Raw genomic sequence first — 107,450 nt, 5'->3', positions numbered from 1 at the left:
AGCCCCGAAGGTCGCTGGGATTGCAGAGCTCAGCTTGGTCAGGGGCCCCGCGCCCCGCTGGCTTGCAGCTGGGTGATGCGTGCAGGTGGTTCAGACCGTCGCGGATTTACCCTCCACAGCGCGGCCCGGCGCACTGTTCACCCTGTTCTGGGCGTCCTCGCCCAGCAGGTGGCGCTGCAGGCCCTCCCGAGGCTCCGAGGGCGCCGAGGGCTCCGAGGTGAGGCACCTGCACGGACGCAGGTGTGGGGCGAGTTAGGGGGTGCAAATGGTGCAAATGCAACTACTGAAGTCAACACCCCCGCCCCTCCCCGCCGCAGTCGAGTCCCCACCGTTCAGAGAAATGCTTCCGAGGCTGAGTCTCGAGTTCCCTTTTGTGGGAAACCTGCCTTAGATTCAGAGGTGAGCATGGAAGTAACCTTACCGCTCACTCCTCTGAGTGCTTTTTGGGTTGTCGTTGTGCTTTTGTGTCTAAATTTTTTGCTACACCAAATGGATCCACATTTAAGTAACACGAACAGGTAACTGACATCATATCTTCCAGGACAGGTGTGTGAGCACAGCAGGTACAGTTTTCTGGGAGAGGACAGAGGCTTGGACAGACTCCGTGAATGGAGCAGTCCAGCCTGGAGGGGAACCCAGGTGGTCTGGCTCCGGGCCCTTCTTCCTCTAAGTCTCCCAGCTGTTGAGTAATCATCCTGTTTCCCACTTCTCAATTCCCCCTCCCCTCATGGATTCTCCCAGAAGCAAATGGGATATTTATTGGTATAGGGGTGAGGAGGTTGGGGGTGGGGAAGAAACAGGATAAAGAGAAAGGAGATGTTTTCTGAGAAGTGAAAAGTGATCACAGCAGCTGTGTTCATGACTCGGGGACAGATCTTTGGGATCTGTGGGATGGGAGGTCATTCTGGAATCAGGAATGGCAAACCCTCCAGGCCCACAGAGCCAGACCGGGCATAAGTGAGTCAGCAGGGGCAAGGCTTGTGGACAAGGGCACAGCCATACCCATCTAAGGGGCCAGCTGTGTGCTCTAGCACATGTGTGCCCAACATGGCCACATCTATTCAATTCTTTTTTTTTTTTAAAGATTTTATTTATTTATTCATGAGAGACACACAGAGAGAGGCAGAGACACAGGCAGAGGGAGAAGGAGGCTCCATGCAGGGAGTCTGATGTGGGACTCGGTCCTGGGACTCCAGGATCACACCCTGGGCTGAAGGCAGGTGCTCAACCTCTGAGCCAATCTGGCTTCCTTCTATTCAATTCTTAAGATAAGCTGTGAGGTAAATTGGAAAGGTGGCTACAGATTCGGCCCTGCCCATTTGGAGGTGAAGCATGATTTCCCCTGCTTGGAATCTGGCCGGCCTGTGACTTGCTTTGGCCAGTAGAATGCCACAGAAGTGATGGTGTGTCTGTTTGGAGCCCAGCCTCAAGGGGCCTTGCACATTCCGCTGTTGCTCCTAAAACCTGTGATCACTCTGTGAACAAAACTGGCCTAGCCTGCTGGAAGAAGAGCCCACGTAGGACAGAGTGAGTCATCCCAGCCAAGGCCATCCTAGACCAGCCAGCCCCATCTGAGCTCCAGTGGATCATAAACACAGGAACAAACCCAGCCACAATAGCCAAGCCAGCCCGGACCAGCAGAGCCTTCTGGCTGAGCCCAATCCAAATTGCCAAACCCCAGAATCATGAGACGGCAAGTAGTTGCTACACAGAAAATGCTAACTGACCCGAGCCTACTCTCTGCATTTTAAAAATGTAAAATCTCTTGATTTTTCTTATTTAAAAATTTTTAAAAAGATTATTTATTTTAGAAAGGGGGAGAGAGAGAGTGTGCACGCAAGCAGTGGTGAGGAGGTGCAGGGGGAGAAGGAGAGAGAGAATCTCAAGCAGACTCCAAGCTCAGCACGAGTCTGATGTGGGGCTGGATCACAGAGCCCAGAGATCATGACCTGAGCCAAAATCAAGAGTCGGATGCCTAGCCAACTGAGCCACCCAGGCACCTGTAAAACCTCCTGATTTTTATATGCTGGCAATGAATTAAAAACAAACAAACATATCAAACCAAACCTCTAGAAGTTGAACCAAATATTTCTGAGTTCCAGGTTGGGGCTCCAGGAATCCCCGGTTGGCAAGCCCTGGAATAGTAATAAATCTTGGTTTGCTACCGCAGTAATGTTGCCCGTGTAAATCGTAGTGAGTTCATAAATACTACTTGAATGGTAGTGTGGAGGACAATCACTGTGCCAACTCTCCAAGGACACCCATCTCTGTGGCCTCTCCTCTTGGGATAAGGAATTTCAACTTTAGTTTCTGTAGTTTTCTTTGTTCAAGGTTGTCTCTTGGTCCTGTTTAAAAATAGAATCTTTATGCTTCAGTAAGGCACAAAGTCCTAATCTTGTTACCCACTGCAGTGAGCCGGGGCACCAGCAGAGCTTTAGCTTCTGCACATCAATCTGCTTTAATAACTTCAGTGGCGAATAATCAAGGGTATTGACTAGGCGGAGGAAATGAGTATTTTGAATCCGTGTCCCTGAGCAGAGCCAAGCGAGGCAGCGGGAAGGAACCAGACTCTTGCTTCAACTTTAAGATTTTCAAGGCTTCCTAATTGTTTTCCCTGCATTGTCTGTGAGACTTTAAAGATCCATTAAAACAGTCTTGGTCCTAAACACCTGATATAATGAACCAGATATAATTCCCTCAGATTTGCAAACGTGGGGAAGAAAAGAAAAAGCCTCTTTTTCAGGTAGGAATAGCCCTGGAGTCTTTTAGGGGAATTTGTCTCGTAGTTATTCACTGGGGGATCTTTTATGAGGCTGAGAAAGGATTGCGATTGTATATATTTTACATAATGGAGCTCAGCTTGCCATTCTGCCTTCAGACTTGGAGAAAGTCTGGTTCCTTTATGTTCAAATACTTTCAGTGTTAGTCCTGCTTTACAAGCTGCTATCACTTCAGCTAATGGATGAGGGGAGAGGAGACCCCATTCTGTAGAGCATCTTTTCTCTGAGTGTGGATGAGGACTACCAACGTCAGGATCACCTGAGTGGGGGTAGGAGGATGGCTTTCTTTTTAAACTGTGATATAATTGGCATATAACATTGGGTCAATTTGAGATGTGCAGTGCATTGGTTTGACAGGCTGAAATATTGCAATATGATCACTATGGTAGGATTAGGTAACATCTTTATCATGTTACATATTTATCATTGGGTTTGTGTGTTGAGAATGGTTAAGATTTAGTCTGTCAGCAACTTTGAAGTTAATTTTAAATTTTTTAAAAAAGATTTTATTTATTTATTAGAGAGTAGAGTGGGAGACAGAGCATGAGCAGGGGAAGGGGTAGAGAGAGAGAGGGACAAGCAGACTCCCCACTGAGCAGGGAGCCCAATGCAGAACTTGATGCTAGGATCCTGAGATCATGACCCAAGCCCAAGGCAGACGCTTAGCTGAGTCACCCAGGCACCTCACAACTTTGAAGTTTATAATGCAGTATTATTGACTGTAATCCTCGTGTTGTATGTTAGATCTCCAGAACTTATGTATCTACAAGTTGGAAGTTTGTCCCCTTAGACAAATTCCCTAATTTGTCCCCAATTTCCCTACTCTCCAGCCCCCAGTGACCACCATTCTACTCCTATTTTTGCAATCTCAGTTTTTTTTTTTTAGATTCCACAAATGAATGAAGTCATACAGTATTTGTCTTTCACTGACTTATCTCACTTAGCAGAATGCCTTCGAGATCTATTCATGTCACAAATGGCAGGTTTCCTTCTTTCTTGTGGTTGGCTGGTATTGTATAATGCCACATCTTCTTTGTCCATTCATCCATTTATGGACACTAGGTTTTTTCCACATCTTGGCTGTTATGAATAGTGCTGCAGTGGACATGGGAGTGCATGGGATCCGATTTCAATTCCTTTCAATATATACCCAGAAGTAGCATTGCTGGATCATACAGTAGCTCAGTTTTTAATTTTTGAGGGAACTGCCATACTCTTTTCCATAATGGTTGTACCAATTTACGTTCTCACCGATGGTATAGAAGAGGTCTCTTTTCTCTGCATCCTTACCAACATTTGAGATGTCCTGGGGGATGCCTCCTTTAAAAAGCAGATTCCTGAGCCTAGATTAAAGACACTGGTTAAGAATCCCTGCCAATAGCAACCTGGGATCTATGGTTTTAAAAAGCCAGTTAGTTGTTTGTGGTGTGTGTGTGTGTGTGTGTGTGTGTGTGTGTGTGTGTTTGGCAGTGCATTAAGATGTGGGGAGGGCAGCAGGCAGTGTGGTGCAAAAGTGAGCTCTGGAAAGCCATCCTCTTTGTTAAAATGTCAATGCTTAAAGGTCTCAGTGAGATACTGGCTATAGCCTAGAATATACAGAGAATTGGCTTTGGTTTTGCCACTAGGATGAGGAGATAATTTTGCAGATAATTAAAACCATAGCTTTACTTAGGCTAAAAGGATGATCTCTGGTTTAGAGAGATCCATCTCTTTATCTAACTTGGAATACTGCCATTTGGAACTAGCCATGGACTGTGAAATATGGCTCTTCAACAGGATGGCTGACTCTGTGGTAAACTGCAGTAGTTCTCTATTGCTGCATGACACATTACCCCAACACTTAGTGGCTTAAAACAACAATAAACATATTGTTTATAGTTTCTGTGAGTCAGGAATTCAGAATCAATTGGGTAGTTCTGGCTCAAGACTTTTCATGAGGTTGCTGTCAACATGTGGGCCACCATCATCTGAAGGTTTGATTGAGGCTGGAGGATCCATTTCCAAAATGACTCCCCCGCATGGCAGGCCAGTTGGTACTGACTGTTGCAGTTCCTTCCCACATGGGCCTCCCCATAGAGCAGCCTGAGTGTCCTCACAACATGGCAGCGGGCTTTCCCCAGAGCAAATAATCCCAAGAGAACAAGTAGAAGTTACAATGTTCTTTGTAACCTACCTTTGGTAATCACACAGTATAATTTCTACAATATTCTATTTGACCTATTGGCCAAATAGGTCAACATGATTCATTGTGATGCATTTTGGGATTACACAAAAATGTGAATACTAGGAGGTATCACTGGAGACCATCCTGGAGGCTGGCTACCACATGAACACCATTCACCTTGTCATAACGGTAATAACTTCTATTAGTAGAGGGCTTACAATGTGCTAAACACTGTGCCACAATTTTTTACACACACAATCCTATAACAATATAAATGCTTTTTCTTGGTTTTCAACATTTAGAATGGATTCCTAGGCCAAGCATGAAAAACTTAGCTTTTGTTTTCAGAGGTCAGAAGGAACTGAAAATCAGAACTGTTTAGAAACAGAAAAGCAAAGGTGTTTTGACAAAACATTGTGAAATGAATGGGAGGGATGAGGAGTTGAGAGAGGGGAATGGGAGCTAATGAGTATCTTACAAAGACAGGGGGTCAGGGGATCCTGCAGAAAGTTGATGGAACAAGAAATAGAGAGTTCAGCATATCATCTGCATTTCTGAAGAATCACAAAGGAACTAAAAACTCAGGCTATAAATATCAAAAGTGGAAATGGAGAGGGGAAGTTATGAGCTAACTCCTCTTGCTGGGGGAGGCAATATATGTCGCCTAAATCTGGAAACAATGGTATAAACATGCTATTTAGAGCTATAGAGCATTGGGGTTAGTTGGAAATTGGTACTGTGGGCTCAGATGGAATGATTCTGTGGAGGGGGAAGGTGTGGAGGAGGGTTAGACACTTCAGGGACTTCCCAGAGGGAAGCAGGCAATGGTCTCAAACTTGAACTTGCACCACTATGACTTCTTGGGCTTGTTAGAACACAGACTGTTGGGCCCCATGCCCAGAGTTGCTGCTTCAGCCATCCTGAGTTAGTTGTATAAGAGAAAAAACTTGTGTTTCTCCTCTGCCACTCACACAGAACACTTCTGTGATCAGGTGTGTAGCTTTTTTTCTCTCATGGACCAATTCTGACACCAGCTGGATGTCCTATAATTCATTTAAGTTCTGCCCCAGCCTCTTCCTCTGGGGAGCTCTCAATCTGATGGAGAAAGTGGCAAGACAAGCACCGAGGAGATATGAATTTTTAAAACTTAAGAGAATAAAAGGGTGCTGACAGTAGACTGCTATCTCCCTGCTTTTTCTGTTCACATTGAATTTTTATTCAGTATCATGAATACTTTTGAACTAATTTTTCCCCTGTAATTTTATTTCAGAACAGTGGCTTCCTAGAGGTCTCCATGATACCCAGGGAAGTGATATAGAGAACCCAAATGCCACCCATTGTGTGGTGATACTGTCCGTGCAAAATGTTATCCTGGTCTGGAATATATATTGAATGCTGGCTTCTTGTGTCATCCATTTATTTGTTCATTCATTCTTCCATCCACTGAATATGTGCTGGGTATCTTCTATGTGCCAGGCACCGTTCTTGGTGCTAGGGACATTGTAGTGAATAAGAAAGAGAAAATACTGCTCTGTGGGCACTGACATTTTAGCAGGAAGAGAGACTCTAAAAAAAGTAAATACTACAGTATGGAGGATGGAAGATTATAGTACAAGTTGTAGAGGGGAAATAAATCAGTATGAGGGAGTATGAGTGTCAGTGAAGAGAGTGTGACCTAGCATGGATAGCCAAGGAGCCCTGAGATGCCATGGATTGGTGACACTTGAACAGAGACCTGAGTGGAGTATGAGAATGAGCCATGTAGCAACTGCTGGAAAGGCATTTTGTGTGGAGGGAGCAGTAAATACAAAGGCCTGAGGCCAAAATGTTCTGAAATTTGTTAAAAAAAAAAAAAAAAGGTAGATGAGAAGGAAAAAAACATTTTTCAGACCCATCTGTGCTTCCTCAAGCACAGATCTCTGGCTAATCAATCCAGTTTTCCCTTTCCACATTATCTTTTGAGTTCTTTCAATTAAAAAACATATCATTTCTATCACAATTACTTGTTTAAGAAAAATGAAAACATAAGCCACAATTGCTTTTTAATTAGGATGGAATCTTGTTAAATGGAAGGCATTTTGGTCCTTGATTTGGATACACAAAAATGAGTGTGGTGCTGAATTGGGGTGAGGACTTTTAGGGGGGGTGATATTTCTTTATGTAACAGAAAGAGGGAAATTTGGAGGTGGAAATGAGCCATCTAGAAAGTGCAGTTAGGAGGAAGGGACGAAGCCTCTGCAGAAGTGAAGTAGACTCTGAAAAATCCACTGTGGTGGGAGGCTGGAGGAATCCAAGGATAAAGATTTTTAAGTCTAAAATTTTCGTTTAATGGTTTTCTCAATTTATTTTAATTCATTTAATTAAAACTTCCTTAGCACTTAGCCAAGCATGGTTCTGACCTGTTCATGATTCTTTTTTGAGATACAAGTCATAACCATAAAATTCACCCTTTTAAAGCATACAATTGAGTGGTTTTAGTATATTCAGAAGATTGTTCAACCATCACTATGATCTATTTTCAGATAATATGTTTTCATCACCCTGAAAAGAAGCCTTATACTCATTAACAGTTGTTCCTCAGATATGCAAAATATCTACTCATTTTAAGATTCATTACAACTCCCTAAGTTAGAGACCATGATTATCCATCTCTTCCTAAGGAGGAACTGGGCTCAGGGTTCATAGGAGCTGGAGCTGGGCTTGAACCCAAGCCATATGGCTTTGGAGGCAGTGACCTTTACCATTGTTCCTCTTTACTTCATAAAAATTAATGTATAACAAGGGAAGGCATTTTACACATCACAGGAAGGAGATTCAAAATGATCAAGAGCAATTCTAGTCAGAGAATAAAAAACAAGCTTCTGAAATTTAACCATATGTTTTGCTACTCCTCATCCTTGATTTTTAGTGCAGACCTGTTTTACATTACAGTTTTTTATACTAGTCTTTCTGTACTTTTCTCCATCTCTGTAAATGCCACCTTCAACTACCTGGTTTCTCAAGTCAAACTTGGGAGTTGCTTTGATTCCTCCCTTCTCCTCATCCCTCACATCCAGTCTTTCTTTAGGTCTTGTAGACTGTATCTGCAGCCATCCTCAAAGTGGTCACTTCTTTCCATTAGTGCTGCTATCACTTTAATACAAGCCACTTTTCTTCTGGATTCAGCTAACTGCAGTCCGTTAAACGCGCCTGGTCTGTCTTCTGCTTCTACATTTTTGCAAATGCTGTTTACATCTGGAATAATCTTTCTCTTGGGTCCACTTGGCAAGTTCTTTGCTTATTTTCAAGACTGCTCTGAGGTCTTGCTCTGGACATGCTTTTTGGTAGAGGCTGTGGGTGTCCCCCCCCATCACGTCTGGGTCCAGCTGATTTCAGCACCGCGGTGCTGGACAGTTCACGGCTCATCTCAGCTGTGCAGCTTCGGGTCTTTCTCCAGAGTTAGGTGTGCTGGCAGTGTAATGCCCCCGGGGACCACCCAACTTCATTCTCTTTCAGGAGGAAGATTTTGAGGCATGTTCTATAGAATTCTTCAGTCGACTTTATCAAAATTGAGAACCTCTGTGTTCCAAAGGACACCATCAAGAAAATAAGATAACCTACAAAAATGGGAGAAAATATTTACAAATCGTATATCTGACAAGGAATTGTATCTAGAATATAGTACTCTTTTATAGTATAGTAAAGTACTCTTTTTTTAAAAAAAGATTTTAAAAATTAATTAATTAATTAATTAATTAGAGAGCACACATGCAGGGTGAGGGGCAGAGGGAGAAGCAGACTCCCCACTGAGCAGGGAGCTGGATGCCCGGCTAGATCCCAGGACTCCAAGATCATGACCTGAGCTAAAGGCAGACACTTAACCGATTGAGCCACCCACGTGCCCTTGTAAAGTACTCTTAACAATAAGAAGACAACCTAATTTTGAAAACATGAAAAGATTTGAACAGATGGATCTCTGAAAAAGATGTACTAGTTTACAGTAAGCACATAAAAAGATGCTTAACACCAGAGTTTTTGGGGAATGTAAGCCAAAATGATAATTAGTTACCACTTCACATGTACTAGGATAGCTACAATAAGAAAGATGAACAGTAACTAGAGTTGGCAAGGATATAGAAAAGTTGGAACCCCATGCATATGGAGAGGGAATGTAAAATGGTGTTCCTCAAAAAGTTAAACAGCATTATCCTATGATTCAGCAATTCCACACCTAGATATACACCCAAGAGAATTGAAAAAATATATCCGTAGAATAATTCGTACATGAATGCTCCTAACAGCATTATTCACAATAGTAAGAAATGGAAATGACCCAAATGTCCATCAGTTAATAACTGGATAAAAAAATATGCTTTATACATATAATTATTTGCCAAAAAACAAAATAACTGCTGGCACATGTTACAACTTAGATGGATCTGTTTTTTTATATGGTTCTTAAAATTTCCCCCCTTTTTTTTCTATTCATTCATTCATTCAATTTAAATTCAATTTGCCAACATATAGTATAACACCCAGTGCTCATCCCATCAAGTGCCCTCCTTAGTACCTGTCACCCAGTTACCCCATCCCCCACCCGCCTCCCCTTCCACAACCCTTTGTTTGTTTCCCAGTTAGATGGATTTTGAAAACACTGTGGCAGGTGAAAGTAACTGGATACAAAAGGCCAAATATTGAACAATTCCATTTTTATGAAATGTCCAGAATGTGCAACTCTACAGAGATAGAAAGTAGACTAGTGGTTGCCAGGAGCTGGTGGATGGTAACAGCGAGGAGTGACTGCTAATGGGCATGGAGTTTCCTTTTGGGGAATGAAAATGTTCTGGAATGGGATAGCGCTGATGTCCTTGCACCACTTGGTGAATTTTCTAAAACTGAATAAAAGGGTGAATTTTATAGTATGTAAATTATATCCATTTAAAGAAAGAAGTACTCTTTCTTGCCTTTTCTTCTTTGATCCTTGTTTGTCAGTGTGCTTCATTCTTCTGAACTGCCAAGGTCCCTGTTCATGAGTTCCCAAAGGAGCTGGTGTTGGAGTGGGTACTCTAGCAATAAGTTCAGTTCCTGACCTCTTAGCTTCTTTCTGCAGAGAACAGCCTTACTCCTCTTGCAGCTAAGCTCTAAGACACAGATGTGTTGTGCCTAGCTAGAGAAGAAGTGCCTGGCATCATCTCAAATGAAGGACCCAGGCCACTCTGTTCTCACCATCCCAAATGGTACCCAAGTTTCCTTAGCTAACAAACAATGCATGGCATCTTTTGTGTAGACTCCAAGGTGGGGGCAAACATGAAGCTTGCTCGTAGTCCATTGCAACTCTGAGCAATTAGGGGCAGGAAAATGATGGCAACCTCAAAATGAGGACATTGCCAAATTGAAACCTCAGATGACTTGGGTAAAATGTAAGGGGCTGCATATTGTAGTAGAAAAGAGATCAGGCTTTAAGGGGCCATAAAGACCTAGGTTCAAGTTCTAGCTTGCCTAAGTAACTTCATTTATTTCTAAGCCTTGGTTTCTTCATTGAGAATAATGCTACTTCCCTCAGGAGTTGGAGGAGGACTGGAGACAGTGAATGGAGCATGCCTGGCACAAAGCTTGTGCTCAGTTAATAGTGGTCAGGCTCGATATGAAATATTTAAGTCACAGTGACCTCGTGGATCTGATCCATTAAATCTTGGGCTTGGAATTGAGTGGAAAGCACAGGAAGAAATTCATATAAATGAAATCCATCCCCTTCATTTTGTAAAGAACTTATTAATAAAAGGGAACTTCCTAACCTGTGAAACTGTGAGGCCTGGGCAACTCAGTGGGGGTTAAATAGGTTTTTTGCAGAAAAATGTCCAAGCCCTCTTAACATTTAAATGGTACAAAGCAGTGCATTTTGTCTCTCAGGCAACCAACAAACTAGATTCCACTTCCAGGTTAAAAAAAAAAAAAAGTGGATGTTCTTCAGGGATGGCTTGAACTTAATGCACATATATATCAGCAATCACATTTCTCAACCTCAAATCCCAATCAGGCTGTTCAAAATGTAAACAGACTCAGAAAATTGTGATTCTATGGCTACAGTGCAAAAACAGCCTGAGCTGACTATCTTAATCTCAAGAGTGTGTGGAGAAGAAGTGCCTTTATTGCCCTCCCTTCCACTGGCCAAGCCAAGGGGCACTTGGGCCAGGCAGTCCCTAGAATTAGCTCCTGGGCCATGGAGCAAGGTACAGGAGAGAAGGGGCTGGAAGCCGGGGGCAGGCGGGAGACCAAGTAGCTCCAGATGCAAGCACAGTCAGTTGGAAGTCCAAGTCCGCAGAGCAACCAAACATCAAGGAGAAAAACCTAACCCCTTCAGGGCAGGGAACTATACAGGTATTGGCAGAGCGAGGTGAGGTGTGGTGGCAGCTGCTCGGCTGAGTGTTGGCTGGGGTAGATTTCTAGACCTTACATGTCTCTGAAAATGCCTGCTTTCATATCTGCTTTTTTATTGAGATTGCGATTTTTCTGGAGATTGCACCCGAAGAAAATGTTCCATGAATTAGAAACCTATTTTAAAAGTCGGCGTCTCTCGTGCTCTGACCCCTGCAGGCTCCCTTGTCTATAAGCAATAAGTCCCATTTAAGCAAAGTGCCCATGAATTCCAACTTGCATCTCCTTTCTCTTGTGACTGATTTTTCTTCTGATGTCCTGCTGGGGAGCAGAGTCAGCAGCCCCAATGGAGAAGGCCTGACATTTAAGATGAAAACATGTTTGTTCCTCTTTACCTTTGAAAGAGGGGAGGAAGGGTGGGTGAGGGATGTGGTTTTGGACTCTGTGCCTTCGCCAGATTCTGTGCTGTTCCTTATAGTTCATTAGGAAGGGGACACCAGTTCTTTTATTTATTTATTTTTTATTTTAAAATTATTATTATTTTTTTATAAATTTATTTTTTATTGGTGTCCAAATTGCCAACATATAGAATAACACCCAGTGCTCATCCCATCAAGTGCCCCCCTCAGTGCCCGTCACCCAGTCACCCCCACCCCCCTTCCACCTCCCTTTCCACCACCCCTGGTTCGTTTGGTGACACCAGTTCTGACAGGTGAGTGTGTTTAACAATTCAGATAAGAAACCATCTTGGGGGAATGAGATTCTAAGTATGAGAGGTTTCACAGTGACACTTAGAAAATTCTTTGATATATGCATATTTTCTGTACTGCTTGTTCCTAGATAATATCACATACTCCAAATAAGAGAAACCTTTACTTCGTTTTACTTTTAATTCAGCAGCATTTCTAATGTAAGAAGTATCCTTCCCCCACCTGCCTTTTGTAGTTTGTGGTATGGCTGACGCCTTTTGTTCCAGAAACTTTCATTTTGAGTGTTAAATACTCCAGCTGAGGCTGAAAATTGTTTTTCCCCCAATGTGGGAGAAGACAGTGACACCCCCATGTCAGATTAAATCCAGATGTTACCGTAGCCACACAGCTGGGGACTTGAATTTGGCTTCACAAATGGGCATGGCCCCTGTAGGACCTCAAGGTGACCTGCGGAGTCTCCCTGTCTCCTTCCCTCTATTTCTTCTGAAGCAGAGTCTATCAATTTTATACAGGAAAAGGAATGCAAACCGAGTGTCCTGGCAGATTGTGTCCTTGTTCCAGCAAAAAACTCTGAGCTTCTTCATACTTTTCAGTTTTGTGCTAGATCACATTTCAAAAAAGATTAGGTTCTGCTACACTTAACTCAGTGGTTCTCACTGAGTTAGGAAAGTGATTTTGCACTCCGAGTGGACATTTGAAACTGTCTGGACACATTTGGGGTTGGTACAACCAGCAGGGGTGTATTGACATCTAAAGAGTTTGGGCCGGGGATGCTGCGAGCATCCCACAGGGCACAGGGCAGCCCCCACAACACAGAATGGCCTACTCACAAATCAGCGATGCCCAGATTGAGAAACCCCAGTATAAACGAAAGCCAGTTTTGCCAGCAAACCCGTATGTGTTTGGATTCTACCCAAGTTGAGATCCTTGCTGTGTACATACCTATGAACTCCTGATTTTTTATATTAACATTTTAATTCTTTCAACAGTATTTATCGAATGTCCATCATATACTGGGCACAGTTCTTAGCTCCAAACTTGAGCTTAGATCAAGCATAATCCTGAAGTCTCTGTGCCTTGCTGGTCTTATGACAGGGGGGTGGGGTGGGGTGGGGAAAGGATGGCAGAGAAGCACTCTGCTCAAGTAAGAAGTAGTCTTTCTTTGCTTTTTGCATAGAAGGTCTTCTTGGGCCTGGCACACTGTGGGATGCTGGGGGAGCAGAGATTAAATAGGCAGATGTGATTCCAGCCACCAGGGATGTGTACATTCCAGTGTTGAAGATAGAGGGTGAATAAGTAAATAACCAAGTACATGATCTAAACTCAAGTTCTCATGAGTGTCTAAATGGAAGGAAACGTGTGCAGGGATAAGGTGTGACACGGAGGGACCTACTTTGGATTGAGCATTTAGAGAAGGCTTCTTGGAAGCCCTTTAATAAAAGAAATGCTATTTCAGCTGGATCTGAAGAAGGAGCCACCCAAGGCAAGAGATGAGAGAAGAGCATTTCTGTCAAGAGGAATAGAAATTTCAAAGGCCCAGAGGTGGGAAGAGATCGGCATGTTCCAGGTACTGAAAGAAGGCTGATGGCACAAGAATGTATTTGATAAGAGGGAGAATGGAGAGGAATAAGCCAGGGAGGTCAGCAGAGGTAAGATCTGCTGGGGCTGGGGGGCATGGTGAGGAATTTTGCCTTGGGATAAACCAAAGACAAACCAAAGATAGTACAGGATATGGATATTCCAGCCCTTGCAGTATATCTGAACTTATAATTTTCCTTGCACCATTTTACCCAGCTGTGTGGCTCCAGGGTCTCAATTTTCATCCTGTTTGTGGTAGCTGCCTTGTAGCTCATGTTCATTATACATTGAGCTCGGTAATTCCAGGGAGGCTGTCTTTCCCCCAGGCTCATCCTCATCAATAGGCCATCCCTCCTCCTCAGCAAACTGGGAACTCGGAGATTCACAGGGCCATCTGGAAATCCCTCCTGCTTCTCAAAGGCATATATTAGTTTTCTATTACTGGGTAACACATTACCATAAGCTCAGTGGTGCTCAGTATCACTCATCATCAAGTAAATACAAATCAAAACCACAGCGAGAGCACCTCACACCTGTTAGGATGGCTGTTACCAAGAAGAGAAGAGATAACAAGTATTGACAAGGATTTGGAAAAAGAGGAACCTTGGTGCACCGCTAGTGAGAATGAGAATTGATACAGACATTATGGAAAACAGCATGGAGGTTCTTCAAAAAATTAAAATTAGGACTCCCAGATGATCCAGCTATTCGACTTCTGGGTATTTATGGAAAGGAAATGAAATCAGTGCCTTGAAGAGATATCTCCACTTCCTTGTTCACTGAAGCATTATTCACAATAGCCAAGATATGGAAACAATTTAGGTGTCCATTGATGGTTAAGTGATTAAAGAAAATGTGACATATATTGGAATATTATTCAGCCATAAAGAGAATGAAATCTTGCCATGGGTAACAACATAGATCAATCAGGACATTATGCTAAATGAAGTAAGCCAGACACAGAAAGACTGGGCTGATTTTGTTTGCAATGCAGTATAACCAGCTAAAAAACTTGAGCTTCTCTTAGACTGCCTTGCATCTGGTGGCCATGTGATGCTGGCCTCACCAGTGGGACATAATCAGAGTTCTGCTGGGGACTTCTGGGAAAGTTTTGATTTCCTGACATAGTCTGTACTGGAGACAGATCCCGAGGCACAGATTCTAGTGCAGGTGGTTTATTTGAGAGGTGATCTCTGCAGACACTGGTAGGGGAGTGGGAAGGTGGGACAGGGAAGAGAAGACTGTCCATACAGGGTGTGTCATCAAGCATGTTACCACTGCGGGCCACATTGGGAGTTAGTGTAGAGTGCCCCCCTCAGAGTTATCCACCCGAGGGGTGAGGGGGCTGGGGTATTAACCAGCTTCTACTGGTTGTGATGGAAGGCTTTTCCCTGGGAGTGTTAATAATCTTAACATTTCCAGCTTGCCTTGTACAGGCTGAGCAGGCTCTAGGGGCCAGAGAAAGGAGTTGCCTGTTGGGCCTTTGGAAGTCAGGGTAGAGAGCACAGAAAGGGTGAGGCAGAGGGGAAGGGGGCAGAGATGGACAACATCTACTCTGTGTGTTGCCTGGAGGCTGACAGGCATCTCTTCCTAGGCTGGGTGCTTGCTGAGCTTTCACATGTGTAGACCACCCTCACCTCCCCATGCTTCCCTGGCCCCCAAATGCTACAGGAGCAGAAGGTGAGTGAGGGCGTGGGAGAGCTTGTCACATGGGCACTTGGCCTTGTAGAATGGTGCCTGTCTCTGGCCTGGAGGGGCCTGAAGGCAGGTGGCAGCCTGAGCAGCTCCAAATAGCAGGGGGCTGAGAAGAGGGTGCAGAGGGTGCAGAGGAAGCTGCCCACATTTGCTGAGCTGGGGGGATTGCAATGCACATTTCCATGGGTCTAGACGGTACTGAGGAAGGTAGCTGTATCTGTGTCCATCCCATTGGGATGTCGGCCAGGGTAAGGGATCCCAGGGGAGTAACCCTAGGGTGAGAGTTGAGGGAGCATCATAAGGTGTAGGCCAGGAAATCATAAGCCCCTTTAGGGAATGATGCCAAATCAATAGCCCTTAATGGGGGCGGGGGGTGAGAGCTTTCTCTCTCTGAACTCTTTCTTTTCCTCCCAGAGCCAGTTTGAGCTTCAGTCTGTTACAATCATCAACCTTGGCTGAGACATCCAGTTTTATTTTTCTCCCACATCTTTTTTTTTAAAGATTTTATTTATTTATTCATGGGACACACACACACACACACAGAGGCAGAGGGAGAAGCAGGCTCCATGCAGGGAGCCCGACGTGGGACTTGATCCCAGGTCTCCAGGATCAGGCCCTGGGCTGAAGGCAGGCCATAAACTGCTGAGCCACCCAGGCTGCCCCTCCCGCATCTTCTTTAATGAACTTTCTTGTTCATTTTTAAATGTACTTAGTACCATGTGTGCAAATCTGAAAGCATGGGATGTTCTGCTCCCACGAAGGGAAAAAGGAAGGATCGAGTCCCGTCTCTGTTTGCCTTAACGAGTGATTGCTTTAGCAACGTTGCAGACTATGATTCAGTAGTTCTTCACCAGAACTAATTGAAATGAGAATGGATTCTGGCCTTGACATTTTTCCTTTTCCTTTCCTTCCCCCCTCCCCCCTTTTTTTATTTCATTTTGATTTTATAAACTCTCTCTGTTCTGGGTTATTCATGTAAGGTTCCTTTGGAATTGAAACAAACTGCAATTCAGATAAGACATCAGTTCTATTTATTAATAATGGGATGTCTGTTCATTAATAATCAAGCATCAGTCCCTCGTTAACAGACAAGCATTCTGAAAGCTATCTGTACACCTGTCTTTGTTTTTTGGCCTGAGCTAAATGTTGAGTATATGGGTTAGATTACTGTATCTGTTTTTTTTTCTTAAGATTTTAATTATTTATTCATGAGAGACGAGAGAGAGAGAGAGAGAGACAGCACTCAGAGACATAGGCAGAGGGAGAAGCAGACTTCCTGTGGGGAGCCTGATGCGGGACTCGATCTCAGGACCCCAGGATCATGCCCTGAGCTGAAGGCAGACGCCCAACCACTGAGCCACCCAGGTATCCCACTGTATCTGTTTTTATTTGTGAGAATAATTTGTGGAATGAACTTGGACTAGTTAAGAGAAGCCAAGAAGTATTTCATGCAATGCATTTTTTATTTATTTATTTATTTATTTATTTATTTATTTATTTATTTTTAATGCATTTCTTTTTAAAAATTAAAAACAATAGTTCCAGTTCTTGGGAAAGAGGTGGCAATGTTATTATCATACCTGGTGATTTTGTTGAGTGTAAATTGGTACAATCCCTTTGGAGGGCAATTTGGAAAATGCGTTAAGTGTAAAATGACCGTGGACCCTCTTTGGACCCTCAATCCCACGTCGGGGAGCTTTTGCTATAGACATATTCCCCAATGAACACAAACAGGGATGTTGAAGGTTATGCAATACAGTATTTTCTTTATGGCAAAAGTTAAAAAAAAATCCCTGAGTATTCATCAGTAAGAGCCAGCTATAAAGAGCAGGAGCATTAGGGGAGCTTTAAGGAGAATACCATATATCTAGATTCCATGAAGGAATGACCTTGAAGATGAATGAGAAAAACTAAGGGACAGAATACTGTGTTTATTAACAGAATAATAATATGCTCCTTTCTATATGAAAATAAAGAGGCACTCACCCCCACACATGCACACACCCCATCTCTGGGTGTCAATAGAAGAAGGAGTGGTTCAGGGGCACTGAGATGCTCCCCACATAGGTGTGGGAGGGAGACCATCCAATATCCTTTTGTCCTACATTTTAGTATTTTTTTCCATGTACACCTATCACCTATTGAAAAGAATGTATATCTGGGTAGTTTAGTTATTATAATCCTATTTATTTTCGGCTTTGCTTCTAGTGCAAGGATTCATAGCCCAGGGCTCCTGAGTGGGTTTACAGATGAGCTTTAAGAGGAGGGCTTCCAGAACTGTCTACATAGCTGTGTGTATCTAGGTGCATTTTCAGGAGATGGGACCCATCATTCTCATCAGGTTCTCAGACTGGTCCAGGATCTCCAAGAGCTTCAGAGCTGCTGCTTTAAAGAAAGGTAAATCTTCATCCATGGCAGGCAGGGTGAGTTAGTATAAGCTGAAAGCTCCACTTCTGACTGGCTGTGGGACCCCTGGCAAGTCATTTCAATCTTGCTCAGCCTGATTTAGCCAGCATAGTCCAGAGATTAATGCCGAGTGGGAATGACCTCAGTGTTTACTGTTGACTGAGTTATCAGCTCAGGTCTGGTGTTCAGGCTGTCCTGGAGGACTAATTGCTTGGCAATTAATGGGAATATGGTGTAGAGGACCAATGCACATCAGCTTTGGCATTAGATGAGAGTCCAGATCAACGCCGGAGTTTTTCATTATAAACAATAAAGAAGAACAAGCTGACTGACTTATTGACTCAGGAAGGGACAGCATGGTCCTTTTACTTGCTTAAGACAAAAATCTCGAATCAGTTTTAACTTCTTTTTCTCTCATACACAACATAACCAAATCCTGCTAATTTCACCTTGAAAATATCTTAATATTGACTACTGACTACTTTGGACCTTACGACTGTTCCTTGAATGTGTCAGGGATTCTCCTGCCTCAGGACCTTTGCATTGGCTATTTTTTTTTTTTCCTGGCACACCCAGCCATTTCTGTAGCTCTTTCCATCATCAGCATTAGCCCCTTGCTAAAACATTACCCCAGTGAGATCTCCCCTGACCATCTTGTTAAAGTTGTAATATCATCACTTACTGGATTCCTCTTGTCTTGCTCCGTTTTTTCCCCCTCTGTAGTATTCATTACTGTCTAACATGCTGTATAGTTTATTATTTTTGTAGTCTCTCTTCCCCAAGTAGAATGTAAGGTCAGTGAAGGCAGAGAGTTTTGTGCGCCTAAAACAACACTTAGGACATAGCAGGTGCTCAACAAATACTTGTTCGGTAATGAATGCCAGGCACTGAGCTAAGTGTTTTGTGTTCATTAATTCATTTAATCTTCACTGCCATGAAGTATGTGGTGTTACTATTTCCATTTTATGTATGAGGAAACCCAGGTCCAGAAAAGATAAATCATTTGTTCAAGGTTAAAAAGTGGCAGAGAGTCACCTGGATAGCTCATTCAGTTAAGTGTCTGGCTCTTTGTTTTCAAATCAGGACATGATTTCAGGGTTGTGAGATTGAGCCCCGCATCAGGCTGCATGCTCAGTGGGGAGTCTGCTTGAGGTTTTTCCTCTCCCTTTGCCTGTCCCCTGGTTTGTACTTGATTTCCCTGCTCAATCAATCAATCAATCAATCAATCAGTCAATCAAAAAAAAATCTTAAAAAAAAGTGGCTGAGCTACAATTTGAAGTAAGCACTCTCGCTACTGATCTAGGTAGGAGAAAATGAAGTTGGTGTGCCTAAGGACGAGTAGAGAGTTAGTAAAGCTGTACACCTGGGGCCTTATGGCTATGAAATTGCTCACATTTCTATAATTAGGGTTACCACAGGCTTACATAAATCTCTGGGTGTACTTGGTACAAAATTACTGATCACAAGAAATGAAAACCTTCTAATATTAATAATATTGATAAAAATCTTATAGTTTGCATTTTAGCTTTGAGCTTTTGGTCTTCAAAAGCTCGTCATTGGCTTTCAAGGAGAGAGGATCTAGGGAAGCTGCATACAGGAATCTTTTGTACTGAAACAGCTTTCATCATTGTCTTCCTCAGGCCAGATGGTTCAGCCTGAAACTTCTCACCAGATTTTAAACTGGCATTGGGACAAATATCGAACCAAATATTAAATCAGTTTCAACAAATTTGGGGCAGCAGGTTCTTTGAAGAAAAATCATTTCCATTTTGTAAGAGATGGCTGTTTTTTTTTTTTTTTCCTGCAAGGCCGTGAATATTACATCAAGGCACAGACTTACCCATAAGAAAAAATGAAGATTTTCTCTTGAGTTATGTGTGGTGAAAACATTCAGTTTTGAAAGGACTTCTCTGGCAAATTCCTTGCTACAGATCTATAAATAAATCAGTAGACATACAAATGAATGTAAGTCCCTTAGGCCATGGTAAGATGGATTTTCAGAAAGAATTCACTTCTGTAGTTTTTTGAAAACATCAGTATGCCTATTCAGTGCTTCAGAGGTAAATTGATTATATGGACTAATTAATAATCATGCAATGCAATAAGCTAGTATTTGTTGGGCATATACAAATATGTTGAGCCAGAGACTGTACATATTTTTTCATGTTATAGTCCAAATAGCTATATGACACAGGTACTAGTATTATCCTAATTTTACAGTTGGGGTGAGCTAGATTTTCTGTGTGCCCCTCCATATCCTCCATTCTACACTACTCTGGTAGGATGATTTACTTGTGCTCCTTTGTCCTCTGGATTGAGTTAGATTTGTTCAGTGGGAGCCATCAGGAGATGGAAGGTCAAGCCATAATATCATAGGAGGGCATGGACTGATCTCCCTGCCTGAAGCCTCAACTCCTGGCAAGTGGCCCTACCCTCCATCTTTGGGATCACCAGATTCTGGCCCAACTACTTTCCCTCATCTTTTATGGTCCAGGCTGAGGATGGCTTTCTGCTGCTGCCAGCTCTGGGGTATTTCCCTATCCCTTGTTGGTTTCTCTTAGTGATGTTCATTACATTCTCTTTAATGGTCTCCTTTGAGTGTGCCCTTTATTTCATTTCTGGACCTTGAGTGCTACACAAGGGAGCATTAGCACAGAAGGGTTAGGAGAATTGGTCAAGGTTAACCAGCTTCATGGGAGGCCAAGTGGGGATAAAAACATAAACAGTTTAAGAGTTAAATAGAGGTTTGACTAAAACTTGAAACTAAAGCAAATCCATAAACTGGAATTATTTTGTTCAAAGAATTTTGAAACTGATTTCATGAAATAGCCTTGATTTAAGGGCCGGTGTTTAAAAATAAAGTGGTCACATATTCTTTATCTCAAAATAGCTTTGCAAACTATGAGAAAGAAGATAAAAAATGGGAAGACAGGAAGAGTAGCTAATGTCACACCACACTCTACTTTTGTAAAAGAAAAACATAAAAGCACAATGTTTTCTCATTTCTTTCTGAGACAGAAAGCTCAAGTATCAGTTTGCTGTGTTTAAAACATGAGCGATGTCAAGCTTCCTCAGAGGTGACACATAGACACATAGACACGCAGGTCTGCAGTTGTCTCAGGGAAATGGGATGGGAAGGGAGTGGAGCATTAGCTGAAGCTATAATGTTTTACTGACAAAAAGAATTGAAGCTAATATGGCAGTTGATCCTGAGAAGTGTTCATCTTTTGTCCATCCCTTGGTCCATCCATCCACTTGTCCATCCATCCATCCACCCATCTGTCCATCTACCCACCGACCCATCCATCCATCCATCCATCCACCCACCCACCCAGCCAGCCAAGAAATATCCACTGAATGTCCCGTATGTGGCAAGCATCATGTTAGGTAAAGGAGATGTGAAAGTTAAAAAAACAGACATGGCTCCTGTCCACATGGAATTTATAGTCTATTGAGGCAAAGGAAGAGAACACTAAAAATATCACAAGTAGTTACATAATAACAATTGTGGCAGTTGTTAAGAAAAAGTTCAGGGAATGAGGTAAAGAGACAGCAGTGGACTCCTTAATACTTGCGTCTCCCAAGTGCCACATCTCTAGTTTGATATAATATTTAATGATTTGATATTAATTGTGATCTGAGAATTCCTGAAGTGGGAGCTATATTAATGATGAAGATAATTCTCTTGAAGACTATGGATATTAGTGGTGGTTAATATTTGTATCTTATGCATTAAATTGAGCTACTTATTCTTTGATAAATCTTTATTTTCAGATTGTGCCTCAAATATTAAGTAAACAGAAAAGTAAAGATTAAGTAAACAAAAATTTCTTTGCAACTGCCAGACAACTCAGGGATTTTTTTTTTTTTTGCCAGTTCCTCTGCAGTTTTTTCCTGAAACATCTGCAGTTCATCCTCCCCCACCATCAACTTCCAGACTTGGAAATAGTTGGGAGGCCAGTCATTAAGTAGAACACAAAATTAAACCTGAGCCAGGCACTGGTTTAAGCACTTTGAAAACATTAACTCATTCATTCCTTTTTTTTAAAAAATAGTAAATTTATTTTTTATTGGTGTTCAATTTGCCAACATACAGAATAACACCCAGTGCTCATCCCGTCAAGTGCCCCCCTCAGTGCCCGTCACCTATTCACCCCCCCCTCCCCGCCTTCCTCCCCTTCCACCATCCCTAGTTCGTTCCTTATAAGGTAGGTACTATTATTATCCCTGTTTTTTAGGAGATGAAAGAGAAACAGAGAGGCTGAGGAACTTTCCCAGGGTCCCAGAGCCAGACTGCCTGCTTCCACTGAAATCTTTTTAGTTTGTTTCATGGTATTTTCACACTGACTTGTTTGGGTTTCTATACCCAGACATGGATAGGAGCCTACTTACTGTCAACCACTGTACCTTGGAGACTGCGAGCCCTTTGAAGGCGGGTGGGTGTCAGGTCTTACTCATCCTTGTATCTGCTGCGGCTCTCAGCCCATAGTGGGTCCAAAGAAGTGATTTTCAGACTCACAGGTGGTGACTCTACTCTTAGCCTTAGAGGAATTCTCACAGGTCATATTGCCTTGTCCCCCTGCTTACATATGATGTTTAAAGTAAAACCTTTCTAGAAAAGGGCCTACCACCAAAAGCCTCTGGTATCAGCACCCCCTCCTCAAGTGCATTTGCTATGATTCAGGTGAGTCTAAACGGGAAGCTATTTTATTTTTTTTCTGGAACACATGAAGCTCTTGTGATTAGGAGACACAATTGGAACTCTGCAGAGAGGAACATTGTGAAGTTACATCCCAAGGGAGTAGTAATCCAGCCTGAGTAAGAGGAGGTCCCCAAAGGGCTGAGCAGGTACAAATGCTCTGACCCATGGAAAGTCCTGGACTCAAAAAACAAATCGCTGTCCTTTCAAAATCTTAAATGCTCAGTCCACTCTACACAATGCGGTGCAATTACCTGGAGGCTATAGATTGTTGAAATTAACTGATTAATCCATGTAACCATTTAGGAACCACATTCTCATTGAGGAAATAAAAGGAACATTGGCTGCATAATTTAATAAAAGCTGCCCTCTGTTCAGCTGTAGAAACAGCTGTGTTATCCAGCAGTGCTTTGGTTTAACTCGTGCACTTTGCTTAATGACTGTTGAACAGATTCAGCTCTGGTGCTGACCTCTGAATTATGAACAAGTCCTAGAAATTGAGGGGCGGCGTGGGGTGGGGGGGGGGAGAGGAAGTAGAATGAGCTATGGATGTTACAGGGGCAAACTAGGGAAGGATTGTTAAAAAAAAAAAAAAAAAAAGATATCAGCCAGAGAGACATTTGCCAGGCTGGCATTTGCAAAGAAATTATTTTGTTTATTTAATCAAGTGTTTGTTAATTTAAAAACACCGAGGAGAAGAGAAGGAAATTATCATTCAGCATCTGTCAGAACGAGGGCTAGGCATTTAGACACATACTTTCTCACACTGAGATTTTATCTAGTTGGGTGGAAGGGAAGGGTTTCTTGAGTGAGGAAGGTCAGAGTTGGGTTTTGTGAGGGGGGCATAGTTTGGAGGTGAGTGCTGGGAGAGAGGGCCCATTGTGCTGGTTGTGGCTTTCACGGGAAGAGAAGGTGCAGGGAGATAGTTGACAGAAGCCTGGAGACCAGTGCCTTTGCTACTTCTCTGGCCTCTGTGTCATGGATGATGGAGAAACATCCAGAGCGATGGTGGAGAAAGGGGAGACCACTGTGCCTTCACTGTGTGCCCTTAGGAGCCGATGCTGTCCAAGTTACTTAGTTAGAATAGACACATCAGAAAATCCAGAGGCCAAAATGAATCATCAGCACCCCCTCTATTCCCCCCACCCTTCCTGCCCTGGCTGTTTTTTTCCATCAGTACTTTTTGTTGTTCTCCTGAAAGTACTAGGTGCTTTTAAAAGACATTTGAGAAATAAAGTAAAGCATAAAAAATACCCAAAAGAGTCTACCACTGAAAGATGAACATGCTAACATTTTGGTATATTTTCTTCTAAACATAGATTGGTTGTTTTTACACAGGCAGAACCACCTTATGGCCTATTTGGTGGCCTCATTTTTCGCTTCTATTAGGTCCCAAACATTTCCAACTTCTCAAATGTTAGAACCATTATTTTTAGAGGGAGGTAATACTCATGCAGTGTATGTATGAGAATTGAACTTGCTATTCCTTTCCCTACTCTGGGTAGATCAGTTGTCCCCTATTTCCAACCCCCCCCAAATATAACAGCTCTGGCCAATATAATCTTTGTGTATTTTGTCTTAAACTTTTGGGATTTTGATTCCACTCGTCAAGTGACAGAGTTAACAGCTGGAGAAAATGAGCAAATAGGAAGTCAGTTAAATAGACGAGCTAACTGAGATTGAGATAGGTAGATACTGAAGAACATCCAGTGTATGTATTTGATATTTTTAATTTGCTCTTCCAGATCCCCTTTGCATCCATATCCCCCTTGCTTTCTATTTCTGAATGCACATCTGCATCAAAGGGCTCCCTTCTCTCTGGTTTCAGGTTGGGTTTGACTGATGGGAATCCGCAGCAGAAAACTGGAGGGAGGGATAGAGCGAGGAATGAGGTCAGAGTGGCTGTTCCCCTGGCTCATTGCCTGCAGGTTTGACTTGGGATGGCTGCATTTTCTGGCTAAAGAATATGACTCCAAGTGGCATCAGACAGCCCTCTCCACATGGAGGCCACCTTCCACATTGTGAGAACTGTCTTTTCCTCACGTTCTTTCAGGCCTAAAGGTGTGTCTGTGTATTCCCTTTAGAGCCGGAGCATTTCCTATCCCTTGTAATTTCCCTAACCTTTGAACATGAGTCTTTTTTAATACTTCTTAAAATCACCCAACTTGAGGATGCCTGTATCCTGAGGGATATGATATCTTAGCTTTAGTTTTGATGGAAATTCTCCCCCCAAAGCCTTGTCATTTTATAAATGGGATGACTTTCTTTTGTGACATTTCAATGTTTTAATTTTTTTTTTCTGTGCAGCTGCACTCATTGAAAGCTAGTACTGGCTGAGCAAGCAATAGGTTTCAGAGGAAGCATCTCTTACAGTCACTTAATTAGAAAAGAATCTCATTTTTTTTTCATAGTGAGTCAGCTCCAGTGGAAATACTTTTTCCTGTCTTTGTATTTGTATGAAAGAATTAGCAGAACTCCACGGGGAAGAGAATGTTGCCTCTTTCCATGACTAGGGGAGGTTGTACTTGGATGCCTTCTATGCCAACAAGGCAAGAGATCCTGAGCCTGAGATTGTCCTCTGTTAACGGTGGTTGTCCCATAAGTCTTTCTAAAGTGCGAGTAGCTCTGCTGTAGGAAGCTGTTTAGAATGTCTCCTTTGGAGAAGGTGTTCGGTTTTCTCTTGTTTATTTTGTTTTGTTTTTCTCTAATCTTTGTCCTAAAGAATCTGGCTTTTGCCTCATTTTTCTTACTGCCACCATTGCTCTTGTTGGAGACAAAGACAGGCACTATGGTGGCTGTAAAGATTAACAAGGTGGTACGTGCTCTTGTATCTTAAATATGTATTTGTTGACCCAGAGGATAAGACAAGGGCCTCATTTAACCGTATGGTCCCACATCAACCAACCCCTTTGTCTTCCTCCACCCAAGGTAACCATCTCCTTGAGTCTTGTTTTACTTGTAATTCCTTCCTTTTCTTCTTCTTATGCAATTTTGTTGTATTTATATGTATTCTCAAGAGTATATTTTTAATTTTAGTAGTTATTAACTTTGTAAAAAGGGTATCATGCCTTATGCAATCTTTTTGGACTTTTTAAAATCTACTTATGCCGTACTTTGTGCATATTACTTCATGTTGCTGCAATGGATAGATTTTTACTTTCATCTACTATCTCCTGATATGAATACATCGTAGTTTACTCATCCATTGTCCAGTTGGTGGCCAATTATTTGGGTTGCTTTCAGGTTTTGGTTTTGAGAACAGAGCTAGCTTTTGTATATTAATCTTTTATTCAGTCACATTGTTAATTATTCATATCACATTTCAAAATCTCTGAAAACTTCAAGCAGTCTTGAACAGGTGATTTAAGATTGCTCTCAGCCAGACAACAGATATGATATGGTTGTCATTATCTGAACATGTGTGAACTTGGTCTTAACTGCTAATATAGTTCTCAATTGATTGATGAGCATTGTTGTTACCATAGGTCTAGTTGCCAGTTAAAGATGTCTTCAAAACAATCACACCATGATTTGGCTTCAAAATGAAAAGTTACTAGACCAGTGGAAAGGCTTGAACACAGAGCATCAGGTATGCATTCCTTAGTTGGAGGGTGAACGTCTGCCATTGGAGTGGTGACCATAACACCTTATCTTCTTGCTAAACAACAAATAAGTTCTTTATAGAACTTGAGAAAGGAATATGGACTTAATTGATGATGCTATGCTAAGATTTGTGACCGGGCAGCCCGGGGGGCTCAGAGGTTTAGCGCTGCCTTCAGCCCAGGGTGTGATCCTGGAGACTTGGGATCAAGTCCCGTGTCGGGCTCCCTGCATGGAGCCTGCTTCTCCCTCTGCCTGTGTCTCTGCCTCTTTCTCTCTCATGAATGAATAAATAAAATCTTAAAAAAAAGATCTGTGACCAAGATATGCATGAAAGGTTTTAATTTGGAACCTTCACACTTGCTGTTCTTCCTGTCCAGATTGCTCTTTTCCTGGATCACTGCATGGCTCCTTTCCTCATTTCCTTCAAGACTGAACTTGTAGGTCACCTTCTCAGTGAAGTGACCTGCCCTCACTATCTCAGATTGCAATACACACATTCCTTACTCAGACCCTTCTCTTTTTTGTCTCTTTTACTATTGGATGTAGAATATATTTTATTATTTTTTTCTGTTGTTTATTATCTGTCCCCCAATAGAGTTTTTGTCTGTGGCGCACTGCTTTGTCTTGGGCACTGAGATCAGTGCCTGATATGGAGAAGCCAATACCCTCCAGCATAGGAACCCTTGAATTTCTTCTGTGCCAACTGAGGCAGTGGCCTTGGGAGGCTCATGGTCTGAGTATCAAAGATGACTTGCTGCAGTGTAACCAGCAATGTTGCTTCTGCCTAACAAGGGCTGGTAGCTTTCCAGTGGGTTCTGGAGGGCTCTTCATTGCCCTCCATCCTGGGGCGTTTATATTGATTAGAACTAAGACGCCGAGCCCAGTAGAGCCCAGCGTGTCAGTCCTTCTGGACTCTTGTGTGAGTGGGTATGTCTGCAGAGATAGTGAGAACATGTGGGAAGGGATGGCTTGGCCTTGTTTTTCACTATCAGGAGGGAGAAGTGGAGTTATACTGAAATGTGGCAGATTTGGTTTTCAAGCCTAAGACTGTATTGACTCTTACCACGGATGACAGCTGTGGGCTTGAGGATTAGCACTGTAGTGGCTTTACCTCTCTGGGACTCAGGTTGGTGTGTCTTCATTCTCCGGGTGAATGAGAGCAATTGCCAAGACTCTTTCCCTGGCTGATTTATTGGGTCACTCTGCTTCTCTTGTCCACCTTCCCAGGGCTTCCCAGGATGAGAGGGTCTTTTTATTAATATAATAAGCTTCTTGCACACAGAAGCAGCTGGCAGAGTAGTGGATTCTTTCCTACTTAAATTAAAAAATATTTTATTTATTTGAGAAAGAGAGAGAGAGAGAAAGAATGTGCACAAGCAGGGGAATAGCAGGTAGTGAAGAGGCAGAAGCAGGCTTCCTAAGAGCCTGACAAGGGGCTTGATCCTAGGACCCTGGGATCAGGACCTGAGCCGAAGGCAGACACATAAATGACTGAGCCACCTAGGGACCCCTCTCCTACTTAAATACTTGAAGCAAACCAAATGACAGCAGTTCTGAAACAGCACCGGCAGGCTCTGCAGAGGATGTCACTAATGGAACAGAGACCCTGCAGAGAGCGCAACCATGCAGAGACATTTTCTGGCTTCTCTTTTGGAGGGGAGGGATTGGGACATAGACCCTGTAGTTCTCCTCCCACACACATACCTTCCTAACTCTCCAGACAAATGCTGGAGTAAGTGTGACTCCCTACCACAGGGGGTCTACCGAGACCTCTGAGTTCCTGGGAGGGAAGTGCCATCAAAAGCTCCATGATCCATACACCCAACGCTCTACAGTCAATAATCAAATACATCAGAGGGAAAGTGGCCTTGAAGATCAATTGCTGGTGACTTAGAGAGCTGTGGGTTTTGTGAAGAAATTTTAGGGCATATTTGGTTCATTGAATGAGGAAGATGGAACAGGTTCACTTGTTTAGGGGTGGTGGTGGTTAGGGACATTGATTTTTTTCTTGTGGGGAACATTTTTTATTCTTTTTGGGAGGTGGTGTTTGTGAGCTCAGAGCAAGCAAACAGGCTGCAAGGTAATCTTTCAAAAATTGGAGTTAAAACTAGGAGGAAAGATTATTCCACTTGAGCCTCATAAGAATTCTGTAACATAGATACAGTAGGTGTATGGTCTTGAACCTTTTTATAGATGAGAAAATTAAGACCCAGAGGGGGCACTGATGGCTGTGGAGCACGTGCCCCAGAGCTGGCAGGTGTGGGATTTCCTTTTTTTTTTTTTTTTTTAAGATTTTATTTATTTATTCATGAGAGAGAGAGAGAGAGAGAGAGAGAGAGAAGCAGGCTCCATGCAGGGAGCCTGACATGGGACTCGATCCTGGGACTCCAGGACCATGCCCTGGGCCAAAGGCAGGGGCTAAACTGCTGAGCCACCCAGGGATCCCCAGGTGTGGGATTTCCATTCAGGTCTTTATTCTTGAGTTATAAGGGGGTGGATGGAGAGCTATTGGAGTCTGGGCTTAGCTTTCTTCTATAGTGGGGATGAAGACACAGAAATACATCAAAACCAAGACACATCCCACAGTGGTGGGAACTGGTGAATGACACAGGCTAACAGCTTCCATAGTTCTTTTGCGTGTATACCTCCCCAAAAGTATTTTGAAAAATTGTGAATTCCCTTTATACATTTTGAGGTTGACATTCATATTTTTCTTTGTAAGTTTTAGTATTTGCAGAGAATATTACTTTTGGCATATTATGAATATTGATGTTTTACAATAGAAAGTTTACATATCTTAAAAAGTTATATCCAGTAGAATCTAAATCCCGTAACAAGTGGAATACCCACCATTATTCATTTAAGCATGGATGAAAAAGAATTCTTCAGTGAGTTTTACGTTGTCTCCTTTTTCTCAAGTTTATAATTTCTTTTTTTTTAATTTCCACAGAGAATTTTATTCTAATGACATATATTTTTGTGCTTTAAAAACTTTCATTGACCATTTAATCATAGTTCTCTGTAAGCAAACGTAGAAACATCAAAGCCAAAATATGGCTTCCTGGCCAGAGTGGGCACCATAAGGCTTTTAGGGCTTAAAAAAAATTCTTCTAGGTTGAATTTGCAATTTAGTTATTATTAATATAATTGGTCCACATAAAATAAATTCTTATAAAATATGAGAAGTAATTATTGAGCATAAGAAGTAACATTTTATTGGACTGTATCTCTTAATAAGATAGATAGGGCTGTTCAGAAGGAGGAAATCACTTATTACCATAATGATGCAGGGTTCAGCATTAATTCTGTTCTTATAATGATGCAGGGTTTAGCATTAATTCTGGTCTTATTTTTCATTTTTTATAAATGTAAGTTCTGAGAAACCTTGTTCACACATGAATAAATTAATGGAAATAAAAGAATTTTGTTACAGCAGTGTCACTCCGTTATTTAAACTCTTGAGTTATGTGCCCAAAATCACATGGTGATTTGTCAGAAAAAATATTTTTAATGATCTGTGAGCTGACAACTCAATTAGGTCCTGCTGTAATATTATCATAAGCAAAGAATTGGAAGGCACTGGGCTTGTGGAGGGCTCTGTCCCCAGCGTTAGGATCCTTTGTTTTCTGAAAACTTCCTTTTCTGCTGGTCCTTTGTGTGGTGTCCCAGTAGTGTTTGGACTTGGGGACAGTGCACGGAGGTGAGATTGCGGGTGAGAAGAGATGGGCTTCTGTAGAGTAGGAAGGGGTAATTAGGGAACTGGTAGTGGGGAGAGCGAGCAGGGAGCTCCAAGCACCTCTAGGCACCAGGAATGTGCTCAGATTGGATTTAGAAAGAGCACAGATGAACTCGGAGAATCTGGAAATTGATTTCTTTTGAAACCATCTGTGAGGCTGGTCCCAGAGTTTCTGAGTACTCACACGCTAGTGTGGTTGTTGTCGGAGATAACATGAGTTCAGGGCTGGATAGATCACGGTCAGTGAGGGGCTTGGTCCAGTTTGGCCCGGGTAGCTGGGTTTTGCAGAGACCCATGAAAGAGGGGTGTAATTTAGACAACCAGAGGGGAGAAGATGTAATGAATTGCTTAAAAACATGGGTTTTGGAATTAGCGCTCATTTCAAGTCCTGGCCCTATCTGGTGGGTGCAGAGTCTTGGGAGTTCTTCACCTTTACCAGCCTGTTTCTCATGTGCAAAGTGGGGATAATCACAGTACTTACAGCCCTGGCTCCTAGGGAGTGTGATTAGATGCAAAAACCAGGAGGCTACCCAGTGAGGGTGGGAGAAGTTCTTCATAATCCATCTTTCTATCCCCACTCTTGCTCCAGAGCAAATTGCAGTCTTCGGCAGAAAATGAAACTTCCTTCAAATCTGTTCTATCTGCAATGGTGTGGAGAAACTGTTGCTTTACAGGTGTTTTGTTTTCTTTCCATTTGGTGAGTGGGTGGGTATATTTGTCATACTGGGAGGATAGATATTTAACAACTTGTGACGTTAGCTTATAACTGAAATATTAAGACTTCTGAGATGTGTATCTTAGTTTGGACTCTTGCCTCAGATTTTGCCAGCATTAGGGTCAGAATGATTTTTGATGCAAAAAGTATTTTCTTAAAGAAGAAGAGGAGGTGGACAGGTCTATTAAAATATAAGTCATTTCCAAATGGCAGCTCTTTCTCTCGATGGTGGCCAGACATTCACCACTGTATCAGGAAGAGTGGGCCAGAGCCCTGTGGGTCTCAGTAGTGGCAGCTTTACAGAGCACTGATGACTGCTCTCATCCAAGAGGTTCTGAGTCATTGGTTTGGGCTGAGGCCAGGGCATCTTGATATTTAAGAGCTGTCCAGGTTATTACAAGATGTAGTCAGGGCTGGCAGCCAGTGGGCAGAGGAACGTTTGGTTTCAGACAAGCTAAGTAAAGGTTTACTTCTTTTGGGTGGGTTGTGTTATGCCTGGTGAGAAAAGTAGTCCTAATCGATTCTCTGAGAAGTTGGACTTTCTGACCACCGCAATTGCCTCTTGACAAATGGTGACCAGCTGTGTTGCCGAGTGTTAATAAATCTCTCTGTACTTTAGTTTGACCACCTAGATGATGGGTACAGTAATGGTTTTCTTACCTTTTAGAATTTTCCTGGGGATTAATAAACTTGTGAAATGTTTAGAACAGTTGCTGGCACTGAGCAAGAGCTACAGAGGTACTTTATAAGTAAAAACTAATTTGTTCCAAATGCACTCCACATGAGTCATTTCTTTTGTGGATGACCTGTCAGTGATAGATCCCTGCGGCCTTGATTCATGAGCCCGGTCTCCTTTAGCAAAACTTCTTTAGCAAAAGTACACAGAGTAGCTTGATTTGTTTCTGGACATTTACCCATGAGAAACAAACATTTGGCACAGCTCGATCTGTACCATCTCAGTGATGATGAATGTTAAGAGGAGCATTAGGAAGCAGAACAACATATAATTAGCCAAATAGGCAATGTTGTAGGGTTTAGCATTGGCTTTGATAGAGCTTTTATTTTCCTGTCTATTGGTCAACCTATTTTAACCTACTACTTTGTGAGTCTGTTGTTTTGGGTGGTGATGATGGGGTTGAAATATCTGGAACAACACAGAGAATGTCTGTGTCTGCGTGAGGGCTGCTGTGTCTCCTGAAGTCAGGGCCGGCTTCACGGACAGTTGTCCCTCTGAGGTTGTGTTCTCAGAGGGGCCCTGCACTTGGTTAAATGCCCTGCTGTCACCACCTCGAAACTCTTAACAACTTTGTGTTTTGTAAGTGAAGACTGATGGGGTAACAGCATGTTTGCACGAGTAGAGGAGACACGTGTGTGTGTCTGCTGCAGTTCCTATCTGCCTCATTTGCACACCGTTGTTGTGATACCCATGAGCACAGACTTCCAGCAGACCTACTCCACATGGGAGTCAGCAAGACTCCAAAGGAGTACAAGATAAGTACCTTACATCTATGACGGAATAAGCAGGGACATGGATAGCCTTGGGAGGCTGATGATCCTATTGGAACCAGAGCCTTCTTTGAAGGCAGAAAGAAGGCAATATTGTTCGAAGAAACACAAATGACCAAGGGCCCCTATTATATCTTTTCTTGCTTCCTTGCATAAGCCAACTGTTTATGCTGAAAATGGTGCATTGGAAGGAACAAGAAAGGGAGGGGCACTCCAGAGCTCCTTTTCTTTCCAGTCTTACTTACTCATCAGTAGCCGAAGGTAGACCATGTTAGACGAATGCTCAGGTCTCAAAAAATTAGACACAGACAGTTGAGCTAGCTTCGTGCCGCGTTTCGACTGTTCCAGTAGGAATGAGATGCATGTGCACAAGTGAGCTACAAAATACAAATTGTGTAATTTTGGTAATTCTGGAGAGGAGTTAAATGCTCTTATATTTGCATTTAAACTGGCATTGCATAAAGTAAAGATAAGCAGTAAAATTCATGCTCACAATGTAAAATTGAGGTTTTCCTTAGGATAGTACATAGCGAATGAAAGATACCATGATCAGTTAAGAGTCCTCAGAATAAAGGGAAAGCTTTATATTTCAGTACCTTTAACAGCATTCCCCGGCCCCCTGCCACCTTTTGAACAAGACCCCTCACATTTTCATTTTGCACTGGCCCCGGTGGATTACACAACTAGAAATTGTCGGTGATGGAGGGCGGGTGGTGGTTGTCGGTTTGCACCACTTCAAAATTGTTGAGCCTCTCGTAAGCAGCTGTGCAAAACAGGTTGCTGAGTGAGGGCTTTTCAAAGTCTATTATGGTGAACATCCTCTGCCTTCTCAGCATCCATTTGTTCATTTTTCAAGTTTCTTTTGGCAAGCCTTCCTCCTTGCTTCCACCGTGTGCTTGGGGAGGGTGCCTCAGCTCCCAGGTGGAGCAGGACCTGGCGTGAGGTCAGTCACCAGCTCTTCATCTCTCAGCCTTAGTGACTGGTTCAGGGATGCAAATCATAGCTGGTGGATCGCAAGGAGCCTGAAGAGGGGCTCCTGGGAAAGAGGCTCTCCTTCATATTTGAACCTAGAAGCAAGTTCCAGTCTCCCGCTGTCTTGCCATTACATGTAGCCTGAGAAGCCCATTTATTGAGATGGAGGCAAACCAAGATTTGGTGACAATGTCCGAATTATTTATAAAATTGAGCCCAGAGCCACATCTACCCTTTTAAGTTATACAAGCAATAAAATCTCTTTGCGTCTCAGCTAGTTTTTTTCTTATCACTTGTAACCAAAAAGAATCTGGATAAATAACATGTGTTAGATCATGGAGTCAAAGTGCTCTTTGAATTTTTATAGTTTGTACAAATAAGACAATAATGGAGATGTACTAGGGTAATTTTTTTTTGAGACATTAAGTTTGTAATGTTTTTTCTTCTCTTTGTTTTTCCCATTCAGGTAGGGAGAAGGTTTTAGGTTTTCTTTCTTTGGGGGAGGTCTCTGATATTGCACAAAGCAGGAATTGTGTGAAGAACACTTTGTTCTCCCAGTTTCCTTCTTTCTCTTTCTTTTCTTTTCTTTTCTTTTCTTTTCTTTTCTTTTCTTTTCTTTTCTTTTCTTTTCTTTTCTTTCTTTTCTTTCTTTTCTTTTCTTTTCTTTTCTTTTTCTTTCTTTCTTTCTTTCTTTCTTTCTTTCTTTCTTTCTTTCTTCTTTCTTTCCTTCTTTCTTTCTTTTTTTTTTTTCAAAGCCTAAGTTAGCCAAGGATCACACACTGGCCTTCATAATGCCTGAAAGGCACTTCCGTAGACCTGTATAGCATTTTAGAGATTGTGCAATTTCACCTAAGCATGTGATTTCTGAAATCTCCAGGAAACTTATCTGGCAACTCTGATCCTAAAATTCTCCTAAGACAACTCTGGGCAGGTGCTGAGGAGCAGTTGCCTTCTTTCCATGGACCATGTGGTCTTCATTTTGCTCACTTGTGGCTGGGTCCTGAAGCCATTTGACTTGTGGCTGCTGGCCAAAGCCCCCTCAAGAATGGGTTGGAGGAAAGGAGGAATTCTAATGGGAGAAATTTTAAAAGAGATGAAAGGATTTACCCAGATTTATTTATTTATTTATTTATTTATTTATTTATTTATTGGAAGAAATTTCATAGGCTGGGGCAGGAGAAGGCATTTGTTCTCATTGGGATCCTGAGCAGGAATCGTGAACCTTGTTCTTTGGAAACCCTCCCCAAGGTCTTAGGGAGGATGGTCATGTTTACTCAAAGGGGCAGTGTGGGCTAGGCAGGGGCTGTGGGCATCCCAGAGATGCCTGGTGCTATACTTGGTGTGGAAGAGGCAGAGTGGGTGAAGCTCAAGGCAGGAATGGTCTATCTGGCAGCAGCTATGGTGGACAGCTAGCCAGACTCAGGGCAGCTTCCCAATTGGTGCTGGAAATTTCCTAGGCCCTGTGCATGGTCCTAAAGGAGCAGGCAATGGTGTGGTTAATGGTTGTGGTTTTAGTGAAAAAGGAAGAATAGTTAGGGCTGAATTTCTTACCAGCCCAAAAGAATGAGGGCTTCGATCCAAAATCAATTGATGGCAAATAAAGAGATGTAATGCATTCGGCATATCTAAGCTTTTGGAGGGCAAGCAATTAAAATGAACCCCTTGGGGCCCAGACTTGAGCATCAGACTTATGTTGAGATCTCAGTTTTTTTCAGTAACAAGCTCTGTAGTGTGGGCTAGTTAGTCCTTCTGTGACCAGGCTCCTCATTGGTTATCTGGAGTTTGTAGCACCTGCCTTGTGGTAATTCAATGTTTTTCTTTTTTCTTTTTTCCTTTTTCTTTCTTTCAAAAGAGAAGTTGGTGGTGGGAAGAGGGAGAGAGAATCTCAAGCAGGCTCCATGCTCAGCATGGAGCCCAACACCGGATTTGATCTCCTGACCCTGAGATCATGACCTGAGCTGAAATCAAAAGCTGGACGTCTAACCACTGCGGCACCAAGGCGCCCTGCTTGTGGTAATTCTGAGGGTTAAATGACTCAACAAGGCCGAAAGCACTTAGCACAGGTGCCAGCACATGGACTCTCTGTGAACAGGACTAGTTTTCTCCTAGTCCTTATTCATATATGTATTTTTATGTTTTTATGTTTTTACATTTTATTTTGTTTTTAAAGATTTTGCTTATTTATTCATGAGAGACTGAGAGAGAGAGAGAGAGAGAGAGAGAGGCAGAGGGAGAAGCAGGCTCAATGCTGGGAGACCAATGCGGAACTTGATCCCGGGACTCCAGGATCACGCCCTGGGCCGAAGGCAGGCGCTAAACCGCTGAGACACCCAGGGATCCCCTTAACGATTTTTTAAAAAGATTGTATTTATTTATTCATGAGAGACACACAGAGAGAGGCAGAGACATAGGCAGAGGGAGAAGCAGGCTCCATGCATGAAGCCTGATGTGGGACTCGATCCCAGGACTCCGGGATCATGCAGATGCTAACCTCTGACCCTGCCAGGCGTCCCTATTTTTTTTAAAAAAGATTTTATTTATGTATTCATGAGAGAGAGAGAGAGAGAGAGAGAGAGGCGCAGAGACACAGGCAGAGGGAGAAGCAGGCTCCATGCCGGGAGCCCGACATGGGACTCGATCCCGGGTCTCCAGGATCATGCCCTGGGCTGAAGGCAGGCGCTAAACTGCTGAGCCACCCGGGCTGCCCTGTTTTTACATTTTAAAGATAAGTTTTGTTCATGTTTAAAGTAGATGTGATGTTTTGAGAGACGTGCACATCATGAAACCATCACTACCATCAAGCTAGTACACATCCATCACCTCACCTCCTCAGTCACCTTTGTTTTGGTGGTGAAAACACTGAAGATCGGGATCCCTGGGTGGCGCAGCGGTTTGGCGCCTGCCTTTGGCCCAGGGCGCGATCCTGGAGACCTGGGATCGAATCCCACGTCGGGCTCCCGGTGCACGGAGGCTGCTTTTCCCTCTGCCTATGTCTCCGCCTCTCTCTCTCTCTCTCTGTGTGACTATCTTAAAAAAAAAAAAAGAAAACACTGAAGATCTACCCCCTGCAGACTGCAAGCATACAGTACAGTGTTATCAGCTATTGTCACCATGCTCTACGTTAGATGTCTAGAACTTTTTATTTTATCTACGTGAGTGAAGCTTTGTGCCCTCTAAGAAACATCTCATTTTCCCCCAACCCCAGCCCCTGGTAGCCACCATTCTGGCCTTTGCCTCTGTGAGTTCGACCGTTTTAGATTCCACGTATCTGTGAGATGATGCAGAATTTGTCATTTTGAATCTGTTTTATTTCACGAAGCAAAATGCCTTTAAAGTCCATCCATGTTGTTGCACACGGTAGGGTTTCTTTTTTTTTAAGGCTGGATGATACTTCAGTGTCAAGTACACAATTTTATGAAGCAGTTATCTCACTGCTTTTTCCATATAGTGTATGAATTTTTCAATGTTGCTGGACAGTTTTCATAACTGTTTCAGTGAATATGTGCATAATGCTTCTCTGAATGGAACTAATAACAATAATAATAAAAGTGATCGAGTTAGTCCTCAGTCATAAGCAATGTGCTTTGATTAGTGATAAATCACTTTGAATATATCATCTCAATCTTTAAAATACTACTGGTTCATTTTCATTACACTTATTTTTGGAATTATTGTCCTCCATGGCATGTTAGAGGGGTTCTTCTGCTTGTATTTCTTTAACGCCTTTCTGTCTCTGGCTCCTTTCCCTTTGGCAGGCAACAGTATCTAGCTAGAATTTAATAACATTGTTCATTCTTATGTTTATTTTTGGGTTTACTGTCTTCTCATGATTTACATGGCAGGCATTTCCCTGACTCACCACTGTCTGGTCTCCTTCACTTCTGGACACACACAGGAGGATCACGGTCCTCTGTCGTCTTGAAGTCGGGCATGGTAATGTGATCTGTTTTGGCCAATGAGATGTGAGCCGAAGGCACAGTTGACACTTAGATGGGAAAGCCTTCAGTAGTCATTGCTCAGCTCTATAACCAGTGACTGTAGAATCACATATTGACTTGGCGGGTGTCTGTTGGCTGTAGCCTGGGTTCATAGGGGATGGTGGCATTAGAGAGGGTGGCCTGGATGGTAGTGAACCTTAATCACTCAGGGAATGAATTTCTAACGTGTAATGATATAGAGAATTTGGGATTGTTTGTTTCTGCCATGCAACTCAGCATATCCTAATACAGCAAGTGGTACTGTTTTTGCATTTTTAGGAAGGCATATCCATTTTCCATTAAAATAATTCCTTATTTAAGTTTAAAAAGATGTACTTTTAAAAATGTTAAGTCAATTTTTTAAAAAAGATTTTAAAATCTGTCTCATGACAGACAGAGAGAGGCAGAGACATAGAGGGAGAAGCAGGCTCCATGCAGGCAGCCTGATGTGGGACTCGATCCTGGGACTCCAGGATCACGTCCTGGGCTGAAGGCAGGCACTAAACTGCTGAGCCACCCAGGGATCCCCTTAAGTCAATTTTTTTTCCAACATACTTGCTCTAAAATTTATTTATTTATTTATTTATTTATTTATTTATTTATTTATTTATATTTTTATTGGAGTTTGATATGCCAACATATAGCATAACACCCAGTGCTCATCCTGTCAAGTTCTCCCCTCCATGCCCATCACCCCAGTCACCCCATCCCCACAGCTGGCTGCCCCTTGTTCATTTCCCAGAGTTAGGTGTCCCTCATGTTCTGTCTCCCTCACTGATATTTCCCGCTTATTTTCTCTCCTTTCCCCTTTATTCCCTTTCACTATTTTTTTATATTCCCCAAATGAATGAGACCATATAATGTTTGTCCTTCTCCGATTGACTTACTTCACTCAGCATAATACCCTCCAGGTCCATCCACGTTGAAGAAAATGGTGGGTATTTGTCATTTCTAATGGCTGAGGAATATCCCATTGTATACATAGACCACATCTTCTTTATCCATTCATCTTTCGATGGACACCGAGGCTCCTTCCACAGTTTGGCTATTGTGGACATTGCTGCTAGAAACATCGGGGTGCAGGTGTCCCGGCGTTTCACTGCATCTGTATCTTTGGGGTAAATCCCCAGCACTGCAGTTGCTGGGTCGTAGGGCAGGTCTATTTTTAACTCTTTGGGGAACCTCCACACAGTTTTCCAGAGTGGCTGCACCAGTTCACATTCCCAACAAGAGTGCAAGAGGGTTCCCCTTTTTCCACATGACAGGGATGTCCACTCTCACCACTGCTATTCACCATAGTACTGGAAGTCCTAGCCTCAGCAATCAGGCAACAAAAAGAAAGAAAAGGCATTCAAATTGGCAAAGAAGAAGTCAAACTCTCCCTCTTTGCGGATGATATGATACTGTACATAGAAAACCCAAAAGACTCCACCCCCAGATTGCTAGAATTCATACAGCAATTCGGCAATGTGGCAGGATACAAAATCAATGCCCAGAAATCAGTGGCATTTCCATACACTAACAATGAAACTGAAGAAAGAGAGATTAAGGAGTCAATGCCATTTACAATTGCACCCAAAAGCATAAGATACCTAGGAATAAACCTAACCAAAGAGGTAAAGGATCTATACTCTAAAAACTATAGAACACTTCTGAAAGAAATTGAGGAAGACACAAAGAGATGGAAAAATATTCCATGCTCATGGATTGGAAGAATTAATATTGTGAAAATGTCTATGCTACCCGGGGCAATTTACACATTTACTGCAATCCCTATCAAAATACCATGGACTTTCTTCAGAGAGTTGGAACAAGTAATCTTTAGATTTGTGTGGAACCTTAAGTCAATTTTAAGACAGGTTGTAAACCGATCTGGCAATCACCGTGGAGATGCTAAGATATAACTGAAATTTGGGAAAAGCAGGTTTAATGTAAAATAGAGGAAAATACAGAATGCCCAAAGAAGTCTTGGCCTAAGGACGGATGAGATTGTCTTCAGCCTCAAGCAGTTGGTGAAAACAATGACAGGGAGAAAAGCGGTTGAGTCTGGTTACAGGTTTGAGGAAGGAGAAGTAGTTTCAGGTGATGTCTGATGTGATGTGATTTTATTGAAAATACTAAGAAGGATTAGATGTATGAGCATAGATATAAATATAACTTTCTTGGCAAATGCTTCCAGACAGACATCCACTGGGCTTTTCTACTATCCTTATATAATTGTGTTTGATGTGTTTTTTTCCCCCTTATTTGGATGGAGGAGAACACCATTCTTCAAAATGGCGGCCTCAACATGTCCAGAAAGGGCCTTATGTCCCTGGCTCTTGGAATCAAACCCAGGTATGGTGACAAATGTAAGCCTGTTGAATCAGAAGGGGAAGATTTATCCCAACATTCTGGATATGGGCAGCATGGGATGATATTGAACAAAATGACCCATGAAGGTTTTCACTTTTCTCCCCTCCTCACCCAATTATTGTTTTGGGTGAATCATTTCTGCTTGCGCAAGTTTTAGCCAAGCTGCCTTAGGTAATTTTTACATAATATTTATAAAACCTTCCTGTAATTGTGACTCATGGTCATACTTCTACTCAGAATTTTGTTAAAGCCAAGCATTTCAGAGAGAAAAATGCCCAAGCGTCGTTGAAGCCTTTCAGAGAATTCAGTTAAGAGAGGCAGGACAGCCAAGGCCATTGCTTGTTGCAAATGACCTTAGTCACCAGAGCCCCAGTGACAGAGATGCTGATTATATTTCTTTTTTTTTTTTTTTTTTTTTTTGGTATTAAGACAGGCATGGTATATGCCTGTCAAAATATTCAAATACTATCCAAATATATAAAGCAGGGAGTGCACGTTTTCTTGCCTCCTCTTTTTCACTTTGCAGATGTGATGACTCTCAGCTCTTTAGTGTGTATCCTTTTAGGCCTTTATATATGAACACATACCATTTTTATTAATTTAGCTGATTACAAATATGTTTTCCCTAAAGTACTGCTTTAGGGTTTGTATTCCCCATCGGGTCACTCCACTAGTGATGTTGTGCCCTTCTCAGGGTGTTTGTCTGCAGGCCCATGATGTCCACTTGCCCTCATTAGAGATGCTGATTCTATCACCCAGGACTCAGAGGAGCTGTCTGATTCTTCCAGTGTATAGGAACTATTCCTCCCTGTATCTAAGAAGCGATGTGGGTGGAGAAACTTTAAGATCACATGAATATCCCTTTTCTTGTCCACATTTCCCCCTACGTATAGCTTTTGTTTTTTTTTTAATATGAAGTATGGTTTATTATTGATGTTGCATTTTTGTGTAACAGTTCTTAATAAAATTTGTAACAATTTTGTACTGTCAACAGGGACCTTTACAAAATATGTTGTGAGTTATTTGTAAAAGACTAATTCCATATTATTATTTAAAAGTATATTTGAATTTAAAATTCTTTAGGAATAAGTTGGAATAACTCCTATGTAATATATCATTAATAGCATAGTTGCTTTTTACATAAATCTTATTACTTAAAAAATTTTTTTAGAGTTTAAAAAAATTTAAATTCAATTAATTAACATATAATGTATTATTGGTTTCAGAGGTAGAGGTCAGTGATCCATCAGTCTTAAATAATACTCAGTGCTCATTACATCACATGTGCTCCTTAATGTCCATCACCCAGTTACCCCACCTCCCCTCCAGTGAACTTTTGGTTGTTTACTATGATTAAGAATCTCTTATGGTTTATCTCCCTCTCTGATTTTGTCTTGTTTTATTTTTTCTTCTCTTCTCCTATCATCTTCTGTTTTGTTTCTTAAATTCCACATATGAGTGAGATAATATGGTAACTGTCTTTCTCTGATTGACTTATTTTGCTTAGCATAATATCCTCTAGCTCCATCCATGTCATTGAAAATGGCAAGATTTCATGTTTTTGATGGCTGAATAGTATTCCCTTGTATGTATATACCATATCTTTAGCCATTCATCTGTTTATGGACATCTAGGCTCCTTCCATAGTGTGACTATTGCAGAAATTGCTGCTATAAACATTGAGGTGCAGGTGCCCCTTCGGATCAGTACATTTGTATGTTTGGGGTAAATACCTAGTAGTGTAATTGCTGGGTTGTAGGGTAGCTCTATTTTCAACTTTTTGAGGAACCTACATACCGTTTTACAGAGTAGCTACACCAGCTTGCAATCCCACTAACAGTGTAAGAGGGTTCCCCATTTTCTGTATCCTCTCCAACATTTGTCATTTCCTGACTTAATTTTAGTCATTCTGACCCTTGTGAGGTGGTATCGCTTGTGGTTTTGATTTGTATTTACTTGATGCCCAGTGATGTTGAGCATTTTTTTCATATGTCTGTTGGCCAATTGTATGTCTTCTTTGGAGAAATGTCTGTTCATGTCTTCTGCCCATTTCTTGACTGGATTATTTGTTTTTTGGGTGTTGAGTTTGAGAAGTTCTTCATAGATTTTAGATACTAGCCCTTTATCTGATGTGTCATTTGCAAATATCTTTTCCCATTCCATAGGTTGCCTTTTAGTTTTGTTGACTTTTTCATTTGCTGTGCAAAAGCTTTTTATCTTGAAAAAAATCCCAATAGTTAATTTTTGCTTTTGTTTCTCTTGCCTTTGGAGATGTGTCTAGTAAGAAGTCGCTGCATTTGAGGTTACAAAGGTTGCTGCCTGAGTTCTCCTCTAGGATTTTGATGGATTCCTGCCTCACAGTTTGGTCTTTCACCCATTTTGAGTCTATTTTTGTGTATGGTGTGAGGAAAAGGTCTAGCTTCATTTTTCTGCATGTGGCTGTCCAGTTTTCCCAACACCATTTGTTGAAGACTATCTTTTTTCCATTGGATATTCTTTCCTGCTTTATTGAAGATTAGTTGACCATAGAGTTGAGGGTCCATTTTTGGATTCTCTATTCTTTCCATCGATCTATATGTCTATTTTTGTGCTAGTACTATGCTGTCTTGATGATCATAGCTTTATAATAGAGGTTGAAGTCCAGAATTGTGATGCCACCAGTTTTGATTTTCTTTTTTCAACATACCTTAGGGTATTTGGGATCTTTTTTGTTTCCACACAAATTTTGGGATTATTTGTTCCAACTCTGTGAAATAAGTTTATGGTATTTTAAAAGGGATTGCATTGAATGTATAGATTATTCTAGGTAGCATAGACATTTTAACAATATTTGTTCTTCACCAGTCCATGCACACAGAAGGTTTTTTCCATTTCTTTGTGTCTTCACCAATTTCTTCCATGAGTGTTCTATAGTTTTCTTTTCTTTCTCTCTTTCTTTCTCTTTCTTTCTTTCTTTCTTTCTTTCTTTCTTTCTTTCTTTCTTTCTTCTTTCTTTCTTTCTTTCTTTCTTTCTTTCTTTCCTCTCTCTCTTTCTTCTTTCTTTCTTTCTTTCTTTCTTTCTTTCTTTCTTTCTTTCTTTCTTTCTTTCTTTCTTCTTTCTTCTTTCTTTTTCTATAGTTTTCTGAGTACAGATCCTTTCATCTTTGGTTAGGTTTATTCCTAGGTAGCTTATGGTTTTGGGTACCATTGTAAATGGGATGAACTCCTTAATTTATCTTTCTTCTGTCTCAATGTTAGTATATAGAAATGCAACTGATTCCTGTGCATTGATTTTATATTCTGCCACTTTGCTGCATTCCTGTATGAGTTCTAGCAATTTTGGGGTGGAGTCTTTGGGTTTTCCATATAGAGTATCATGTCATCTGCAAAGAGTGAGAGTTGACTACTACTTTGTTGATTCAGATGCCTTTTAATTCTTTTTGTCGTCTGACTGTTGAGGCTAGGATTTCTAGTACTGTGTTGAACAGCAGTGGTAATGGTGGACACTCCTGCTATATTCCTGACCTTAGAGGAAAAACTCTCAGTTTTTCCCCATTTAGAATGATATTTGCTAGGGGCTTTTCGTATATGGCTTTTATCATATTGAGTATGTTTGCTCTATCCCTACTACTGTGGAGAGGTTTAATCAAGAAGGGATGCTGTATTTTGTCAAATGCTCTTTCTACATCAATTGAGAGGATCATATGGTTCTTGTCCTTTCTTTTATTAATGTAGTGTATCGCATTGATTTATTTGTGGATATTGAACCACCCTTGTAGTCCAGAAATAAATTCCACTTGGTCTTGGTGAATAATCCTTTTAATGAACTGTTGGATCCTATTGTGTAGTCTTATGGTAGAAATTTTCTATGGCATTCATATTCATTGAAGATATTGGTCTCTAATTCTCCTTTTGAATTCATGTCTTTGTCTGGTTTTGAGACCAAGGTAATGCTGGTCTCATAGAACAAGTTTGGAAGTTTGTCTTACATTTCTATTTTTTGAAACAGTTTCAGAAGAATAGGTATTAATTCTTCTTTAAATGTTTGATAGGATTACCTGAGAAGCTGTCTGACCATGGACTCTTTTTTTTTTAAAGATTTTATTTATTTATTAATGAGACAGAGACAGAGAGAGAGAGAGAGAGAGAGAGAGAGAGAAACACAGGCAGAGGAAGAAGCAGGCTCCATGCAGGGAGCCTGATGTGGGACTCAATCCCAGGTCTCCAGGATCATGCCCTGGGCTAAAGGCAGCACTAAATCACTGAGCCATCTGGGCTGCCCATTGATTTTTAAAAATATTTTATTTATTTATTAATGAGACACACACACACACACACACACACACACACAGAGGCAGAGACACAAGCAGAGGGAGAAGCAGGCTCCATGCAGGGACCCTGATGTGGGACTTGATCCCGGGTCTCCAGGATCACACTCTGGGCTGAAGGAGGCACTAAACCACTGAGGGCACCTGGGCTGCCCTTACCCTGGACTCTTGTTTGTTGGGAGATTTTTGATTACTGCTTTAATTTCCTTGCTGGTTATGAGTCTGTTCAGGTTTTCTATTTCTTTCTGTTTCAATTTTGATAGTTTATACATCTCTAGGAATGAATCCATTTCTTCCAGATTGCTTAATTTGTTGGCATATAGTTGCTCATAATATGTTATTATAATTGTTTGTATTTCTTCAGTATTGGTTGTGATCTCACCTCTTTCATTCATAATTTTATTAATTTGGGTTCTTTCTCATTTTTTTTGATAAGTCTGACCAGGGATTGATTTATTTATTTATTTATTTATTTATTTATTTATTTATTTACCAGGATTTATTTATCAATCTTACTGATTTTTTTCAGAGAACCAGCTTTTAGTTTTGTTGATCTGTTCTACTGTTCTTTTGGTTTCTATTGCATTGATTTCTGCTCTAATCTTTATTATTTCTCTTCTTCTGCTGGGTTTAGATTTTATTTGCTGTTTTTTCTCCAGCTCCTTTAGGTGTAAGGTTAGGTAGTGTATTTGAGACCTTTCTTGTTTCTTGAGAAAGGCTTGTATTGCTATATACTTCCTTCTTAGGACAACCTTTGCTGCATTCCAAAGGTTTTGAACAGTTGTGTGTTCATTTTCATGTGTTTTCATGAATTTTTAAAACTCTTATTTCCTGGTTGACTCATTCTTTTTTCAGTAGGATGCTCTTTAGTCTCCATGTATTTGAGTTCTTTCCTAATTTCCTCTTGTGATTGAGTTTAAGTTTCAAAGAATTGTGGTCTTAAAATACGCAAGAAAATGATCCCAGTCTTTTTGTATTGGTTGAGACCTGATTTGTGACCCACTTGTGATCTATTCTGGAGAATGTTCCCTGTGCCCTGGAGAAGAGTGTGTATCCTCTTGCTTTAGGATAGAATATTCTGAATATATTCTGAATGTATTTGTGAAGTCCATCTGGTCTAGTGTGTCATTCAAAGCCCTTGTTTTCTTGTTGATCTTCTACTTAAATGATCTGTCCATTGCAGTGAGTGGGGTGTTAAAGTCCCCTACTATTATTGTATTACTATCAATGTGTTTCTTTAATTTGATTATTAATTGACATATATAATTGGCTGCCCCCCCCATGTTAGGGGCATAAATATTTACAATTGTTAGATTTTCTTCTTGGATAGACCCTTTATTATATAGTGCACCTCTTCATCTTTTCATTACAGTCTTTGGTTTAAAATCTGACTTGTCTGATATAAGGATCACCACTCCAACTTTTTTTGAGGTCCATTAGAATGATAAATGGTTTTCTGCTTCCTCACTTTAAATCTGGAGGTATTTTTGTGTCTAAAAGGAGTCTCTTGCAGATAGCATATTGGTGGGTCTTGCTTTTTTTTTTATCCAATCTGATTTTTTTGTGTGTGTCTTTTGATTGGGATGTTAGCCCATTTACACTTAGAGGAACTATTGAAAGATATGAATTTAGTGCCATTATATTACATGTAAAGTCACTGTTTCTGTATGTTGTCTCTGTTCCTTTCTGTTCTATGTTACTTTTGGGCTCTTTCTTTGCTTAAAGGATCCCATTTCATATTTCTTGTAGGGCTGGTTTGGTAATCACAAATTCTTTTAGTTTCTGCTTGTTCTGGAAACTTTTTATCTCTCCTTCTATTTTGAATGAGATCCTAACTGGATAAAGTATTCTTAGCTGCATATTTTTCTCATTTAGCACTCTGAATATATCATTTCAGTCTTTTATGGCCTGCCAGGTCTTTGTGAATAGGTCTGCTGCCAATCTAATATTTTACCCTTTTAGGTTACAGACCTCTTGCCCCGGGCTGCTTTCAGATTTTCTCTTTGGCTCTGAGATTTGCACATTTCACTGTTATATGTTGAAGTATTGACATATTTTTATTGATTTTGAGGGGGGTTCTTTGTGCCTCCTGGGCTTGGATGCCTGTTTCCTTCCCCAGATTAGGGAAGTTCTCCACTACAATTTGCTCCAGTATACCTTCTGCCCCCCATGTCTTTCCTCTTCTTCTGGGATCCCAATTATTCTATTATTGTTTCACTTTATGGTATCACTTATCTCTCAAATTCTCCTCTTGTGATCCAGTAGTTGTTTATCTCTTTTTCTTAGCTTCTTTATTCTCTATCATTTTGTCTTCTGTATCACTAGTTCTCTTTTCTGCCTCATTTATTCTAGCCATTATAGACTCCAGTTTTTATTGCATCTCATTAATAGCCTTTTTGGTTTTGACTTGATTAGATTTTAATTCTTTTATTTCTTCAGAAAGGGATTCTCTAGTGTCTTCTATGCTTTTTTCAAGCCCTACTGCTATTTTTATAATCGTTATTCTGAACTCTAGTTCTGACATCTTACTTATGTCTAAACTGATTAGGTCCCTGGCAGTCAGTACTGCCTCTTGTTCTCTTTTTTTGAGGTGAGTTTTTCTATCTTGTCATTCTGTCCGGGGAAGAATGAAGAGCAAGAAAACAAAATACTAAAATGGCAACAATGGCCCCAGAGAAATATACACTAAACAAATCAGAAGAGACCTGAAACTGAAAAAAAAATGAAAGAAGAGAATAGGGGCCCCTGGGTGGCTCAGTGATTGAGTATCTGCCTTTGGCTCAGGTTGTGATCCCAGGGTCCTGGGATCGAGTCCCACATCAGGCTCCCCACAGGGAGCCTGCTTTTGCCTCTGCTTATATCTCTGCCTCTCTGTGTCTCTCAAGAATAAATAAATAAAAACCTTAAAAAAGAGAGAGAATATAATAGAACAGAATAGAATAGGTGAATAGAATCAAGCAATATAATGGATCCTGTGTCTATTTTGGTCTATTTGTTAGGAAACTAGATCCCAAACTTGTAACAAAAGAAATACATATATGTACTCAAAAACTAAATACAATGAAAAGATAGAATGTAATTGCAAAAATGAAATTAAAAGACAAAATAGGAAGGAATATAAACAGGTGAACAGAACAGAGAAATGCATTATATCCTGAGTGTATTTTGGTTGGTTTGTTAGAAGAAACTACATCTCAAAATTGTAAAGAAAGAAAAAAATATACAAAAATAAAATTAAATACATTGAAAGAATACAATGTGATTGTAAAGATGAAAATTAAAGACTTTAACAAAACACAAAACAAAACAAAACAAAAACAAAAGAAGAAAAAAAAAGCAAAATAAAAGTTAATATGATCAGAAGGGTGAAGAGAACAGAGCTATACACTATATTCTAGGTGTATTTTGGTCTTCTAGAAGAAACTACATCCCAAAATTGTAAAGAAAGAAAAACATACACATACACACACACAAATATAAAATAAAATATAATGAAAGGGTAGAATGTAACTGTAAAAATGAAAATCAAAAAATATTTTTTAAAACCTTGTTGACATAAGAAATTAGTTGAAAAGGAAAGAAGTAAAAAAATTAAATGGAAAGACTAAAGAATGGTGGGGAAAACCCCCATGAATTCCATATGCCGTATTCCCCTAGCGCTGGAGTTTTGTAGTTCTCAGTGATGGGTAGACTTAGTCTTGGCTGGATGTTCTTTGCTGATCTTCTAGGGAGGGTCCTGTTGCCTTGAGTCTCAAGTGTCTTTGGGCAGAATTGCACCATCCTTGCCAGGGGGCTGGGCTAAGCAATCTGCTCCGGATTGCTCTAAGTGGCTTCCCCCACCCCCCACATTTAAAAAATTTAAGTGCAGTTTGCCAACATGTAGTGTAATGCCCAGTGCTCATCCCATCAAGTGCCCTCCTCAGTGCCCATCACCCAGTTTCCCCATCCTCCCACCTACCTCTGCTTTTGCAACCCTTTATTTCCCAGAGTTAGTAGTCTCTCATGGTTTGTCTCCCTCTCTAATTTTTCCCACTCAGTTCCCCTCCTTTCCCTTATAATTCCTTATATTATTTCTTATATTCCACGTTTGAGTGAAACAATATGATGATTATCCTTCTCTGAGTACCTTATTTCACTGACATAATACCCTCCCTGAAGGCTTTCCCCAGAACTTTAGAGGATGAGGTGAAAAAGGCAGCCTCCCAATCTCCAGTCCCGCAGCCGAGAGCTGGGGCCCCACTCCTTAGTGCAGCCTTAGGGAAAAGCAGTCCAGCCCTCCTGTCTCCCTGGTCCCCATCTGCACTCCATGCTCACCCAGCCTGTGACCTAAGGTGTCTATCTCAGGCACAAGACCCTGTCTTGAGTCTCTAAGCCCCGCAGACTCCTGCAGTTCACTCCTTGCACGGCTCCGCCCCGGGGAGGAAGGGAGGGTCTCCCCGGTTTTACCACTTGCTGGGCCCCTGCTGGGAGACCGATCATGCAGACTGCACCCCAGTTCGGGGTCTGTGGCCACCCCAAGCTGAGAGCCTGCTCCTGGGCTCGCTGATTGCAGCTGGCTTCCCCTGCCACACGCAGGTACCCCTGGTCTCCCTGTGACCCTCTGGGGATCCTGAGACCATACTGTCCCACTGGGATTCCCCCCCCTGCTTTGCTGCCTGAGCGCCTTTGAGGCAGGGACGTCCCTCACCCGAGCAGACTTCTGAAATTTGTGATTTTGTGCTCAGCTGCTCTTCCCCTTTCCAGTGCCGGCTGCTGAGGCTCCCTCGCCCTGCGGTCTCTCTTCCCATGGGTCGCTGTCACTTCTCCATGCCTCCTACCTTGCAGAAAGTGGTTGCTCTTCTAGTTGCAGAGTTGCAGCTATTCTTTGCTTAGGTCTCAAGTTGAGTTTGCAGGTGTTGAGCATGATTGCATAGCGATCTAGCTGAGTTCCTGGGACCAGAGGAAGCTAAGGTCTCCTACTCCTCCACCACCTTGGACTCTTCTCTAGATGTCGCTTTTTTAAACCATTTTTTGCTAGAACTTCTCTTCAAATGCTGCGAAAATGATGGTTTTACAAATCTGCCACTTTCTCCGCACTGACCAGTTGGCAGTTACCATTCTACTGTAAATTTATTTAGCTTTATTTTCTTTTTAAAACTTTTAAAAAATGATTTTATTTATTCATCAGAGAGACAGAGAGAGAGAGGCAGAGACACAGGCAGAGGGAGAAGCAGGCTCCATGCAGGGAGCCAGACACCGGACCGATCCCTGGTCTCCAGGATCATGCCCTGGGCTAAAGGTGGGGCTAAACCACTGAGCCACCCAGGCTGCCCAAGCTCTATTTTCTATCAGTGTCCATACTTTTTTTGCATCTTTCCCAATGGTTTGTAATTCATTACTATACTTAATTATTTTGGTGCTCAAATTGTCCCAGATTTGGCCAATGGGAATTCCTTCTTTTGACATTCCCCATCATTGTTTCAAGCATGTTATTATTTTTTGGCATAAGATTTTCCAGGTTTAGCTTGTACCTTCCCTGTTCTAGTTCTGAAGTTACCTACTTCTTTGAGGACCTCTGGTTTCTTTCTTGAGGAATGGTTTTAGAGACCAAGATTTGGGTTGGAGATGTGTGCATTGCCTCTGGGCTGTCTTTGCTTCTAGGCCCTTTCAGCAGCCCATTTACACACACATGCACACAAACATACACTTTAGAAATCATGAGTTCTTATCCATACCTCCAATTCCAGGGCACCCTCACATAGTTCTTTGTCTTCCCTCATTCTGTATTTATATCTCAAATTGGTACATCTTTCAAAGTGAAAGGTGGTGATAATAATCGTGATGCATGAGGCAAAACAGATAATCTTGGAGAAAGTGGGGCATATGATCCTTTAGTTCACTAATTCAAGCCCTGTCACAACCATTAATATGCCCTGTAGCCTTGTTGAAGTCCTTGAGATATTCCTCAGCACCGTTTCCTTGTATTTTTTTTAAGATTTTATTTATTCATGAGAGAGAGAGAGAGAGAGAGAGAGGCAGAGACATAGGCAGAGGGAGAAGTAGGTTCCATGCAAGAGCCCGATGTGGGACTCGATCCCAGGACCTGGGATCACAACCTGAGCCGAAGACAGATGCTCAACTGCTGAGCCACCCAGGCGTCCCATCCTTGTCTTTAAAATAGGAGTATCTTACTCTCTGTGATTCATTTTGGGGGGCTCAGGCAAGAAAAATGTAAAGGCCCCTTTAAGACATACCATTTGCAAAAGCACACACAAGCATCGGGAGGTGTCACCTCTGCCTCCTGGACAACTGTTACAGCTGCCCAGAGGGGCTCCCTTCTTCCGCTCTTGTTACTCCTGTGGCCCATTCTCCCAGAGGTTCCTAATAAAACCTTCCGTGGCTTCTTGTTGTCACGAGACTGTCAGCTAAGTCACTTCTACCATCCAAAGGCTCTGCACAGTGTGCCCGTCCTCCAGGCCGGCCTCTCCACACGCACTCTTTCGCCTGAGCTCCAGCCCCACTGACCTCCTCTCCCTCCGCGGCCCAGGCCCCTCTCAGGTCAGTATCTTTGCGTGGCTGGCACCTCCCCTCCTCTCTGGTTTTATCGTAAAAGTCACTTGCTCAGAACAGCCCTTCTCTGTCCCCCTTGTTAATGTGGGTGTGTTGGAGCTTGCCTGTCTGGCTCAAGAGAGTGGATTATTAAATTTTCAAAAACATTATAAGCTGTTAGTCAAGTGTAGTCACTATTAAAGATAAAGTTATATAGGGGCGCCTGGGTGGCTCAGTCGGTTAAGCATCTGTTGTCTGCTCGAGTCATGATCCTGGGATCCTGGGATCGAGCCTCGCATCAGGCTTCCTGTTCAGCGAGGAGTCTGCTTCTCCCTCTACCCCTCCCCGCTGCTTGTGCTCTTTCTGTCTCATGCTCTCTCTCTCTCTCTCTTAAATAAGTTAAAAAATAAAAAAATAGTTATGATGAAGCAAATTGCATTAAAAACAAAGAGGATGGGATGCCTGGGTGGCTCTGTGCTTGGGCATCTGCCTTTGGCTTGGGTCATAATCCTCAATACTTGGGATCGAGTCCCACATCAGGCTCCTTGCACGGAGCCTGCTTTTCCCTCTGCCTCTGTCTCTGCCTCTCTCACTCTCTCTGTCTCTCATGAATAAATAAATAAAAAATCTTAAAAAAATCTAATTATTTTACCACATTTGGGTATTTCCTGTGATCTTGAGGTTACGCAGTGCTCCCATTCATGTGGTGGAGCTCTCACATAATGGCGCACTGCTGCACACCTTCTCCCAAGTCCTTGTCCCAGGATGCCATGGTGGTAGCTTGACTAACAGCTTATAATGTTTTTGAAAATTTAATAATCCACTCTCTTGAGCCAGACAGGCAACCATGATGTGAGGGTATTTACACAAAAGAAATGGGAAAACACTCTGAATTAGGGCCTCCCCTTGTCCCTAAGAGAGCTGGTGGCTAAACATTTATTAGCATGCCACCGTCCTCATCCAGTCACTTTCAGTGGTATCAGCTGGCTTATTTCCATAGTTCATAATATCTTCTTGTTTATTCATTTGGGTAAGATCCAGGAGAGCGGGGTCCTTCTCTGTCATCTCTATGGTCTGTTCCCTGCACCAAGTGCAGTAATTGGGATGGGTAGGTCCTCACACAATTGTTTGATGTGAGAACTGGGGGTTGCAGGTAATAAATGCTCCAGGCATTCAGGAGGCATTGGTCACCAGTGCCGGGTGCAGTCATCATAGGCTTCCTGCAGGAGGGGGCCTTTTAGCTGAAAAGTCAGCTCTTAATTAAGAAAGAGGAGGGAGTTGGGATGCCCAGCTGGCTCGGTTGGAAGAACATACGACTCTTGATTTTGGGATCTTGAGTTTGAGCCTCCCATTGTGTGTAGAGATTACTAAAAAAATCAATGAATAAACTTTTAAAGAAGAGAGGGGAGTTGCTCATAGTTCAAAATCAACTCAGGGCGACTTGAGTTCTACTGGGAGTCTCAGGCTGTTTGAAAAAGTAGCTTGGTTTTCAAGGCAAACTTGATTTTTTTATTCCTTCCCTCTAGATGAATTCAGGGTGTTAAGCAGAAGGATTTTCATCTTGCATTAGAGCACAAATGCCAATAATTATAAACAGAAATGCCTTTAAAAATATGGCCTTTTAATGCACCTGTTGAGCTACATTTTTCTTTTATAGCACACAAAAGACTTTGTCCATTTCATTTTAAATGTTAAGGAGCATCATGGGGGGTTACTAAATGAGTCATTAGCCTGCCCCTTACGGAGTCTGGAGCCATGAATGTGGTACCTGCTAGATGGTTTTTTTTTTTTTAAATCTGTAGAGAACATGTTAATAGCTGTTTGATACATCAGCAGAGTGGAGGCATTTTTACCTTAAAACCAGAAAGTTATGTTCAGTTGTGTTCGCCCGGCGCCTTCACCCACAGAGGAGTGTGCCCCGTGACCCTCAGGGTGGGCAAACCACAGGGCAGGATGCAGAGGGCTCTGGAGTGCAGTCCTGACTCCGCTTCCTGCGTGGCCTGGGAAGTGGACCTCAGCTCTCAGAGCCTGTTTCCTCACTACCGAAGGTGGGAGATGGCAGCTGCCACGCAGAGCCGTGGGACTTGGTGAGATTTGCCCTTGAAGCTTCCAGCGCGGTGCCCAGTGGTTCCCTTCTGTCCTTCCCTCTTCTCTGCAAGGTTATCAGCTCCTGCTGCATTGCTAGCTTTGGTGGTCCTTGTTTGGTGACCATGCAGCGTGACTTACAAAAGCATCTTGTCCCTGTGATCACCAGCAGCCCTGGGAAGACAGTGGGGCAGGGGTGGTCTGAGTTCCCTCCTCCTTGAGGGCAGTCCGCCTCCAGGTCTACTTGGTTCTACATATCAGATGTCATGCGTGGGCTTCCCGCCGTAGGAGGTGAGGATTTAGCTTTCTTATCCTGCTCCATCACCCCGTGACATTATCATTACTATAGATTTTTTTTTTAAGATTGTATTTATTAGAGAGAGGAAGAGAGGGAGAAGCAGGTTCCTTGATGAGCAGGGAGCTCAATATGGGACTCGATCCCAGGACTCTGCGATCATGACCTGAGCCGAAGGCAGATTCTTTACTGACTAAGCCACCGCGGTGCCCCCATTACCACAGGTTTTTAACCAAAATTCTATTTGATGTATGTTATGATTAGATTAATACTGGTCACATTGGAAGGTACCTTCTTTGCCCTCATTCCTGTACCCTCCAACACAGCTGGTTTTGTTTGCAGATTAATTCCAGCAGAGGAATTGTCGCCCCCGAGAAATGAATTCCCGGTAAGGACTTTCAGAGAAAAGCACAAAAGTGAGGTTCTTGTAAACAAAAGCTCAGGGAGACCCAGGAATGCCCCTGGGTCACAAGACGGCAAGTGGATCCTCAGGATCCTGAGAGTGACATTACCTGGCTCAGTCCACGAGTTAGCTGACTTTGGGCGTTGGACGAGAGGGGGGGATGCTGCAGGTTCCAAAGGACAAAGGGATGTTGTGTCTCAGATTTAAGCATCTTTGTTTTTAAAGGACTTGCCTGGGCCAGTGGTTTGTACCTGCCCAGGGTGGGTCTGTTCCCGGCACAACACGTACTGGATGTGGGAGCGACAGGCACCTGGCATGAGGAGCAGCTTTGGGAGTCAGAACACCGAAGACTGAACTTCCAAGGCTTAAATGGCTAATGGCTCGTGTGACACTTTCACTGGGTAGGACAGCCTGACCTTTCATTTTGGAGGGGAGTGTATAATTATTAAGTTTTTTTTTTCTTTTTTCTAGGCAGCTACAATCACTTCTTGTCCCATTTAATGAAATTAACTCTATTGTATGTGTACTGAAGACCCAGTCATCCCATCATGGAAATGTAAGGCCAGACAGAGTTGGGTCTTTTTCATTTCAAAAGTTTAGATTTATCCCTTAAAAAAGTGTGTCCGTCTTACCGAAAGTTGCTTTTGGATATTAGGTAAACACTTTAGACTTCCGGATTTGATTATTTTCTTTTCTTTAAACAAATGCTAGTTTTTCCTTTTTAAAATGGTTTAGCCTTTCAAATCCTTGAGCAATTCATTTTTTTTTTTAATCACGAAATGATTGAGGCCCTTTCCCCCGCCCTGTCTTACAGATTGTATTATTGCGCCATAGGGGAAACAGCTCAGGCTTCTTGGCTTTGGCATCAGTGAAATGCGGGTGATTGCTGTGTGGTTTCGAAGATGCAGTTAAATTAGAGGAGCAAGTGACATCACCGTCTCAGATCTGTGTGATCACAGTGACTGGCACAGAGTCAATTCCCAGGAAGCAGTGGCTATTTTGGGTGGTGTTGGGGATGATGCCCAGTTGGTGGGTGGTATCCTTCAGGTCCGAGTGCCCCTCCATCTGATCCTGTAACCTAAACCCTTGGCAAAGGATGACATATGCTTCCTGACCAGGTGTTGGTCAGTCAGTGGTTGATTCCTAGAACTTGTGTCATTAAAGCATGTGGCACTCGCTGGGTCCCCTTTTGGGCATGGTTCCTTAACCTGCTCCGTGCCTTAGGTTTTCTGTCTCTAAAAGGTGGATAATAAGCAGTTTCTTCATTCAAGGGTGTGAAGGGAATGAAACAAGCATGAAATTGAATAAATTGGTACATTGAAAGCACTTGGAATGGTGCCTGGAGCTCAGCACGCTCTCAGTAAATATTAGTTCCCTTCCTGCCTCGATCCTCACAGGGTGCCCTGGTTCCTGACTGCACAGCCCGGCACAAAGTAGGTGCTTTAGAAATTGCAAATATTCGTGCTAACAAGCATTTCCTGAGTCAAGTGCTGGCCCTGCCCGAAGAGAGAGCTTGTGCTAACTTTTCTTTTCTTTTCTTTTTTTTTAAGATTTTATTTATTTATTCACGAGAGACACAGAGAGAGGCAGAGACACAGGCAGAGGGAGAAGCAGGCTCCATGCAGGGAGCCCGACGTGGGACTCGATCCCGGGTCTCCAGGATCACGCCCTGAGCTGAAGGCAGCGCTAAACCGCTGAGCCACCCAGGCTGCCCCTAACTTTTCTTTTCAGCAAGAGAAGCTGCTATTTGGTCTCTACATAGATAAAAAGTTACAGATGCTTGAGGAGGTGTTGCTGGCTCAGAGGACAGCAGGAAGGTGGAGCTTTTATTGGACTTAGCAAGGCTGCCCTGACCTTTGCAATGTAGAGCTTAGAGGAAGGCAGACCAACCAGCATAAGAAGCCCTGGAACCTTCTGGAAGGGAAAGGGTTGATCACACAACTGCCTGTCCCTGGGACTGAAGTTAAGAAGACCTTCTAGGGTTGGGCTCCCACAAAGATCCAGAAGCAGGGAAGAGAAAGGGTCCCAGGAGATAAAATAGCTCTGGGGGTAGTATTGCCAGATTTAGTGAATAAAAATATATCTCAGTAGAACCATCTCATTCATTCCCTATGCAGGGTTGCAAGATAAACGATGGATAATTTTTTATTATAAATATGTCCCCTTCAGGGCAGCCCCGGTGGAGCAGCGGTTTAGCACCGCCTTCAGCCCAGGGCGTGATCCTGGGGACCCTGGATCGAGTCCCACATCAGGCTCCCTGCATGGAGCCTGCTTCTCCCTCTGCCTGTGCCTCTGCCCCCCTCTCTCTCTATGTCTCTATGAATAAATAAATAAAATCTTTAAAAAAAAATGTTCCCTTCAATGTTTGGGATCTACTTATATTGAAAAAGTGTAAGTTTATCTGAAACTTAAATTGAACTGAGTACCCCCTACTCTTTTAATCTAGCAACCTGCAGAGTGGGTGAGTGGAAGGACCCCCTGGGGGTTGGGTCTACCATGGAATTGGGAGTTACACTGAAACGCTGGGTTTAGGTTGCTGTGGGAGGTCTGTGCCCTAAGAATTTGCAGCTCGAGTGGGGTTAAGGGGTCTGGTCCCTGATGCAGTGGGGATCTGGGCCACTGGGGGATGGGGTACAATGTTGGTGGAGTGGGATTCCACACTGTGCCATCCTTGGTCCTGAAGGAGCTGCATCTAATTTGTTCTTGGAGATAGGCAGGAGCAGAACTGACCCTTCTTCCCTCCCTGGCACGAATGGAAGTAGAGGGTGTTGGAGCATCTTTGGGGGGGCGGTCTGGACTTCCTGTCGGTACAGGTAGCTGGGCCCCAGAACGTTGTGTTCTGGGACAGCCTGCCTGCACAATGTCTCATGTCATTTGCCTATTTCCTGGCAGGTTTACTTTTTTTAAAACAACTTTATGGAGATGTAATTTACATACCACAGAATTTACCCATTTTAAGTGTACTGTCAGTGGTTTTCAGCAATTTTACTGAGTTGTGCAAGGAGCTGTTTTTACTCACAACATTTCTGGCATGAAATGTATGGGTTTCTCCCCCACACCAAGCAATTTGCCAACTCTCTGGACGCCTCCTTGGTGTCCTGCAGTTCAATTCCATTCCGACACGGACTAGTCGGGGTTAGGAGGGACCCTCACGTTAAGGGCTCACCCACAAGCCTGCCCTCAGGTGAGATGCTGGATATAGGTCTCAGGTTGTCACCTGCACTTCTGACTGACCAGCTGTAAGTTGGGGTTCCCACAGCCCCCTCCTCGGGTCAGATAATGCTCTAAAATGACTCAGGAAAACACTTTACTTACTATTACCGATTTATCACAAAGGGTACAGCTTCAGAATACACAAATGGAAGAGATACCCAGGGCAGGGTATGTGGGAAGGAGCACGTGCCACCCTCCCAGGTCCTCAGTATGGTCACCAACCTCCCTGAACCCCCGCCACTTACGGGTTTTTATGGAGGTTCCATTATGTAGGCAGGACTGAGTGAATCAGTGGTTGTTGGTGTGATAACTCAGTCTCCAGCTCTTCTTTCTCTCCTGGGGTTGGGGCTGAAACTGCCAACTCTGTGATCATGCCCGTGGTCTATCTGGCCACCAGCCCTCATCCTGGAGCTATCTTGGGGGTCCCCACTCCCACCTCCCACCAGCTCATCTCACTAGCATGCGATATCCATTCTCATCACTCGGGAGATTCTAAGGACTTTAGGAGCCTGTGCCAAGAACCAGGGACAAAGACCAAATTCCAGTCTTTTTATTATGTCACATACAGTCGCATCATAATCCAGTGTGAGGGTGTTTTTGTCACCTCATTCAGATCTACAGTTCATTCTGTTCCTACCCCTAGCTCCACACAGCCACTACTCTATTTTCCGTCTCTATGACTTTGCTTTTTCCAGGTGTTTCATATGGATGTAATTGCACAAGCTCTAGTTTTGTGTGTCTGGCTTCTTTCACTTGGCATTCTGTTTTTGAGGTTCATTTGTGTTGTAACTGTGGTTCATTTCTTTTTATGCTGAGTAATATTTCACATTTTGTTTATCCCTTCAACGAGTCAGTGGGCATTTAGGTTTTTCCACTTTTTGGCTATGATATATAGTGCTTCTAGAACATTTGCATGAATAATCTACTTATTTTAATAATGGTTGAACTATGAATGTGAGTTGCAACGGGTGAGGGGAGCTTACCAAATGGAAGTGATATTTGAGGAAACAATGGTCCACTCATTTTCTTTTTATATTGCTCTTTTAAAAGGTAAGATACTATTTATATTTCTCTTTTTAAAAAGATTTATTATTTTAGAGAGAGAGAGTGCTAGTAGGAGCAAGGGGAGGGGCAGAGCGAGAAGGGGAGAGAATCCCCAGCAGACACCCTGCTGAGCACAGAGCCTGACGCTGGGCTCACTCCTATGACCCTGAGATCATGACCTGAGCGGAAACTAAGAGTTGGATGCCCAACCGACTGAGTCACCCAGGTGCCCCTGTCTACTTATATTTCTGTCTGATTTGTAAGACACGTCCAACCTGATTAGTGTTGAGTACTAAGGCCCAGAAAGGTCAAAGCTTTCGCTATTGGTGTTTTGAAACCAAAGTCAACACTGGGGGGTGAGAAATAAACTTTTTAGCAAACTATGTGAGCCCTTGAATGTCTGAAACAAAGCACTAGGAAACCAAACTTGTAGGACCACCCAGTTAAAAACTTAATCTTTTCTTTTTTTTAAAAAAAGATTTAATTGATTGATTGATTTAGAGAGTATGTGCAAGTGGGTGGAGGGGCAAAGGGAGAGGGAGAGGTTCTCTAGCCAACTCCCCACTCAGAGTGGAGCCAAATGTGGGGCTTGATCTTTTGAGCCCGAGATTGTGACCTGAGCTGAAATCAAGAGTTGGATGCTGGAAAAAAAAAAAAAAAAGAGTTGGATGCTGAACCAACTGAGCTACTCAGGCACCCCATTCAGTATCTTTCCTATCACATGTATTTGTATTTATGCATAAACTCTTTAAACAATATTTTATTAGCTTAAAATGAATGCACTGTGAATTGCATAATCTTACAGTGAATGCACTATGGAGTTACCTAGGAATTAGCTGATATATTTTATGGGAAACAAAAGAATTGCAAAGTGGGTCATGCAGATGGAGCCCCTTGAGGAACCCGCTGAGAGTACTTGCATCAGGGATGTAGACTGTGGACAGTGGCTGGTGTGCTGACTTATTTTGGAAGTAGCACCCAGTGTGTTTGTGTGGGACCCGCTGTCCATCTCATAGTCCCTGTGGTGGGCTGGGGGTCTATCCAGGCCTGAGTGAAGGCGCTGGCCAGCAACTGATTTGATGGTTGGCATATGATTTAAGTTAGTTGACTCGAAGTTCATTTTCTTCTTTTTTTGGGTGGTGGGACATGGGTAGAGGGACTATGGGGGAAGAGAAGCTGGTTTTCTACTGGAGGAATGAGCTTAGAGAGTAGAGCCTCATGCCGTTGGGCCCACCATGTGAAACAAACCTGCCTAAGAAAGGAGTCAAAGGATAGGAAATTAGTCTCAAGGTACAGAGATCTCTGATGACATCATTTCAGTGTCTAGAAGTAGCAGGGCCTGAATTCTTTCCTCCCTCTCTCTTTTTTTTTTCTTAAGCCAGTATGAGATGAATTTTTGTTGCTTGCAATTGCAAGAGTCTTGACTCTGCTTATGTTTGGAATAAATAGAGGTCATCAGAATTTGATTTTTAAAAATGAGAGTAACATGCTGTCTCTTGTTCCCAAGTGCTGTGGAGCAAAGTCTGACCTTTCTTAAATTTTTCTGGCTGAGCTTTAGACCACGCAAAACAATTTGTTTGCCATTGCTTCCTTCTTTATTCCTTTGTCAGGGAGGTGATCTGACACTGGGAGGGAAGTCTGGAGCAGTTTCGGATCCACTTGGCAAAGTGTTCCTTATTACTTTCTTGGCCTCCTTCTCCACTCAAGGATGGCTGGTGAGAACAAGAGCCATTCATTCACCTTACAGAGAAAAACCGAGGCACAAAATGGCAAAGCCATTGGGTCAATGAGACACAGTGAAGAGATCAATCAGCCTGGAGCTGTGCGTTCTTCTCTTGCAAACTTTCACTTTGAAAGAGAATCCAGACCTTGCTTGTCCAAGAGCAGTCCCTACACCTGCCACCAGGCTTCATGAAGACAGGGTTGTCATATTCAGTGTTCCTTCCCCAGCGCTGGGTATGGTAGCTGGTCCGTATTAAACACTCAACAAGGGGCACCTGGGTGGCTCAGTCAATTAAGCGTCTGCCTTTGGCTCAGGTCATGATCCCAGGCTCTGAGATCGATCCCACATTGGGATCGAGCTGCTTCTACATCTCCCTCTGCCTGCTGCTCCCCTACCTTGTGTGTGCTCCCACTCTCTCTGGTCAAATAGGTAAATAAAATCTTAAAAAAAAACCAACTCAACAAATATTTGTGATGGTGGAAGAGACGACGCAGACGTGGAGAACAGGTGAGTTCAGAAGAGAGTACGCATTTTATGTGCTAAGTGGGATATTTGAAGCCTGATGTCTTCTGAAACCAGCAATTGTGAGGCAGATGACTGGTAAATTGGTTTGAGACTTTAGGTAAGATATAAGTTAAAGGAGATGAGGTCTTATTTGGGCAAGAAGATGCCCAGGAGTGACTGTTGTATACCGAGCAGAGTCTTTGCACTTTTTTTTTTTTTTTTTTTTAATCTGGGACGCTTGCCATTATCCTGAAGCTAGTTTCTATTCCCATTTCATAGGGGGGAGACCCTAGGCACCGAGGGGTAAGCATCACCCAGCACTGATGGCATTCTGCTCCTGACCTGATTCCAAATATCCAAAACATCATGTTGGAGCTTTAAAAGAGTAAAAAAAAAAAAAAAAAAAAAGATCTGTGCCATGAGGCTGCACCCCCTATCATTTAAATCAAATTCTCTGCCCATTAAATCAAATTCTCTGATGGCTAGGACCCAGAATCAGAACTTTTAAAGTTTTGCCATGTGCCTCCAAATTTGAGAACCACAGTCCTACGTGCTTCTGGTTCACTTAGCACCAGTGATGATGATTCTAGAAGCTTTGTGTCACCCTACTCCCCTTTCTCTCAGCCGGAGGCTCTAAGCCTTGCTGGCTGCTCAACCTGTTTTTACTGCCTTTGGAGTTTTCTGGTGGGATTTCTGAGGGATTTCAGCTGTGGAAAGTTGTCTTGGCCTCAGTTTTGATGTCTTGATCGTGGGCGGCCTTGCCACACTGGGCGGGGTTCTGAGACCGGCAGTGCTGGCATCAGCTCGGCACCCGTTAGAAGTACAGAACCCCAGGCTCCACCCAGCGGGGTGAATCAGAATTTGCATTTCGGCAGGGTCCCCAGGGAGTTTGGGGTGCACATTCCTGTTTGAGAAGCCCCCTGGGTGTGCTCAGAATGGAACAAGATGACCCACTAATTTTAATGACGATGTTAGCAATGGGAGCAATGTAATGGGCCCCAAGCACCGTGACAGTGAGTCTTTTTTTTTTTTCTTTTTAAGATTTTATTTATTTATTTATGAGAGACACAGAGAGAGGCAGAGATACAGGCAGAGGGAGAAGCAGGCTCCATGCAGGGCACCTGACATGGGACTCGATCCCTGGTCTCTAGGATCACACCCTGGGATGAAGGTGGCGCTAAACCGCTGAGCCACCCAGTCTTTTGTGTTTTATTTCATTGAAATGTCTCAACCACGTTTGACCTTATTCCCGTTTTTCTTGGTGAGGGATCAGAAATAAACTACCATCTCAGGTGAGAGGCTGTGAGAAATAGGGCCCTGGGCCGAATTGAGATCTTGCCTGTTTCTAAACTCACGACCTCAGGCTCTGTGCTATGACGTTGATCTGTTTGAACGAGTTAAAGATGAGGCCCCATTTGCTCCCATCTGTTTGTTCACGCCTCAGATGTTTTCTGAGTGCCTGCTTTGGACCAGGACTGAGATGGACTTGGAGAAGTCGACAGGAGCCTACCTCCTCCCTGTGTTCCCAGTTAGGGGAGGGGATGAGAGGATGAGGGATGGGAGGAGTGGCAGACATGTATAAGGTGTGAACCTCTCCTGCTCTCTGTGGGCACCCCAAGTCCATGCCCTGAGCTCACCTTAAGGTAGGACTCAGTACTTTGTTGCACCCCTGCCCCCATAGGGCAAATCCATTGTTCCAAGCACTGGTGACCACATGCATTTCAGATCTTGTCCCCACTAGACATCCAGACCCTCCTTCCTTCTGCGGAGACTCTGCTCTCTGCCAGCTATTCACAGGCCCCAGAGATCCATGCATTTCCCTGCAGTTTTCTCAGAGCATCTGCCTGGCACAGGCATGTCTGTCTCCAAGTTTGGCTGCCAAGAAAAGCTAGATTGTGTCAACGTCATCATAGTTTCTAGTTATGATAGCAGGAGAGCAGTGCTCGAGACAGGTCCACGTACAGATGGTGGGTCACTGAGGAGGAGGTGGGTGGCCTAGCATACTGGAAACTGGGTTTTGTTGCCCAATTTTCTACCCTCCATTTCATACCTTGATTAGAAATGTTTCCATGCAGTTCTGTTTGCTTTACCTTTAGTGTAATATGAGGGTAGACCAGAAGTTTCCTTGGATCGTCTTACTCTAGTGGTTTGTCTTTGTTTTCAGCTCTTCTTGAAAACCCAGGGATCCCTGGGTGGCGCAGCGGTTTGGCGCCTGCCTTTGGCCCAGGGCACGATCCTGGAGACCCGGGATCGAATCCCACGTCGGGCTCCTGGTGCATGGAGCCTGCTTCTCCCTCTGCCTGTGTCTCTGCCTCTCTCTCTCTCTCTCTCTGTGTGTGACTATCATAAATAAATAAAAATTAAAAAAAAAAAAAAAAAAGAAAGAAAACCCAGTAAACCCAGTCTGTATGCACACCTGGTCACACTGGAGCTGGTCTCCTTGGGCTTGAAGCCCTTCTCGGTTGTTACTTTTCTGCCCTCCCCGCTCCGGCCCCCACCTGACTTCTCCCCACCCTGGCCCCTGAGGAAGCCACACGTCGGCCTCCGTATTTGTCAGAATGCCGCTGTTTATAAGTGGCAGCAGCTCAGTCACCTAAAGGCCAGATTTAGTATTACCTTCAGGCACAGAGGGATGCGGGTGTTCACATGACAACAGCGGGGGTCTTCTTCTCTCTTTCTCCTGCCGGCTTCCTTTGGTGCTGGCTTCATCGTCAGACAGACTGATGCCTCCCTCCTGCAGTCCCCTCTGGCACCCAGAGTTCCAGGGGCAGGAGGACCTCTGTTTCTCAGTGGCTCAAGAACAGGTATGGAGTCTCCCTGGGCCGTCCTGGGTCACAGATATGGCTGCTGTGCCCAAGAGGTGGAGGACCCACAGGTGGCCAGGTGGGGGCCAGGCACCTGCCTTGTGGCTCATGTTGAGGTGGGATCTGTGCCCACCTGTGCTGAAGCAGGGCCCACCTGTGACTGCCATGGACAGGGACAAGGTGAGAACCACCCACCATGTCCAGCTCTGCCCCTCACATCCGTGTGTGCCCGAAGCCCAGAGACAGTGACAGACTTGCTCAGGGTCACTCGAGCCTAGAGCCGTGTCTGGTCCCAGGCTCTCCTCAATTTCAGCTCAGAGTTTCCTCCGTTTGGCCGCCCAGTCTTTTCAGGGTGGTACCCACAGCCTTTCCCTTCCTGACAAACAGAGCCCTTCAGAGCCACTCTTATGGCATTCACCCCAAAGGACCATCTGCGATATTGCTCTTGTGTTCACTCTGGTGCTGAGTGGGATGTGCCAGCCTCTTCAGAATCAGAACATGTGGGTGCATAAACACAGTCAGTGCAAGGAAGGATCTTTTCCCCCCACAATTAAAAACAAAGAAAACACTGCCAGGAACATGCATATATCGGCAGTGTTAGATGCGTATCCTATAGAGTGTTTGGAGAACTGAGTTGATTCTTCAGGTATCGTTTGGGAAATCTATTCCTCTGGCTGGAGCAACTCACTCCATTCTGCTTTTCCACTCGCAGCCAACTGCTGGCTCGGGGGTAGACCCGCTTCCTGCATGGCCTATCACAGAACCTGGCAAAACAGAATTTGTAAGAACTTCCCTGAATGTTTATTACACTTCCATTAAAAAGTACATAAATAATAAAGTGTAATGAATTTTCACAAGTGGATTGAGAAACAGAAGGCTTCCAACACCTCAGGGAGCTCCCCTCCTGCCAATGAAAATAATTTAATTATAAAATAAAGCCCTGGTTTACTGGCTGCCAGATTTCTGCTTGGTTTTATGAGAATTTACATTCTTTATGCGGCAAATTGAAGACGCTGGCTTTGAACACAGGTCTGTCTGACCTCAGAGACTGGGGGAAAAAAAATCACATGGGAATTCTGGGAATGAGGGTTTTCTTATATGTCTATGCAGCTAGTTGTGAATTCCTGTGTTGGAGACCCAGGCCTACATTGTTTGAGGCCACTGGCACTCTGTCTGCCCTGGTAGGTTCAGGGTAGCTCACTGGCAGAAAAGAGAGAGGAGTCCACAGGACAGTTACACAGCGTGGTAAGTTCTCAGTCTGGGGAGGTCGATGGGGCTGGAGAGCTTGGGGGAAGGCCACTCAACCCAGCCTTGAGGATCTGAGAAAGTGCTGTGTGAGATGGAGACACATAAGCCCCAGAGTGCTGTGCGCATCCTCTTGAGTGAGAGATGATTTGACCTAGTACAACGGCACCGTTTTCTGAACACTTTATATTTTCAAGACTCTTGATAGGATGTTTGCATACATGCCCGGCAGCCCGCATAAACCACTTGATTCAGTCTCCATGTGGCATCACAGAAAAAAAAGATGCGGAGAACAAATGAACGGATTGCAGTGGTTCTCTGGGTTTGGCGCCCCGAGACATTTGGCAATGTCCGGAGACATGTGTTGTCGTGTGCCATATGTCATGATGCGAGGTGCCACTGGCATCTAGTGGATAGAGACCAGGGATGCCGCTAAACATCCTAAAATGTGCAGGATGGACCCACGACAGAATTGTCTGGCCCCGAGATCTGTGAAGCCAGGGTCGAGAAACCTGGCCGGAGTTCAATGCTGATCACTGCAGTGTCCTGGGAGACGGCCTGGGGACCCGAGGAAGCCGCACCAAGAGCCTCCCCGAGAATCTGAACTCACATGGACAGGCGGCAGCTTCTCCTCTCTTGCCCCATATCCTGACCGATTTTTCCTCTCCCCTAATACTTTTCTTTTTACGGTGAAAATCTTTGGGCTAGGGCAGCCCGGGTGGCTCAGCGGTTTAGGGTCCCCTTCAGCCCAGGGCCTGATCCTGGAGACCCAGGATTGAGTCCCGCGTCGGGCTCCCTGCATGGAGCCTGCTTCTCCCCCTGCCTGTGTCTCTGCCTCTCTCTCTCTTTGTGTCCCTCATGAATAAATAAATAAAATTAAAAAAAATCTTTGAGCTAGATTTTCTCAAACTTCACTCGTTCGTGTGTGACCCTGATGGTTTTGTCATGTCCGTGACCCATTTACTGAGGAGTGTCATCGCCAACTCACATCTTTATTTGTAAATACTGCTCGAGTCCCGTCCTGGGCAACACTACTTAAGAGATCACGAGTCTTGTAAACGATGTAATATGCATTTAGATATACTTACAGTATAAATAAGATCCAAATATTCAAATTGTGCCTTACTGAGGAAAGTTTTCTATTAAAACAGAAGCCGTTGGCAAATGTGTACCGCCGCGGACCTTCGTGCACGCCCGTGGTGGAGCACACTTTATACTTTGGGAAATGGGACATGTTGGACCTTCACCGTACTCCTTCCTCCTCCTCCCTGCTGACGGCCATCCGCAGGTGCCTGGGGGAGGAGGGGCAGGCAGCTCCAGAAATTTCTAGAGGCAAGCCAGTGCAGGGAAGGGGAGTGTGAAATTCCTATGTTGATTATTTTTTGGATCTTATTACATTGCATTCAGTCATCACAACTAAATGCTGCCAGGTAAGTGGGTGGGGTGCCCTCCCCCCCTTTTACAGATGAGCACACAGGCTCACAGAGGCCTGCGGTTTCACACCTGTGCCTGGTGTGATTGCCCAGAAGTCTCTTTTCCCTTGCTGCCACGATAGCCCAGCCTTGGGTGTCCTTGAGTGTTGACCTGCCTTCACACCCACTGCAGGAAAGAGGACTCTGACCCTGCTTTACCCCAGGGGCTCGCCACCCCAGCGAGGCCAGCCGTGGTGCTTTCACTACTAGCCGGTCAGGGTGCCGAGGGGGAGGGCTTCCCACGTCCTCTCTCTGGTCAGCAAGAAACGTGTCTGCCCACCTGGGAGAGGAGCAGAGGGGCTTGGCTTAGGTAAGCTGCCATTTCCTGACACTGGGTCTAATCCCTTTGGGGGGCTGGGAGGCTCTGAGGAGCAGTGAATAGCCCCCAGGGAAAGATGATTACAGGGCTCCCTGAAGGCCCCTGGGTGCCTTTCTAGGCATGGCTGGTCAGAGAAGCCAGGAGTTCAGCGGTGGTTGCCGCCTCCCCTCCTGCAGGCCTGGCCCTCACCTCCAGGCTCCTTGAGATTCCTTCAGTTTCTGGCCTGTGCTTCTCATTTTTTCCCACTTGTGTCTCATTCACCTCCCTCCCTGCTTCCTCCTCCTTGAGGCTCCCCGGCCCCCTACCCCAGGGCACCCCTGGCTGAGTCGGGGGGGGGGTGCTCTCTGCTTCTGCAGCCCTCTGGCACCCTTCCCACCTGCTAGGTGTCCGCGTACCTGTCATCTCCCTAATACCCTGGCCGTCCAGGAGGGCAGGTCCCCATCCACCTGCCCACCTCAGTGGTCCCCTCACCTGGGAGGGGCTAGCGCATAGGAGGCCCCCTCAGTGGGCTGCACTGGCGGTAGGGGGAGTCTGGAGCCTGGGCTCCATGCTAGGGCTTCCTGGAAGCATCGTGACCTCGGGCAGGCTCTTTTCTGCAGCTCGTTTCCGTGTGAGGTGGTGAGGATGGCGGTTACCTACCTTACAACTCGGCTTCTTCAGCTCAGCGCTGCCGACATTTGAGGCAGATAATTCTTGGCTGTGGGAGCCTGTTCTGTACACTGTAGGGAGTCTAGCAGCAGCTCTGGCCGCCACTTGTTAGATGCCAGTACCACCCCCACCCTAGATGTGACCCATAAGAGTATCTACTGACATCGGCAGATGGCCCCTGGGGTCCACACGGCCCCTGGTTGAGAACCACTGTCTTTAGGAGACAGTTGTGAAGGTTCAAGGCGATCAGATGTAAAGTGCCCAGGACGATATCTGGCATTTAATTAAATACTCTCTAAACATTAGTTATTGTTGTTATTAATGACTTTTACCCAGAGTGGGCAAGCTCTGGATGCCTAGATATTTCTAAGTGAATGGTTTTGAGTCATGGGACAGCACTTGGTACTCACTGAGCATCAGTGACACAACCCTGCCCCTGGTGAAGACTAACTTTCATGAACTATTCTCCTCCTGGCATAGAAGGGATGTAGAATCTGTGCCCAGTCCTGCTTGATGACAAGCTAGTTAGTGATGGGTGCAGAACACACAGCTGGGGTGGTGTGGCGCTCTCTCTCACCTTCTTGGGGACCTGGGTCAAGATGATTAACCTCCTCCACCATCCAGCTTCCTTTTCTGCAGGCTGCGATGGGAGTAGTGCCTACCTCCAGGCTTCTGGTGAGAATTCAGTGAGTTAATGTATCAGAACACTTAGCACAGTATCAGGCACATACTAACACCATATCGCATCCAATTATTATTATTTCTATTGATTTGGCTCCCAAGTAGGTGTTCTTAGATGAGAAAGTTTGAGTTCTTCAATTGAAAGCTTCCCTTCTAGTCTGCATTTTGTCATCTGGTGGTCCTGGCTTCTAGATTCATGTTGTAGGCACTTGGAGGGCCCAACATTAATTGCAGGTGCTTCACACCCTGACAGGAAATGGTGACGGGAAAGAGACTTAAGCCCCTGGGTGCTGGTTTTTTGTTATTCTTCAGAAATGAGCAGTGCTTGTTGGGTTAGGTGGTTCTCATAGTTTGGTGTACATCATAATTGCCTGTGGAGTTTGAAGATTTCAGATGCCTGACATTACCTGTGATCTGCTGGATTGTGAGTATCAGAGATTGGGCTGTTTTTCTCAGACTCCACATTTAGTGGGGGGAGGTTTTCAGCCAAGGAGGCTGGAGTATGTTGTGGCTCCCAGCCCTATAGGAGAACATCAGAATTAAGCTCAAAAGTTCAACTTAAGTAAGGACAACAGGCAACCATTTCTAGAGACCCCGGGAGCCAACCACTGCAGTGATCTTACCTTGGGGATGGGAGTGAAAGATGAACGTAACTTAACAAATGAATTAAAATCATGATGGGCTTTTATTTCCCCAAATTAAGCATTTTCAAACCTGACTCCTGCTGCTTAAAATGTTTATTGGCTTTCTGGCACATGTAGTGGCCACATGGAAGTGGACGCCTGATATTGTTCACCCCCTCAATAAGAGATGTACTCCCCAGGGCTATCTACAGGCTTTGGAAAAGGAGAGCAAATAAAATGATTAATTGGTTTTTGGTTCTTGTGACATCTCTATGGAAACTCTATTATGAAATTCTGGACTTGTGAGTTGTAGAAATATGCATTAGTCTCCCTCCATGGCAGCACATGCCTCAGGTGTCATCGGGTCATGGCTCAATCATCTATACTGTTTTCGTGAGAGGTGCTAGGGCATTGGCGTTGGACTTGCAGATGTGGGTCAGGCAGCCTGTTTGGACCTCTGCTTCTCTACTTGCTACCGAATTTTCATAGACAAGCTCCTTAATCTCTGAGTTTCAGATGCCTCATCTGCAAAATAAGGGTGATCACAGTATCTACCTTGTAGAGTTATTGCAAGGGTCAGAGAAGCAAATGCCTATACAGTATCTAGCACAGTTCTTGGCCGGGGGTCAGTGCTCTATGCAGATGAGTACTTTTGGGTTTCCATTATGCTCATGTGAAAGTCCTCAATGCCCTTGCTTTGCTTTGTGAAAGATGGTCCCTGGACTATCAGCTGCATCCCCTGGGGGACTTGTCAGAGTCAGAAATGCAGAATCCTAGGCTTCACCCCAGGCCGGCTAATTTGAATTTTGCACTTGAACAAGATCCCAGGTGATTCTTGTGGGCATTTACATCTGGAAGTGCTACTGTAAGTGAAAATGTATACAGCGAGGAGAGCTGAGTCAGGTTTGAATATGGGAACCTGTTGCCAACATCATGTTGGCACTAAAAAGACATCTGCACCAGGACACAAGATAACGCTGTGACCCTAACCAGCTGGGCATTGTTAGACAACCACGTCACCCCTCCTGCACGGGTTCATCGTCTGTAAAATGACTCACCTGTTTTAGAAGTTTGTTGAGAGGATAAGTGATGTGAAAGCTGATATCAGAGTGAAAAGTGAGGTATTTTTATCTTGTTTACATAGAAAAAGGACATCATAATTTTTATAGCTGTTAATACAATTTTCAAAGAATCTGATTCCCCATTTTCCACTTTTGCTGGCTGAGTGGCAATGGGCAAGACCTATTATTTGGTGCCTCAATTAGAATAATGGAGAGGGAGAGTGGCCCAGGAACTACGGCCTGGTATTTTTGGAAACTAAATGGGAGAATTTTGTAGTTTGGCTAAAAGGCATTGCCCTAGAAAAGATAAGCAGTGTGGTCAATGGCAGTGTTTATGCCATTTACAAAATACTCTGAATTGCAGCGTAAGGTCTGATGGCCATGTGCAAAAGTCACCAGGATGCTTCCAGGTGGCGTATTTTAATGGGTCACACATTTAGCAGCCACAAAAGCCTTTTATTATTTCCAAATATCACAACCAAAACAAGAGACAAGTGATATTGCTTATATTGCCAGGATGTCTTCAGGTACAAGGTAACCACAATATATTCCAGCACAAGAAAAATACACAATTGTACACCAAAGACACAGCATATTATAAGAATTCATCCGGGGTTGCGGGGGGCAGTGTGAGGACAGCCAGAAAGCACAGCAAGAAGTTCTTTAGAGCAGGCAAGGGTCTGCGTGTGTAGCACGCAGTGATGTACAGCGCGCAGAGACCGTGCTAGTCAGCAAAGCTCGCCCTACGCTCACAGGAATGAGTTGCTTTACTTGATAAGGTGCGGGCATTGAGAGCCAGGTCGTCACCCCAACTTTTATATCATGCCGGAAGAAAAAAGAGCAGTGAACCAAGAAATTTCTCTTTCATAGATAACTCAGGTATAGATAAGGTGATAGAGACACAGCTACTGTGAGCAAACACAGTGCTGCCGAGAAAGCCACATGCATTTTCACAGTTTCTGAAACTACAGGATGGCAAGTTCTTGAGACACGTGCCCTCTCATCCGTGCTTCCCTCTCTCGCTTGAATGACAGAAAAGGAATAATAGGAAAGAGGCCTTTTCTTTTTTAAATAGGGAAATTTATCCCTTAAAATAGCAAGATTTCAAAATACTTGGTGCACAGGTATGTGCTGATTTTCCAAAGCACTGCATCTGTCTTTCATTAGAATTTTGAAAGCAGCCTTAGATTTAATGCATAAGAACCCGACAACGCCAGCAGCAGCCAGGATAGAAGTGGGTTGCATCCCCATGCTAGTTTTCGAGGGGAGGCCAGTATGGGGGTTAAGAAGAGGGGCATACACGGCATTGCTTCTTCCATAACAAGGCTCAGTATTTTTTAGGCAAGAGAGTAGAAACTCAGTTTCTTATGAAACAAGGACAAGACCAGCTGAGCAACTGACAGCCAGAGCCGTGACAGGTTTCCTGAGGAGGCCTTCGAACCCCTCTTACAGTCAGTGAGGGTCCTTCTTCTGGTCTGATGTGTGGCAGGGAGACACAGGGAGGGGGAGCAGAGGCAGGTGAGCAGGGGCATTACAAACCCCGGGGGCATGGAAGTGAATGCAGGCGGCACCCAGAGCAGCCCTCACTGAGTCCCGCCAGGGCCTCTTTGGGAAATCAGTGACTTACCCCCTTCAGAATCCTTCGAGAAAGCCTGTTATGTACCATTTTCTCCGTCAAAAGGCTTTGCAAGCACAAAGACAAAAGACACGGACTGTCATGGCTGTTGACATATTTTAAGTCTTGCAAGGATGTCTCTACCGCCTCTTCTGTTTTCTAAACACCTTGGCTGGTTGGAGGGTCCCCAGTGACAGAGCCGACGCCCGCTCCCGTGGTCCCGGCGCCCTACCCCAGGTTCATGCCGTTGCAGCTGCAGAGGATCTCCTTGAAGGTGTTACGTAGCTCTAGGCTCCGGAAGGCGTAGATGAGGGGGTCGATGATGGAGTTGCACATGATGAGGACCAGGTAGGTGTTGAAGTGGGCCGTGTAGCAGACGCAGTAGGGGTTGGTGGGGCAGGTTATGATGAGGACGAGGTGCAGGAAGAAGGGGGCCCAGCAGAAGATGAATACCCCCAGCAGGATGGTGATGGTGACAGCCCCCTTCATGCACGAGTGCTGCTGCGGGGCCACCCCGTCGGCAGGTGGCAGCGCCGCGATGCGCTGGACGTGCAGCCGGGCGAAGAGGAACATGTGCACGTAGAGGGTGCCCATGAGGAGCAGCATGGCGAAGAACATGGTGATGAGGCACACGATGACCATCTTGCTCTCGGAGTAGACGATGAACACCACGCCGCACACGCCGCAGCACACCCAGATGGCCACGATCCAGGCCAGGGCCTTGCGCACGGTCATGATGCTGTGGTAGCGCAGCGCGTAGAAGATGGTGACGTACCTGTCCACGGCGATGGCCAGGAGGTTGCAGATGGAGGCCACCAGGGAGATGCAGATCATGGAGTCGAAGACGTTGTCCATGTGCTGGACGAACCGGTCCTCGAAGGTCAGGTAGTTGCTGTTGACGATGGCGATCATGACGGTCTCCAGGGCGTTGGACACGCTCACCAGCATGTCGGCCACCGCCAGGCTGCAGAGGAAGAAGTACATGGGGGAGTGCAGGTTGCCGTTCCTGGCCACGGCCAGGATGACCAGGATGTTTTCCAGCAGGCTGACGATGCCCAGCGCCAGGAAGACTTCGGGCTTGATGAAGACCTGCTCGCAGAAGCCGCTGCCGCTCTGGTTGCCGAAGGACGCGGCTGCGAGGTGCTCCGAGCTGTTGGGCAGCGTCGGCTGAGCAGACAGTAGGCAGCACGAAGCGTTCATTGCTAACAGGCCGGTGGATCAGAGCTGGGGCTCTGGCAGCTTCCAGAACCTGCTGCTGCTGCTGTTTCTGGGAAAGGAAAAAAAAAAAAATCACCCTGCAGATGCTGGTCGTGGATGCCCGTCCGGTCCCGACAGGTACTGTTCTCCCCTCTGAGCAACAGGATGAAGAGAGGGAGGGAAAGTCAGCTTGGACACAGACGAGAGAACTTTCCTCTGCTTCTCCGGGACACCCAGTTTCACGGACACTCTTCTGTGTCGTCTGCCTTCTCCCCCACTCTTGCCCCTGCTCACACCCCCCCACCTGGGAATGGAAAAGCTGCCACTGGTTGCTGGAGTGCCAGCCGTTTGCAGAGCAGGACCGGGCACGAGGTACCTGTTGCTAGAGGTGAGGGGTGAACACCAGGCTCCGCACACGGGCTGCGGGCAGACAACTCCTGCTTCATCTCCAGCGCCGCGGAAGACCACTGAGCATCAGCTTGGAGCAGGCGCCTCCCCGACAGCGGCACCTGCTCGGGTGGGGAGCGTGAGAAGCAGGCTGGTGCCCTCTGCAGGCCACAGCGCTGGTCTGCGCGCCGCCTTGGCCGAGCGGTTCCTATTTGTCATGGAAACTGCCTCAGGCATTTGTCCATTCATCCAGCTTGTTCATTCATTTTTGTTTTGTTTTTTTTTTAAATAGCCATCACTTATGGAGCACCTACTCTGTGTCAGGTCTCTGCTGGGAGCAGGGAATGTAAGGGTGGGCCAGACCCACACGCCGTCCCGGTTTCCCCCAGACTCGGCGTCCAAGGTGGGAGACCAGAAGTCAGGACGCCTTAGTTCATCGTGATGAATGTGTGATGACGAAGGCCAGAGGGCTGGGGGGACGTGGGGGTGGAGGCCCAACCTGGATGGCCAAGGAAGTTCCTGGACGAAAGAGCATCTGAGCCTTGACTTGGAGGAAGAAGGTGATGTCTAGCGGTGGCGTGGGACTGGGGTCAGAGGAGGTAGAAAAGAGTCCCGGGCAGAGGGAGTCACATACCCCAAACCAGGAGACAAAGAGCAGTGGCTCTCCACCCTGGCCATGGGGATCATCATGGAATGTGGGTACGGGGACCCACCTGACCTCCTGAATCAAGATCCCCAGGGGTAGGACCTGGACAAATGTGAGTCCGGTTTTCAACTGGTGACCTGGGGCATGGCCAGGATTGAGATCGATTGAAAAGGAGGATTGGTGTTTTTCTTTTTCTTTTTTTGTCATTTTTTTAAAAAGATTTTATTTATGTATTCATGAGAGACAGAGAGAGAGAGAGAGAGAGAGAGAGAGAGAGAGAGAGGCAGAGACACAGGCAGAGGGAGAAGCAGGCTCCACGCAGGGAGCCGGATGTGGGACTCAATCCTGGGTCTCCAGGATCACACCCTGGGCTGAAGGCAGCGCTAAACCGCTGAGCCACCCAGGCTGCTCTGTTGTTTTTTAAACCAAAGTCCAGTTGGCACACAGTGTAATATTAGTGTCAGGTGTATGATATAGTGACCCAACACAGTGCTTGGTGCGATTTCTATAGTTATAGCCTCTGCCACCAGACAGCGTTATTACAGTATTATTGCCCATATTCCTTATGCCGTATTTTTTCATCCCTATGATTTAGGTATTTTACAAGGAAGCTCGGTGTTTTTGAGGAAATGAAAGTAGTTTGGTCAGAGTGTGCAACTGGGAGACAAAATTTGAGAATTAAGACCGCAAAGGTTTTTTGTTTTTTTTTTTTTAAACAAAAGCTGAGAAGTGCCTGGATCCAGAAAGATGGTGCTACCCTATGTGGGAGGTTGGACTGTCTCCTGTGGGCAGTGGGGGCCGTGGAAGAAAGGGCTTTAGGTAGTGGGCTGGGGGGAGGGTGTGCTTTAGAAAGACTCCCGGTTGCAGGGTAGAGAAAGAATTGGAAGGGGAGGGGCAAGGAACCAGGGAGGCCAGGGCTTCGGAGTCTGGGGTAGATGATGGTAGGCTGGAGCGAGGAGGAGGTGGCGTGGGGCCAGGGGAGAAGGGGGTGGAGGTGTTCAGGCAGAAGCATTGGCTGAGATTTGAGGGTGGCTGACCATGCAACTGTGGGCGAGGCAGTGGGCAGGGAGCACCTCCCCTTCCTTCTCAAGTAGCAGGGAGGACAGAGATGCCTTTTGAGCTGGAAAATGTAGAAGGGAGAATTTAGCAATAGACCCAAGTACCTGCTTCATGTCACATTTGGTGCTGTACACGAGGACTGTGTGAATTCTTGAAGCACAGAGTCCCTTTGCCCCTACGCATGCACACGCTCACATGCACGCACATTCCAGTTGGATTAATGATCCACCTAACTATGAGTGTTTGTGTGTATGAGAGAGAAGAAACACGCATAAGGAAATAGAAGAACATTTTAAATATTTAAAACTGTGGACGGGAGAGATTTTCTTAACAAGATGAGCAATCCAAAATTCAGAGTTTGGAAAAAAAGCACCATAAGCAAAGTCAGGAGACAGACCAGGAAGAAAACATTTGCCGTAGGCAATGAATGATTACTGTCTCTTATAGAAAAAGAGTACTTTGGAATTAATAAGAAAAGGATGAATTTCCTCTTGGAATATTGGGCAAAAGGTATGAATAGATTTCTGCTGAAGAGCGAATACAAATGGATAGTAAACATACGAAGAAATGTCCAGCCTTCTAGGGAGTGAGGCAAATCCAAATCCAAACAGGACTCCAATACCATTCTTCCAGTTAGATTAACAAGAATTAAAAAAAAAATACTTGGGAACGAACTAGGGGTGGTGGAAGGGGAGGAGGGCGGGGGGTGGGGGTGACTGGGTGGCGGGCACTGAGGGGGGCACTTGACGGGATGAGCACTGGATGTTATTCTGTATGTTGGCAAATTGAACACCAATAAAAAATAAATTTTTTATTAAAAAAAATACTTGGGGATCCCTGGGTGGCTCAGCGGTTTGGCGCCTGCCTTTGGTCCAGGGCGCGATCTTGGAGACCTGGGGTCGAGGCCCATGTCGGGCTCCCTGCAGGGAGCCTGCTTCTCCCTCTGCCTGTGTCTCTGCCTCTTTCTCTCTCTCTCTCTGTCTATCATAAATAAATAAATAAATAAATAAATAAATAAATCTTAAAAAAAAGAATTAAAAAAATACCAAATTCAGGAGAGAATATTGGGAGAACACTTGCAAGGCAATCCTAGTGTTTGTGAATAGTCTCATCTTTGGGCAGTTTCTATTAAAATAAAAAAGGTGTCTGGGTAGGGATCTCAGTCTGCCTAGAGGCATAAGAGATACCACTTCTATTTATTCTCAACAGAGTAACTTAATTTCTGATGCGAAACCACCCATCTTCCAGGTTGGGGAAAAAACGCAATCTTCTTCATCCTTGGGAGGGGGGGGCCTCTCCTCCTCACCCTCAGGATGCATCCAGAGGTGTATTCATCCTGTCTTGTCTGGTTTCAGGGGCAGTGGTGTTACCTGCAAAGCTAGGCAGTCAAGACGGTCTATCCATCACCAGCCGGGCCCCTCATGCTCTGTGCGTGGCACGGGCTGAGCGTGAGCGAGTGGATGGGGCCCGCTGCCGCCGACCTGCTTCTCAGACGCACCCTCTCTGCTGATGAGTATTGATTTGGCGTTCCCTAAACGCCACCCCCACCCTCCTGGGGGAGCCGCTCAGACGCAGCATTATTTTTTAATTGAATCTTCTATAAATGAATGGGCTCTATTAATAACAATTGTGAGCCACGACCTTCTCCGGTGTTTCCTTACATTGTTGGCAGTGTAGGGGTGCCTGTTTGAATGTTCTAGTAAACCATAACGAGGAGCTTCTTATGCTAAGAGATAATCCACCTGGGAGTTCTCTCTGCCCAAAGCACGCTTCCTTGAGTTTGGCCTCAGATGCATCGTAGCCCTCAAGACCCAGCTCGGATGTGAACTGGTTTTTTGTTTTGTTTTACAGCTTTCCTCAGATCTTATGTACTTTATTCATTTTATTCCCTCTTCAGCCACTACATCCCTGGCCCCCCGACTGACAAAACTCACCCTTTCCTCCTCGCTCTGATGACATGCAGAATGTTATGTAATTGGTGGTCACGTCCCACGCCACTCAATGGGCACAGCGCTGGCCAGAGGTCATATTGGAGACGACGATTAGATTTTATCATTAACCCTAATTATTTCCGAGGAGAAGGCCTTCTTGGCTGTGTTCCCATCCCCAGCCTGCCTCTGATCTCAGCCGCCCCTTGCTGGGCAGGTGCCAGGGAGCTCAGTTTCCAATCTCTTTGCCAGGTCCCACATCCAGGGCTCCTTCCACGTGGTATCTCGGCGTCTCCCCTGATGTGGCCTGGTGGGGCAGTGGCAGTGGCCCTTGTAGCCTGGTCAGGTTCAGTTTGGAAGTGAAGGGGAGTGAACACCGTCTGGGGCAACACTCAGCTGCTAAGGGCTGGAGCCAGCCTCCTGTCCTTCAGGTGGGCAAGCGGGGGCTGCCCTGCGTGCTCCCCAGAGGCCCCTGTGGCCCCTGTGGCCTTGAGCCCTGGTGGCCTCCTCCTTCCTTCCCCCTCATGCCTGTTCCCTGGGATCATCTCCCACATAAGTTACCTGCTCCCAGGTCTCTGGCATGGGTTCTGCTGGGAGGAGGAAGAGGGAAGAGGACCTAAACTAAGGTATCCAGAGCACTGCCTGTGTGCCACAGGTCCCTGCCTTTTTTTTTTTTTTTTTTTTTTGCTTGATTATTTACTTCAAGGACAGAAGGCAGGACTGTGGGATTCTCACCCAGCCTGAAGGGGCCTGTTGTCCCCTTCTTCCTCGCTCCTGGGCTCCTAATATACTGAGGCCAGCAGCATGCCCAGATGACACACTCATTTCCTGGCCTCCTTTGCAGGCAGCATGACCTGCATCTGGCCAGTGGAGGCAGGGGAGGTCTAGGGAGGTCACTCTGCTAAGCTAGCTAATGGACTCAACCAGCACACGCTCTTTTGCCCTTACGTGGAATGGTAGCATGAAGGCTGGAGCTCCAGGTCCTGTTTTGTAAGTCAGAGGTCAAGGGCCAGATCCTTTGGGGGCACCCAACCTGGGGCGGGGGAGCTGAAACCCTGTCAACTTTACTGAGAGGCAGGCAAAGCCTTGAACTGCTTGCCTTCAGGTTTCTAGTTATGTGCCAGACAAGCAATGTTTTCTTTCTTTCTTTCTTTTTTTTTAAAAGATTTTATTTATTTATTCATGAGAGACACAGAGAGAGGCAGGGACATAGGCAGAGGGAGAAACGGGCTCCCTGTGGGGAGCCCAATGCAGACTCGATCCCAGGACTCTGGGATCATGATCTGAGCCGAAGGCAGACGCTCAACCACGGAGCCACCCAGGCGTCCCAACAAGCAACATTTTATTTATGTAAGTTCTAGTAATGTGAGGTGTTCTGTTCCGCCCAGATGAACAAAGTCCCTCAAGCATGACCGTATTCCTATTCAATTATCTCCAATTTCTGTCAGAAACATATTAGGTGCTCCAAAAATGTTTCAAAGGAAGAAGCTCCGTGTCTTTCTCTTTTTCCACTCTAGACAGTCCTAATTGTGTAATAACCCGATAGACCTCACTTTTAGATGCTCTCCGAAAGTAACTCCATTGGTCTGTAATTTTATTGATAATTTCTCTCCTGTTAGGCCATATGCTGCTCGTGAGTGGGAGCTGACTTGTTCATTTTTATATGTCAGCCCCTGGCATAACCGACAGTGGCAAACATTGCAGTAGAGGTGCTTTGGAAAACATCCAATAGGGTTTTTAAAGAAAGCAAAACGTAATCTTAATTATCTGACTCTAGTAATTCCTCTCTTAGATGTCTACAGAAGAGAAATGAAAATAAACATCTGCACAAATTTCTTGGACGTGGGTGTTCACAGCAGTGTGATTCCTGGTAGCCAAACAGTGGAAACGGCCTAATGTCCGTTGGCCTGGTGACCGGATAGACAAAATGTGGCATATCCCCACCGTGGAACACGAATCGGCAGTAAAAACACGGATGCGTGCACAGCATGAGTGAATCTCAAAGCCAGAATGCTAAGTGAAAGAAGTCAGACATAAAAGACTATATTTGGGGTGTCTGCACTTACTAGATGTGTATGGAAAAGGCAGATCTGTATAGACAGACACTGAATTAGTAGTTGCCTAGAACCGGGGCTGGCGGTGGGGATTAACCATCAGTGGGCACAGTCCAGGTGGTGAATATGTTTGAAAACCGGGTGAGGGCGATGGTTGCACAATTGAATAGACTTACTAAGAACCATTTGTATGCTTAGCACGGATGAAGTTTGTGGTGTATAAGTGCTCCTGTTAAAAGTATGATCATGATTGTGCTCCCTCAGCCTTAAATGGTCGATAGTCACATGAAGAGTTGCTAGAGGTGTGTCCCTTCACAGTGGAGACCAGGGAGGACATCTTTCTGGAAGCACACCCTGACACTCGTGATAGATATGCAGGCATCTTTTCATTGCTTCCTTACCCTGGACGGAGATTTTATTCTCATAATCACCAGCTTCGACTTTATTTCCTTTCTTTGAAGCCTGTCTCATAGTTTTCATTCTGTCTCATAGTTTTCATTCTGTTGATCCTTCTCACCACCCATCCGAAGGAAAGCTTCCATTTTCCTTTCTTTTTCTGTTATGGGAGACAGAGACTTTAAATGTATTTTAAAATTGCATCCCTTTATCTCCTTGAGGAAGACACCATCACCATCCTGAAGTTGCTGGAAGATCGGGGAAAGGGGGAGTGCCACAGTCTTGGGGGACTTCCTGATTAGTTCGTGCCACCCTAAGTAAACACTGACCCAGCACACCGTTTTAGAAGTTCAAGCCTCTTAATGGATCCCGCCCCCCTTCCTAAATCATTGAATGGCTTAGTTGTGTCCTTCAAATTCTGCTATCTGGGGAAAAGGTGGGATGAGACTCTCTTCTGCAGATACTCGTGTCCTTCTCATTAAAGACCTCAGCTCTTCTCTGGTTTCATATATTCCTGTAGCTACTTCTCAGCCCTCCTTCCCCTCCCATCTGAAGGTCTTGAGAGAATGGTCAACACCTGCTTTCTCCACTCATCATCTTCCAAGCCATGCCTCCTGGCTTCTGTCCCAGTTACTCCATGGAAACGATTTTGCAGAGGGCACCAATGACCAACTTGTCATTAAGGCCAAGGCACATCTTCATCTTTAACCCATATCTGGTTGACTTTGGCACTATCGACCACTCCTTCCTTCTAAGATCCTTCTCTTCTGGCTCCTGTTGCACTCCTGATTTCCCTGCTGATCCTGTGGCCACTGTTTCTCATCCCACTTCTCAAGCTCCTCCTCCTCCCCTACACCAGCATGGAGGCTCCCCTTTCCTGAACCTATTTAGTTTTTCTCCCTGTGGAATCTCATCCTGTGCCCACTCCAATGTTTTGATCTGCGCCCCTCCAATTTATACCTCTAGCTCAGCCTTCTTGGAGCTCCAGACCATTTCTCTGATCTCTCCCCATGGGCGACTCACACTTGCATGTCCAGCACTGGGTTTGTGTTTGCTCCTTTGGATCTGGCCACCCTTCAGTGTTTCTTTTCCTGTAAATGGCCTCACTTTCCAGCCAGCTGTGCAAACCAGAAAGCCTCAGTTGTCTTTGTATCCTCAGCAGCCACTTCTCCTCCACCCGAAATTGTGCCTCTGTCTTCCTTTCTTTTCTCATTCTCTGTGGCAAGAACTTGGACCTGTGCCCCCTGACTTACATCATCAAGAGGCTCTGAACAATATGGTGGTCATTAGCCACACGTGGCCATTTAAATTTAAATGAATTAATATAAGGCAAAGTTTAAATTTCTCATCTTCAGCTGTCCTTGCCACATTGTGAGTGCTCGGTAGCCATGTGTGGCTAGTGGCACCTATACCAAATAGCACAGATGTAGAAAACCTCCGTCATCACAGAAAGTTCCTTCAGACAGCTCTGGCCTAACGCCTTCCACCCCTCTAGCCATAGTGATGAGTCAGGTGCCGACTGAGGAGCCACAGGTGGGGTGATGAAGGCCCTATGCAGGTGGTTTCCATGGCATAAGATATGGGAGGAGGGGGGCCTGTCTGACGATGAAGCCAACCCAGAGGAATTTGAAGAGGGAGATTTGTGCATCCTCCGAGTGCTTGATCCAGCATGTCTGCAGCTTATATTCCTTAACCCTTCAGTCACGTGAATCCCACCACCCCAATTTTTGTATCTTGATTAAGAGGGTCTGAGGTGCCCATCTGACATTTGCAATTGAGTAATAAATTAATATCCTGATAGTAACAAAGACCTGCTGAATGTGGAAGTGGGGTCTTTAATCATCGTCTTGAGTGTGTGATCAATGTGCCCAGAGGAAAAGAGAGCCCTTCTTATGCCCGTGGAATCAAGATAATGTCTTTTCTACCAGATCTTGGTTTGTTGGAATTCATAATTAAGGTGGAGGGTGGGAGGGGAGGGGAGTGGCACTAAACAGGCAGGAAAGAGAAAGGGGGGGGAATCATTGTAATTCAGATCTGTCATGAACATTGCATTAGGAGAGTGGTTGAAGCTCTTTTCACTGTGTTTCCTTCTGTAGATGATTAAATAGCAACTAGCCTCTTGATCCATGAGTGCAAAGTATCTGTAATGCTGGCAGCTTCTAATTGCATTTTAATTCTTAAAGCTTTCATTATTATTTGCTCTAAGGAGGTCTCTCTCTCTCTCGTTAATGCATACTAGTTTTGTGATTGACATTCTCCGGAGGAGACTGAATTAATAGGCCTCACTTCCCAGCTAGGCACACACTGTACACAAAAGGACGTAAAAACAATCTCTTATACTTTTGCTAAGTTCTCAGTCCTTTGCATTTTACAAACACCTGTCAGATCCAAGATCAGGCCAGTGTCAGGGTGTAGTGGGCCAGGCAGGGATGCAGTAGGTTGCAGATGGACCTGATGTTTGCCAACAGGTTGAAGTTTGAGGCCCCAAGAGGACTGTTGAGGAAGTTAATGAGCAGTGGCCTTCACAGGTATGCAATGTCTCGGGGTCGGCCAAGGGTCCCCTGGTCCTATTTGGTGATGTGGAAGCAGCTGGAAGCAAGAATACTTCCAGAGAGGTCCAGGCCAGCACTTACTGTCTGAGTGTGGATGGACTGGAAGTCAAAGCCACAATCAACATTTACGGAGGGCTTATTTTGTGTGAGGCCCTACGTCACGTTTTTTATAGGTGAGAATTGAAATTGTTGCTTTGTGGATGGGGACACTGAGGCACAAGGCATTCTGTGATTTGGGAAAGGCACACATCTTGGAAATGGGAAACTCCTGTCTGGCCACAGAGCCGAAGAGCTCAACCCCAGTGTCATAAAGCTTCTGTAGGTATTGAAAATAGCTATTCGGAACCTAGCTGTGGGACTGGGATTTTGGGGAGAACTCCATTTCCTGGGGTCTATCATGAGGGCCAGACGGACCCCTGATTGGTACAGAGCAGGGCTTGGGGTGTTTGTAGCAGTGAGGGCATACAAACCCGGTTCAGGGTTATTCTACAGTGAAGGCACTTGGTGATGGATGAAGGGTACGAGACTATTCCTGAAATTACTTAAAAATGCTGTAAGAAGCTCATACTTTGCCCAAATCCTTACCTGCTATGACCAAACATTGTCCGACAAGAATCGATTGTCTGTTTCTTTAATCACAGAGACCCCAAGAATGGTTTGAATCAGGCGCGTGGCTCTCCCATCAGGGCCTGCCCTTCCCAGCCTCCCTTGTGGCTGCGTGGCCGTGACCGTGGATGGGAGCCTACACAGGAGCCCCGCTTCAGTGGTTGAGACCCAGGCGTGGAAACCGCCTATTATATGGCTAGTTTTCCTCGTCTGCCCGGAGCCACTTCCTTCAGGGCCGTGCCATGGAAGAGAATTGAACTTTTATTTTGTGTAAGTCACCAAAAGTTTGGGTTTTCGGTCACAGCACTTTGGAGCGTTCGCTAGCTAATACGCAGCTGACTGTTGGGCAGTAATGCAGTGTTATTTTCCCCACTGGAAAGAAGGTTGAAGATGAAGCTGTTTTTCCATGTACTCACCCATTAGACGGTTATGGAGTGGCATCTGCGCGCCCGGTACCATGCTAGGTGTTGGGAAGAGAAAGAGGAGCGAGACAGTGTTCTTGCCTTCATGGAACCTTCATGGATAGAGCGAGCGATGCAGAGAGATAAGGAAAGCACCAGGGGAGCACTGGGAAGGATCACTTAGGCAATCACGACTTGTTAGAGGTGATACTTAAACTCTAAGGCAACGTGGGATTGCATAGAGCTTGTTTGGCCAATGGCAGTGTGGGCCGCGTGTGTTGGGGTAGCCTGCGTGTGGTGGTCTGGGCCGTGGGTGGTGGTGTAGCCTCCAGATGGTGGTGTGGCCTGTGTATGGTGGTAGAGCCTCCACATGGCGGTGTGGGCCGCAAGTGGCAGGGTGGGCCACGTGTGGCAGTGTAGCCTGCGTATGGTGGTGTAGCCTGCGTATGGCTGGCATAAGATGGTCAGACAGTAAAACTGTGGTTGGCTGCACTTGTGGAGGAGGATTTATATGATAAGCCAGGAAATATTCATGAAGTAACGACTTGCTCACTTTGGGGCTCCTTTTTGAAGATGACAAATGTGCTTCTAATCTTGTCAAAAGCCATAAAGGCTCTATGCTCCTTCTATCACAGATTGTGCAGAGCCGTCCTCCCAAGGAGCTGATAGGCTCATGGGGTGGGGAAGAACTTCTGGCAGTGAATCCAAAATGGCTTAAGTACAAAAAAACAAAAACATTTACTTTATGTCTCATATAATGAAAATTTCAGGGGGTTTATGGATTCAGACATGGCTGGATTTAAGGCTCAGTGAGTTTAACAAGGACCCAGGATGCATTAGTGCAGCTGCCATAACAAGACACCGTAGCTTAGGTGGCTTAAACGATGGAAATTATTTTGTCATGGTCCTTCTGGCTGGGAAGTTCAAGATCAAGGTCTGGCAGTTTCTTTTCTGGTGAGAGCTCTCTTCCTGGCTTGCAGGTGTGGTCCTCACATGATGGAGAGAGAGAGAGAGAGAGAGAGAGAGAGAGCAAGAAAGCTCTTTGGTATCTCTCTCTCTCTCTCTTTTAAGATTTTGTTTATTTACTCATGAGAGACACACAGAGAGAGGCAGAGACACAGGTAGAGGGAGAAGCAGGCTCCCTGTGGGGAACCCGATGTGGGACTTGATCCCGGCACCCCGGGATCACGCCCTGAGTCAAAGGCAGAGGCTCAACCACTGAGCCACCCAGGCGTCCCTCTGGTATCTCTTCTTACAAGGACAGCAGTCCCATCAGGAGGGCCCCACGTCATGACCTCATCTAATCCTGATTATCTCCTGAGGGCCCCACTTCCAAATACCACCACCCTGGGGTTAGGGCTTCAATATATGAATTTTGGGAGAGCATAATTTAATCTATAGCACAGAGTTGCTCCATAGCGTGGCCTTGCCCTCCTTCACGTTGGCCTCAATCTTAGGTTCCGTGTTGGGGTAAAGGTGGCTCTAGACCTGTGCGCTAGGAATTCAAGTCCAGCTGAAAGGCAGGAGGGTATTGTTATCAATTGATGCAAGACATGCAGACTGCATTTTTCTGAATCTCTTTGGACCAGGGGCACATCCCTCGGCTATTTGCTAGGGACAGGGGAATGTGGTGTCGCACTGGCCAGGGCGGAGTCCTGTACTCGGTTCTGGAGCTGTGGGAAAGTTAACTAGACCCGAGTCCTGTGCACCCAGAGGGAAGGCTGGTTCCCCTGAGGAAAGTGTGGTGACATTCCCTGCAGATGCCGGACACCAGACGCAGTCCCGGTTCACTACAGTAATGGGAACCGGTCATTAACCCTTTTCACACTTCTCTCATTGTATTCACTAGACAGGGATTTCAGGGGAATCTGATAGATTCCTAATCTGATAGAATGGCTCGCTGATGAAATCACTGTTTGGGCTTCAGGAAAGTGAAATCATTTTCTGGGAGGTTGAGGGCAGATTGGGTGAGTTGTTGCTTTTTCTAAGGTTTTGGAAACCAGCTCTTGCCACAAGTTAGCAGTGTGACTAGGGCTGGTTACTGCAGCTCTCAAAGCTGTTTCCCTGTCTGTAAAATGGGTATAATCGTAGTGCCTTGTTCATGAGGCTCTTACAGAGATTAAACAATTCCATTGACTTATTCTCAAGCAGAAATGTCTATTTGTGTGCTCCTAATGGCAGTGCATTTTTGGACTGCTTTCCAGTGGTTTGAGGCTGCTTTCTCCTTTTCCATTTTGGAAGGTCTTAGATGTGTGAGTGGAAAGCAGTGATGTTCACTTGGCTAGAAAAAAAAAAATACAACCTGTTATGCATATGGGTATTTTGAGACCTGATTGCTTTCCTGAAATGGTAGCCGGAAATGGAAAACTTTAGGTGGTCATTTTCCTAAGCAAAAGCCAAACAAAATAGTTTGTATTTCAGAATGCTCAGGTATAGGGTGTTCTGCTTTCCTAATGAGTTGCTGTGCTTTGAGACCTTTGAGATCACATGCTCTACTCTAGCTGCAAGGGGGCCTGGGCACTCAGGATTAAGGATTATATAGCTGGTTATTTTGAACATACTGTTCCTCCATCCCCACATCAAGAAGAGGTCACAGATTGAATTCTCCAGAGGCAGATGCTGAGATGGTGCTCACTGTGCGGGATGTTTATTAGGGATTGACACCTGTGGAAGGGGAGGGGAGAGGAATGGAGGTGGGGGAGGGGAGTAGAGGGATGGTGAGGAGGTGGGGAGGGAAGGGAAGGGGAGAGGGCGGGACAGGGTGGAGGAAGGAGCCAAAGAGTGATGCAGGCTGGCCTCAGCCCACTGTGGGGAGCTCTGGAGAAATGTGGTCCACCCAAGTCATCCCTGTTGGGCTGAAGAGGTTGGGCCTTGATACCTATCACTGTCAGCCATGAGCTGTGGGCTGTGTGGGACAAGGGGGCTCTTGGGCAAGATGGTGTTCTGAGCTGAGACAAATCCTGAAGGAAGTATAAAGCTAGAGGCTTCCAGCTGACAAATGGGGCTTGGAGGGGCCTGGCCAGCGCAGCTCCTTGTTCACCCCAAAAGAAGAGATGAGTATGTGCCCACATGGAGATGGGACTGGGCAGCAGGGAGTATTCTCACTGTGTGTACCCAGGAATCGGGTTTTACAGCATTGCCACTAGTGTGGGAGAGCTGGAGGCGGCATTTCTGTTCCTGACATCCCTCACAGAGGGGGACATGGCAGCTGCCTCCATGAGGGTACCGACTGTAGCACCTCCTTCGACGAAGGGTCAGGGTAGATCTGTGCTTGGCTCGAAGCTCGTGTCATTACGGGGAGTGGTTAGAACAAGCAGAGGCAGAGTTACTCACTGCCCAAATATGAGCTGACAGCAGGGGCACCTCTGGGGAAGGAACAAGATGACAAGGAACAAGCTCATCTATGAGTGTTACTGGAGGGCTGGCCACATTTTGTGATGATCTAAGTAGAATCTAGGAGTTTCTGATACACATTCGTAACACTCTCATCGTGGCCAGCCACTTTGCTGTGTGATTGAGTTTGAAAAATCATATTTATGTGTTTTATTTTGGAGTAGTTTTAGATTTACAGCAACGATGCAGAGACCGTGCAGAGAATTCCCTTTTGTCCTTTGTCCTGCTCCTCCCATCATTGACATCTTACATCATCGCAATCCTTTTGTTGAAACTGGGAAACCAGCTTTGGTGCATTGCTATTCACCAGACTCCACATTTTTATTTCACCCATTTCCCATTAATGTTCCCTTTCTGGTCCAGGATCCCATGTGAGAGACCACATTGCCTTAAGTCGTCATGTCTGTTTAGCCTCCTCCAGTCTGTGACAATTTCTGTCCTTGCTTTTCGTGACTTTGATGGTTTTGAGAAGCACTAGTCAGATATTCTGTGGCAGGTCTTTTAATTTGGATTTGTCAGATTTTTTTTAATGGTTAGGCTGGTGTTATGGGTTTCTGGAAAGAATACCACAGAAGTGACATGTCTTCTCATCACATCGTATCAGGGGCACATGCCACCTACCTGGCATCCCTGAGATGCTAGCCTTGGTCACTTGCTAATGAGCGTCTTATGTAATTGAGTTACTCAATTTTGAGTTTACTCAATTGGTTACTCAAGTTTGGCCTTCGAGGTCTTAACATTTTTATGTGAATTTCTTCTGGGTCTTAAAACCCTACTTTTACTCATGGAAGGGATATGGGTTGTGATACATGAGTATTAATTAGCTGTAATAATAGGATGGGAGGGCAGTTCCTACATCGTTGTCCAATGGTCGTCTTCCTGTTCTTTCCCATATTCTGTTTCCTGTCCTTTCTCTACCGGATCCAACACAGCCAAGTGCCACAACACCTACTCTGCCGGTAACAGCATCCCCTTAGGAATACTCCGATGTGCCAGGCACTTTGCTTCTTTCCTTCCTTTGTTCATTTGCTCCTTCCCTCCTTTTCACTTAATCTGCAGATTTTCATTTACATACAAGTATATAAATCTATTAATTTGTCTAAATGGCATGCAGAAGAAAATTAGCTCTGTTTTATCAACTCCGTGTCCAAATACTTTAATATTATGCACTGAATAAGCCTTTATTTCCCAACTAATTTTTTTTAAAGATTTACTTATTTATTTTAGAGAGGGAACACATATAAGCATGGGGAAAGGGGCAGAGGGAGCAGGGAAGAGAATCTCAAGCAGACTCTGCAGAGTGCTGAGCCCATATGGGGCTTGATCCCAGGACCCTGAGTTCATGATCTGATCCCAAATCAAGAGTTGGATGCTTAACTAACCAAGCCACCCTGGCACCTCTATTTCCCAACTAATTTCAAGATTTATTTTTACTTATATATTAGGTTCCTAATATTTTGTATGCCTGCAAATCTCTATCTCTTTACCTTTTTATTATTTATTTATTTAATTACTTTTAAAGATTTTCTTTATTTGAGAGAGAGAGAGAGTGAATGAGCATGAGAGCAGCATAAGGGGTAGGGGAGAAGCAGACTCCCTGCTGAGTGGGGAGCCTGATGCGGGGCTCGATCCCGGGACTTTGGGATCACGACCTGAGCTGAAGGCAGATGCTTAATCAACTGAGCCACCCAGGTGACCCTCTCTTTCCCTTTTTAAAATTGAGCTACACATACCATAAAATTCATAATTTTAAAGTATACAAATCAGTGGTTTTTAGTATAGTTGCAATTCTAGAACATTTTCATCACCCCAGATTGAAGCCTCATACCCATTAGCAGCCACTCCCCATTCTCTCCTTCCCTCAGCCCCTGGCAACTACTAGTCTACTTTCTATCTCTATGTGACAACAAAAAAACATATGCCCCGCTAGGCTGGGTTTAGATCAAAGACCCTCCATTTTCTCACTTTGTCGTTTTTCAGATTCAAAAACAAAAAAACCCCAAGAACTGTAAATTTTCCTGTTTAAAATCCAGCGTGGAAGTTCCACAAACATTCAAAACCACAAAACCACGAACTTCTTCCTCTTCATCTCTTGATGTCAAGGAGATTCTGTGAAGAGAGAGAGAGTGCATTGTTTTCTGAACACTTGAATGCAAGGAACAGGTCAAGGTACTTTTTCATGCCTTTAAAAAAAATTTTTTTTTTCTTTGTACTCTGCAAGATCCACTTTTGGAAACTTAAGAGAAAAACCAATTTACTTCTCCAAGTCCCATTTTCTTCTTGCTGATTCACAAATTGTGGCAACCAAGTCAAATTAATGACAAAGGGCAGGAGTTTCTCTCCTGTGTGTAGAAGACAAAATGATCCACGTTGTTCTGAGTTCTTGATGCTATCAAGTCTGGTTGAAAGATCAGAGGTAATGAATAAAAAAGCCTCTGTGGTGTCCAAACATAGTCTCTGTTATATTTTATGGCTGAAAAAAAAATATTGGGATGTCTGGGTGGCTTAGCAGTTGAGCATCTACCTTTGGCTTGGGGTGTGATCCTGGAGTCTAGGGATCGAGTCTCACATCGAGCTCCCTGCATGGAGCCTGCTTCTCCCTCTGCCTATGTCTCTGCCTCTCTCTCTCTCTGTATCTCTCATGAATAAATAAATAAAATCTTAAAAATAAATCTTAGCACTTTGCAGTTGTTTTTCCTTCACTAATCACCAAACGGAGTACCCCTTATTTTCCTCAGCAACTCTTGTTCTCTTTGCTTGGTTAACACTTGGGTTCTCTGTGTTCAGTGTTGTGTTTCGTGGGGCCATTACATTGGTGAAGTTATGGCTGTAGGGTCTGCGCCATTGAGTTGTCTCACATCGGGGTGGGGTGGTGCAGATCAGGGCTTTCCAAACTTAGCTGGGCACCTGGATCGCCACCCAGGGATCTTGTCAAAGTGTAGATTCTGGTTCTGTAGGTCTGGGCAATAACAACATTGCTCATCCACAGACTTGACTTTGAATGGCAAGGAGAGAGATCTAGCCATTTTAGACTTTGGGAAGTAGTGCTAAGAGGGACAAGCCCAGTGTGGAATTCACTGTGATGACAGTTGAGGAACTGCAGCCAGACAGCAGATGTCTCAGCTGTTGTGTTTGTATCAGTGCTTCCAATGTGTGACCAGTGATGGTGGCCAAAGGCTCCACAGAGGGGCTGTCCAAAAGGGTGATTTGGGCCTAATGTTCTGACTTTCCTAGAGATTCTGTGAGCCACCTAATGTCCTTAATAAATTCCTTTTCTGTTTAAACTGGACATAATATATTTTGTTATTTATATACAAGGATCTGACCTCTTCTTGCATTCCAATTTGGGTCAATAGGTATTAGACATCTGGAGATCTGGGCACTAAGAAATCCCAAGGCTTCAACTTGAAAAAAGACTTCTGGGATTGATTAGAACTAGGGAATAGAACCATGCACATTATGCTTTTGGCATCCCTCTGTCTTGGTCTATATTAGTTTCCTAGGTGGTGTAACAGATTACCAGAAATTTGGTGGCTTAAAACAATAGAAATGTATTCTCTCCCATTTCTGGAGGTCAGAGACCCCCAGTGGGTTGGCAGGGCTGCATTATTCCTGGAGTCTGTAGGAGAGAATCTGTCTCCCTGTATATTTCAGCTTCTAGAGGCCAACTGCTTCCCTTGGCTCAGGGACCCTTCCTTCAGTCTCAAAGCCAGCAGTTAGAATCAAAATCTCTCTCCGACTCTGACCTTTCTACTACACCTCCTTTTCTAACTCTGACTCACCTGTCTCCTCACATCAAGAGGCACAGGATAGTTGCTCCATTAAAGACTCATGACCTTGGGACACCTGGGTGGCTCAGCGGTTGAGTGTCTGCCTTCAGCTCAAGGGCGTGATCCCAGGGTCCTGGGATTGAGTCCCACATTGGGCTCCCTGTGAGGAGTCTGCTTCTCCCTCTGCCTGTGTCTCTGCCTCTCTCTCTCTCTGTGCCTCTCATGAATAAATAAATAAAATCTTAGAAAAAAAAGACTCATGACCTTAATCACATCTGCAAAGTCCCTTTGGCTGTGTAAGGTAACATATTCAGGGGCCAGGGATTAGGAGTGGACATCTTTGGAGGCCACTGTCCAATGTTTCATACCATTTAGAGAGTGTTCTTAGAACATCCATAGATGCTCAGTTCTTTGGTGAACTGACTCATGCTAACTCAAGGTTAATGTATTCATCTATAATGATGAGATCCCTTTTTCAGAGACCAGAATACTTGAGTGTTGTATATAGAGAGTCCCCTCTTTCTGGAATTCCTGGGAGTGTAAACTATTATCCAGAAGTTTCTTGATGAGTTAGGAATCAGAAGAGGGGAAGGAGGATGGCTGAGAGGGGGCACCTGATTCTGTGAAAGCCTAATAAAATTTTTATCCTTAAATCAAATCTTCCCCCAGAGCCTAGAAAACTCATTTCCTTTAGATAGAGCAGAGACTGGCAAACTATGGCCCACCACTTGTTTTTATGAATAAGGTCTTATAAATAAACAGCTAGACCTATTTATTTATGTACATTCATGGCTGCCCTTGTACTACAATGGCAGAGTTGGGTGGTTATGACACGAGTGGCCTACAAAGTCTAAACTATTTACTATCTGGCCCTTCATAGAAAATGTTTGCCAGTCCCAGAGATAGAGGCTTACTAGCCACTATCTTTGCCCCCCCAAAAGTGATTCTCAAATTTTAGCATGTGTTCAAATCACCCGGAAGTCTTATTAGGACACAAATCCATCCCTCCAGATGTCTAATACTTACGTCTACTACCACTCCCCTCAATTTCTGACTCAGCAGGCCTGGAATGAGGTCCAGGAATTTGCCTTTCTATCAAGTTCCTAGAAGATCTTGATAATGCTGTCCAAGGGCCACACTTTGGGAGCTGCTTGACTAGGTTGTAAACTCCACGAAGGCAGGGACTCTGATTGGTTCTCTGATGTATGCGGTTACAACACCGCAGGAGCTTAATGCATGTGGGTTTAGGGAATAGAACCATGCACATTATGCTTAGCTAAATTAGTAGCTGGATCTGTCATCTTTTTGAGCCAGATCAATGCTGATAGACTAAAACCCCCTTTCCAGCTGTGTGGTGAGTGAAATAATGCCCCCTCGTCAAAGATGTCTGTGTCCCAATCCCTGAATATGTGACTTTACATGGCGAAAGAGACTTTGCAGAGTTGTTTCATACAGTGGACCTTGAGATGGGGAGATTATCTTCGTAAGCCTCACGTAATCCTTACGAGTGGACCCCCTTGCCCTGCTGCAGTGAAAAGGATGCAGGTGTGGAGATGTGAGAGAGACCAGATGTGCAGCTACCGAGGGCCCCTGAGGACAAAGGGGCCCCTGGAACTGAGGAACGTGGGGGCCTCTGGAAGCTGGAATGAGGAAGGTGAGCCATAGAGGCTCAGTCCTTCCCTGAGGCGGCAGTGGTGGTGGGGCCTGGGACCTGCATGCGGTCGGCCCCAGAGCACGTGTTCTATACGTATTCCCATCTTTGGCCTTGGCAGCATGGGCTGGGGTGGGGCCCATACGCCTCTGGGGGCCCAGATTTAAGGAAGGGCTCACTTTCAGGTTCTTCTCACAGTGACCCTGTGGGGCAGTGTTGGATTCACTGTATTTTCCAGAAGAGTCTGGGAGGGGCTACAGAATCCCCATGGGAAGAACCAGACTTGCAATCCAGGCACATTTCTCTAGGAGCCGTGGATCTGACCCAAGAGCACACTTCTTGGTGGGGACAACTTTCTGCCCTGCGTCCTGATTTCCAGGTGCCTCCCCTGCTTCCACAGAAGCAGCTGGACCTGCTATGTGCTTGTGAGTCCGGAGCTGAATTAGGGTGGTCCTTGGACAGCCTTGCTCTCCCTGTTTAGGGGAACAGAAGTCAAACCACTGTTGGCAGACGCAGGGAGGAGGGGGAGCTGCCGTTCTTGGTGACACATACGAAGAATGGCGTGTGTTGCCTCTGCTGCCACAAGGGTGCCGGGTTGGAGAGCAGCCTCTGGCACCTGCCAAGGCCTTCTCATCCTGCAGGAGGCTGGTCCTTCTCATCCTGCAGGAGGCTGGTACTCTAGGCAGGCACCTGCTGCCAGCCAGAGGCTGAGGTTGGATGAAAGATCCACACAGTGTGGCGGCTTTGTACAGTGCCAGGTGTCAGGCACATGTCCCAGAACGTCTGCGGGACTGCCCTCGGGGGGGCTGCGCCTCCCTCCTGGGGCCAGGCCGGAATCCCGTCGGTCACTGGAGGAAGGAAAGGCTCTGGAGGCACACAAGATGGTTCAGCTCCTGGGAAGACCATCTGAGCCTGGGAAGTGCTTGTTGGAAAGTGCTTCTCTTTCATTTTAAGGGAAGTCCTTGCTGAGAATGCCGTCCATCCTCGAATGACTTTCACTTGAGGGTGTGCTGTAATTTCCCCTCATCAGCTTCTCCCTCGTGGAGGCCCAGGGAGGGGACATGTCTCCAGGGTGTGGCCACTCTCTCCTGTCCTCTAGAACTGGGCTTTCCCCATGCAGTTCCCCCAGGATGGGGACGGGCAGGCAGGCAAAGCACCCGTGTGGGGCAGTGGGCCAGGGAAGGGGGCTGGAGCAGAGGGGGTCACCTGAACCCCCGGCACAGTGGTTTCCAGCTGGACCGACAGCAGCCCTGGATGGCAGGCCCTGCCGAGCCGTACTTGCTTGGGGACGAGGGGCCCAGGCCACACTCCAGCGTCCGCAGTCAGCTGGGGTGGGATTCCTCTGCCCCCTTGGTAGAACTAGGTGAGATGTCTGTCTCAGCAGAAGGCAAGCAAGCCTCAGAGAAGGACTCAGCTGATGGCTGTCGTGCCTTCCCCGCAGCTGGGGGAAGAGTCTCGCTCCTGGAGGGGGACTGGGCCACACACGAGCATCCACTACAGCCCTTGTCCGGGGCACCTGGATGGTGCAAGCGCATGAGGTCACACACCTCCATCCGTGTCTATCAGGTCTGCTCAGGCCGAGCTGCTCTCTGAGCAGTCAAGTTCTAAAGCCAGATCTGAAGAGAAAATTAAGTGGAGTCAAAGCTACGCTCTCAGGCCCCAGTGAGATGCTCATGCCAGGAGAGGCCCCAGGAACAGAAACCAACCGAAAGAACAGGGAATTCCTGTCTTTCGTCTCCCGAGCACCTGGGCTTTTACTTGCTGAACGTGGCACAGGCTAGGGTCTCCCTCACTGTTTAGATGATCTCCCTCTTTCTGCAGAACAACACAGATCATGTGGAGCTGAGCTTGCCCGTGTTAAATGTATGTGCCTCCAGCACAGCACCTGTGTCTTTGCCATCGGCCTGCCCTGGGCCTCCTCCTCCTGTTGTTGTAAAATGTTAATCCTCGAGGGCTCTGCTCCTGAGGAGCCAAGACGTGGTGTCTGGGGATGGGAGAGATGGAGAGATGGACACATAATAAATAGAATAAAGCATGGCACATGCTGTAAGGACGTAACAGTCGAGACCAGGCTGGAGGAATTAGTTCTGACCATGTGACATGGCTCCTCAGTGTTCCTCTGTTCCTTTGGTTTGCTTTACTCCAAGGAAGGATTTGATAAATGCTGGACTCAGCCATGGATCTTCTCTCTCATTGAGTAAGATAGAAAAATCACAACCACTAGTATCCTTCAGAGTCCCAGGAGGCTGACCATGAAGATGTTCTCGTTTCACTGAATTCATAATTTAAAGGAACATTGGTTGACAAAAATAGATATGGGCATCATCTGAAGTGGAAGGGGACAGAAGGACATTAAGTGCTCTAAGGATGGTTGGGTTGACTATTTTGCACTGGAACCTTTTTCCCTGAAGCAGAAGGAGAAATTAGCTCTGTGTATATGATCTGAACCATGGTAACACGAGTGTTTTCTTTGCTAGAAATGGCTTTCAAGAGGTTTCTGATGAGGGACACTTAGATGTCTGATGAGAGACTCTTAGATGCTGGCAATATAACATCACAAGTGTTTTAACAGAGAGATATACAAAATGGTAGGTAAACACATCGTATCCTAAAACCAAGGGGTCCTTTCTACCCATTATAGCCTCTTTCAAGGGGTGATATTCAAAGATATGTCTTTGCTCGCCTCTACTGTCACTTCCTCAAGATGACCAAGGTTCTCTTTTTAAAGACCACACCGCACTCTGGGGGGCAGAAGAGGATGTCAGTTCTGTGTACCACTTAAGGGTGGGGGACTGTGAAGAATGTCGTCTGGCTTCCACTTCTGACTCCACCTTTTATCACCTGGGGCATCTTGACTGAGATACTTAAACCCCAGTTTCATCATCTGAAAAATGAGGGTAATGCTGGGACCCAGGTGAAGTGTCTGGAATACAGCAATCTCTCAAGAAATGTCGATTGTGGTAATCTGTCAGACTTCACTGTTTTCTGTGAATGCCCATCATTTGCAGGGTAGCCTTTGGTAAGAAGAACCTTTCGTCTTTGATGAATCTAAAGATGAATTTAAGGAGGGTGGACATCTTCCTAATATTGAGACTTCCTATCTAAAAAGAATGTTGTTTACTGTTTTTTTTTCTTTATATGTTTTAATAAAGTTACATTTTTTCCTACACGTTTCTTAAATTTATCTTTATGTCCTACATCTTTTGTGCCGATGCTGCTATGGTAAATGGCGTATTTTCTTCCACTTATCCTCTACTCTAGGCTAGTTACACTCTCGGTCGCCCAGGAGCTCTGACAATGCAGCCAAATCGTTAAAAACCAGAATCTTGAAATGACCTAAGCCACAGACTCCCAGCCAGCATGAACAGACAGACATGCTTTGCTCTGCCCAGCCTCCTTTTTATAGAGTGAAATGCGAATAGAAACCCTGACTCTTACAGCAGCTTGCTTTACTCAGAGGCCAGGCAGGGAAGTGGAAAGAGTTGATTTGGGCATGGAGCCAGGCTTTACCTTAGAGCCTCAGATTCCTTATCCATAAAATGAGACCAATCATCCCTGCCTCTCAGGTTTGAGATAATAATGTGAAGCCCTGAACATGATGCTTAGCATGTTGTTGATACTACTAATTAATGGCTAAAAGTGCGGATGCCAGGCTCAGATCATATGGGTTCGAATTCCAGCAACTGGACATTTCCCTGCTGTGTGTCCTTGGGCAAGTGACTTGACCTTGCTGAGCCTCAGTTATTTTCTCTGTCGAGTGAAGATAACAACAGTATGGGCTTTGGGGGTAGCTGTAGGAGTGAGATGTGACAGTCCTTATGTGAGGCTTATGGAGGCCCAGTGCATACCGAGTGCCAGGCGTGGAAGCTCTTCGAGACCAGCGACCTTCCCTGCCTTGGCCACTCTTGAGTCCCAGTGTCAATGAATGAAGGAAGGAAGGAAGGAAGGAGTGAAAATATTAAACGTGAAAAAAAAACACAGTGGTCTCTGAAGAAAACCCAAATCCATAGTTTTCAGCTTTGAGTCTCTGTTTCAAAATTCTAAAAGAGGATCAAGACCGATGGTTCACACCTGAGACCGTTTTGTCCACAGGGGACCTTTGTCAATGTTTGAAGACCTTTTTAGTTGTCACAACTGGGAGTGCTATTGATCGAACAGGAAGGGTCTAGGGATGCTGCTCACCACCCCCAGCGCACAAGCACGGCCCCCGCAACAGAAGATTATTCACCTGCAAATGTCAGGGGTGCCAAGGCTGAGAAACCCTGGTAGAGGCACAGAATTAGGTCTGGTGCCTTAGAGTTGATCAGACAGACAGATCATCTGGTGTTCGGTGAGGTCATCTGACCCAGAAATTCCTGTGATAATAAGCAATTTCCCAAACTATAAAGCAAGGAGTTGGTCCCTATAGTTCCCCCAATGATGTTGTGGTTTTCTTTTCGATTTGCTGATTTTCCAGATGTCCCAGTGGTAATTTACTGGCTCAGCTTCTCCTTGGATCAAATACTCCTTTGGCTTGGGATTCACTATAATTAAAACTCAAGGAGATTGAAACTTTCCCCTTTGAGTAAAAGCTCATGAGTTGAATGATTCACACTCTCCAGTGAACCGTCGACTCCCTGGGATTTTTCTTTTTGCTTTTGCTGGCTTCGCTACTGCCTCTTATTCATCCTATCCCCGCTCCTTTATTCTCCATCTCCACTGACTGCTAAATTGTTGAGGAGCAGCGGACAAGGCTCCTCCAAGCCTAGAGAATGCTTCTGGCTGCAGGGACTTCAAGAGGATGTGGTGGTTGAAGTAGCCTGTGAATGACACCATCACTAACTACTCCTTACACCTGGGACTAGAGAGGGAACAGAGTGTGAGAAGTCACCTTTACATTTTAAATGATACTCAGAATACAGGGAATAAAGTCATGAGCATGTTTTAATTCATCAAATGCACCCTCAACAGTAGTCTGAGATCAAACCGACCCGCTAAGGCAGAGACTGCTAGCCTGCCTTCCCCAGTGTGTTCTCTCCCCTGTTCCACATCAATAGGAAGAACTACTCCTGGCCGCCCAGAGCAAATACTGCTTCTCAGCCTTCCTCCCAGCTACATGTGTTGATGTGGCTAAATTCTGACCAATAGGATGGGAATGGGAGTTTTGCGGAGTGGCTTCCAGCAGCATTCCCGAAAGAAGAGCCTATAGATGCCTTCACCTCTGCCCTTTGTTCTTTCTTCCTTCCTGCTACTTGAAGATAACTGTGGTGGCTGGAGCTCCAGCCAACGTCTTGGACCCTGAGGACTAGGGCTACAGTCCAGGGGGTAATAATCTGGGAAGAATTTGGGTCACTGAGCACTTACTTGCCGGCATGGAGCCACCTTCCCAACCATGCACTGGCTGCATCTGGACTTTTCCCTGAGAGCGAGAACATTTCCATTTTTTTTTTTTAAAGCCACCACACATCACCCTCCATAAAATGTCATCCTCACGGACACCAAGACCAGGAGAATGCAGCTGCAGCTCTCATCTTGATGTCTGTACTTGAAAATGTGTTTTCTTCCATGAACACTCTTCTGACTGTATGAAGTGGGTTTCAGAGGCTTGGGAATGTTGTCCAAGGAAAGTGCCTTTGAAGTGACAGAGGACGAGGTGGCTTTAAGCTCTACACAGAGCAGGTGGTCAAAAACTGGGTGAAATCCATGAGTGATGTAGCATGTTTCATCTGCTGTGAACCTGGAGCACCGTTAGGCTCTGGTGGGCATGTCAGCGAAGGACCAGACATTCAAAGCTTTAAGAACACACAGGTAAGTGGGGGAGAACTTGCCAACACAGAGCCTCCACTGATACATAATTGACATGTAACATTGTAGAAGCTTAAAGTGTGCAAAGTAATGGTTTGATATATGCGGATCTGGTGAAACAATCACTACAATAGGTTTAGGGAACACTCATCACTTCACATTGTTACCCATTTTTTTTTCCTTGTGAGGAGAGCCTTAAAGATCTCCTCTCAGCTTTCAAATATACAACACAGTATTGTCAGCTTTTGTCGCCAAGCTTGTCCATCACATCCCCAGAACTTATTTACCTTATAACTGGACGTTTGTGCCCTTGGACCACCTCGGCCCATTTCCCCCATCTCCCACTCTGTCTCCAACAACCATCAATCTGTTCTGTTTCTTTGTTGTTGTTTAAGATTCCACATATAAATGAGGTCACCCAGTATTTGTCTTTCTCCATCTCACTTACTTGACTTAGTATAATGCACCAAAGGTCTGTTCCTATTGTTGCAAAAAGTAAGATTTCCTTCCATTTTAAGGCTGAGTAATACTCCCTTGTACATGTATACCACATACTCTCTATCCATTTATCCATCGATGGCCCGTGGGTGGTTTAGGGTATTTAAAATCTTTTCTTAAAGGTTTATTTATTTTAGTAATCTCTATACTCAACATGGGGCTCAAACTCACAACCCGGAGATCAAGAGCCAGGTGCTCTTCCGACTGAGCCAGCCAGGCACCTGGAATGTTTGAAGTCAGAATTGGCTCCTCCATCTCTTACCTCTATCATGCTCTACCTGACACAGTGTCCCTCCTTTGGGGCTGTCCAGTACCATTTCTCTGCTTACAGGGCAGGAAGCTTGGTAGTTGGACCCACAGCCTCTAGCTAAAGATGTTCTCTGGCCTCTTTGGCAACTACCAGAGTCACAGGACTAGGTTCTACCCAACAACATGAAAGTAGAGGTGCCATCCAACTTCCACCTTGACCCCTTGAGAAGAATGCCTCTCCTCTTCTCTTTTTCCTCCTTCTAAGGAACAGGAATGAGGAAGGGATGGTGGGAGCTCCCAAAACCCTCTTGGACCACAAGCTGGAAGCTATGTGTTGAGGTTGGCAGGATAGGAAAGTAGAATCTGTGGGTTGCTCTGATGGTTGTGGAGTTACCATACCAGCCCAGAGGGCTACTTATTTATGTTTTACTTAGGTATTACACTGTGCTCCTTTCCCAAAAAAGATTGGAAGTTGAGCCAATGTGTGCTTGCGTTGGCACTTGGGTAGCAAAGTGCCACGGGCTGGGAGGGTCTTAAACAACAAAAGGTTATTTCCTCACAGTTCTGGAGGCTGGAAGTCTGAGATCAAGGTGTGGGCAGGTTTGGTTTCTTTGAGGCCTCTGCCCTTGCCTTGCAGATGGCCACCTTCTCACCATGTCCACGCATTGTCATCCCTCTGGGTGTGTGCCCGTCCCGCTGTCTGTGTGTCCAAATCTCCTCCTGCAAGGACACTGGTCACACTGTGTTAGATTCCACCCTAATGGCCTCAATTCGTTGATCACTCCTTTCAAGGCCTAGCCTCCAAATACAGCCACATTCTGGGGGTTAGGGCTTCAACATGTGAATTTGGTGGTGGTGGGCACAGTTCAGCCCCACCACATAACAACATAACATAACACATTAGCAACAGTGTTAAATGCAATTTTCTGTTGTGTTGAGTTCCACCAGAGGCTCCATGGACTGGGCCAGATGCTCAGATCGCCTCAGAAATGGCACAATGGTTCTCTTCCAACAGCCACCACGCACCCACCTCCCTCCGCTCCCTGAGCCAGGAGCACGAGGCTCCCTGGGGAGGATGTGTTTGGAGAGAGTTGCTGTGCTTCTGTCTTACCTTGGGTCAAGGGAAGCATTTTGGGAGACTGACACAAATCTTCAGGAGTCTGAAGGTCGCAAGGAGTCTGAGGCTATGGGTGGTGGGTGGAGGACAGGCCAGAACCTGTGCTGAGAGGTGGGAAGAGTTGTGTTTCCTGCCCATCACTGGCTTGCCTCACAGTTTCTCAATCTCAGCTCTGTGGACTTTGTGTCTGTGTGAGAAGGGGGCTTGTCCTATACATTGTAGGATGTTTAGTGGCATCTTGGCTTGCTCCTTCTTAATGCCAGCTTCCCTCCTCCCCTCTGTGACAACCAAAAATGTCTCCAGGCATTGCCAGAATCCCACGGGGGCAGAATGGCCCTGGTGGAGAACCTCTGGTGTATCCCATGGAGGCGAGCTATCCTGGGTGAACTTGAGATGCACTTTGGCCAAGAGGATCACTTGGGGGTTGGATGGGGAGGTGGCCCTACATGGGGAAGGACCATAGAGTCCCTTAAACCCCTTAAACCCTGTGGAGGGCAATGCAGGGGGGAGCCCTCCATCAGCAGGTGGAACGGGATAGGGCAGTCTCTGAAGAACCCAGCCTGTGAGTGACAGTCTCAGCACCTGGAGTCTGTCTCCTGCAGTGGTGCCCAGGCCAGAATACACGGTAATCATCCTGTGAGAGATCTCTGGTGGGAGGCAAGTGTGGGGCAAACTAGCTGAGCAAATAATGAGGAGCTGAGTCAAGTAATTTCATTTCCCCTCACCACAGGCTTCCAAACAGCAGGCAGGCCCCACTGAGAGAAGAAACATTTCCAGCGGCTTAAAGTGCTATTTAGAATTTGGACAGGACTGGGTGTTTTTGTTTTTTTTTTTTTTATTACCTGAGAGGGAGAGGAAGAGCTTTGGTGTCTGCTTGGAGCTTCACCTAGGGGCCGAGAGAGAGCTTCGTCAACAGAAGGAACATAAGACATACAAGAGAATACATTTGGTTTCTTGCCTGTATCCTGTGGAGGTCAGCTGATTCAGTAAAGCAGGAAAGGAAAATGTGGGAAGGATGGAAAGATTCTAGAATCCATTTAAAAAAAAAAAGGATTGGAAGTTTTGTCTGTTGTGTTTTCCTGATCATCTGCGCCTTTCATTGTGTTTTGTAACTCCACACGTTGTAGAGTTGAGATAAATGCCAATGAGTTTTGTCCAGTGGAATGCAATTAATTGCTGCTGCCAGGAAATCGACTCTTTCTATACCTCACTGTAAACCCACTTCAATATTCCTGGCTGCCTCTACACACGAGTGTTCTGTTTTCCCTTGAACCAGTGCTGACATCCTTCTGGTTCCTCCATTCATTCATGAGTTTTTGACACACGGTCACTTTATATTTGTGTGAATGTCAGGGTTTTACTTTATAAACAAATGATTCTTTAACACCCAATAATGCTTGGAGGTGAACATGGTCTCTGGGATTTCTGTCTCCACCCGTTCACTGCCGTGAGCAGGAATCTGAGACCCTTCAGTGCCTGCGAGTATAAACCTCTGTTTGAAGTGCATAGTGTGACCTCCAAGCATCTGAGTTCCTTCCAAATTTCCTCTGGTAATTGGGTTAAGTTTCAAAGCATTGTGGTCTTAAACTATGCAGGGAATGATCCCAGTCTTCTGGTGCTGGTTGAGACCTGATTGGTGACCTCGTATGTAATCCCTTCTGGAGAATGTTCCATGTGCCCTCGAGGGGAACGTGTATCTTGTTGCTTTAGGATAGAATGTTCTGAATGTATCTGTGAAGTCCATCTGGTCCAGTGGGTCATTCAAAGCCCTTATTTCCTTATTGATCTTTTGCTTAGATAATCTGTCTATTGCTGTGAGTGGGGTGTTAAAGTCCCCTACCGTTATTGTATTATCGATATTAATATTATTGTATTTCTTTAATTTTGTTATCAATTGGTTTATATAATTGGCTGCTCCCCAAGTTAGGGGCATAAATATTTACGACTGTTGGATCTTCTTGTTGGATAGACCCTTTAATTATGATATGGTGCACCTCTTCATCTTTTATTACAGTCTTTGGTTTAAAATCGAATTTGTCTGGTATCAGGGTTGCTACCCCAGATTTCTTTTGAGATCCACTAAAGAGCATCCTACTAAAGAATAAATGGATCAACCAGGAAACCAAAGAAGAATTAAAAAAAAATTTAAATTCAAAGAATTAAAAAAAAATTTTTAAATTTAAAGAATTTAAAAAAATTCATGGAACCAAGTGAAAATGAAAACACAACTCTTCAAAACCTTTGGTTTGCAGCCAAGGTGGTCCTAAGAGGGAAGTCTAGAGCAATACAAGCCTTTCTCAAGAGACAGGAAAATGCACAACCTAACCTTACACCCAACGGAGCTGGAGAGAGAACAGCAAATAAAGCCTAAACCCAGTAGGAGGAGAGAAATAATAAAGATGAGAGCAGGGAGCAATGCAGTAGAAACCAAAAGAACAGTAGAACAGATCAACAAAACTAAGAGCCGGTTCTTTGAAAGAATTAATGAGATCGAAGTGCGTACTTCATTAATGCCACTGTTCTTGAGAAGAAGGTGGCTTAGTGAGGGTCTTTGGACAGCTGCACTCGATTCACTCGCTGGTTTCTTGCATGAGAAGGATGAGTTGGCTGACGGGAACCATGACTTGCTCTTGTCCCTGCCAACTTCTCCTTGAAATAAACCACGGGTACGAGTTTGCTTTCCTGCTTATCCTTTTAACTGGATCTCCTCCTTCAACTCCCTCCAGGGCAGTTCTGACAGGTGGATGAATGGTGGGTCTCAGAAAATGGAGACGGAGCCTCCTGGACACTCTGCCAGTGGAACAGGCAGCAGGAGATCCATCTAACATCCTGTTTGTACCTTAGATCGACCTCAGTGAGACACGAGCCCTAAACGTGTTCTGTTAAAGCCCAAGAACTCAGCAGCATGGGCTTGCAATTGGTAGTGGAGGTTTTTGTTCTCAGTAGCCAGTTAGCTCAGTAATTCATGCTAACAGCCCATTGAAACAACCACCTAATTTTGTTTGGAATCGCCTGTAATTTGTGTATTATTTTTAAAAGGAGAGACATGAGTAAACTGGCAGATTTCTCCCTCTTTTCAATTACTATGTAACCTCTCACTCTCTCTTTTTTTTTTTCTTTAAAAGCCCAGACCCCCTAACAGGAAATAGGATTAAGTGAATAAATTCCAGTCCCCCGAGAAGACAAGAAACCACCCTTTAGAGCAGTCTGGCCAGCCTCTCGGTAAACGCAAGCGACCTGTGCCCTCTCTCTAAAAAGTCGTCACTCAGCTCTGCTCTGAGTGGTGCAGTTTTTCATCTCGTGTCTAGGTTCATTTTGCATCTATGTTTCGCCCACAGGAGTATACTCTATTAACAAGCATTTAATTTTTTTTTTCCAATTGTAAATTGGATCATATTCATTGTGGGAAAACAACACAGAAAAGTGTAAAGCAGAGATTGAACCTAAGGCACAGGGCTACTACCCAGTTAATGGTGATGTTTTCTTTTTTTTTAGTCTTGGTTTTCTGAAAACAAGATATATTTGTGACTAATTTTGTGCTCCCTCCATGAGATTTCTCCTGCTTTTCCTATACTAAAGCAGGTACAGGCCCCTGATCTTCCCTGACAGGGAGGAGCTCGAGGAAGGGGCAGGACAGCCGGCTGACACTGCCGACGCCCCTCCCTCTGCACATCAGTGCTTACTGATGGAAACAAAGAAAAGCTTCCCTGGGCCAGTGAGGGACTGTCCAGCCCCAGGGATCTGGAATGGCCCCAACCTGGGCTCCTCCTGGCAGAACGGGCAGGTATGGTCAGACCTCCTCAGGTGGTGCTTCCAGAACTGCAATGAGCATGAGAACCGCCTAGGGATCTAGTGGAGATGCAGCTTCTGCTCTAGTGTTTCCCGAGCCACGTGCACGCTGCCGGTCCAGGCTGGAGTGGTGGGCGCTAGGGGGTGGTCCAAGGCTGTTCTTGGGGATCTTGGCACGAGGTCCTTCCACATGCCTAACCTTTCCCAATCCTCACAGAAAGCCCAGAGCAGCAGATTTGATAGAATGACAGGGCCTTGGTGATGAGCACTTGGGGATAATCTCCGTGCACACATGAGCAAAGACACTTGGGTCCTGGGTGAGACCCAGAGCCTTGACAAAATCCTGGGGCGCTGGAGGGGGAAGATCTGAGCCTGGCCTAAGGCCACATTTCTTCCTTCATTCCTTCCTTCCTTCCTTCCTTCCTTCCTTCCTTCCTTCCTTCCTTTCTTTTTCTTTCTCTTTAAAGATTTTATTTATTTATTCATGAGACACACACACACACACACACACACACACACACACACACACAGAGGCAGAGCCACAGGCAGAGGGAGAAGCAGGCTCCATGCAGGGAGCCCAACGCGGGAATCGATCGTGGGACCCCAGGATCACACCCTGGGCCAAAGGCAGGTGCTAAACCGCTGAGCCACCCGGGCTGCCCTAAGGCCAAGTTTCTTAACAGCTCGGCAGGATTGGGGCTTAGAGGTAAAATGAAGTTGATTTATGAAAAATAAAGAAGGGTGCACTTTCTTACCTCCCTGAATTTGTGGGCTGAAATTTTTTCATGGTATATTTATGATGTACATTTAAATAAATTCACAGTGTGAATCCTGTTTTCCTCTGACTTATGATATCATGAACTCTTTCCCGGCTCATGAAATATTCTCTGAAAACAACACCTTTAATAATTCTGCTCTGGGACAGGAAGGACACGGTCCATTATGTTCAGCCCTGTGTCTTCAATACTCAGCACGGTGTCCGGCACAGGGTAGGTGCTCAAGGATTATTTGTTGGTCTGTGCAAGATGCAAGCATGGACATGCCTCGATGGGTGAGTTCTTTGCCATTGGCCACTTAGATTGCTTTCAGTTTCATAAATAATACCATGGTGGACATTCTTTTTTAAATTTATTTTTAAAGATTTTATTTATTCGTGAGAGACACAGAGAGAGAGGCAGAGACACAGAGGGAGAGGCTGCCTGATGTGGGACTCGATCCCAGAACCCCGGGATCACCCCCTGAGCCAAAGGCAGATGCTCAACCACTGAGCCACCCAGGGGTCCCCATGGTGGACATTCTTGATGATAACCTTTGTGAACTGCCTTGATTATTTCTTTAGATATCGGTACACAGGGATTTACTGGTCAGTGGGTGTGCGTAATTTAAATATCTAGGATATTTACTGAAAATTTGCCTTTGGATATATACCAATTTACATTGCCATCAGCAGTAATGCTCTTGCCAGTGCTGGGATCGTCATTTAAGAAAAGCAAAAATGTTGCTAGGCCTACAGGATAGCTTATTTTTGTTTGAATGAACATTTCTTTGATTCCTAGTGAAGCTGAGCAATTGTTTTGAGTGTCTTATTGATCTTTGTATCTCTTCTTTAGTCAGTGAGGCCACTTGGGTGTTTGTCCATTGTTCCGTGGGCTGTACCAGCATATCTCATTGGAGGGGTGAATATGGTTCATCTTTCATTTTCTCACCCGACACCTTTGCTCATAGCTCTGGTCAGAAACACAGAATATAGACATAAATTTAACTTAATACGAAGCAGGTGCTTCTTGAAACCGCCCAAAGGGTTAAAGCACTGAAATACAGCTCTTGGGTTTCCCAAGGCTAGCTGAGCTGAGCGGCCTGTGTGAAATCACAATTTACAGATTGGGGGAGAGGAAGGATTTTTTTCACTGTCACATGGCGCCATCTAGTAGTGCTTGAAGACAGTGCAGGATCAAAAACTCCGTTTGGGGTTAAAACAGCTCTTTCAACCTTCGGGTCCTTTTTTTTTTTTTTTTTTTTAAAGATTTTATTTATTTATTCATGAGAGGGAGAGAGAGAGAGAAAGAGAGAGAGAGAGAGAGAGAGAAAGAGAGAGAGGCAGAGACACAGGCAGAGGGAGAAGCAGGCTCCATGCAGGGAGCCCGATGTGGGACTCGATCCCAGGTCTCCAGGATCACAGCCTGGGCTGAAGGCAGCGCTAAACTGCTGAGCCACCCCGGGGATCCCCAACCTTTGTGTCTTAAAGTCCTGGGGGCCTGCAGTTTCTACTTCGTGACTGGCATAGCTCTGCTGCTGGACTCCCCCCTCTTCATTCCTTATTCCACCCTCTACATTGCAGGGTGACTGTTCTAGAACTGTGCCAGTCCTCTGTTTAAGTCCATCTCAAGGGACGCCTGGGTGGCTCAGCGGTTAAGCCTCTGCCTTTGGCTCAGGGCATGATCCCGGAGTCCTGGGATCGAGTCCCACATCGGGCTCCCAGCAAGGATCCTGCTTCTCCCTCTGCCTCTCTCTCTCTCTCTCTCTGTGTCTCTCATGGATAAATAAATAAAATCTTAAAAAAAATTATAAAAAAAATCCATCTCAATAGCTCGTGGTTGTTATTACGGTAAATTTAATCTCTCGACCGGGTTTATAAAGTCTTCCATGATCGGTCTAGGTCAGGGGTGGCGAACTTTCTCTGTGAAGGGTCAGATGGTAAATATTTTGGATGTGGGGGGCACACGGTCTTTGTTGTGACTTCTCTGCTCTCGATTGCAACCCCCGGACTGGTGGCTTTCCCGCCCCAACCTTCCTGCTCTACACTGTCTGGCTGCTCTGAGGTTCCCTGTGCTTCCATCTCAGATGTTCAGAGACCCAGGGTCCCTGTCCAGGTATGAGCAGAGAGGGGGCAGCGAGCCTGGTTGGAGATCAGAGCTAAAAAAAAAAAAAAGAAATTATGCAATCTTCAGAGGCTTCTCTGGCTTACATGTAAACTGGAGCCCCTCAGAGGGCAGGCTCGGGCCACTGTTCCTCTGTGTGTTTACGTGCAGACCCATTAACATTGGTGGGACCCAGGTCAAGAGGACGGATGGAGGCCCACCTGCTAGGTGTCTCAATATTCAAAGTTCAGAAATTAAGCTAATAACTGCTAATTCAAATGGGCTCTGTCCTGCTGCTACCTTGACATACACACCTTCATGGGAAGAACCATAAACACATCCAAAAGTAATATTCGATAATAAGAGCCCAAATTCAGGTTTTGTATGATCGAGTTGGCACATTACCAAAGATGATGAAATTTTATTATTATCCTTGTCTGCATGTGCCCTCCCTGGGCTGGCAATGTCTGGGGGTTGAGTAGTAAAATAAAGATAGATGTAACGCATCAATTATATTTATTCCACAGTATTTCTTTTGGCCTCCTTTTCAGCCAAACTACTGTGTTGTTGAAGATTTTCACATAACTTCTCTTGTGTTGGCCGCGAAGGCATGTGGTGCTCTTCCAAGAGTGCTTCCAGGCCCCCAGTGGCAGAGACTGGTATGTTTAAACGGTCTCCAGTGGGTGATGAGGTAAGACAGATAGGGTGGATCTTACTGTCAATTCCACGCCAGTCTCCACACTCTTTGGTAACAAATGCAACACATTCGCTACGCTCACACTTTGAGAATCATGGAAAGAAGTTTTATGAAGTACTTTTATTGTTTAACTAATTAGAGAGAGAATGAGAATGAGCAAGGGGAAGGGGGAGGGAGAAGGAGAGAGAATCCCAAGCCGACTCCGTGCTGAGCCCAGAGCCCAACATGGGGCTCGATCTCATGACCCCGAGATCATGACCTGAGCCAAAACCAAGAGTAGGCTGCTTAACCGACCGAGCCACCGAGGGGCCCCTACAAAGTACTTTTTTTTTTTTTTTTTTATTTATGATAGGCACACAGTGAGAGAGAGAGAGGCAGAGACACAGGCAGAGGGGGAAGCAGGCTCAATGCACCGGGAGCCCGACGTGGGATTCGATCCCGGGTCTCCAGGATCGCGCCCTGGGCCAAAGGCAGGCGCCAAAACGCTGCGCCACCCAGGGATCCCTACAAAGTACTTTTAAAACAAAGTATAGCAAGTTGAGTATATTACATAGAACTACAAATTAAAATAAGCAAAATTTAAGAATCTCATAGATAGGGCAGCCCGGGTGGCTCAGCGGTTTAGCGCTGCCTTCGGCCCAGGGTGTGATCCTGGAGACCCGGGATTGAATCCCACGTCAGGCTCCCTGCATGGAGCCTGCTCATCCCTCTGCCTGTGTCTCTGCCTCTCTCTCTCTGTCTCTGTCTCTCAAGAATAAATAAAATCTTAAAAAAAAAAAAAAGAATCTCATAGTTTCATCCCAAAACATTACAAATATCTGCTTACAGTAAAAGACAAAAATTATAATTGATGTATTTGATAATTTGAAACAAAATTATTTAAGGAAAAATGACATTTAGAATTTGAGAATTTAAGATTTTAAACATCTTTTTTTTTTCTTAAAAAAAAAAAAGATTAGTTATTTGACAGAGAGATAGAGCCAGAGACCACAGCAGGGGCGGGGGTGGGGGGGGGGCAGAAGGGGAAATGGCAGAGGGAGAGGGCACAGGCTCCCCACCGAGCAGGGAGCCCAAGGTGGGCCTCGATCCCAGGACCCTGAGATCATGATCTGAACAGAAAGCAGACACTTAATGGACTGAACCACCCAGGAGCCCCAAACATTTTTCATAAGTAAGTTGTAATTAAGTGTTTTAAGTGTAAGTAAATCTGTTCATGGTTCTCAGGTGTCCACCTGGTTGCTTCACTGCCTTTTGTCTGGACACACATGTGAGCGTGGAAACACACACACGTGTGTGAGATTGCTGGGAGACAGCTCGCATTGCCAAATGCTCTCCAGCCACCATGTGCACTGTTGTGGTCACCTCCCAGTTGATAAGTTTATCTGGAATCGCAAAATGGTTGACAGGAGACGTAAGGAAATGCGTGCTTGACACCTGCATTTGGTATCCATTGCACAGAAATGTGTTGAGGAGAAGCGCTGGTCAGCGTAGCTAATTTCCCTTTTATCTATATGTTCTTTTGTTCAAACTCCCTACACTCTGTCTCTGAGGCTGCACAACCCCCAAACCTTCACTGGATACCTGGATTCCAGTGCCTCCTGGATTAAGGACCAGGGCAAGAGCTACTGAGGAGCATTTCCTGGGGCCCTAAACAGTGTCAGTCATGGGGGCCAATGGTTTCATGGTGAGCCTGAGTGACATGATTCTCTCCTGCACCCGTGTGATGATGACTGTTTGCTTCTGTGACATGTAGGGCCTGCAGAGCTGAGAGCAGGGGCTCTGTTACTCAGGTCTGAGCGTGAAATAGATGACACGCATGACAGATTTCTTTTGAAGCTTGCTTTTCTCTTTGGCTCCAGTGCAAGAGGAGAGTCACCTAGAGTCCCCCCTAAAGAGAGGGGAGAGGAGGGAAGAGGATCCTAGGGGGGATGACTTTGAGATGGTCTCCTGCCCAGCCTTGTCCTTGGACTGATTGACACCCCAGGAGCAGAGGGCACAGCCAGAAGCCGAGTGAGCTATTTTCTCGTGATTTCTTGAGATGTGAGGCTCAGCAATGCTGCTTTGGGCTTTGGAGGACCAGAGGAAGCTCTGATGTTCTTTCATCTCCTACTTGTGGGGCCACCCTGAGCCACTAGGAATTGGTAGTGTGGACAATCCCACGGTAGCAGGTATTGTTCCTTTTGAGGAGGACGTCAGCCATGGTGGCAGCGAAGAGGCACTTCACAAAGGACAGTGGATTTCTTTATGTTGAAGGCCGTGAAAGATCATGGGAACCTGATGTTGGAGCCCTCAGGGACCCCTAGACATAGGGTTGGTGTTGGTGGGTTACGAAGGGGAATGTGGATATCTGCTGTGGGCAGGTGGGGCAGCTTATTAGCGACATTTGTATGACTGACTTCCACTGGACCATCTCCCTACTGGAGGAGCAGGGGAGCATCCACATGATACTGGGCAGCCACACCTGAGCAGGTGTTATTTCAGGCTTCATAAGAAGGAGCCACATTTTAGTTCCAGGAAGAATCTTGCAGAAGCGGGGAGACTGGGTATGGTCTGTGGAGAGCAAAAGTATCTGAGGGGTGCCATAGGCAGACTAATGGC

The 107,450-nt window shown here is 45.0% G+C and overlaps 1 protein-coding gene and 1 long non-coding RNA gene across 5 annotated transcripts; both read right to left on the bottom strand.

Moving 5' to 3' along the window:
• Positions 1-6,988: 6,988 nt before the first annotated feature.
• LOC111092149 lies at positions 6,989-56,597 on the bottom strand. 4 transcript variants are annotated; one of them, XR_005378008.1, is made up of 5 exons: positions 56,327-56,597; positions 35,744-35,945; positions 32,192-32,323; positions 19,528-19,620; positions 6,989-8,540 (listed from the first exon to the last, which is right to left on the bottom strand). It is a non-coding gene; the product is annotated as an uncharacterized LOC111092149 (long non-coding RNA). The 4 variants fall into 4 exon arrangements; XR_005378011.1 differs by lacking the exon at positions 32,192-32,323; XR_005378009.1 differs by lacking the exon at positions 35,744-35,945.
• Positions 56,598-69,782: 13,185 nt separating this feature from the next.
• MC3R (melanocortin 3 receptor) lies at positions 69,783-71,447 on the bottom strand. The gene has a single exon (NM_001135124.1). The coding sequence runs from the start codon at positions 71,018-71,020 to the stop codon at positions 70,049-70,051; it is 972 nt and encodes a 323-aa protein (NP_001128596.1). The 5' UTR covers positions 71,021-71,447; the 3' UTR covers positions 69,783-70,048.
• Between the last annotated feature and the right edge of the window lie 36,003 nt (positions 71,448-107,450).

The sequence above is a fragment of the Canis lupus genome, chromosome 24, assembly GCF_011100685.1.
Source record: "Canis lupus familiaris isolate Mischka breed German Shepherd chromosome 24, alternate assembly UU_Cfam_GSD_1.0, whole genome shotgun sequence".
NCBI lineage: Eukaryota > Metazoa > Chordata > Mammalia > Carnivora > Canidae > Canis > Canis lupus.
Note: the sequence above shows the minus strand (reverse complement) of the source record. Positions and strands in the feature narration are given on the sequence as shown.

Coding starts and splice junctions, on each gene's coding strand:
- MC3R (NM_001135124.1), bottom strand. CDS start 71,020: ATGAACGCTTCGTGCTGCCTACTGTCTGCTCAGCCGACGCTGCCCAAC.